The sequence below is a fragment of the Apodemus sylvaticus genome, chromosome 3, assembly GCF_947179515.1.
Source record: "Apodemus sylvaticus chromosome 3, mApoSyl1.1, whole genome shotgun sequence".
Taxonomy (NCBI): domain Eukaryota; kingdom Metazoa; phylum Chordata; class Mammalia; order Rodentia; family Muridae; genus Apodemus; species Apodemus sylvaticus.
In genome coordinates this window covers 133,305,629-133,414,353 of record NC_067474.1, presented here as the reverse complement: position 1 = coordinate 133,414,353, position 108,725 = coordinate 133,305,629, and the positions used below count along the sequence as shown (strand labels likewise).

Below are 108,725 nucleotides of genomic sequence, written 5' to 3'. Positions count from 1 at the left end.
GTGAGGTTACAAGGCCCAGATCTGCACCACTGGGAACTCCCAGAAGCTCTCCATTAGCCTGGCACGTCCCGGGAGGATATAAAAGCTGCCAGTCACACAGAAATCTGCCTGCTTCTAAGCCCAATTAAACTAGAGTAACGTTAGTTGAAAGTTCTAGGCTCCTCTCCCCTCTCCCAATTCACTTGGCCATTCCCGAGGCCACTCCCCCTCCATTCTGCTGCCCCAGGAGTCCTCCATCCTGCCTGCAGACCAATTATGCTGTAGTTGAGCTGCTCTGAACTAAGAATTCCTGGGAGGCTTGTTAACTTCTCTGCTTCGGAAAGTGAGAGGAACATCATTAAGAACTTTGGCTTATTAAGCAGCGGGGACCACTCCAGCAGCCACGCAGAAAAGCAGAAATGACCCAGTATCCCTTGGAGGTACCTGAGGAAACATGCCCTAACTTTTTCCTAATTCCATCCCTTGTGTATTCTAGGTAGCGAGTACATGCCCAAGGTACCTTCTCTTTCACCACCACTACCACCACTGTGGTATTTTCAATGTAAGTTACATCAGCACAGCCTTGTCTTCCCACCTGGGCTCTCATCGGTACTTTTACCCACCATCATCCCAAAACTATCAGTCTTCGCCTGCTGCATCACCATCCTCAGCATCACCATCCAACCCATCACCTCAGCAGCAGCATCCCAATGATGGGTGTGGATAGACCAGCTCTATGCCACTGCCCACAGCCACTGCTAATACAGAGCTGAAGGACAAAGAAAGCAACAGTTCTGAAATTCCAACCAGGCACAAGAAACGAAAGAAGGAAAAGCAAAGATAAACTGAGACAAACAGACATTAAAGCACATAAAATCAAACGAAAGGCAGACATGGTGATACAGCTGAGAGGATAGAGAGATCAAGGATATCTGTGGCTACAGAAGGATTGTGAGGCCATCCTGAGCTACATCGGACCCTGCACCTAAAAAATTTGAAATTTAAATAAAGCAAATATCTAATTTTTAAAAAGAATGCAAATGAAAACAGACTAGTGTAGATGGGGAGAACAGGACTGCTTACACACTGTTGGTGGGAGTGTAGACTAGAGCAGCCATTTGGAAAATCAGTGTGGAGGCTTCTAATAAATAGACATAGAACTGCCATACAACCCAGCTATACTACTCCTGGCATATACCCAAAGGGCTTTACGTCCTACTACAGAGACTTACACATCCGTGTTCATTGCTGCTCTATTCACAATTAACTAGGAAATGGAATCAAAATATATGCCCTTCAACAGATGGGCGGATAAGAACAAATGGATGGTGCGTGTATACAGTGGAATATTGCTCTGCTATAAAGAAAAAAGAGATCATGGCATATACAAGGTAAATGTGTGGAACTGGAACAGTTTAGAATGAGTGGTATAACTCAGAAAGACACATGGTATTGTAAGGGCCCATGACTCATGAAGAATGATACCCCCATTCTAAATAGTATGTAACAGCACAGAGTGTGTATTCTGCAGAGAACCTGCATGCAGGGGTCCACCACACTTCAGTATGGAAGACAGAGGTGTGGACTTTGCAGGGTCAATTTAAAGCCTGCTAGGGTAGAAGTGCATGATTTTACCTTTCTTCCCCCTTGATTGGTTGGCTCTATCTCCAGGGGTAAGGGTGCTTTTGTGATTGGTTAAGGCTCTAGGGGATTTGGGGCACTTTTGCTAATTGACTATACTTGGCTCAGGCTAGGTGGAGGGTAGCGTCCTGAGCAGCTGCCCGTGATGCGTAGTTTTCCTGGAACTGACTGTTTCAGACTTTTCCAGTTCTGGGAAACAGAAACTTAGGCCTAGTCTCTCAAACTGCCAGGTTGCAGCCTGTCATGGAGTCACCCTGGCTCTGGCTAACTTTGTCCTCTCAGTATGTTTTTCTCACATGTGAATCCTACCTTCAAGTCTTTGGCTTAGTGTTTCTCAAGGGATAGAAGTAGAAACCAGGAACCTCTTTTCACATACACACACACACACACACACACACACACGCACGCACGCACGCACGTGCACACACACACACACATACACACACACACACGCACATACATGCACACAACTTTCTAAGGCTTTTAAGATTTAAAAAAACAAACAATGCTGGCCCGGCCCTCAGGAGCCATGGTTGGGTCCAGCAGCCTCTCTGCTTTGATCACCTTTGCAACCTTTGGACATCACCTGTTCTTTCTAGAAATATGAGTTTTCTCTCAGCCCTCCTCCGTTGTCTTCGTCCAGATCTGTAAGCGGTCTCACAGGTCTCTTTACATCCTTAGGTCATCTTTCTCAAACCCCTCCACGCTGACTTAATCTAGTTTGATAGGTTTGGCCGTCCCTGCCATATGCTTCAGCATTGTCTGAGTTATTTGTATTTATATTTGTATTTTCGTGGGACTCTAAAGTCAGGATTCCTTTCCACTCACTTTTAAACCTAAACACTGTAAATAATGATTACATCTACCATCCACTTGCTGTTTCATTACAGCTGTAAGATCTGAGGGCCTTCCGTTTTCTTACAGTGCTGAGTCTTCCAGTCACCAAACACCATGCACCTCTCAGTTTGTTTGGATGCTCCTCAGTTACCCTTGAACTGCAGCCATGTTCTGTAGACAAGAGCTGTCTGTCGTAGTGACTTCTCTCCTTCCTACGACAGAAGCATCTGAAGGGAGGAAGGCTCCTGTTTGGCTCATGGAAGACATGGTGGGGTTCATGAAGACAGGAGGATGTGGCAGAGGCACCCCACATCTCAGAAAATCAGGAATCATCGGGTGTGGGACACATTCTCAGTGATGTACCTCCACCACACAGGACCCACACACACCCTTCCACAACAGCACTGTCAGCCAGAGGTCACTTAGCTGAAACACATGGGCCTATGGACGGCAGTTTGTGTTCAAACCACAACAGGGCTGGCATATTTCTCATTTTCTAGATATTAGATAAATTAATAGTATTTGAGTAGCATGGTTCCTTCAATTTTTTATTTTCACATTGATTATTAATTAATAATTTAACTATTGGGTAAATTTAACTAGCAATCCAGCTAATAGACTATTACTAACCTGTCATAAATAGGAATAACAACAATTGAGCTACTTTGAATTTAATCTAGTGGCAGCAATTCATTTGTGCCTCGTCACCTCTGAACGCTCTAGGTTCTCAATGCATGCAGTCCGATCAGTTTTATTGCTTCCTGTGTAATCTCTATTTCTTTTTCCCGTCTTATTCCACTCCTGGGTCATCAGCACAATGGTGTGTAGGAGTGCTGAGTGACTCTGTTACCTTCATTCTGGTCTCAAAAGGAAATGCTTCCAGACTGCTGCACCGTGCCTTAGGTTCTCTATTAAAAAAAAAAAAAAAATTACCAGATGAGGAAATTCCTTTCTCTTTCCAATGTTGTACAATGTTATCATGAAAGGATACAGAGTTGAACTTTATCAAATGTGTTTTTACATCTGTAGGGATTATAATAACACTATCTAAACTCTGTTAGTAATATATTAAAGACAGACATGGACCCTGAGACAGGGGAGCCAGCCACATGGTGTGGGTCAACTCTCCTTTTACACCTTAAGTTTTTTATTTCTATTTTCGTTTGATTTTATGGGTATGAGTAATTTTCTTGCATGTGTGTCTTTGTGCAATGCGCATTCCTGGTAGACACAGAGGCCTGAAGAAGGTGTTGTACCTCCTAGAACTGGTGTTACAAACTGTTGTAATCTGTCATGCAGGTGCTGGGAGTTAAGAGTTAAGTGCTCTTAACCACTGAGCCATCTCAGCAGCCCCAGACTACACTCTTTCAACCGAAAAACAGCATTCCAAGTGTGGTGGCTTGAAGGAGGATGGCTGCATAGGCTCATGTTTGAATGAATTCTTTGACTCCAGTTAATGGAACTGTTTGAGAAGGATTAGGAGGTGGGGACATGTTGGGAAGGTATGTCAGGTATGTCACTAGGGGTCGGCTTTGAAGTTTCAAAAGCCCATGCCAGGCTGGTTCTCTCTCTCTCTCTCTCTCTCTCTCTCTCTCTCTCTCTCTCTCTCTCACTCTCTCTCTCTGCCTGATTAGAATACAGCACGCAGCTACTTCTCCAGCACCATGCCTGCCTGCTGCCACGCTTCCCACCATGATGACAATGGGCTAACCTTCTGAAGCTGTAAGCAAGGTTCAATTATGTTAGCTTCTATAAGCATTAAGAGCAATTACTGCTCTTGCAGAGGACCTAGGTTAGGGTCCAGCACCTACATGGTGGTTCAAAACCATGTTATTCCAGCTTCCAGGAGATGCGATGCCCTCTTCTGACCTCCACCAGCTAATGCATGTACACACACACACACACACACACACTCAGGTTCACAAACATACACATAAAATAAAATAAGTATACTTTACAAAAAAGAATGGAGCAAGAAAATTCAGAATATTTGAAAAGTCACTAAAAACACGCAGTGCAAAGTGACTAAGTTAGAAGCTGATGGGCAATCAAAGCTGGCAGAGGGGAGGGGAGGACATAGGACTGGGGTGAGTCTATAGGGTGAGGCTCTTCGAGCAAAGCAGTCACCATCATCATCAGACCGGCTCTGCCTGCTTTCCAGAGTCTACCCCATTGGATTGCTGACCACTGACACTCTCTCACAAAAGAAAGGGTGGGCGAGTGTCCTAGGTCCCTCAGCGGGGTGCCAGCAGCTCCTCTCAGCATTTGTATGCAGCACTGCCCTAACTGCTGCTGACTACAGCATCTCCCGAGGTGTGCCGCACACTAGCTAGGGAGAGTTAGCCGAACGGGGCCTCCATCTATGCTGCTATGGGAAAGGCATCTCAAATAGCGAGCACGTGCCGATGTGTCACTCCACGCTCAGGAGGCAGCACTCATCCTCCCGGCTTGCTCTTTGGGTTGATGAGTTGGAGGGATGGCTGAGTGGTGCTATTCCTACTCAGCTCTGTTTCTTCACACTCACATGCTCCAGGAGCCCCTGCTTAGTGGGCAGTGCCGCCCATAGTGGCATGGGTCTTCCCACACCAGTTAAGACAAACACCCCTCAAGAATGCCCACAGGCCAGCTCAAAATAGACAGCCCCTCATCGAGCCTCTCTTCCCAGGTGATTGCGAGGTCGTACGACGTTCACAATTTAAGCTTTTATCATCTTCCCAAGTCCACCATCAGGATGACTGCCACCCACCCCAGACTCTTGGCTCTGTCCTATCACTTTGATCACATTTTACCTATCGAGGGGGGAAATGTATATTATTTGGGGAACAGGAAGGACTAAGGCTACACATCCATTTCTTCTCTTTGCTATTACACAAGAGCACTCAGACCTAGACAATGGGGCCAACTCCCTGGCTGGCAGAATCTACCCATTGAAGCAAAAGGGTGGAGTCTAAGGTCATAATGGATGATGCAACAAGGGATGTGTGACACTGACGCTGGAGCAGGCCTGCCACGTGCCCAGACGCTGGCTGTGGGGAAGTGAGAGGCCGCAGTCTGATGACAAGATGACCAGAAAGCTTCCTCGGATGTTCTCGGCTCAGCTGCAGCCTCCTTCCTCACCTGGATCTCCCGCCTCTCATCATAAATCCCGCCTTCCTCTCCTGACTCCTCAGTCTTCCAGCCTTCAGCCTGCTCTCCAGCCAGACCCACCCCTCTCCGTGTTCTGCCCAACCTCTTTCCCTCCTCTGGTAGCCCCTTCCTACTATCCCACCTTAAGAATCTCCATGCCCAGCACCTCCAGACTTTCAGCGAAGCGCACTGTACACCTTCCTCCCCTCTCCTGCTACTCCTCCATCCTTGTCCCTACTCCCCCCAACAGCCCTGTTGAATAGTTCCCTTCTCTCTAGTCCCCACCTTCAACCCTCCCACCCACCCTCAGCCACACCAGGTGAGCCACCGATTTCATCGTGGGGAAAGGTTCCCCTACTGCTGCTAACCGGCATTCAGAAGGTCCAGGGCTGTGGGCACATGAAAGCTTGACCTTACAAGGGATGCAGAGCCCTGGAGCCAATATGGAGTGCCTCTCCGGTTAGTCATGGTTTTTAACTTCTGTGGCCCTAATGCAGTGGTTTTCAACCTGTGCATCATGATGATCTCCACAGGGTCACATATCAGCCGTCATATTTACATTACAATTCATAACAGCAAAATTATAGTTATGAAGTAACAACAAGGTAATTTCGTGGGGTCACCACAGCATGGGTCACAGCATTAGGAAGTTTGAGATCCAACTGCCATTTGTTCCTCCTGCCTGCTCAGCTGCCTCCCTCTAGCAACTGCGTTTCCAGCAAACTGACTATAAGCAGAGTTCAAATACCAGGAGCAGAGCTGGGGAAAAGGAGACACAGAAAGGCAAATCCTGTTCATGTCATGGAGATGGGGCCCATTTTGTTGTTCTGTTTTGGTCTCATTCCTCCCAGAATCTGTTAGTCCATTTTTCCCTCATCCTAGACTTCAGAATCAGGCCAGAGACCACCTGTCCTGGGAAACAGCTCCTGCCAGAGGGGAGGGGTTCCTGTTATGCTTTCATCAAGATTCTGAGGGAGGGCCTATCAGCTGCCTCTATCTCAAAGACGGACAGGTGTAAAGTCTAGAGGACAGGTACTGTGTTCTGTCCTACCTACAGGGTCTCACATAGTTATCCCAGGAGCTCGATATGTAGCCAAGGAAGACCTTGAACTTCTCACCTCCACCTCCCAGGATTACAGGCATGTGCCACAATTCCAGGCAGATGACCCAAACAACCCCAACAGATCGTAGTAAAAGCTGAATACTTCATTATATTTTTTGCAGAAATACAAAGTATTAAAAGAGTCAAAATCCTCACAAGAGAAATTATTCCATATATGACACTAGTCCCCCAAAGTGTAATCTAAATACTATAGTAACTGTGATGTTGTATTGAAACAGACAAATGCACCACAGGGTACCAGAAATGACTCATGTCGACACATGAATTCATTCTTAGATAAACATCTGAATAATACAGTTTATTCCTGATACAAATTGCTTGTTACTTACATTTTCTAGTTGACTTCCGCGCTGACTGGGTCTTGGCAGCTGATCCTAACTGAGCAGGAGCCCAGAGATTTCTAGAGAAATCAGCCCCTAAGGTCAGCAGTATTACTCAGTTCATGGTGTCCAGACAAGAATGAATCCTGTCTCCCTTCAGGAATAACAGACCGTGGGATGCGCTGGTGGCCTGGAAGGGCTCCAGGTAAGCAGAACCCAGCCACATGGTGCCACTAGGATGGGCACCTGGGAAACAGTGCAGAGCTTGGGGTGGAGAGAGAAGCTTCAGAGCCTCTGACCGCTCTTTTTTTATTTCCTTTTCAAATTTTGGGTTTTTCCTTTTAATAGTACAAATATTTTATGCATATGTTTTGCCTGCAATATATGTGCACTACATGTGTGCCTGGTGCTCAGAGGTCAGAAGAGTATATCTGATAAACTGGAATCAGGATTGCAGACAGTCTTAAGCCATCATGTGGGCACTGGGAACTGAACCCAGTTCTTCTACAAAAACAATACAAGCTCTTAACCACTGAACCATCCCTCCAGCCCTGACGACTCAGATTCCACCCAGCCCAGCACTGAAGCTGTCTGGAACAATTCTGGCTATTAGAAGTCAAGTGAACCCAAGGTGAAGAAGCTCAGCTTTCAGAGCACAAACATTCTTGCTAGGTTCCCACAAACTAACAAAGTGGCTTCTTTAGAAAATGAAGACCATTTTCTTGTTTGCCCCAGGAACATAGTGAGGAGTCAGGCATGCCCACAAAGACAAGGTACTTCTCTGGCCCAGTCAAGTGACATCATTAGTGTGTCTGAATGATGTAGAGGTTTATATAATGGCATTAACAAGAGTCAGCCAAGCACACAGAGATGGCACAGATAATGTGTTTTGTGCTCAAATAACTTAAACAAAAGCTCTGATCCAAGAGAACTTTCTTTGATGGTAACAATGTTCTAGGTCTGTGCTGTGGCCACTGTGACTAGTGAATACTTGGAACATGGCTGGTATGACTAAGAACTTGACTGTGTGTGTGTGTGTGTGTGTGTGTGTGTGTGTGTGTGTGTGCATTTGTATACATATTTATGTATCGGGTATATGAATTGTGTATTTTTTAAAGATCTCAGGATATCCTTTGAATGCCATTCCTCAAACAGTGTCCACCTTTTGAGGAGGGATAGGGCTTGGAACTCACCAAGAAGGCTAGACTGGCTAGTCAGCAAGCCCTAGGGATATACCCAGCCCTGTCTCCCCAGCACTGAAATTACATGTATGTATTCATGCCTAGCTCTTAAAATGTGGGTACTGGTGATCAAACTCATGGCCTCATAGTTACAAAACAAGCACTTTGCCTGCTGGGCCCTTTCCCCAGGCCCAGACTACTTTTTTTTTTAATTGTGTTTAATCTTCACCATTTAAACTCAAGTAGCCCCACGTGCCCAGCAAACACTGTGCTGAACACTGCTGTTCCAGGCTTCTGGGTCCTGGCCCAGCTGAAAGAGTTCAGCACCACCTGAGTGGAGTTTGGTCAGTAATGGAATCTCTGTAACTAACAAGAAGAGCTGGGGAGAAAGGGTTGCATGTGGGGCAAGTAGGTAGAAATCGTCTAAGTTAAGCAATCAGGCAACTTAGAAAAATATTAGGGAGTACAAGTAATTTAAGCCCGCTTTCTCCTTTCTCTTGAAGAGTCTCGAAGCCCTGGCTCTCAGGTGGAAAGAATACGTGAGGATGTGTTGCATCCTTTACCTTCCTAGACACCTGTGACAAGCCCACCACACATGACAGGAAGGACCAGTGTGGCTGGCCCAGCCAGGCCAGCTTGCTTCAGACTCCTTTGGGACCTGCAGATAATAGACTGTGTTTGCCCAAGTTGCAAGAGGTCTGAAGCACTCCATGCCTTCTCATTATAAACTTGGGAATGATGTCATCAGGTGACACTGGTGACAACCAAAGACATTACACTCTCCAAGACATTAGATACAGGTACTGTGGACCCACAAGATGCATCCCAGCCGGTTTCAGAATGATGCTTGGGAACGGAATCAGCTGAAGGAGCACCCACATGAGTGGGAAACCCTCATCTCATTCAGAAAGAGCACCCCCAACTTCAATATGGGAACACGGGAAGCCACGCTGAGGGGGCATCTCGGCATGTCTCCTTATATTTGCTTAAAATATAATGATTACGTTTATTGCAACAGTATCATTTCTGTAAAATTCATGTCAGCTTTCTGTGCACTCCAACAATTTCAACAAACCTATGCCAAATGCCTAGTGTGTACTGGATGTTGTCCTTGGACGAGGAAGCTGCTAACATGCAGTTCTTCCCTCCTGGAGCTTGCTCTCAGGTGGACACCGGCAGGGGGTGTGTGTCAACAGCTGTGGTTCTCAAAGTACACAGCTGGAAGAGAAGTCTGTCAGGGTGGCCCTGATGCTCGGAAACCTCTTGTTCCATAACACGCTGAGCAGTAAAGTTCTGCAGCTCTGAAGGACCTAGAAGTCATGGTGACCTTTTAGAATAGAGGCGTTAGATTTTCAGAGTACCAAAAGGCCATTGATCGTTCCAATATCATCAAACAAACTTGTATGGAAAATATTATCCTAGGGTTTTATCGCTATGAAGGGACACCGTAACCATGCCAACTCTTATAAAGGAAAACACGGCATTGGGGCCGGCTTGATGTTCAGAGGTCGAGTCCATTGTCATGGCAGAAGCAGGATGGCACGCAGGCAGACATGGTGCTGTAGATGAGCTGAGAGTTCTACATCTGAAGCAGCAAGCAGCAAGAAGACAGAGTGCCACACTAGGCCTAGCTTGAGCATCTGAGACCACAAAGGCCGCCCCAGTGACACACTTCCTTCAACAAGGCCACGCCTACTCCAACAAGGTCACACCTCTGAATAGTACAACTCCCTGTGAGCCTACGGGGCCATTTTCATTCAAACTACCACAAAAATGATGTCTATTTACCTGTCTGTCTCCTTCTCCAAGGGGAGGGAGAGACACCCAGATCAGCTAAGGGACAGCCCAATAATTCAAAGTAACTCTGTCCCCATCATGAAAAATAATATAGAGAGGCTGGAGAGATGACTCAGCAGTCAAAAGCACTGGCTGTTCTTCCAGAGGTCCTGAGTTCAACTCCCAGCAACCACATAGTAGCTCACAGCCATCTGTAATGGGGTCTGATGTCCTCTTCTGGCATGCCTGAAGACAGCTACAGTGTACTCATACATAAAATAAATCTTGTGCTGGAGAGATGGCTCCACAGTTCAGAGCACTAACTGCTCTTCCAGAATCCTGAGTTCAATTCCCAGCAACCACATTGTAGATTACAACCATTTGTAATGTGATCCGATGCCTCTTCTGGTGTGTCTGAAGATAGTGACAGTGTACTCATACATAAATAAATCTTTAAAAAGCAAATCTTTAAAATAATAATGTAGAAAATTCTGATGTTTTTCTTACCCCCATGACAAATGCATCAGAAACTAATACACTCAGTATTTTCAGATTTTTCCTATTGATATTGTAAATCTGGTCTATAAGACAAATAGCTTTACTTTTTTTTAAGTACAGAACTACATGGAAAGCCTAGAGAAAGGTAAAAAATTTCTGAATTTTAAAATATACTATCAGTGTGGCTTTTCCTTTGACTTGACTGAAAAGAAACAGTCAATGATTTCTTCTGGAAACCTTAAAAAAAAAAGAAGAAGAACATTCCCCCCCTCTTGACATTAACACTGTCAGCTTGACAGGATCACTACTTGGTATTGCCTAGGTGGGAGGGGCAGGATATCTAGGTTAGGCTAGCCTCTGTGCTTGCCTGTGAGACTGTCTGGGCTAGCTTCTGGGGACATCTTAGAATGGTATCTTGATTAGTTTGTTGTAGTGAGAAGATGCATGCTAGATGTGGCCTGCCCTGATCCCACAAGAAGCCCAGCTGCACACCAGCATCTATCACTCTGCTTCCTGGCTGTCTTTGCAATGTGAGTTTGCCTCTGGCTCCTGTTGCTGGGAATTCCCTGCTACAATACACTGTATCTTTGACCTGTAAGTCAAAAATAAAAACACTTAAATTGCTGCTTAGTCAGGGATTTTTAATGTTTTTGTTTTGTTTTTAATCACACTCTAATATATGCAGATCTCACCCTTGGAGCTTAATTGTTCTGAGAACACAGGACACAGACTCATGTACACATAAGGTCTGATCAAGGATCAGTTCTATTCTGTACCACAGAAGCCTCTATGTGAACAACAGTGGACTGTTATACACAAGGAGATTCAGCATGGGGTGCAAGGTCCTTATAGCTGCTACGTAGAGCCATGCTTCTGTTGTCCGAATCAAAAAGGAAATACTGTGCACCACTCCCAGGTTGTGAAGGGAGAGGCTCATCTTCCTTTGAATGGTTTGGAAATATCAGATTAAAAAAAAAAAAATCCAAGTATCCACTTTCCTTGTTTTCTGTGTCTTTGTTTTTGTTGGCCCAAAGAAGCCGTTACCCTCCTGGCATCACCAAAGTCACCCCACCCAGAGCAACACCATATGAACATTGTTAACAGCAGCTCGGACAGTAGCACTGGGTGGCCAGGAGTCACTTGATTTGGTTGTCAGTTCACACATATGCATTTCAGGACCAAGGACTTCTATTTAATATCTTTTAATGACAACACCGGAAGATCCTATCAGGCATTCAATCAGTCATCAATTTGGAATGCACTCTAATCACTTGCGTGCCTAAGAAGTAGAGTTGAGGTGCAGAAGTGAATCTTTGATATAAAAATTATGTGTATTCTGACTGCGTGTATGCGTATGCACCATGTGCACACCTGGTACCTGTGAAAGTCAAAAGCAAGCACCAGATCCCTGACATAGGTAAGCTATGTGGGTGCTGGGAGCCTCTGGAAGAGCAGCCAGTGCTATTAACTGCTGAGCTCTCCAGACCGCTGATTAAGGTTAATTCTGAAAGTGATCATTGTGCTCCCACAGGACTGTTCCTTTTCATAGAATCAACATATTTCTGTTTTCATCTTTCCCCAAATCATCCCAAATCATCCAGAGTAAAGTTGTCATTAATAGTGACTATTCAATGTGGAGGTCAGAGGTCAACTTGGAGGTGTATGTTCTACCCTTCCACTGTGTGGCTCCCTGGGATTGAAGTCAAGGCATCAGGCTTGGCAGCAAGCACCTTTAACCAGTGAGCCATCATCTCACTGGCCCTGTGTTTCTTTTCTCTGTCATGGCAAATTACCTTTTCATCACGCATGTCTGGATTCCCACCCAACATCTTCACCATTTGTGCTTTCAACATCAAGTCTCTGAAGGTTTTTTCATTGAAGTCTGTTGATAATGTCACGAAATATTTTATTTCAAGCAATGTGGATACTACTTGTGCACACTAGTCAATTTATTTTCAGGGATGGAATGATAAGACACGATAGAAGTCCTACAAAAGAAACTGAATTAGTAAAATGGATTCTGCTTGTATTCTTTGCTCAAAAAAGGGGTGGGGGGAGACACTTGTAAGCCTTATATAAAAGGGTGTGGCATTCATAACTCACCACGGCCATCTATTTTCCTAATCTCAGTATGCTCCACACAGAACCCAAAGCTTCTGCTTCTGCAGCTCCCACTGGGATACTGAGGCATTAAACTACTACTCCAGAGTGCTGGCAACTGTTAATCTCCGGTCTTCTGTTAGTGCCATCAGAACTTAGCTGAGATGAGATCATCAAAACTATTTGCTTCCAGAAATTCGCTAGCATATAAAGCCAGAACTGTCTCATGTGTGCACCAGTATGCTATAAAATGTGAAAAATCTCCTTAGTAATACATGTGGTTCTTACTTTCAATTTTCTTAAAACCAAAGCATGACTTCAGAAGCAAAGAGGAAAGCAGAGATAAGCTGATTACTACCCCATTAGCAGTAGGACAGAGCACCAGAAGGGGCCACAGGCCACACCTGCAGCCTCTCGTGAGCACCTCAGCATCCCTACCCAACCAGCAAGGCTCAGCAGACATTAAGGAAGGCTGCCCCTATATCTGGACACTATCTGTCCCCCCAGGGGCTCACAAGCCAAAGGTATACAATCCTTTAAGTAGTGGGATGAGGAGGTCCTTTAAGAAATGAGTCCCAGGGGCAGGTATTGGGTCCCACAGCATTGACATTGGTGCAGTTGGTACCTGTGTCATAAATTTAGTTCCTACAGAAGCAAGTTAAACATGGCTGGCCCCACCAGCTCTGCTTCCTGTAAGACCTGTCAATATGCCACCACGGGGCCATGCTGCCCTTGTCAGCTTAGAAGGAACTACCATCCTGGACCTAAACCTACCAAAGCTGAGGTAAATAACCCTTCTTTATGAAGTACTTCAACTCAGATATTCTGATAGAGCAACAAGGTAGTGTTTTAGTTAGGGTTTGCATTGCTGCAAACAGACATCATTACCACCCCTTTATAAGCACATTTCATTGGGGCAGGCTGACAGAGTCAGAGATTCAGTCCTTTATCATCAAGGCGAGAGCATGGCAAAGTCCAGGCAAGCTTGGCCCTGCTGAGAGTTCCACCTCTTCATCTGAAGGCTTCTAGTAGACTTGCTCCCATCTGGTTAGGAGGAGGGTCTCATTGCCCATCCCCAGTGACACAGTGATCCAACAAGGCCACACCTAATGGTGCCACTCCCTGAGCCAAGCATATGCCAACCAACACAGGTATTTTACTACAAAACCCCAGCAGAATAATCCTAACCGAGGGGCTGCCTAAGGATATCAAATTTGGGTTGTACCTTCATTGTGAAGTGGGCAGTGTTTTACATGTAAAAGGAAGACAGGGTAGAGAGAGCTATAAAACCCACATATCTACAGCACAGAGGCGGGGTGCCTAATCCATCTGCTCTCTTAGAAGTAGGAAGCTCTGGACACGAGGAGTGGGAATGAGATACAAACGTCCACCACCTTGACTGATGAGCATCAACACTGTCCACACGTACACTACAGCCATAATTCCTAAAGTGTCGCATTTGAACAGGGATGCCAGCAAGCCTGCATGCCAGCACTTGGGAGGCAGAGGGAGGAGGATCAGCTTGAGGCCAGCCTGGGCTACAGTTTGAGAACATCTCAAAACAAAATAGAATTTGGAGCTAGATGTCCAAGGAAGAAAAGAGTTCAAACAGGATGAAGGGGGCAGACGAACCATTCTCAACACTTCCCATTCTCATCCAGGGAACAGCAGGACACTGACTGTAGGAAAACAGGAGTTCGAGATGATAAAATGGCAGGGAGGGATTCCTAGGCAGATAAAAGCCTGAATCTGTCGTGTACAGTGGCACACACCTTTAATCCCAACACTTAGGACGCAGAGGCAGAGGCGGGCAATGTCTGTCGAGTTTAAGGACACCTGGTCTACAAAGTGAGTTCCAGGACTACAGGCCTACACCAAGAAGCCCTGTTTTACTAATCTAGATGGCCTAAAACAAAGACCAAGTAACAGTTTGTGCCAGACCTGGGCTCTCGCAGGACTGCCACAGCCAGTCCTTCCAGGGGGCTCATGTACAGAGACAGTTTGGAAGATGAGGACAAAGTGAGGTGCAGGCTCAACCTGCAGCTGCCGACAGAAAGGCACTACCGGTAAACGGCAACATTCTTGTGGTTTTGATTTTGGGTTTGGTTTTTTTAAGAAATGGTTTCTCTGTGTAGCCCTGGATGTCCTAAAACTCCCTCTGTAGACCAGACTGGCCTTGAACTCAACAGAGATGCCTGCCTCTGCCTCCCAAGTGTTGGGATTAAAGGCGTGCACTACCACAGCCCAAGAGCAGCAATATTCTTCCTTTTTTTTTTTAAAGCTTTGTTTTTTATTTTATGTATTCACCATTACTCTCTTCAGACACACCAGAAGAGGGCATCAGACCACATTGCAGATGGTTGTGAGCCACAATGTGGTTGCTGGGATTTGAACTCAGGACCTCTGGAAGAGCAGTCAGTGCTCTTAACTGCTGAGCGATCTCTCCAGCCCAGCAATATTCTTTAATGTGCAAACTTCTCCATCTTTTAAAAAGTATCTAGTTTTGACCCAAGAGTATTTTTCTTCCATAAGCTTAATTTATTAAAATAATTTTCTACAAAAAGCAGGACAAACACTCTGAGTGCCCACCCCCTTCTCCTTGGTTCTTTATAAACGACGATGCTATTCAGCGGGCTTTGCTCTTCAGTTTCTGCCTTGTTCGTTTCCCAGGTCTCTTCTGCACAAACAAAACAAAAACCGTATGTTGTCACACACAGCACTTGGCCTTCTGTGCCAGGGTGAGGAGTCGGAGGAGCAGAAAGGGAGCAGAAGGGAGGCTGGGCCCCACCCGGACCCTCACTTACATTCGCCCCTTTCTTCCCAGGCCTCCGGGGGCCCCTGCCGTGAGCCACCTTGGCTCGGAAGCCGGAGACGTCGTCGTAGCTCTCTCGAGTGTTCCACTTGGAGCCTTTCTTCTTTCCACCAAAACCAAACTTCTGATTTTTGTATCTTCGTTTGGCATTAGGCCTGGAAAAGGTGGCCCCACAGATACACACAGTAAACCCCGTGAGTCTTACGGCCGGGTGACAGGTACAGCTTCATCTCTACAGTCCTTGGGGCTCTGCTTCGGTTATATTTTTACTCTACAAACCACCCAGGCAAACTCATCTGTTCATAAAATAACTCCAGAGAAGGAAAACTACCAAAGAAAAGGCAGGAAGGATCTAGAAACACCCCCAGCTCCCTGCTTCCACTGGCATCCACTGTAACGCCATCGGCTAGCTCAGCTCTAAGTGTTTCTATTCCTCTCATGGACAAAACCAGTTAGCATTCAAATGTAACAAGCTTTAAAAACTTCTCAAATTCCATCTAGCCAAGCCATGCTGCCTCCCCTTTTGGACTGGTCCCAGTTCCTTAGAAATGCCAACCTGCGACTGGTGCCTCCTATGATTGGTGCCACAGACCTCTCCCTGCTTGTCTAACATCTTAATCGCCCTCACCCGGTTTTCCAGTGCATGGCACTTGTGACGCATCGCCCTCGCTCCCTGGGGCTTCTGTGGAAGTGGAGACTAAACCTCCCTTCCCTAACTACCTTTAATTTATACACACAACTTTTATTTCCGTCTCAAAATGGGAACATGACCCAGCCATAACTGAGTTGAAGCACTGTTGTCCCCCTAATGCCATCAAGATGAAGGTTCCCTAAGTCCTAGCCTCACATCTCCGTGCCTCTGCTCATGCAAGGTCTTCCTTCTCTCAACACTTCTCTCCCACTTTCCTGCCCAGATAGATGTCCATGTCCTTCACAACAGGCCCGGGAGGGACGGTTCACCAAGACGCCATCGCAGACTGTGCCAGGACTTTAAGTGTGCTTCCACACTAATGTCCTGATCGATCTGGGAATCACCACCGTCAGGTCTGTGCCCACCTATGCAGAGAGCGATACTGCGAAGAGGAGCAGTGAGCCGCCAGCTCCCTTCCAATCTCCATGGCACTGAGGCACCATGCTCACCGTGAAGGAAGCATTGCAAGGGAGGTGCTCAAAGCCTCCCTCCTATGGGTGGCTGAACCTAGATCTGACTTCTCTGGCTGACTCCCCACCATCTCTCTGAGGGTCATGGAGTAAAACAGTCATTTGACACTCACCTCAAATGATCCAGGTACCAATTTCCACCTTCAAACATTTCTGTAGGCAGGGACCCACCCCACAGTATCAAAGTCTCTGAGCCTTGAGCAGCAAGCAGTACCCCACACTAGAGGCCTTCCCGGGGTACCCTCACCACACTGACTGTTGTCTTATGACTGTATCGTTTAAGACAAAAGCAAACCGAAACCCTTACTTACCCTTTACTCGTCGGCTGGCCTTTAGCTCCTGACTTTGCACCGTGTGCCACAGGCTTCTGATCGCCCTCAAGGAAATCCAGCTTATCAGAGAAGCCTGTGTGGGGAAGAACATTCCCAATAGCACCACTGTATGTCTAGGAACATTCAAGACATGGCTGCTGTCCCCCAATTGCATCTTAAGAAGCACATCTTGTTCCCCACACCATTTTCCAAACATAAGCCCAGTAGATTAAAACCCAAAGAACTGCGAAGCACTAGAGACTTCCCTAGGTTCTAAGGTACTGAAACCCAGGCTCCCCACACTCTGAGCAGACGGACACACTGAAACCCAGGCTCCCCACACTCTTAGCAGACGGACACACTGATACCCAGGCTCCCCACACTCTGAGCAGACGGACACACTGAAACCCAGGCTCCCCACACTCTGAGCAGACGGACACACTGACCTTTCTGGTATTTCTTGATGGCATTCATCATATGTGCTTTCTCCCGCTGCCTCTTCTGAAGGACCTCAGTTTGCACCTGTGAGACAGACACAAAGTTAGTCCTGCATCCCAAACCCTGACTCCAGAGACTACCAGCCACTGGTACCACTATGTTGGATACACCCAGGTGTCCCATGGTGCCAAGTGAACCTGTGCTCAGGGATACCAGCAGACACACTTTACCAGGATCAAACACGCACAGGGCCAGAACCAATACCCCAAAACGGTCTCCCTGGCATGCCCGGCCGTACCCTGTCCCACGCAGGTCCTCCTTCTCACCTTCTTTCCGTATTTCCTAAGCGCTCGAAGTTGCTTGGCCTTTTCAGATTTCTCCATGGCAGCCTGTTTAGTCTGCAGCTTCTGTCGAATCTAAAACACAGGGTGCTGTCAGGCACTTTTTGGAGCACACTAGAACAGGGCTCCAGTGTTTTACTAGCTCTGAAAGCTGCGAACTCACGTACTTTCCTAGATTTCCTCATTAAGACAATGCAGTCCCAAAGCTGAGCCTGACACCAAGTGTCAGTGGGCAGCCAGAGCTTAAAAGTGTCCCTGCTTCTCCAAGCATGCTTGTTCCATCACAAAGCTGCCTGCTTATCATACAGGACCTGTTTCACCACAGATGAAGGCCAAACTTCAGCATTCTAATGGCCCACATCTGTAATAAAGTTCGTGTACACTCACTCGTACCTCACCTCCTCCATCACACACACAGTACTAAAAGAATTAAGCAGTTATCAGTGTGACTGTCACTTGTAGATGGGCCTGTGATTGTCTCAGGGTTAGCCCCTTGGGGTACCACCTGTAATTCTCTAAGATAAAGACTGAGACCAAAGGAACAATTTAAATACATCCTGGATGTGATGTCAAGTTTTTTTTTTTCTCCCAAAGTTAAATGAAGATCAAATCCCCCAACTCTAAATCACACTGTTATGTGAGTTATAAAAAGCTAAAGGTCCAGAGAAGAAAAACCTGTCTAGCAGCAATAGTATTCTCCTTGGCACTGTTGGGCCCAGAACTATAAGACTACGGTGTCTGTACATTCCACTGGCCCTGAGAGGGCAGAAATACACAAGCCTTCTTACTGTAGGGGCCACGCTTCTACCAGATCACCTCTCCCTAATTTATCTAGGTGACTGGCATGCCTCTGAGGCGGAGACTGTAGAAATACTGGTTACAAACAGTACAATCTTTTTTTTATTTAAGACTACAGGAATGAGTCAGCTGAACAAGTGGAGTTCAGGGGAAACCTTGGCTTTCCAGAGGAAAAACTTACCTTTTGCATCTGCTGATCTGACTTAGCCATTTCTGCAAAATAATCGGTAGGCCTCTTTGTAGGGACTTGGAGCTGATGGAGCCTGGGTAATACTGCAAGCACTGCGGCCTGGGCCTGGCGGTAGCTGCAATCACAGGGCAGAGTGAAATGAGCGGAGGGGAAGGGCATTCATTAGCCTCTCAGAAGTTAACCAACCTCAGAGCTGTCACATCACACCAGCACTAGCAAGACAAGACAAAACAAACACGCTAACTAAAACTCCACTGATTTCACATATACCTGCAATTTCACTTTATGTTTATTTATAAGGGGAAAATACTTCCAAGAGTAAGTCAGTTTAAAACAATGAGCTCGCCGGGCGGTGGTGGCGCACGCCTGTAATCCCAGCACTCTAGGAGGCAGAGGCAGGAGGATTTCTGAGTTCAAGGCCAGCCTGGTCTACAGAGTGAGTTCCAGAACAGCCAGGGCTATACAGAGAAACCCTGTCTCGAAAAAACCAAATCCAAAAAACAAATAAAACAAAACAATGAGCTCATTAAATACTGCAACAACTATGAACTGTTTCCCAATCGTTACAGGAAGACCATTCAAACATTCCCTAGGCAAAGTCTGTTCTAACGACCGGAGGCACCCACACAAACTTCAAATGAATTATTTTGAAACATCCCTCCAGTAGGGTGCTGGTTAAATGGTGACCAAGAACCTATTCTTTCGACCAGAGGACCCCCCTAGCTGCTACCCTCAGGCTCGTGGTAACTGCCTAGGGCCTCTGAGGTTGCAGGCACACTATGATCCCCCTTCTTGTAACTCTACCGCAGGTCTCATAACAAACATACAAACTCATTTCCCTCTTGAAGTCGTCTTCTGGATTAACACCTTTCTTCTGGTCCTTGTTCTGGGGTGTTGACTGAGTTTCATTGACTTCTGGCACTGGACCCAGGGTCACATCGAGCCTTTCAACCCACTCCAGATCCCGTTTAAATTCAGCCAAGCACTGCTTCAGGCCATTCTAGGTAAGTCAGACACGGAGCTCATGAGAACCGCGAGTTTGTCTCTCTCAAACCCAAAGTCCTATGTTCAAATATCCGCACAGGATGACGACCGCAGCGCAGGGTACATCTTTCCCACAAGAATCGGTCTCCCAAGAGGCACAGAGCCTGTGCACAACCCGTTCCAAGGAACCCGACCCTCGCGTGAGCTCACCACATCATTCACTGCCTTCTTCGGCTTCTCTAGCACGACATTGAGGCCTGGTTTCAGGAGTCCGCGGGAAAACGCATCCTGCAACTACATACCGGGGCGCCTCAGTACCGAAGAGCTAAATAAAGTCCCCGTTCCACTCCCTGCCCCGCCAGCTCCGCTGCCGCCTACCTCTTGATCTGTGGCCAGGCACTCATCCGACTCCAAGTCTGAGTCTGAGAGCGGAGGGGTGTCCATCTCAGCAGCCTCCCGCCCGGCGAGGTCCGGCTGCCACTACACGTGCCCGCAAACAGCACCACTGCCAGCAAATTCTCCACTAGAATCTGGCTTTTCAACATGGACTTCCGCTTCCGGGTGTATAGCTGCACTTCCGGTTTTCTCGTTGCTATAGGAACTGCTCTGGCGTTTGGACCTGCCCGGATTGCTTCGTATCTTTAGGAAGAGCACCTACGGATCCCTGCGTAATCTAGTAACCCAGAGCTGTGAAGCAAAAGGTGAATAGTCTCTCTGGGGTTCTCCTAAGGGCCTGAGGGCGTTGGGAGTGCAGGAGAGGAAGGCAAAGCTCGGAAAGAGCCACGGGGGAGGGGTGAAGAGGAAGAGGGGTCTAGGGGCGGGGCGACGGGGGGGGGTGAGGCGAGGTCAGGGAGGGGCGGGCCCAAAGCCGAGTCCAGGGCGGGGCGGGGCCAGGGGCGGGGCGGGGCGGGGCTGGGAGATTCTCTGTGTGTCTTCACTCCCGCCTGCTTGCCTCTTCATCTTTTGCAATACTCTTTGACAGGTACCATGTCCACCGTGGTAGCTCAGTCGCTTCATGTTTTTGGTCTTCGGTCTCACGTGACCAACAATATCTTCTTCTTCGATGAGCAGATCATTATATTTCCTTCAGGAAATTACTGTGTGAAGTACAATCTAGATCAGAAATGGCAAAAATTCATTGCAGGTAAAAAAAAAAAAAAAAAAAGAAAGAAAACCCCACCCTTCCCATCCTGACACATACATTAAAGGCATGTACTGGCCGGGCGGTGGTGGCGCACGCCTGTAATCCCAGCACTCTGGGAGGCAGAGGCAGGCGGATTTCTGAGTTCGAGGCCAGCCTGGTCTACAGAGTGAGTTCCAGGACAGCCAGGGCTACACAGAGAAACCCTGTCTCAAAAAACCAAAAATCCAAAAAAAAAAAAAAAAAGGCATGTACTACACAGAACCTCACATTCTCAACGACTGGGAAGATTTTTTTTGATAACTGGGTTATCCATATAGTTTTATAAATGTAGACAAAAATAAATGTCAGTTTACACTGTTTAATCATGAGTAACTTGACACAAGTAGCCAAAATGACACGTAAAATAACACTTGTTTTAAAAGTACTTTTTCACAGTGACTTTAGAGAAGAGTTAAACAGTGTTTTTCTTGTATTCTGCAGTTGGGTTTGTCCTCATCATAACCCTCTTTTGAGTATAACAATTTTGAGAGTACATGATCTTCATTGAACCCTTGAATGGTGGAGACACTGGACATTTTATCTTAAGTGACAAATAACCTTTCTCAGAACCTGCCTCCTGGTTTTTGCTTACATTAGTCCAAACAATGATACTCATGACATTTCCCCCACTGTTTTTTTGGTTTTTTTTTTTTGCATTGACTGTTTTTATTGCTTCATATGCATATATAAAAGATTACACTACATATATGTCATCGTTAATAAGTTACTATTACATGAAGACCTGTACACCCAGACACCCAGGATCAGCCAGTTCCAGGGCTTCTTCATGCTTTCCTCTCAGCACACCACACAGACACACACAGACACACACACATACACACACACACACACACACACAAGCCCATCTTGGGTCTTACACTGCTTAACCACACATCTGTGTAACCTTATACAAAGTACACTTTTGCCTTCACAATTTTTCTACTTGTTACAAATGGAATAGTAGTCTGTTCTGTTGCACACATATAACTGAGTCCATTTCATTGCAATATGGCATTCCAACATGGGAATACAGGCACCCATAATACATAGCCATTCTAGATTTGAGGGGCATGTGGGAAATAACAGTTATTTGCTATTAGAAACATGACACCATAACCACTCCTCCATTCACATGTCTGCAAAGATTTTCCAGGACACACAGCCAAAACTAAGATTACTGAGAAATGTGACTATATTGGTTAATAAATTCCCACCAACAATGCATAAGGGTCTCTGTTTACCCCACCCTCATTAATCCTTGGTATTGTCCAACTCCTTATTGTGTGTGTGTGTGTGTGTGTGTGTGTGTGTGTGTAATTCTAGTAATCCAAAAAAGGAATCTTGTTGTTTTAGATACATGTCTTCATTACTAATTAAGATGGGTATCTTTTCACATATTTATGGAATATCCCTAGTCTTTTTTAAGATTTATTTATTTTAAAGAGTTATTATGTATACAGTGTTCTGCCTGAATGTACGCCTGTAGGCCAGAAGAGGGCACCATTTCTCATTATAGATGGTTGTGAGCCACCATGTGGTTGCTGAGAATTGAACTCAGAACCTCTGGAAGAAGAACCAGTGTGCTTAACCTCTGAGCCATCTCTCCAGCCCCTGGAATGTCCCTAGTTTTATGTTAATAGTTTTACCAACTTTTCAGTTATTTTTGTAAGGTTTTGTTCTAAGGGGTAACTCTCTTATTTAGTTATAGATATATTTTACATATTCTGTATGCTAATCATTTATTAAGTATATATGTTAGAAATAATTAGCTAAGCAGTGGTGCCTTTAATCCCAGCACTGGAGAGGCAGGGGCAGATAGATCTCTGAGTTCAAGGCCAACCTGTTCTGCAGAGTGAGTTCCAAGACAGCCAGGGCTACACAGAGAAACCCTGTCACAAAAAAACAAAAACAAAACAAAAGTAAGAAAGAAATATTTCCTTTCTGAAGCCAGTGCTTTTTTTCTTCCTTGTGGTATATATGAATGAACAATAATTCTTAGTTTTAATGAAGTAAAAGTCATCAAACACCACGTAAATATTCTGCAAGAATAAACTGTATTAACTAGGGACATCCCTAAGTAGGTAAAGCACTTTCCAGGCATGTGTGAGGACCTAAATTTGAACCCACATGAAGCCAGGAGTGATAACACACGTCTGTAATTTCATTGCTTCTATGGAAAGATGGAGACTCCACAGAAGCCTGTGAGCCATCTAACCTGGCATGCACAGCAGTGAACTGCAAAGAGACCCTGCCTCAAACAAGGTAGAAGACCCACACTCCAAGATGTCTGTCCTCTCACGCCCACTGGAACACCATGTCAAACACACATGTACACACACTTACAGAGTGGGGAGAGAGAAAGAGAGAGAGAAAGGGGGAGGGAAGCAGTTGACTTTAATTGATTAGCTTTTATGTCCAGCATATTTGCTGAACTATTGCTAATTCTAATAACTCTGTTTCTTTGTCTTGTGTCACTATACTAAGAAGCATCTCAAGAGTTGAATAGAAGCAACGAAAATGCTCACAGTCGTCCTGTTTCTAATCATAAAGAGAATTCTATTAACATTCCTTTATAAAGAACAGTGTTCGATATGAACAAATGCCAATGTCCTATCAAGTTAAATAAATTATTTTTCCCAGTTTTTTATTCATTTTCCCTCAGTAATCAGATAATTCATTTCCTAGCATATATTTTATATATTTAATATGGATCTTTATATATGACTTACTAACACTAAACCAACTACCATTTTATGAAGACAATATTTGCACATATTTTCTCTCATATTTATTAGACTCTGCTACTGCTGTTTGTTACAATTATTATAGTTCAGTTGGGATATGTTTTCCTTTTACATTTAGTGGTGAGACATAGCACTCAATTCTCCAAATCTGTTTGAGAATGTCTTATTTCATCTTCATTTTAAAAAGATAGTTTGACTGGGTATAAAATGTTCTAGATACAGGTTTTATTCCACTATCTTTTTGCCCTCTGTTTTGTTATAGTAATTACAGAATTAGCAACTGGGATTATATTTCTGGGGGTACACAATCTTTCCCCTGGATATTTGTAATGTCTTCTGTGTACCTGCACATATATGTGTGCTGTCCCCTTCCTCTGTGTGTGTGTGTGTGTGTGTGTGTGTGTGTGTGTGTGTAACTCTTATCTGGATTTTCCACCTCCTAGTCTCTCTCTATTACATTCTAGCTTCCAGCTATTTTTTTCACTGACTGTATTTTCAGCTATAGCTAGCCTACTGCTTAGTGTATCCAGAAATTAACTGATTGATTGGTTGATTGATTGATTGATTGATGATTTTTTTTCTTCTGTGTATGGGTGTTTTGCCTGCATTTATGTCTGTGTACTACTTGTGCAGTGCCTGTGGAGGCCAGAAGAGGGTGTAAGATTCTATGAACTGGAGTTACAAATGGTTGAGCTGCCATGTGGGTGCTAGAAATTGAATCCAAGTCCTCTAGAAAAGCAACAAATGCTCTTAAACACCGAACCATCTCCCCAGCCCTGTATCCAGAGGTTTGAATTTCCGTGATTCTGTTCATATGTTCATGCATGCAGTCCTGACCATATTCCTTGTCCTTGGAGCTTGGTCTTGTATCACCAAGAACCTCACCTACATGTGAGAACAGTCCCAGGCACGAGTTCAGGACCACACCCAGATCCAGGAAGCAGCCACCCTTTGAGCATCCCTCAAGCCCAGGCAAAGAGCAGAGACAGGACAAAACTGGAGCTGGTGCAGCCAGTAAGCTCAGGACCAGCTGGATATAATCTAGGAAAAGCAAGTCAGAACTCTGTGTGTCCTGAATTTTATTTCCTGGTAAGAACTACAGCCAGGAAAGGACCATACGGGCTGGAGCAGGCTCCATGATGGGCAGAGCTCAGACCATTACTGGTGAAATGAAAAGGTAAATAATAGGTCTGCCAGGCAGTGGTGGCTGCCTCCTCCAGCACTCAGGAGGCAGAGGCAGGCAGGATCTCTGTGAGTTTAAGCCCAACCTGAACTAAAGAGTGAGTTTCAGGACAGCCAGGGCTACACAGAGAAACCCTGTCTTGAAAAACAGAAAGAAAGAAAGAAAGAAAGAAAGAAAGAAAGAAAGAAAGAAAGAAAGAAAGAAAGAAAGAAAGAAAGAAAGAAAGAAAGAAAGAAAGAAAAGTATAAATGTCCTGAACTGGCTTGGCTTTCCATTTCATAAGCTCTTATGTCCTTATCTATGAAACAGAGCTGATGCCCAGCTTGCTGTGGTCACCAAGTAATAATGAGGCTCAGACATTTGTTCATTTAACAAAAATGTTTTAGGCAGTTTTGTTTTTATTTTTGTTTGTTTGTTTGTTTGTTTGTTTGTTTGTTTCAAGACAAGGTTTCACTGTGTAGCCCTGGCTGTCCTGGAACTCACTCTGTAGTCCAGGCTGGTCTTGAACTCAGAAATCCACCTGCCTCTGCCTCCCAAGTGCTGGGATTAAAGGTGTGCACCACCACTGCCCAGCGTTTTAGGCACTTCTTAACACACACACACACACACACCTGTTTTTATGGTGCCTCTGTTACACTCAGGGAGAGCAGCAAGTGTAATTGGGGTGCTACTAAGAAGGAAATGGGACCTGAAACATGAAGAACTTTGAAGGACTGTGAGCTGTGAGATCAAGGGCAGGGTGCTGGAGTTAGTTCACTGACTTTTGTTGATGAGTCCTGGTAGTCAAGGAGCCAGCCATGCTCACATAGGAGGGGGATGGGTAAAAAGGGTGACATCCCAGGAGGACGATGAGTGTGATTGAGGAATCTCAAAGAAGCCAGGCACAGTTGGGGTGGGGGATGGGGAAGCAGGGAGCAAGAGCAGGTCGAGGCAATGCAGACACAGCAGTCCACAGGCCTGTGGCAAAATGCCGTGGGATGCTGCGCCTCAGAGCAGCAGAACAGCTGACCTTCCTGAGTTCACCCTGGCTACTCCACAGGGTGCAGAGGGGATGGACTTAAGGAAGAACAAGGGTAACAAGGAGCCCTGTTAATAAGGGACTGATGTCATTAAAATGAAGCTTGTAAGGCAGCATGGGGACAGTCCTTGGGAAAGGTGAGATCAGTCTGGGTCTGTTTTGGAGGTAGACGTGACCAGTTTTCTCATAAACAGACCCAAGAGCACAGTTGTTGTACTTGAGCATCCTAAACGACGTAGCTGCTGTTGACCGAGGCAGAAAAGGCTAAGGGAGGAGATATGTCTGCTAGAGATGTGGAAGCATCTAGATGGAATGTAAATGGGGCAGTTTGGGTTCCTAGGCTCAGAGAAAGGAATCCAGTCAGAAGGATAAAGTGGAAAGCTCTTGAGCTGGCGAAGCTTCTGTTATCTCTGGGACCCTCCTCCATTATGGCTAAGGAGCTGAGGTAGAACTAGCAGAAGAGGGACCAAGAAGATTCGTGTTGGGGGGCAGGGTGCATGCTTCTGTGGAGAGACAAAGCTATTTCAAGGATAACTGAATTAACTGGACTGAAAGCAGTGTGAAAGTGTCTGACAAACTAAAATCAGTTTAAAAAAAAAATCCCAGTCACAGGCTGCATAGAAATATCCTTAGTGACTGAGATTACAACCATGGTCCCAGAGGACTGTGTTGCCTAGGAATGCTACAGACATCTTGCTTCAGTCCCTACCATGTTAGTCACACAACTCACTTAAGGACACAGTTCTCAACGTGCCTGTTCTTACTCGGGCATGGCTATACTGAGTGCCTGCTAGGTGGCGGGTTCCTGGCAAGTGAACAAGTGAAAGAATGGACAAGGAAGCCATGGCCCTTGCCCTTCCCATGCTCTGGGCTGTAGCCCAAACAAAGCATACCTTTCAGTACAGGGCTTGTATCAGTGTATCGATGTATTTTATCATTGTATCAATGGAGCATTGTATCAAGGAGTGGGACAAACATTTCGTCCTGCACAGCCTGGCAGAGCGGAGCAAGCGCTTTTCCCTTGCTACCTCCAGGCACCACCATGATCCCTCGTAATCAATCCCAGCTGTGACTTCTCATCATCACTCCCATCCTTGCTTCTGCCCCAGCCTCGGCCCCTGGCTTCAGAATCTTACTCATCTTCTGCATCCCTTTACCCCAGATTTTCACACTGTGGAGTTCACAGTGTTCATTCAAATCCCAATTTTATTATTTCCTCTTCCCTCATGGTTTCCTTGCTGGATACTCAAACCTGTGTTAAAGACATAATTTCAAAAGCAATGAGGGTTAAGCATAAATAGCCCAGAAGCCCAGTAAATCTGTTTATAAGTTTGTAACTTTATATTGTATATAAGTTTGTAACTTTAATGTATTGTAGAAGTAAATCTGTATATAAGTTTGTAACTTTAATATATTGTAGATGTAGCATGAGGAGTCAGTGTAGGGAAGCCATTTAGAGTCTTGTTTCTTTTCTTTTTTAAAAATGTGTGTGTGTGTGTGTGTGTGTGTGTGTATGTGTGTGTGTGTGTTCGTGCTTGTACACCTGCATGGCATGGCATGCATGTGAAGGTCAGAGGTCAGCTCACAGGAATTTGTCAGTTCCTTCTACCCATGTGAGTCCTGGGGATAAAATTTAGATCATCAGCCTTGGCAACAAGCACTCTTGCCTACCGAGCCATCTTGCCAGCCCTATTTTTATTGTTTATTTTATTCTTATTTATAATTACTTAGATGTGTGTGTACATGCCTCCTGTGCACGTGTTTATGGGTGCCTGTGGAGGCCAGAGACGTTGAATCCCCCGGAGCTTGAATTAAGAGGTGCTGGTGAGCCACACAATGTGGGTGCTGGGAACCGACTCGGGTCCTGTGGAAAAGTCGCCATCCCTAGTTTTATCATGTGTAATGATGGGAGAGACCCTTCATGACAGCCGAGCGCCCAGGCCCACATGCTGGCCTGCTGTGGTCCTCTTGTGGCTTCACCATGGCTTGCATTTCGTGCTTGTGACTGCCAGGCAGCAAGATGCTGGCTGCATGCCCAGCTGTTGTCTCTACGCTCTGGGAAAGGCAGGACAGCGTGCGTGTGTCTCCAGTAATGAAGGAAGCACAGCGCTCCGTCACAAAGACTTCTGCATCCATCTAACTGCCAGACTGAGGAGCTGAGTAGTTCGCATCCAGCCTCGACAGTAGAGTACCGAGCGCCGGATTCTTAGGAGACTAAAGCCCATACGATTCGACCCTTTTCTACCCTTTGTTGGCCCATCCCTGGTCACGCCTGACTCCCACACAATGCTCCAGCAACCTGTCTCCTTGGGACTCTCTCCCCATACTGCATCCTCTGTTACATCCGTGCGCCTCGAAAGCTCTACCTGCCACATGCAACTTCCTCCATCCTCTCTGGTCCTGATGCAGCAACGTTTCCTCAGCATCCCAGCTCAACCTAGTGAGCTGCCCACCCCCAGTTTTACAATTATGCACATACAGTCAAACTAAGGGAAGGGGTGGTCAAGGACAGATCTTGGTATATTTGTGCACCTTTCTCCTCTGTCAGTGGTGCCCTTGCTAAGCCTGTTTGGACCTTGCTGGAAGCATTGTCTGTCCTTAGTCCCCACTCTGACCTCCTTTTGCAGGCTCAGACAAGAGTCAGGGCATGCTGGCCTTGTCCATCAGTCCCAATCGGCGCTATCTCGCTATCTCCGAGACTGTGCAAGAGAAACCCATCATCACTATTTATGAACTGTCATCCATCCCTTGCCGGAAGCGCAAAGTCCTGAATAACTTTGATTTCCAAGTTCAAAAGTTTACCAGCATGGCTTTTTCTCCAGACTCTAAATACCTGCTGACACAGACGTCGCCTCCAGAGTCAAACCTCGTCTATTGGCTGTGGGAAAAGCAGAAAGTCATGGCCGTTATTAAAGCTGATATTCAGAACAACCCCATCTACCAGGTACCTCCTACCATGAGTGCCTTGTCCATGGTAAAGCAGTAGGTGCTGACTTCTTCTTAGCACTTGTCTTGTGCCCAATTGAGCTTCACAATAATCATAACAGGAATATGTGGTTATTGTCCCATCTTAGAGATGGGAGTCCTGAGCCCCTAAGAGGCTAAGTAACTCATCCAAGGCTACAGAAGTGATGAAGAGGCAGACCCAGCTGGCCTCCAACTTTGTCATCTGCCTTTTTCCCCCCAGCCCAAAGCTACTTTCCAGACACAGGTTAGACCCAGTGGTGCTGATTAAAACTTAACTCTCCTTGGTTCTGGCCCCTTTGCAGTAGACTCCTGAGCAGTAAGAGGATTTCAGGAATGGCTTACCAAATGGTAGGTTTGGACTTTTATTTTGTTTGGGAGGGGCATTATTTTGGGTTTTGTAACAGGTTATGACCACGTAGCTCAGGGTAGCCATGAGCTCACAATCTTGCCTGCCTCCTCCTCCCAAATGCTGGAATTCGAGGTGGATTCCAGCATGCCCAGCCCAAAAGGCAGATGTGTAAGAAAGGGCCACTAGAGTTAGCGGTGTGGAGAACAGAATTTTCTATTGTGGTTGAAGAGCAAAACAAAGACCCTTTAGGAAACTAGTTGGCTGCTTAGGCAAGGAGCCCCAACCCCTGTCCAGCATCTTAGACTCATGTTCAAACCTTCAGGTCCATGTTCAGAGACACCAGCTCATCGGAGCCTCAAGCACTCATCTTAATGCTCTTTGCCCAAAAGTTGATGTGGGAGCCCAGACATCACCAGCAGCACACAGGTCCATTCTCAAAGCAGACATGAGTGTTGATCTACAAATCACAAAGGCAGGCTGAAGTGGAAGCCTGCTTCATCCAGGCTGTAGTTCCCCCTCCTCTCAGAGCAGAGAACATCTCTGCAGCAGATCCAGTGAGCATTTCCCAGGTGCCCACTGTGAACCCAGCCCTGAGGACACAGAGATTCAGCAGCAACTTGCCCTCAGGCTGATCTCTGTCTAGGGCAGACAGCAGGTTAATGTGTTTGTGTTGGGATAAGGGCTCTGGTGGGAGACCACAGATCCCCTCCTGAAGTGTGGTTTCTTCCCATAAACAGGCCTTCCCATGCCCCGGCTCAACCCCACGTCTCTGTTTCCAGCCGAACTTCATTCCATCGGGCTGGTACAGCGTATAGCTCTGCTCATGTGAGGAGACATGTTGGTGCGTGCCTGTAATCACAGCACGTGGGAAGTTGGGGCAGGAGGGGCAACCATTTAAAGCCAGCTTAGGCTACACACAAAAAAATTTTTTGTTTTGTTGACTGACAGTCCATCCTATAGACATAGATATGTATCTTTATCAAATATAGTATAAAATTCCATGGTTTTGTGATATGTGCAAGCTGTGTAAAATGTGTATTAAATAGTCAAGTGAATAGTTGCATCAAGATTTATCATATTGTCTCTTTTGTTTGTTTTGGTTTTTGTTTTATCTCCTCACATTTTGCAGGTTAGCATCAGTCCTCAGGATAATACTCAAGTGTGTATCACTGGAAGTGGAGTATTTAAACTTCTCCGCTTTGCTGACGGGACCCTAAAGCAAACCAATTTCCAGAGGGGAGAATCTCCAAACTGCCTAGCCCACGCCTGGGTGTCCGAAGACAGGATCATTGTTGGCACGGACACCGGCAGACTCTTTCTCTTTGAATCTGGAGATCAGCGCTGGGAGACAAGCATAATAGTCAAGGAGCCTACTAGCTCCAGGAGCCTGGATGTCATCCACGAGTCAGAGAGGTAACAGCGCCCTCTGCTGGGCTAGTGCACACCTGCGTTGCACTGCCAAAGTGCATTGATGAGCTTCTCCTGAAGCTTCTCACAGAGGCTATGCAGCAGGTAAGAGCACTTACTGCTCATGCTGAGGATTCAGGTTTGGTTCCCAGGTTTGGAATGCCTCGCAACCATTCCAGGAGATGTGGCGCCCTCTTCTGGCCTCTGAGAGCACCCATATAGTGCACTTAAAATACCTGCAAGCTGTAAAAGCAAAGAGATCTTTCTTTTAAGCCACTCACTACCATTGCACCTTGAAAACCAACTGTGCTCATGTCTTCCTTCTCCTTTATCTGCATCCAAGCACAAACCTTGACAGTTCCAACCATAGCCCACATACAAGTCTTTTTATGTTTATGCCTGATCTATTTTTACACACAGTTCAGTATGACAGGTCTTCAAAATGGCAGATTTTCTTTTTTCAAAAGCATGCTTTCTATGGCAATTTACCAATTTCAAGAAATAAATGACTTAGTGTTCAAGGCCCTTGCCATGATGTACTAGGAACACAGGCCCTCTGACAGGGGCAGTTCAATAGGAGGCAACAATGAACAAAGAGGGGCAAGAAAATGGACTGGGTAGACCTGACAGAAGGCTGTGTGGTAAGGGAGTTGTGGGGGGATTCCAGGAGGAGTGCTCAGTTTCATCCACAGTGTCACAGGCATGGTCATAGCTCACACAGCAGAATGTGCTGTGGGATGACGTGTCAGATCCTGCTGACATACCCATGAGTCCTATCCTTCACAGAGCGTATCAGTATCATGCCAACTTTACAGACCAGGGGACCAAGGCCCAAAGGAGTTAAGTCACTTGCCCAAGATCTCAGCACTCTGTGATAGAACTAAAATTCCATTTCCCTACTCTGAGCACAGAACCCAAGCTTCCTGCCACTGGGTACCCTGTGGATTCTTTCTTCGCCATGACTTCTGTTTACCCACAATCCTCTCCCCTTCCCACCCTCCTTATTTTGTGGCTTGTGTAAGGGTTTCCTAAGGAATTCTCGATAGAATTGTTTCCCCCATTCCTAGTTACTGCGTACACTAGATAGCTCAGATTATCCCTTTATATACCACCATACCTTGGAATTTTATAATAGCATTTGCTGAAGACACATGTCTACACCTTCTACGTGCACAGTATTTCGGTAGGTCCAGGACTCACAGCACCAAGGCCCCTTAGCTCAGGACAAGCAACCCTGCCTATTTCCTCTCCTGAAAAAGAACATCAACTCCCACCTCTGGGCACCTTTCATGACCAATGCATTTTCTTGCTAGTGGGTTCAGCCAGGTGCAGTTCCCTCTGTCTGTCCCCTGCCCCATCATCCAGACACATACCAATTCCTGTTTGCCCTGAAGGGCCTGGCTAAGAGCGCTCAGTCTCTGGTCACCTAAGACAGTTCCTATCCTCAGAAAGCCTGTGATACCTGTGGCCGGTTCTTTGTAGCATGCTTAATTTCCCTCAACAGTCCCTAGACATGAGCTCAAGACTTGAAGCTTCCTGCTGACCTCACTTACTGTCGTTTCAAAGAGCCATTATAACTCTAAACCAAAACGTATGAACAGGTATAAATATTTATTGTATTAAGTGAATGAATAAAAAGAGAAGCCCAGGTTCAAATACCAGCTCAGCTAGGATTGTGTGATCCTAGTAAAAACTTTATCTTCTGAACAACTTATTTCTAAGCAAAATGAGAATCACTGGTGACCCTGGGTTCAGTGAGCTTTCCACTGTGCTCCCAGTAAGTCCCAAGCGGCCCTGGCCACAGGAAAGGAGATCAGTGGGTAGCATTGCTCTCAACCAAAGACATCCCCAGCCCACCTGGAAGAGCACAGGATCTCATTATGTGACTCGCCTACTGTGCTGGAACTCACTAACTAGACAAGGCTGGCCTTGGACTCACAGTGATCCACCTGCCTCAACTTCCCATGTCCTGGAATTAATTTTGTGTGCCAGTGTACCTCTGTCTCTGTCTCTCTGTCTGTCTCTGTCTCTCTGTCTCTGTCTCTGATTCTATCTCTCTCTCTGTCTCTGTCTCTCTGTCTCTGTCTCTGTCTCTCTCTCTCTCTCTTCCAGAACTTATTTCTTCTCCTTAGGACTGTCTCCTAAAACAACATGTTTTCTTTCCTTTTCCAGCCTGATAGAGTTTCCACCACCCAGCTCCCCGGTCTCCTCCATTGAACAGATCCCGACGACCACGTACACCCAACAACAGTCCTTGCCCCAGGTGTTTGCCATCGCAGCCTATTCAAAGGGATTTGCCTGCTCGGCAGGGCCAGGAAGGGTGCTGCTGTTTGAGAAAGTGGAAGAGAAGGACTTTTACCGGGAAAGCAGGGAAATCCGGGTAAGGGGAGCAGGCAGGGGAAAGCAAACAGGTTCTTGGGGGCGTTGTTCTGCATAGCTCTGACAGAGCAGTTCACCAGGAAGGACTGGGCAGGAACAGAGTCAGAGAGCCCGGTCTCAAAGATTTAGGAGCCTGTAAACTGAATTGGGATTTCAAAGTATAGCACAATCTGGATTTGAGTCCTGTGGGAAAATGTGGCCACGTGTACTCCCTCCCAGAACCTGGTGCCCCATAGCCCTTCCATTATTATAACCATAATACTAATCAAACTTCCCAGCATGCACATTTATGGAATAAATGACCCAGAAATGACCTGGACCAGCAGGTTGTTCTTCAGTGACAGGGACCTGAGGAGAGAGGGGAGGACCAGGAGGTGAGAAAGAGGACGGGAAAGTTTGGGATCAAGAAGTCTAACACTGATGGCTTATGTAAGCAAGTTTATTAAGAAATACATCTTAGCCGGGCGGTGGTGGCACACGCCTGTAATCCCAGCACTCTGGAAGGCAGAGGCAGGCGGATTTCTGAGTTTGAGGCCATCCTGGTCTACAGAGTGAGTTCCAGGACAGCCAAGTCTACACAGAGAAACCCTGTCTTGAAAAACAAAACAAAACAAAAATACATCTTATATACAGCTTATTGGGGGGGGGGAAGGGGACAGAGTCAACAGAAAGCTGTCATATAATGGGAGGAAGTCAGCAGGAAGCTAATCAAGCAAAGTTGCACAAGGAGAGCACAAGGTGTCCCCTCAAGTGCATTACAGACCAAGCACTCAGTGGCCTTGGGACTGATAAACCATAGCCCCCACAAGGGGGAAAGATCAAGTTCTCAGGACCCAGAAAAACGCAGTTTCCCGAGACTCTGGCCCCAGACATTACTGGCCTTGGCCAGCATGCACCTGGTGTTAGACAAAGGAACAAGTTATTTCTCCATACATCAGGGCCCCAGAGAAAGTCTCAGACTATCCCGGCCCTGGAAACAGATGGAAGACAACAGCTTGGAAAAGAACCCAGGAGGCTCCTTGGTGTTTAGTGCTATTCTTGAGGGATTGAAGAAAATGTATGATACTTGACAGTAAGGTGTAAAACAGGAACTCCAGGTGGACACAACAGCTTAAGCAGAACACCCTGGCAGCCTGGAGGAGGCAGTGGTGTGTTTAGAAACACACCCTGCTGCCCAGTACAGAGGGGCCTCATGTCACTTGAAAGGAAAAAAGAGACACTGTGACCAGTGTAAGAAATTCTGGTCTGGAACATACTTAGGTGTCCCACCAAGATTTGGGGTGGAAAGGAATTATGTTTAAGAAAAATTGATCTCCCCAGGATACATGGTGTCAGACATGAATCTGTGACTTACTTACTGGTTGAACTGAGCCTTGGTACCTGCCAAAGCTGTGTTTCTCTGTTTGGAACATAACATGGTAACCGCCCCTCCCCCACTCGAGGTGAAGCTGGAAGAGATGAGACTGGAGACTGCTTAGATCCCCTCAGAGTCTCAGAGCTCAAAGAACGGCATGGCCACATGGCTGGAACCGTCAATCAGCGGAGAGATTTTTTGGTTAGTGCAGTCCAAAGGTTGTGAGGCCTAAGATCAGGGGCTAGGGCAAGAGAGGATGTCTTTGGGAAGACTAATTCTGGGTAAAGGTGGGAGAAGTGTTCTCAGAGAGCACCCGGAAATGATGCCTGGGCTTTGGAGTGGGACCTCTGCGAGGAGGCCGGGAGCAGGGAACCTGGAGAAGAGCTAGGAGTGCGGGGAGAAGGCCCAGACACCCCCACCACCCCCATCCCCACCACCCCACCACCCCCAACCCCCGCCCGCCCGTGCCGCGGTGGGAGTTTACTTTGCCCTGCCTGTTGGCTTATTCATTTATTTAACAGGTCTGTATCAAATGTTGACTGAGCCTAGCAGGCTCTGAGTTAGGGGCTGGGCACACAGTGGAAAGTCAACCCATAAAGTGCACAACTCAGGACACAGCGAGCGAGAGAGGCAAAATGGAAAGGATGACAGATGACAATCAACACAGAGAATGTACAGCCAGGAAGAGGTCCAGAGGCTAGAGGGGCTCTGCTCCAGAACCTCCAGGGGACTGTCTCTCCAAGGAAGGTGACAGAAACCAGAGCAGAGAAAACCAGCTGGGAGCGTGGACTTGGACACTGGCAGGAAGATCAGTGCTTAGCATCTCCTGACTGTTGTCTAGTCCCCTTTGCCCACCACTGTCTCCGATATCTAGTGTTCCAACTGTAGACACGACACTACCACTGCTTTCGCTGAAACCCCTGTGTTAGAGTCACTAAATGATTAAAAATATAGGGAAAAAAAGTTGGGGGCTGGAGGGATGGCTCTGTAGATGAAGCTCTTGCTATTTGAGTTGGGTCCCAGCACCCATACAAAAGGCAGGTACACAACAACCTCAGGGTGTGCACCCATAACCCTGAGCTGAGGGAGGAGGCCAGACACAGTTGAATCCTGAGAGGAGGTTAGCCAAACAGTGAGCTCTGGGTTCAGTGAGAGACTCTACCTCAAAAGCCACAGTAGAGAGCAAGAGGACCCAGGGTCAACCTCTGCCGGTCATACATATGAACACATTGTTGCACACACACACATGCTCATATACAGACCTCCAAGCATACAAAGAAATAAAGGAAGATGGAGGGGGAAGGGGAAGGGAAAGGAGGAAAAGGAAATGAGAATAAAGAAGGCTGAAGTGTCCATCTTCACTTACTTCCTCACTTAACACACATCTGTTGTACACTTACCATGGGGACAGATCCCGTGATTGGTGGCTGAGACAGTGGAGTCAGCTGTGACCCCCTTCTCTGAAGGAACTTACTGTGTTAGAACAGGGATCTCTCCCTTACTGCATCCATCGATTCACTGTGTGCCTGCTACACTCCGGACCTGTGTGCACACACTGGGGCACATCTGTGGAACAGCGTGGACAGGTTCCTCAGCCCAGAGCTCCCATTTTGCTTTGCATAGTGTGCTAAGTGTGACAAGACGGGTCTCCCAGGGAATACTGGTACATTTTGCAGCTGTCTGTCTCCTTATCCCAGGATGCTCGGGGAGGCTTGCTGGCAAGCGTGCCTGTTGGCCATGTGAAGAAGAGTCAGTCTGTGTCAGAGATATGACTCCAAGCATAGGAAGCCATGCACAAGAACCCAGTGTCTCAGGCCCCAGGGACTCACAGAGTATAGAGACACCAAGGAGATATGACTGGGTGGAGGCTCTGGCTTTGGGGACGAGCAGATGCTCCATCTTTCTGAACATTTGTCAGACAATGACACAGGAGGAGCGAGACTCTTAAAAAGTGGTTCTCAACCTTCCTAATGCTGTGACTCTCTAATATAGTTCCTCATGTTGTGGAGACGACCCGCCCCCCCAGCCATAAAATTATTTCATTGCTACTTCATAGCTGTAAATCACCTGCTGTTGTCAATCATAATGTAAATATCTGATATGCGACCCTCTTGAGGGGGTGAGACCCACAGGTTGAGAACGACTACTCTAAGAAAACAGGCCCAAGCAGATGGCAGGGATGGAGAGACGGTGCAGGCTGGCCCACCAACACCTTTGGTCACTAACAGAAGCTAATATAAGGGAAAAGGAAATCTAATTTCATTATATCTCATTGGGAACGGTAGCTCCTCTCCAAGGCAGGTGGTGACAATAACCCCTTTTCCCCATTTGTAGAGGGCCAGCACCTCCCTCCAATGCCCTGCAGTACACACGGGTGTGCTGGGTACCACGATAGCCCATGTGCTGGGCTTCCCATGAGTGGCTGGAGTGGGTTAAATGAACATGTTTCTTACGAAGTCTCACCCTGGGGTGCCTGGCCCGCTCATTCCATCATGTGCGGTTGTCCAACTCTTCAGATGCTAGCTGCCGCAAAATGAACATGCTCTTTAAAACCAACAGAAGCAGAGGCAAAACCGGCCCTCCCTTCTCCCTGAACCCCTGTAGCCAGGGACCCGCTGACAATGCGGGACCCGCACTGAGAATGACTGATGGCTCTTTTGTGCCTTTGGCAGATCCCTACAGACCAACAAAGCAGTGACCCAAGTCAGTCAGACAAACAGGATGTCCTGTGCCTGTGCTTCAGCCCATCCGAAGAAACCCTGATCGCCAGCACCAGCAAGAACCAGCTTTACTCCATCACCATGTCCCTGACAGAGATCAGCAAGGTGAGCCTCCTCCAGGGCATCAGCCCCCTTCCGGTCCATGCCCGGACGCCCGTCCGAGGGGCTGCTCTCCACATGGGTAGGAGTTCACACAAAACTTGGTGCAGTTCATGCACCCTCTTCATACAAGCAAACAGAAAGGCTGAGCGTGCGGAAACAGTCGGAGGGTGGGGGGTTGGGAGTGCCACCTTGACGCTGCCTATTAAATTCAAATCCCACATATCCCACCAGGAGTTCTGTCTCAGGGGACTGAGTCTACTACCATCCTGGTTCACATCCTAAAGGTGGCGATACAAAAATCTCTGTGGTTATTCTTTTGCCCTGTTTTGGAATTGCAAAGGAGACTACCATAAGACGCTCCAGGCAACTTAACAAAGTTCACACTATCCGCTGCACACTTCATCAATAGGAGATGTTTCAGACCTGTGCCCCCTAGCAGCACGGATTCAAGTATATAAAGTGAAGACAATGGACCACCTACAATCAGTCAGGGATTTTAACATATCCTTTTAAGTCATGCTTAGGGGGTGGGGAATTATTGCTATTGAGACAGGGACTTATGTAGCCCTAATAGCTAAGAATGACCTTGAACTTCTGACCTTCATCACCTTTCCCTGTTCATACCATGCTAGGGAATCAAACCCAGGTTTCATGTGCATGCTAGGCATGCACTCTACTAACCGGGCTCCACCTCCAGCCCAGCGGTGGTTTACAGAAGCCTTGTTATTCAGAGGTGAAAACCCAGCACTGTGGTTAATTACGGAATATAGATATCACCTCATAGGGAAAGCAGCCCATGCCCTTTGACTGTCATCCCTCCCACTCCCTCCCACCTTAGCCCTAAGCAAATGCTAATCTACTTTATAGATTATAGATTTGCTTATTCTAGGTACTCTATATAAAAGAAAAAAATACAGTATGTGGACTTTGTGGTAACTGGCTTCTTTGATATAACAAGCTATCATAAAGGCTCATCTACTCTCTAGCACGTATCAGCACTTTATAACCTTTCCATGGTCAAGCAATATTCCAGTGTATTATTTCTATATACCACATTTTGTTTATCTGTAAGTCAATTTGGGTCATTCAAGTTATCTCAGTTTTTTTTTTTTTTGGTTTTATGAATATCATTGCTGTGAACATTTCAATACCAGTTTTTGTTTGGACATAGATTTTTATCTCTCTTCCTAATAGTGGAAATGCTGGTTACCGGATGTCTTCATTAGGATTGTATTGCTGTGAAGAGACACCATGACCACTGCAACTCTAATAAAGGAAAGAATTTCACTGGGTCTGGCCTACAGTTCAGAGGTTTAGTCCATTATCATCATGGCAGGAACCATGGCAGTGTGGAGCAGACATGGTACTGGAGAAGGAGCTGAGAGTTCTACATCTTGATCCACACACAGCACAAAGAGAACTGGTTTGAGCTTCTGAGACCTGGAAGCCCACCCCCTAGTCATGCTCCTCCTCCAACAAGGCCACACCCACTCCAAGGCCACACCTCCTAATAGTGCCACTCCCAGTGGACCTTTGGGGGCCATTTTCTTTCAAACCACCACACCTGGTAACTCCATGTTGGGCATCTGAGAAACTGCTTAAGTTCCAAGAGGCGGTATTGTGAGGGTTCAGGCTTCCCTTTATCCTTAAGGACACTTGTGCTGATCTGACTTTGTGATTTCAGCCATCCCAGAAGTTGCACAGTAGTATCTCACCATCATGGTTGCAATTTGCATTTCCCTGGTGACCATAATACCAGCATCTCTTCAGGTGCTTTTCCCCATCTGTCTGTCTTCTTGGAAGAAATCCTAATCAAGTCTACCTATATCAGATATATCTTTTAATTCTGTGTTATCTTTTTACTACTGGACTCTCCAAGTTATGCATTATAGACATGGCCCTGTAATGGACTCCTGCCTCAGCCTCCCAAGTACTGGGGTCATTGGTGTGCACCATCATTTCTAGAATCTTCTTACTTTCTTGGTAGCTCATAAAAGCTCCTAATTTGGTGAAGTCCAATTGGTCTACTTTTCTTCTAGGCATTGTCCTTATAGCGTATGTTTAAGGATCCATTGCCACAGCTTTGGGCGATGAAAATTTAGCCCTGTGCTTAAGAGTTTTATAGTACTAGCTCTTAGATTTAATTCTTCTATTGATTTTGAGTTTGTGTGTGTGTGACATAGAATATGGGACATGCAGTGGCTTGAATAAAAATGGCCCCCAAAGGCTCACAGAGAGTGACACTATATCGGGAGGTGTGGCCTGGGTGGAGGAAAGGAGTCACTGTGGGTGGGCTTGGGTTTCCAGAAGCCTAAGCCAGGCCCAGTGTCACCCTCTCTTCCTGCTGCCTGCCAATCCAGATGTGGACTGCTCAACTGCCTCTCCAGCACCGCATCTGCCTGCGTGCTGCCAAGCTTCCTGCTACAAGGTCAATGTAAACTTCTGAACTAAGTCAGCCCCAATTAAGATCTTTCCTTTACAAGAGTTTCTGTTGCCATGGTGTCTCCTCACAGCAATAGAAGCCCCAAAACAGGACCAAACTATATCCTTGCACATGTAGATGTGCAATTAATCCGGCACCATTTGTTGAAGAACTATTCTTTCTCTACTGGATGGTCTTGACACCTTTGTCAAACTCCGTTGGCACAGGAGTTTGTTTCTGGAGTCTTCGTTCTTAATCCTCTATTTCTGGGTTAAATGTTCAACTGATGTCTGTCTGTCTGATTGCCTGTCTGTCTGTCAATGTTCACCTCTTCAACTTACTTTCTATCCGTCTGTCTTAACCTGTATAGGAAGTAGGCTGTTAAAATCTTCAGCTCTTGGAGTTGAAGTACCTGTTGCCTGCCCCCTCTCCTGCCCCCATCCCCACTGAATTTTTTTACTTCACACCTTGGTGCTATGTGGTTAGGCACACACATGTTTATAACACGCCACCTCCCTGATGGATTGACCCTTTTATCATCATAAAACGCAGCTCTGTTCCTACTGATATTCTGTTTTGAAATCTGTTTTGTCTGATATCGCTGTGGTGAGTGCAGCATTCCTGTGGTTGCTGGTTACATGATTCATCTTTTTAAATCCTTTCCAATACGTTTGCTCTTTCATTCTAAAATAGACTTCCCATACAAAGCTCGGATGGGGGCTTTGGTGTCTGTTTAGGTTTGCAGCAGGTAGGGGTTGGACCCAGGTCTTCACACATGCTCTTCACTGAGCTTCTAGCCTGGGTCTTGCTCGCTGCCCGCTCCCATTTAGTGCTATTATTGGCATAGTTGTGCTGGCGTCTATATGTTAGTTGCTTGCCATTGTGACCATATACCTGACAGAAAGCAAATAAGGCGAGGAAGGAGTTGTTTGGGTTCACAGCTGGACGTGGAGGAGAAGGCTTGGTGTCAGAAACAGCTTAGGCTGCGCCAGCAGGGACAGAGGCTGCCTGCTCACAGCTCTTTGGATCAGGAAGTTGAGTCAATACAAATTGCAAGGCGAGGCAGTAGCACCCCAGCAGTAGCACCCCAGCAGTAGCACCCCTACCGCACCTCCGCTAGGAAGGCTTCACATCCACATCCCAAAAGGTCTACACAGTTGCAAGAAAGTGTCACTAGTCGGGACCAAGTGTTCAAACACTTGACCCTATGGGAGACATTTCACCTCCAGACTGTGAGGTTTAAAAAAAGAAAACACATAGTAAGAGATAGGTATCATGGAAATTCAGAAAGTAAACATGTTCCAGGACATCAGCAGGCCGTAGAGGTTCCTGGCCATGGATTCTGAGGGAGACCAGTGAGCTTGCCGACTGGCTCCTGACATTCCACAACTGCTAGTATGAGCTAGGAGACACACTGTTGCCAAATATATTGAGGGCAAAGGAGTAATACCTGTGCAGCATCTGTCTCAGGAAAGCAGAGGGGGGAGGGGCATAAATGAAAGAATCCTCATCTCAGCCTTTGTCTTGGCTTCCGGACAAATGTGTTAGTTTCCCAACTGTCACTCTACTCTGTCACTAAACAAAATGCCTCAGATGATAGACATTGTAACACCCAGAAGACCACCCACCCATTGCTCATGGGCTAATGGTTCTCATAGAATTGGTACAGTCGCTATGGACAGAAATTGGGCATTGTTTATTAGTACACTTAAAAAGCATTCATAGCATTTACCCAGAATTCCACATCCAGAAACTTATCCTAAGGAAGTAATGAGAGATAAAGGACATTCCATCTGTAGTGTTATTCTCACGTAACAAAGTTAGAAACCTCATAAATGTTCTCACAGAGGAGGATTGGTTAAAACCTAGGATGATAGACTTGTGTTGCCATTAAAATAACACATTTTTAAAGTTTTGTTTATTTATTGTTTATTCGTTTTTTGTGTATGGGTAAGTTTTTCCTACACCTGTGTCTATATAGTCTATGTGTCTGGTACCTTAGGAGACCAGAAGAGAGCATCAGAGTCCCTGGAACTGAAGTTACAGACCTTTGTAAGATACCACAACCATGTGGGTGCTGGGACACAAAACCCAGTCCTCTGGAGAGCAGCCAGTGATTGTAACCACTGAGCCATCTCTCCAGCTCCTAAAATTAGATAGATAGAGAGAGAGAGAGAGAGAGAGAGAGAGAGAGAGAGAGAGATAATATTTTAGCTATTATTAAAGATTTTATACAATAAATCTTGATCATATTCACCTCCCAATTTTTCTCCCAGATCTGCCCCTGCATCCCCTTTCCTGTCACACATCCAGGTCCTCTGGCTCTTACAATCCTTCTGTCCTCTTCTCTGGGACGGTCCCTGAGTCTTTGGTGTGGGAGTTGTATTATAGATGTATCCGCTGAGGGTGGCCACACCATAGTCAGCTTTTCTCTGCACTCTGGCCACTGTGGATTTCTGCAATGTTCTCTGCTGTCTGTGAAAGGAAGCTTCTTTGACAACAGTGAGAGCTGCACTTATATATGGATACGTACTCAGAATACAGTTAGAGGTTACACTGGCTTAGGAGGAAACTGGGCTGTAATAGGTTCTCCCACAGGGTCCATGGCCTCACCAATATTTTAAAATAATACCGCTTCAAGGAAACCATGTGTAACATTGAAGCAATTTGCCTTAGCACGAGTTCTATATGCACAGGCTAATAAAGGGTCCCAGGTACTAATGCATGCTGAAGGGCACAGTCGGCCTTTCGCCCACCCTGCTGGATCTCATTCTGTGTGGTTTCCCCCAGGGAGAGGCTGCCCATTTCGAGTACCTGCTGTACCCACTGCACTCAGCGTCCATCACCGGTCTAGCCACCTGCATCCGAAAACCCCTCATCGCCACCTGCTCTCTAGATCGCTCCGTCCGCATCTGGAATTACGAATCAAAGTAAGGAGAAAAAAGCTCCACTGCTATTGTGTGCACAGAAAGTCGGTATCTTAAGTCTGTTTATTCAAAGTGTTTTAATTAGGTTTACAATTGAATGACCTAGAAGCTTTCAGTTGGAAAAGCCGTTTACTACAAAACCAGATTACTCAGCAGCCTCTCAGTCCTTCTTGGGCTAGAGAATTACTTTCTATGCTTGCTATACTCCGGACACTATGCTAGACCCTAGAAACGGAGAGCTGGACACCCCCACATAGCTCACCTTCTGTTAATATCTTTGTCCCTCTGGCCCCTTGAGCCTTCCTTTTACCCAGTTCCCCCTGCTGCAGGGATCTCTCTAGACCTTTGGCTCCTCCTCTTTTTCCACATCTCTGCCCTGGCCACCCCTGGGTCCCCACCAGTTACTTTCTTCTGGTACAGCTTCCATGGGGATCTCCGAACACATACTAGACCTACATACGTCTTTACTCCTGTGTGTACGCAGGGCTGCTGGGAGACACTGTTTGTAGAGAGAGTCCCTGGGATGCCTGGGCTCTCCTCGGGGCTGTGCGACCAGTTTCCCTGTTTGCTGTGCTCAGTGCCCACCGTGATCTCTAGCCAGAATCCAGAAAACAGTAATCACACATAATAAAACAACTCAGATACCCAAAAGCAAATAAAATGGGGGACTTGAGGGGGCTAGGGGGTCATCCCATAACTCAGTAACTGGCCTTCCTCCCAGCACACTGGAGCTGTATAAGGAATACCAAGAAGAGGCCTACACAGTGAGCCTTCACCCCTCCGGGCACTACATTGTGGTGGGGTTTGCCGACAAACTGCGCCTGATGAATCTGCTCATCGATGACATCCGTGCTTTCAAAGAATATTCTGTCAGAGGATGCAAAGAGGTAAAGACTGTGGGACCTACGTCCATCTTGTGGGGCCCTGGAGACTTAAAACATCAGCCAGTGCGTCTGTCACCAGACTCACGGCATGCATGGTTCTGCTCGTGATTTTATTTGTTTATTCGTTCATTCTTTCTCCTTTTAAAATTCTATTTATTTTTATGTTATATGCGTTGGTGTTTTGCCTGCATATGTGTCTGTGCAAGGGCGTCAGATGCCCTGGTGCTAAGGTGGTTGCGAGCTGCCATGTGGTTGCTAGGAATTAATCCCAGGTCCTCTGCAAGAGCAGCCAGTGCTCTAACTACTGAGCCATCTCTCCAGCCCCTGTCCATGCTTGTCCACACCCACCAAAACCACTTCACTGGATCTAGGGCTCTGTGGGACTCCATCTGTGATAGGCCTGGCATTTTACTAAAGACTAAAGAAGAAAAGCAATATCAAGATGAGAGTCCCAGCCGGGAAGGTAACAGTAGAGATTGTGAGGAGCTGGGGAAACTGAGTCAACGGTGAGATGCAGTTGCAGCGGGCCATCAGATTTCCCTCAGATGGCTTGAAGAAGTAAGTCGGTGATGTAAAGTATCACCTTGCCAGCCTGAATGAGAGTGTCTGCAGACACCGCGAGGTTCTGTGATAGACGGCATCGAGCTAAGATTTCTTTATTGGTGGTGTCTGGAAACAGCCCTCCTGCCTGAACTCTCCAGGAAGAGTGGCCTTCACTCAGACCCTCACTTCCTGCTTGCCCCCTCCCTCCCTGTAGTGCGCCTTTAGCAACGGCGGTCACCTGTTTGCTGCGGTCAACGGGAATGTGATTCACATCTTCACCACCACGAGCCTGGAGAACATCAGCAATTTGAAAGGCCACACGGGGAAGGTAAGTCAGTGTGGCCTGTGGCCCAGGGGCACTGAAACAGGCGCTGTGCTAGTCACAGGGCCCACCACACGCCCGCAAGGACAAATCACAACTGATTGAATGAAAGAAAAGCTTGCAGTCTGCTGACGCGGTGGGCTCGATTTAGACTGGGATGCTCGTCCAGGCTCGGCCCTGGGGAAGTGACCCGAAGTTACGCATGCAGACAGAGCTGGTGGCCATGGCCACTACATGTGAGAAGGCGAACCTCACAGATGGATAACAGGATGTGTCAGAGACAATGAAGAGTGTATGGGGTAAGCACAGGTATCAGGCAACACGCAGGTGAACTGACAGTTGACAGGGCCCCGGACACATAGAACCTGGTAGAGCGTCTATGTATTTTACGCTGTGTTGTCCTTGGTAGCCGTTCACTGAGTCCTGGCCAGTGCAATAACACAAGAAAAATGGAACAAATGGCAATTAATAAAACCACTGCTGATGACACCACTGGGGAGGCACAGAAGCCAAGCAGTGCTCCGATCCAGTATCAAAGCAATGCATGCATTTAGGAGTATTATTGGAAGTGAGGTCACCAGGGTTTCCTATAATAGCATTAAACAAATGAAGTGTATCTTTAAGAGGGGAGGACAGAATAAAGATGGCTGAAGATGTTGATTTGAGAGGGAACAGCCAGTGTCACCAACGGGAGCCATTGGGTCAGGAGATCGGCTACCTGTGGAAAACCAGGGAAGCAAACGTGAAATAGGAGCCAGGTCTACAAGTGTGGAGAGAGAGGAAGGCATGGGCTGAATCTGTGGTTTGGCCGAAATTAGAGGCAACACTGTGAGCTTATGGCCTTTAATGCAGAGAGAGGTCAGCAGGTCCAGAAGGATGGGAGTGGGTGTGTCCATGCGTTGAAAGGGAAGGGAAGGCCAATCCCATGCAAGCACTTCCCTACAGCAGAAGCGTAGCATATAGTAAGTCATTTTCAAGGCCAGTATTACCCTAACCCCAAAATCCTACAAAATAGTCCAAAAGAAGAAAGGAAACTGCAGATCTATACCCTCCATGAACGCAGGCCAAGGACTCTCAAGCTGGTGTCACTCAGTCACAGACCGTAACCCAGTGAGGTTGACCGTAAGGACGCAAAGCTAGTTTGACATCAGAAAGCCAACCACGGTGATCCACTGTACTAACAGGCTGAATGAGGGCACGTGTGGACCTTAGTCAGTTCCAGACTGAGCTCCAGCAAAATGTTACACATGGTGTGTCCAGTCCTATTCTTTGTTGTATTATAAGTATTTCATTTATTTTTGATTAACTTTTTTCAATCAGGTGTGCATTTGTGTGTGGCATGAGGGTAGAGATCTGAAAAGAGCCAATTCTCTCCTTCTATCGTGCAGGTCCCTGGGATCAAACTCAGGCTATCAGGGTTGACAGCAAGCACATTTTCCCCTAAGCCACCGCACCGGGCCTATATTTTATTTTCATGGCTTAAGTCAAACTTACCAGCTCTGTATTTTCTCTTCATTACACACCCTATAGTACATTGTGGTGGCTGGGTAGGTGGGTGGGTGGTTTTGAGACAGGGTTTCACTATGTATCCTGAAACTTGCTAGGGTATACCAGGCTGGCCCCAAACTCGCCAGGATCTGCCTTCCTCTGTGTCTGGAGTTCTGGGATTAAAGGTGTGGGCTACTGACTGAAGGTAGCTGAACTCAAGGGATACCAGGAGAGATGGCATGTCACCTTGGCAGCTGCTGCCCAGAATACACAGCTTTCATGGGGCACAGATACCACAAGCTCTTCTTACAGAGATTGAGGAAATTTTCTTGTATGAATGTGCCCATCATTCTCCATTAGCCTAACTCCTCCAGACAAGTTTCCGGGGACTTTGATTGGCGTTCATGTGCATGTTTGTTTTGCTTGTCAGTTTGGTTAGTTGGTTGGAGACAGGTTCTCTGACTAGCCTGGAACTTACCTAGTAGGTTAAGCTAGGTTAGCCAGCAAGCACCAAGGATCTGAGTGTCTCTGCCTTCCTGCTGCTGAGATCACAGGTGTGTGCCATTATGCCCAGCTGGGTTTTGTTGTTGTTTGTTTGTTTTTAAATGTAAGTTCTGTGAGTTGAATCCATGCCCTCTTGCTAACAAAGTGAGCACTTGACCAGCTGAGTTATCCCCCAACCCTTCAGTAGTTCTTTTGATCATCTTTACCAGGTATCTTAGGTCACTGGGGAGGCAGCTGATTGTTCTCACTCTGCCGTCCTACAAGTCCGCTCCGAGCTACTGTTTGCAGTTTCCTGTGAATATTTTAAAACTAAAACGGTTCTCAAAGAGGGCTGGAGAGAACGCCTAACAGTTAAGAGAACTTGTTGCTCTTACAGAATGCCTGGGGTCATCTCCCACACCAGCATGGTGGCTCACAATCCTCCCTAACTCCAGCTCTAGGTCCAGGGGATTGGACACCCTCTTCTGATCTCTGCAGATTCTTACAACTTCTGCTAAACCATGCATTCACATAAGATAAATAACTCTTAAACATTTGCAGATGTTCTTAGGAAGGTTTGGCAAAGAACTAAGGGGATGGCTCAGTCAGTGACATAGTTGCCACACTAGCATAAGGACCCAAGTTCGAGCCCAGAACAAATGTCACCATGATGTCTCACCTTGTAATCCTAGAACAGGGAATGCAGAAACAAGCGGATCCTTGGGGCTAGCCTGGTCTGCTCAGCAAGCTCCTGATCAAAGAAAGACTCTGTGTCCAAACAGCAAGGAGGATTTGCTTCTGAGGATTTGCTTCTGAGGATCAGCACGTGAGGTTGAACTCTGATCTCCATACACACAGAGCACATACCACATACATAGCATGTACAGATATGCCCGCACAAGCAAACACAAACGTTTTCAAAACAGTAATAATAATTGATTAGCTATAACATTTAAAAACTAATATGAGACAGAAACGGAAATAGGAATACATTGTTTTCAGTGTTTTACAGACATCTCAAAAAACAGAATGTTAACCAGGAAACCATGTTGTGTGCTTACAGACAGGCCTCTACGAGAAACAGACATTCTGCTATAGTGTATTAGAGCCCCTGGGTTTGTCTCCTCCTCAAGTTGGTGTGCATGTGTGTGCGTGTGTGTGCATATGTGTGTATGTGTGTGTGTGTGTGCGTGTGTGTGTGTGTGTGTGTGTGCACGTGTGTGTGTGTGTGTGTGTGTGTGTGTGTGTGTGTGTGTGTGTGTACTCTTCTCACCCCAGGTATGCCTGCATCCCTTGCAGATTCGTTCACTTGTGTGGAACTTAGATGACAGCAAACTGATTTCTGCTGGAACGGATGGCGCTGTATATGAATGGAATCTGTCCACAGGGAAGAGAGAGACAGAGTGTGTGCTTAAGTCCTGTAGCTACAACTCTGTCACTGCCTCCCCTGATGCCAAAGTTATCTTTGCTGTCGGATCAGACCAGACTCTCAAGGAGATTGCGGATTCTTTGGTGAGTCCACCCTCCCTCACTCTGGCTGCTCCTCAGTGCTACAGAAGACAGGCTCCAGGGCTCCAGATGGGACGAATGCGTGGGAGAGGGCCCTCCTTCATGGGACAGCATTTGCCGTGTTCTCTACTGGGTCACACAGTTCACCACTCTGTCATCCTCCTGAATGGATCAAACTGTGGGGCCCTTTGTCCTTTCCATCTTGATGTCTACTACTTCCCATCCCCTCCTGTACACACACACATACACACACACACACACACACATTCTCACACACACATGGAGATCAGTAACATCTCTAAACCAGCCTTGGGTCACCAGGATGGCAGGGGCTTTCTCTTAGTTGAATGTAGAACAAGGATTAGGAACAAGGGTTACACACACACACACACACACACACACACACACATTTATATAATATACAAATGTGGCTGATGCTCTTCTCCAGCCCACGGACAGCTGATTTCTGGCTTCTTTGGTTTTCTCAACTTCTGTCATGGACTGGCACATTGAGTGTAGGAGGAGGCTCATAGTTACCAGAGCAACAAATAAACCTGGGAGGTTTGGAACATAGCCTAGTTAACACAGGGCATCTCTCCTTTGGACTCCCAGGTGGCTAGTTTGGACTCCCTAGTTTTTAGGCAGCCTTCACAAAGCTAGACCAAACTAATGGTCCCTCGGGGCAGGGCCATGTTCCCTCTCCCTGACATCCCCCACTAAGCAGTGCACTGGCTGACTCCACCCCCCACCTCCCCACACACAAATGTGTGACTAGGTGAGTGGGTGGGTGACTGAGTGCAGTGGTGAGGAGAGCCGATGAGTTTCCTGAGAGCACAGGTTACACTAGGTTAGATGTTAGTAAATGCTTCCTGGATACATTTATGGTCATCATCTTGTTGGCACCCTGAGGTGTGTGCACAGCAGTTCAGTCAGGACACCACCCACCACCGACCACACCTAGGAGCGAAGGCAAGTTACTTCCTGCCTCAGTGACTTGTCTTCTATTGTCTGGTCACTGTAACTGTAACTTCCTCAAGGGTTTTGGCATGAGCAGGTGAGTTACAACAGGTAAACGGTATAAGACAGTGACTTAGTTTGGGTTTTATCGCTTCCACGTCAGAGGTTTAGTTCATTATCATCACGGCAGGAGGCAGGGCAGCATGCAAGCTGACAAGATGCTGGAGAGGCAGCTGAGAGTTCCACATCTGGATCCACAGGCAGTAGGAAGAGAGATAGTGAGCTACTAGTCAGGCTTGAGCGTCTGAGACCTCAAAACCCCCCACTTCCTCCAACGAGCCACACTAACGCTAACGAGGCCACACCTCCTAATAATGCCACTCCCTATGGACCTACCAGGGGCCATTTTTACTCAAACCACCACCAACCATGTTTACATATGGTACCATAGGAGGATTGCCAGCCATTCTGTTCATATTGTTCCCAACACCCACAACTGGTTATTAGCCGAGAAGCCAGAGCTGAAGGGACAGTGCAGGGAGGGGGCATTCATGAAAACATGAGGGCTTGAGTTGTGGTCTGAGAACCCAGATGTGGCTACATGTACCTGTAACCCCAGGGCTGGGCAGATGGGGGCAGGCTAGAGAGAAAAGGACCATGGGGCCTTGCTGGCCACCTATACAGCTTCAGGATCAGTAAAGAGAACTTTCTCAAAGGAATAAGACAGAGATTGATAGAATAGGGTGCCAGATGTCCTGCTGCCTCCATGTACTCATGCTAGTGTAAGTCCATGTACACACACACACACACACAAGACTTGGGAACTCTGGATGGGCATGGTTACACACACCTTTAATCCCAACACTTGGGAGGCAGAGGCAGGTGGGTCTCCGTGAGGCAAGCCTGGTCTACCAAGTAAGTTCCAAACTACCTAAAGCTCACAGGGTCTCAAAAATAAATAAATAAATGAATAAATAAATAGAAATGGAAACTAGGAACTTTGAAATGGGCTCAGTGATAGGAGAGCCTATATATCATGTGTAAGGCCTGAGTTGCATTCCTAGCAGCACAATGGTGATGAGTAGGAAGGGAGGAGGAGAAGAGGGAGGGAAGAGAGGGGGGGAAGAAAAGAAAGGAGAAGGAAGAGGAAGAGGAGGAGGAACCAACATGAATTTAGTTTGGGCCTTTCACATGCTGGCTACTATACCAAATACTATAAGGGATAGGGAAAAATATGAATAGAATTCTACGGCAAAGATCATGCTGGGACACTGGAGACACAGTTCAGCCCCTCCCACTGATCAGACCTGCCTGTGTTCCAGATCCTCCGAGAGATACCAGCGTTTGACGTCATCTACACGGCCATCACAATCTCACATTCTGGGCGCATGATATTTGTGGGCACTTCCGTGGGGACCATCCGTGCCATGAAGTACCCGCTGCCTTTGCAGAAAGAATATAATGAGTACCAGGCCCACGCTGGCCCTGTCACAAAGGTGAGAGAGAGGCGCCTCCCCACGGGGTCCCAGCCAGGCTCTGCCTCACAAGCCTGCCTACCCCAGCAGCTTCAGTGTTGCCTGCTCCTTCTCGTTCCTTCTCTCTGTTTATTTGTCTACCACCCAGGTGCTGGGCACCTGCTGGCTACTCATACCCACAATGAAATTACTGGGAATTTACCCTAGGAAGTAACCAGAGTCACACCTAATGATCATTTGTCACAAAATTACACCTCGGTTGGGTACTGTAGATGTCCCAGCTAGGTCACCATCAGAATTCCCAGCTGCAGTGAGGTCTACCTGCTAATGACCCTCAGAGGCCCACTGCTCCCAGACAAAGGGAAGTCACACCCCAAGAGGCTAGACCCAGTCTGTCTTGGTTAGGGTTTCCATCACTGTGAAGAGACACCATGACCAAGGCAACTCTTGTAAAGGCAAACATTGAATGGGAGCCGGCTTACAGTTCAGAGGTTCCGACCATTATCATTAGGGGAAGCACGGCAGCACGCAGGCAGACACGGTGCTGGAGGAGCTGAGAGTTCTACATCTTGATCCAAAGGCAGCCAAGAGGAGACTGGACTCCACACTGGGCGAACTTTGATCATATATAAAACCTCAAAGCCCACCTCCACAGTGACACACTTCTTCCAATAAAACCACACCTCCTAATGGTGCCGGTCCCTATGATTCAAACACATGAGTCTGTGGGGTCCAAACCTTTTCAAACCACTACACAACCTCTCCCTGAGAATATGGGTATAAAGACTGCCCCTGGGAGTAATAACACAGGCACACTTTTGCAACTAGTCCTACTCCCTTCTCCCATGATGTCTATGTCTAACCGCTAAACAGTTCAAGTCATAATGGAGGAAAGGGGGAAAGGGCTAACTTAAGAACGCATCTGTCCAGAGGCAAATGGGTGGATAAGAAAGCGTGTTTCACACATACAATGGAGTAATAGTCTTGAAAGGGAAGGGAACTCGGCCCTGTGCTATAACATGGATGGGTTTTAGGAACACTATAGTAAATAAAACTAACCAATCCCAAACAGGCAACACAGTACCCTCTGCCCTCACTAGATGGTTAACAGTAGTGAAAATGGGCTCAAGAGTTAGAGTCCCACTGTGAGACAGACTTGGTGGTCCTTTCTGGGGCTTTTTCAGTTTTTATGAACTATGGAGTTTACAAGATATGGTTAGCTCCCCAGCCTGGAGCCAGAGTGGACGGTCACCTGGCATCTGCAGGATCCCCCCGCTCAGTGGCACCTTTTCCAATGTGAATTTGTTCCTATGGCATTAGTTCTGATCCCCAGAGCTTTGTCCACTTCTGAGGCCTTTGGGTTCTTTCCACGCCCACCATTGCCACTGCCAAGGATTTGAGTGTGTGGAATAGCAGATTAAGATCATGTCCACCTGTGACTCACCCAAACTGATCAATAGAACCTTAATTCACATTTTTAAAAGAAGATCCTTTAGACTAGTCAAAAATGATAGAAGATGGTGGTCATTCTATTCTCCACCGGATGGGGCAAAGAGGAGGACTTGCTGTCCACTTTGCACAGTCTTTGTTTCAAAAGATAAAGAAATGTGACTGGATAGAGGTGATGGCCTCAGAGCTTCACAGATGTGCCAATCACAAACTGTATACCAAGAAATGGTTACCACAGTAAATTTTACAATTTGTATTTTGCCATAGCCAGAAGTAAATGAAGAGCATTCTCTAGCATGAAATATAGATGTCGATAAGTCAGAGCCAATGGAAAACCAAAAGCTATTCATGGGGAGGGGGGGAGGTGTCACACAGACCCCTGAAAAACAGACCCTGAGAAAATGTATGTCTCCTTTATTTGAGATAAGATGAAATGAAAAAAAATTTTTTTAATTATGTTTTGAATTCTATATTGGCTTACTGTCTTAGTTACTTTTCTACTGCTGTGATAAAATACCATGGGCCAAGGCAACTTATAAACAGAAGTGTTTATTTTGGCTTACAGTTTTAGAGGGTCAGAGTCCGTGACAGCAGAATGAAGGAACAGCTGAGACTCACACATTGATCCACAACCACAAGGTAGAGAGTGAACACTGGGAATTGCATGAGCCTTCCTCAAAACCAGCTCCCAGTGACCACACCTCCTCCAGCAAAACCACACCTCCTAATCCTCCCCAAATGGTTCCACCAGCTGGAGACCAAGTATTCAAATCTATGAGCCTATGGACGGTTCTCATTCAATCCATCACACTTACCTGTAGGTCACTGTACTCATTAGAAAGGGATTTCTCATTATGATGCATTTTGGTACTGAGCCTGGACATTGGGTTGAAAGTAAAGTGTCACAGGATAGTCCTATCCTCTCTCCAGATCTACTCAGTTTTGTGGTAAGACGGTTTTTAATTATAGAAGCAGTGTATATTTATGTTAGAAGTCAAGTCTTCACAGCAGCAACATCATTCAGACATTGACCTCATCCCCCCCTTGTGTGTGTGTGTGTGTATATATATATATGTGTGTGTGTGTGTGTGTGTGTGTGTGTGTGATACTACATGGACACTCTTTTCCATCCTGCTTTTTAAAAATCTAACGTTATTATTATAATTTTTCTGTATGATTGAGTGTCCTTCAAACAGATGCTTCCTAGGGGCTGGAGAGATGGCTCCGTGTTGACATAGCTCCCCTCTATTGACCTCCAACCTTCTTTGCTGTGCCTGCCATGAGCTAGCCCCTCAGTCTTAGGAGTTGACAAGCACAGCAGGAAATTAGGAGTTTAAAAAAAAATGTAGATCAGTCTCCAGGGAGTCAGAAAGCCAGCTCGGTCTTCAAAGGCTCTTGTAGGCAGCAGCAGTGCCAGAAACCCAAAGTCCCGGAAAATAAGATCATTAAAATCAAATTCACTGAGGCAGCATAATGATCCACTCTGCTCCTGAACTCAATTAGGGCCTATCCTAGACAACAGGGGACAAATTCCAGGTGGGAAGAGACAAAAGCATCGTGAAGTCATGATGTTACCCATGACTACTTTTATTCCATTAGTTCAGTGAGAACCACACTGAAGCAGGGATTTGCATGACACGCAGAAGCAAGATGAAGAGCACAGGCTCAATTAATCCTCCCCCTCTACACGCGGTGTCACCAGGACGCCGTGTCACCAGGAAATCATCCCTGAATATGCGGCAGATGCCAGAAGAGCTACACACTTCCTCCCGTTCTTTGCTTTTGAATGAACTGGAAATTTCCTCTCCCTAAACACTGAGCACCGATTCCCTCGTTGTTGTTGCACCAGGGCGCTTCTGTCTGAGTCTCCTGGCAGAGAACACACAAGCCCATAGACGCAGTGAAGTGTGCAGGGTTGCGTGGACAGAGCCAGCTCCGCCCTGGCCACCCTGGCCATTCACGGCCCCAGAAAGCTTCTTCTCCATGCCCCTTGCTTCCACAGATACTGCTCACCTTTGATGATCAGTACCTGCTCACCGTCGCTGAGGACGGCTGTCTGTTCACCTGGAAGGTCTTTGATAAGGATGGTCGGGGAATCAAACGAGAGAGGGAGGTGGGCTTTGCTGAAGAGGTGCTCGTGACTAAGACAGACATGGAAGAGAAGGTAAGAACTGGGGATAATGAGGAGGAACCCAGAATCCCTTAGCAGACTGCATTCAGAGGGCTCAGGATCTAAGGTCCTCCGAAGGTCTGGCTAGCCCCATCCCTGGTACAGACTATCACAGGTCCCTTCACAACTCCATTCAGGCCAGCAAGCTGACCTGCTTGCTGCCTCCTGACCACCTCCACCCTCACACTGCCTGGCTCTCTATCCCGTGATCATCCTGTGCGCCAGTCCTGTGATCCCACTTTCCTCTAGTGTAAGAGTAGGAACCAGGGCTAGGGACTTTAAAGATAAGCAATACGCATTCATAAGATTAAAATGGCAAACCACAAGCCCAGGTCATATCTGTGAAGTATAATGATCTCCAGTGCAAGTGAGCCTTCATTTTCAAATACGTGACTGGGGGTAGAATGGGGGACAAGGAGATGGCTCAGTCAGGCAAGCATGAAGACCCAAGATTGGATCCCAGTGCTAGGGATAGAAGAGACCAGAGGACCTTGGAGCTTACCGGCAAGACAAGAGACCTTGTCTCAGAAAACAAACTCTAGAGTAACTGATAAAAATACCCAGAGTCAACCTCTGGACTCCACACTTACACACCCACCACCACCACCACCACCACTCACATTTGTAAGTGTATGCACACCAGTGGACACAGTAGCTCACATCTATAATCCCAGCATACAGGTAGCCAAGACAGGGGGACCATGAGTTTGAGGACAGCATGGGCTACAGAAAAGACCTTGTCTCAGAATAAGAAAGAAGGAAAGGAGTGTTTGCCATGCAGCAGGTACAGTACCGGGCCATAATACCTCTCCTTGAAACCTCCGAATGCCTCTGTGGAAAAGATACTGTTGCTCTCCCCCATGGCTCAAGAGTTATTGATCAACCTCAAAGTGTTTTAGTGCTGGATCCAAACCCACTGTGCTGGTAAATACTGAACCATCATTAGATTCCAGGTTGAATCTGGAAACGACTCTTGGTCACTAATCCCAGGGAACCTCTCTCCTGTTCATAAGCAAGTTCAACACAGAAAATAGTTGGCTAAAGTCTGAGTGCGTGGCCCAGGGATAGCTCATGATTGAAGCTGAATGTCTGACTCTCAGAGAAACCCAGAGCAACACAGTCACATCCACGCGGGAACGCGAAGACTCTGTGTAGCTGGGCGAGCCTCCTGCGGTCGGCTAGGCTCCCGGCATGAGTGTTTGGAAAAGTGAGACACGAGAGAACTATGATCAGGAAGCTCACAGTCCTGGGAGGAGAGACAGTAGAACTGCCAGAACAGCATGCAAAGGCCCAGCAGGAAGGAGGGCCCTGGTGTTCCTTGGACAGCCCTTCCAGAAAGCCCTGGAACTTTCTGTATGAAAGGCAAAGGAGGGGGAGGGAGGGCCGAGTCTCCCTGTGGCAAACCCGTCTGCTCTCGCCTCTGTTTTCTTCTTGTTCTTCCCAGAGGGTAGAGAAGCCAAATAGGAGATGCAAGTATAAGCTCAAGGTTTGATAACTGCCTCCACTGACTCTGACCTCTGACCCCTGACCCCAGCCAGGCCTGATAGCACTGCTGCTATTACAGTGGAAAGATTGTATGTGTGGGTGTGTGTGTCTGTATGTGTATGTGTGTATGTGTGTGTGTGCTGTGCATTGTGTGTGCATTGGGTATTGTGCATTATGTGTGTGATGTGTGTGTTGTATATTGTATGTGTGTGTAGTGTGTGTATAGTATATATTGTGTGTGTAGTGTGTGTGTATTGTATATTGTGTATATATATGTATTGTATATTGTGTGTGTGTGTTTGTGTGTGTGTATGCTGTGCATTGTGTGTGTTTATGTATATATTGTGTATTGTGTGTATTGTGTATTATATGTGATGTGTGTGTTGTATATTGTGTTTATGTGTATTGGTGTGTGTATAGTGTATATATTGTGTAGTATGTGTATTGTATATTATGTGTATGTATGTATTGTGTATTGTGTGTGTAGTGTGTGTATGTATTGTGTAGTGTGTATTGTATAGTATGTGTATATTGTATATTGTGTGTATGTATGTATTGTGTATTGTGTGTGTGTGTTGTGTATGTGTGTGTGTGTGTATGTGTGTGTGTGTGTGTCCCACTTCCTGAGCCTCCCTCCTCTCCCACAACCATCAGGTTGATTCTCTGCGAACCTGTCCCCGGCTCCCTCTCTGCTCCCTCTCTCTACATCCCTTGAGTAACACCCCACGTTCTTTCTCCCCAATTCCAGCTCCCTGACTTTTTATATTTATGTTCCTGTCTGATATTCCATGTAACTAGCTGTCAGGAAGGAACTCTCTCGCTCACTCAGTCATTTGGATATACAAGTCCACGTGCTGACAACAGAAGCATCTGCTGTATGCCTGACGGGCCACCAAGGCGGGAACTTCAGAGATAAAAGACACAGGGACTCCCTCTGCCTGTAGCCTGGGAGGAAGGCCAGGGAGCAGGAAAACAAGAAGGCACATTGTAGTGACACTGCAAGAGAACACTGCCATGGGAACACAGGGGAAGGGCCCCACCCCAGGCCAGGTCCTATGGGAGCAAGCAAGCCCTGACAGCATTACCAGAACGAAAGGCCTTCCATACCCAGCCAGCAGTGTGTGGCGGGCAAAGGGACAGTCCTCCAGAAAGATGGCCTAGCATCTGTCGTGAAGACAGCTGGAGGAAATCCGTGACCACAGAGCGCTTTTATTTGTCTTAGACTGGAAGTGGTTTAGAAGGAGCACAGGCAGACAGACCTTAAGTTAGGAAGTATCATGACAAGATTCCCACCATGGAAAGATAATCTGCAGAAGCGTAGTGACGGAGTACAGAAGGCCAATGAATCCTTCGTCATGTTGAATGTCCTACATCATAACTGGACCACTCACAACTATAAATATCTCCCTGGTCCAGCACAGGCTGTGGGACCGTGTATTCACCTGCTGGACACCTAGCAGTACCGACAGTGCTGTTGTGTCTGCGCGAGGCTCTGCAGATGGCGCAGTGAAGTCAGACAGGTGAACTCCAGCCCGGGAACAGCCAGTCCCCCGGGGAGTCAAGGCCCTCTCATCACCACAGAGCCAATGGAGCACCACATTTTCTAGAATCTCTTTCTATATCCTCCCCATTCCTCCATGTTCCCCTCCCCCACCCCACCTCCAGCCCCTCCCACCTCTCACCTGAACTGTGTCCGGTGTCACCTCCCAGCTAACCACCTCACCTCTGACACGCTCTGTGCTGCCCGTCATCTTCAGGAAGTCGGCATCCCACCAAAGCCAGCCTCTGCAGGTTAGAGGAGGCTCTTCAGTGTCGCATCCACACAGCGCAGGCGTCCTGCAACGCTTCCGTGATTTCCAAACTTACACCCCTCTACCTCTGCTTCCAACTGTCACCAAACCACACAGGTGGTCACCCCTCCTCTCAGTCCATCCCAGGTGCCAGTGAGGAGAACAGAAACAAATGGAACAGGTTCCTGTTGTCATGGGAATCAGACCAGCACAGACAGGGTGGGGGCGCTGCAGTGTGTAATCAAGGTGAGCAGAAGAAATCGTCCGAGTCCTTTCCCACACTTCAGGAAACGAGGGCAACGCATACGAGGGGGCTTCAGAAGACTGTGGTAGTGATGGGAAAGACAGACACTAGAGCCACGTGGGCACAAGTAAAAGTAAAAGCGATGACACAAGCACAGGAATAAAGGACATGACGGGAACAGTGACCCAGGTCACTGGCCACCTAATTGCAACTGTGTGTTTATTTGGCTGTCTCAATAGGCTATGCGTTTCATGGGGACAAGTATCTTCTGTGGTTGGTGTGTGGCCCAGTATAGAGCTCTGGAGGTGTGAGGCTCCGGGTTGTCTTTTGAGTACCTGCTATGTTGTAGCTGTGTACCTGCTGTGCTGGAGAGCAAAACCAGCAAAGGCATCACCTGTGGGGAGCTTAAGTTCTAATAAAAGAAAAAGACAACAGAATAAACAAATAATAATAAGCAAATCATTTAATAGCTACCAAGTGCTGGTATCTGAAGAAATCATTTTTAAAAAATAGAGCATAAGATGGGGTTAAGAAGGGTCAGTCAAGAGTTCCATGCTAAGAATGGGAAGGAGAAAGTGGTAGGATTGAATAGAGGACCCCAATAGACCTCACCAGACAGGTAACATTTATGCCAGTTTGAGGGAGACATGAGAGCTCTTGGCACATAGTAGGGCCATTGAGCATATATTAGAAAGATAAAGGAAGACATTCTTATGTGTCCTCATGTCACCTGTGTATCTGGGGGGAGGGGTGAAAACGGCAAGTTGTAGCTGGTAGTGCATTTTGAAGTGACATAGAGCAGTGGGTCCCAGGTCGAGATGACAGGGTCGTGTATCTTGATTCCCACTACCGTGAGCGCTCCTGATTCTGCATCCTTCTCCCAAAGGCCCAGATTATGCTGGAGCTGAAGACTCGTGTAGAAGAACTGAAAATGGAGAATGAGTATCAGCTCCGCCTGAAGGACATGAACTACTCGGAGAAGATCAAGGAGCTGACGGACAAGTTCATCCAGGAGATGGAGTCCTTAAAGACGAAGAACCAGGTGTGTTTCAGGGGCCTGAACGTGCAGCCTCAGCGATGAGCAGCTTCCGTGTCACTGGGCACGGGGCCAGCGGCACGCTCTAAAGGCACCTGTCCTGCTGGGCCATTAAGCCCAGCTGCTGGGGGAGCTGTGTGTGACGGGACTAAGCAGGTCAGACAGTGTGAAGCTTCCATACTGAAGGGCACGCCGGGTAAGACAGGTACGTGGAGAAGAGGAAATGGATGATTGGCCCGAAAGCTGCCGTTACGGATAACTTATATTTTGTTCTTAATACGCTTTTGTAATTTCCAGATTCTCTACAGTGAGTATTTATTTTTGTAACCAGGAATAACTCACTTCTAGGAGATGAAATAGCAAGAATGCTAGAGAAGGGACTAGCAGGGGTTGATCTCTAAACTGTCCAAAATAAAACCTGCCTAAGCAGTGTGTAGCTAGGCTTGGCCCAGGGATCTATAAACCCATCTTTATGCTATACAAAGCCTGCCTGGCCCGCTCACCCACACTCCCTCTCCCATGGGTGTCTGTACTCTAACTTATCTTCATGGGTCTGTTTGGTTGAAAAGCTCTTGGCTGTTAAACTTATCCATGTATCTACTTATAATCCATTCAGTCAGGTACCGAGTGTTAGCTTGGTGCTGCTTGTAAGCTAAACACCAAGCCAGGCCCCAGAGTGGCACCATCAGCCTGCCAGGAGCTGGTTGGCTCAGGTAAATATTTGCATGCGAGCAAGCACACCAAAGACAGCCACATACCAGCAGTCCAGTTGGGGCTCCTGTTGGATTTGGTTGGTTGGTTGGTTGGTTTGGCTTGGATTTAGCTTTTGAGACAGGGGTTTCTCTGTGCAGCACTGGTTGGCCTGGAATTCATTGTATAGACCAGGCTAGCCTCGAACTCACAGAGATCCACCCACCTTTGACTTCTGAGTGGTGGGATTAAAGGTGTGCACCCCCACAGTCAGTCATCAGCAGTAGATTATTGGAATGAATCCCTGATTGTTTTTTCTTTGCAAGATCTACTTGATCCGTGCCCAAACCCAAGCTCTTTGCTGACGAATCTCTTTTACCACATCTGCGTAAAGAGCAAAATTGTAGAACTTTCAGAGCTAAATACGACACGGATAAAAGGTCGCCATGTGGTCACGGCTTCGCAGAACAGCACCTGCTGCAGAGCAAGCGCTTGAGAAAGTTTTATGAACGACGACAATGTTGCCTGTGAAGGTAGCTCTTGTCCTCTTGGTGCTTTGGCAAGTGTGTGGAAGTGAGAAACGGTGAATCTCTGTTTCAGGTTTTAAAAACAGAGAAAGAAAAACAGGACATCAGTCACCGGGAGCGCTTAGAAGAGCTCATAGACAAACAGACCCGGGAGCTGCAGGACCTGGGTGCGTCCACAAGGGGGAGCCTCATGGCTAAGGGCGGTTAGCCAGGGTAACTGCCTGAGAGATGCCCCTCCTTCACCCACCCCACCCCCGACACAGCAGAAGTCAGGGAATGTGGCTTTCCTCAACACACACACACATACACACACACACACACACACACACACACACACACACACACACACGCAGCACCTTTTTTTTTTTTTTAAGATTTTATTTTGTGTATGTGAATATACCCCTGCTGTCTTCAGACACACCTGAAGGTCAGAAGAGGGCACCAGATCATGTTACAGATGGCTCTGAGCCACCATGTGGTTGCTAAGAATTGAACCCAGGACCTTTGGAAGAACAATCAGTGCTCTTAATGGCTGAGCCATCTTTCCAGCCCCACATAATACCTCTTACATCCCAGGAGGAGATTCAGGTTTGGAGTCTGACAGACTGCAGGGGTCCCAGTCTCAGCACTGCCTTGCTGCGCCTTCCAGGGTATCCCCTGATCTGACCAAGGCTCAGTTTGATCATCTATAAACTTGGGATATAAGGTCTGTATTGCATACTCTGGACATTTTCCTGGCCCTGAACCTTCAAATGCCTCCAACCAGCACCTTCATAAAAGTGATTCCTCTCTGTCCAGAGCTGGGTTCAGGGAGCTTAGCCACTTGGTGAGATACAAGCAGAGGCAGTCTGTGGAGTTAGGCGGGCCTTGAACCTTGGCTTTGGAGCCGAGGGCTCCAGCCGGCACGGGAGGCTGCCGCTGCCTGCCCACGTGCCACCCAGATGCCTCTGCCTCTCCCCCAGAATGTTGTAACAACCAAAAGCTGCTCCTCGAATATGAGAAATACCAGGAGCTGCAGCTCAAGTCCCAGAGGATGCAGGAGGAGTACGAGAAACAGCTTCGGGATAACGATGAGACGAAGAGCCAGGCCCTGGAGGAGCTGACGGAGTTCTACGAGGCCAAACTCCAGGAGAAAACGGGCCTTCTGGAGGAGGTGAGCCAGGGAGCCACACTCACTCCTTCCCCTCCGTGCTCCCCCAACTCCCATCCCCCCACCCCCCATCTGTGAGAAAGGGCAGCGTGCATCGGCTTGGGGGTGGGGTAATTAGAGCCACTGTGTACAGTAGGCACTGTGCCCTGGGAGTCCAGTATGGGCACAGGAGATAAGGTTTCTACCCTCAAGGCACCCTCATCTCAGGGAAGAGATAACCAAATAATTATATAAATATAATTACAGTGAGCCAAGCTCTCTAAAGCTATGTCTGGGCTGAGGGTGGCACACGCCTTTAATCCCAGCACCTGGGAGGCAAAGGCAGGTGGATCTCAGAGTTTGAGATCAGCCTGGTCTTCAGAGTTCCTGGACAGCCAAAGCTTCACAGAGAAACCCTGTCCCAGAAGAACAGAGATAAAACAGGACATGCAGGGTATGGGGTTCTTAGTAAGAGGAAGAAAAGGTGGAAGGTAAACCCTGAGGCCTGACCTGGATAGACAGGAGACGGGACGGGGCCTTGGCTTCCATTTCTGTAATTCAACTCACCATCCCTTTCGTGAAAAAGGCTTCTGTGCACTTGTCCGCCCAGGCCCCCAGCTCGGCTGCCTCACGGCCCCTTCCCTCAGCACGCATTCTCTCTCCCTTCCCCACTCTGAGCCAGGCACAGGAAGATGTCCGGCAGCAGCTTCGGGAATTCGAGGAAACCAAGAAGCAGATTGAAGAAGATGAGGACAGAGAGATTCAAGACATCAAAACCAAGTATGAGAGAAAGCTTCGGGATGAAAAGGAATCCAACCTTCGGCTCAAGGGAGAGACGGGAATCATGAGGAAGAAGGTGCGGCCACTCCACGGTGATCCAGGGGTGGGCTAGGGCAAGGGCAAGTGGACAGGCAGCCATGGGTGGCCACTCCGAGGTCCCACCTCTGGGTGGGACCCTCAGAAAGGACCACATCTGGCTTCCCCTCCTCTTTGGGAAAGCATGAGATTGGAATTTACCCCAGGCCGGCTTAGATCTCATGGCCACACTCAGTTTGCACTCAAATTCGTGATCCTCCTGCCTCATCCTCCCAGGTGCTAGGATTACAGGAGTGTACCACCACGCCTGACCCTTTCTCCCCTTCTCGTGGGCTCCCTGTGCTCAGAAAGATGCTCTGAGCTTTCCTTTGTGGACAAGTAGGATCTACCGGAAATGGCGACAGTGAGGATGATGAGATGGGCAGCGGCACAGCCTGGAGATGCCTCAGCTCCGGGCGTTCCCACCCAAAGACCTGTCCTCAGAAGAGTGGTGGGAAGTGTAAGATGCTCTGACTGTAAGATGAGGCACCTGTTTGAGATGCCGAGAGAGGAAGGACGCCATTCACAGATCCCCATAGATTTGTTTCCTCTAAAGCGTTAGCCACAGAGAAGCTAAGTTCAAAGCAAGCCCATTAGGAATCAACGCTTCCTGTTAGGAAGCGCCCTGTTTGGTGACTCCCAGGACAACCAGGTTCTCCCTCCTTGGACATGGCTACAGTGGCTCATCAGACAGAGTGCATCTCTGTGACCTTGACCAACTCCTGAGGTCACTATGGTCTTGGAAGAACCCAGGTTCATCTAGAGAGCAGGTCTCTAAAGCATCTTGTAGACAGACTGCTCTCTCCTGCAGGAAATAGCCTGATTCTTAACCTGTGGGTCACGTCCCAAAGGGGTCGCATATCAGATATCCTGCATTTTGATATTTACATAACAATTTCAAACAGTATCAAAATTACAGTTATAAAGTAGCAACAAAACAATTTCATGGTTGAGGGTCACCACAACATGAGGAACTGTATTAAAGGGTCGCAGCATTAGGAAGGTGAGAACCTTCAATAGACCTAGACATTATTACAGTGGATAGTCCAGCACTCATTTGACCTGGAAAAATACCGAACTGTTCTAAAGTCTCAAAAAACCCACTCTCTGAAACAAACAATATAAACATGATAGCATCTCCCTGTAACCCCAGTACTTAGGAGCTAAGGCAGGAGGATCGTGCATTCAAGGCCAGTCTGGCTACTTATAAAAAGAGCTTGTCTCCTTACGGTAAGAGGGAAGTAGTTGTGAAGAAGGAGGTGTGTGTCAGAACTGGGATGGAGGTAGGAGAGGGTAGTGGGGGTGGGGTGGATGTGACCACAGTACATTGTATGCAAGTACGAAATTTTCAGGTGGGGGAGTTGGAAGTATTCCTCAATTTACACGAAATTTTCAAGTCAAGGGGAAAGTATTCCTCAATTTGCAAAAAGGGTGTCCCCACAGAAAATAACAGTGATAACACACCCCATGCCCCGAAGCCCATGGATGTTGAGTGATGGGGCTTCTTCCTTCCTGGAGTCCAGGAAGGCCAGCTGCATCCGCGCTTGGGTGGGGGATGGGGTCAGCTCAGCGGCCCGGGGGTCACTGCCTCTGTCTGCTCCCTCAGTTCAGCAGCCTGCAGAAGGAGATCGAGGAGCGCACCAACGACATCGAGATCCTCAAGACGGAGCAGATGAAACTGCAGGGGGTCATCAAGTCCCTGGAGAAAGACATCCAGGGACTCAAGAGAGAGATCCAGGAGAGGGATGAGACCATTCAGGACAAGGTGACAGCTGCTCGCTGCCCTTCCCAGCCACGCCCAGGGGACCCAGAGCTGGAAGGGTTCTGGCTCCTCCGAGATCCTTTACCTGACTTGGGGGAGGGAGAACAGTCTCTGAAGTGCCCACTGTGGGCTTGGCATGGAATTCATGAGTGCCAATACACCACACTCAGCTCCACCAGTAACCCAGGGCTGAATCTCAGGAAGCCAAGTTCTAGGAGGCTGAGCTTACTGCCCAACATCTCTCAGTTTGTAGGGGACAGACTTCAGATAAGAACTGACCCCACTGAGCCAGGCCTCCTAGGATGGCCCCCTTTTTGGGCTGAGGGTAATTCAGCTGCCACACTGCTCACATGGGATTGCCCGTCAGCAGGGGACTCCCACAGCGTTGGTCCCGTAACTACTGGATAGCTCGGGGAGATGGGATTGGCTTTGTGCAGAACACTCAGCTGGCAGGCACGTGTTTGCTATGGGCACAGCACCTCAACATCCAGGATTTGCTACCCTCCTGAGCTAACCCAGACTCCATCCACTGCATCCTTTCCCTCGTCGGGCAGAATTCTCCTGTGGCCACACATGGGTGTCAGCATTACATAAGTAGGTTCTGGCGCAGGCCCCTCTGCTGACCAGGTATTGTGCATTAGGCAATTTCTCAAAGCTGTCCTGTTCTTTCCTCGGAAATAGGGGGTTGTACAGATTTTTGTCGGCTACTGCCTGCATGGTGTTTCTGAAGCACAGGAAGTCTTATCTATGGAGATGGGGCACGGCTCTCCTCAGATTCTCAAAGAAGAAACTGACAAGAAAGAGACCACCCATTCCTATGCAGGAAACCGTAACCCCCTCTTAGTCTAGCAGACTTCCCCCTTCCCACTCTGGTCTGCAGCAGCAAGTGCAGTCAGGTCATTGTCCTAGTTAGGGTTTCTGTTGCTGCAAGGAAGCCCCATGACCAAAAGTCAGTTGGGGAGGAAAGAGTTTATTTTAGCTTACACTTCCACACTGAAGTTCACCACTGAAGGAAGACAGGTCAGGAACTCAAACAGGACAGGAACCTGGAGACGGGAGGTGGGAGCTGAAGCAGAGGCCACGGAGGGGCGCTGCTCACTGGCTTGCTCCCCAGGGCTTGCTCAGCCTGATTTCTCACAGAACCCAGGACCACCAGTCCAGGGATGGCACCACCCAACATGGGCACCCCTTCAATCACTAATGAAGAAAACGCCCTACAGCCTCGCCTTATGGGGGCATTTTCTTAATTGAAGTTCCTTCCTCTCAGATGATGTTAGCTTGTGTCAGGTTGACATAAAACTAGCCAGCAAAGTTATTCCACCACTGAAAATCCACCAATAGCTTCCCACAGCAGAGGTCAGCAAACTCTGACCTCCGGGATGACCCCTGAGTTCCTCCCCTCCTTCTCCAGCCTCATTTCTAACTTCCCTGGGAACCAGCACATCACACTGAAACAGGTTGCTCTCCGGTGCTGCAACAGTACAAACCACCATGGTGCCTGTGTGCCCCCCACCAACCCCCGGCCCCTTGCATCACACCTCACGTTCTGGGATTGCATTTACTTGTGTGTCAGTGGTTTGGCCCTAAGGATGGTGGACTGTGTCAATTCTTAGAGCTGTGACAGGAAAATGTTGCCCAGGCCAGGCTTGCTTGATAGACCCCTGCTCCACTTCCACAAGATTACGTGAAAGCACAGTGGTCCGAACAAACAGCTGTGCTGCTATCCTCTTTGTTTTTGTAAGATTTTCTTTATTTATTTTATGTATGAGTACACTCACTGAGGACAGTGAGTGATGAGAAGAGGGCACCAGATCCCATTACAGATGATTGTGAGACACCATGTGGTTGCTGGGAATTGAACTCAGGACCTCCTGAAGATCAGTCCCCTTCAATGCTCTTAATCACTGAGCCATCTCTCCAGCCCTCTGCTATCCTCTTAGGGTCAGGAATGGCACAGGGTCCAACAGGAGGGCTGGTCTGTGACTCCAACATCGGGGAAACTCAGCTGGGAAAGACAGACGGTACCTCCAAAAGCTAGGGGCTAAAAGATGAAGTCCACAGTGACTGTATCTCCCACGCGCTGAGCTCCATCCCCAAGGCAGGGAAGGTAAGGAGGCCGGGCTCATCTGAGCCTTTTAGCCACAGAGCCCAAGGCATGCTCTCTCTCTGAGAGGGCTCAGCGTGTGCAAAGCCCTTGCAGTGCAGCTAGCCTTCACCACAGAAGGTGTCCCAGAACAGCCAGGCAGGGAGCTGCCTGCCTGTTTGACCTAGCCTTGGCAGCCGCACAGCATGCTGCCCACTTCTTTCTTTGGGTTTCCAGCGAGTGGTGAATCCAATGAGGTACAAGTGAGGAGAAATGATTCTGCTTGCTGACAGAGAAGATGCACCAAGGCCACGAGGTAGAAGAACTACAATGTGGGATGAAAGATAATGTCTTTCACAACCTTACACAAAAGGGAGCGAGTTCCCATGGAGTCCGCACCGCCGCTGCACTCTGCGGCCTCGCCCATCTGCAGCGTCACATCTGGGTGTCTGCAAACCTAAAGGGGTCCCATGTGCCAGGGCCTGGTGACAGCACTCATTTCCCTTTCTCTTCTCACTTCCAGGAGAAGCGAATTTATGATCTGAAGAAGAAGAACCAAGAGCTAGAGAAATTCAAGTTTGTCCTCGACTACAAAATAAAGGAGCTGAAGAAGCAGATAGAACCAAGGGAGAACGAGATCAAGGTGATGAAGGAGCAGATCCAGGAGGTGAGGGAGCACGGTGGCTCGCACACCCTGCCCTTCAGAACCGCTGTCCCCTCTCACCCTGTCGCTCACTGGCTCCGGGGAAATGAGAGAGAATGCCTCACACAGCCAAGGCATCCGAGGCTTCCAGCTCTCCACAGCAAGTTAGACGGGGATTTAGCTCACGGTAGGGCTGTGGGGGGGGGGGGGTAGAGGGTGGGCGTAGTCTCATTGCAGTGGCAAACGAGAGGTGCCGCTGTTGAAGATTTGGCCACCAGGGGGCGGTATGTACTCAGCCAAAAGGTACTCTTGCCTCCTAGCGCTGAGCACTGCTTCTCAGGGGGATTTTGCTGGGGTCCGGTGTTTGGACTTGTGACAGGAATCAAAAGTCTTCCATGGCTCTTAAGCCCAAGAATGGAACAATTAAGAATGTGTTCTGGGGAACAGACAGGACAAAGGACAAAGGAGAGAGATTAGAACTCGGGCTGGCTGGCTGGATAGTAAGAATTTCTGGAGTCCAGCAGTCCAGATGTGTGCCTTTTAGCCCCAGGCTCCTGTAGTTTTCCCAGTCAGCCTCCTACTGGATACAAGACACCTAGGACAAGGGGGCCATGAGGACCTAATATTGAATTGTTGATATTTTCCACCAGAATCAATTTTGATTTTTTTTCCCCTTCCCTTCTATTGTTTGTTTCTAAGTCAAATGCAAAGGTCTTTCCTAATTCTACCTTTGACTTAAACTCCCAGGTCTGAAAGCATCACCAACACTAAGCCAGTCAGATTTTAAACCCAGTGCTATTCCCTTCATAAGCCTCCACCATGGCTTCTTTAGAAGAAACACTGATGTGTACTTATTTTACTTAGGGGGTGGGGTGCACTTGCCACAGCACCCCATGTGAAGGGCTCAAGACAACTTGCAAGAGTCAGTTCTCTCCATCCACCATATGGGTTCCCGAGTCCTTGGGGAACTCAAGTCCTTGGGGCTGGCAAGCACCTCTGCCTACTGAGCCATCTCACCAGCCCCCTCTGCCACCTCTTGTCTGGACCTGACTCCGGCCACAGCCTGGCCTCCACATAGAGTGAACTCCACAGTGGTGCTCTGTCCCACCAGAATAAAACCCAAAGCTCTGCACACCTCTCCTCTCTGCAGCCTGATCTCCTGCTTCCTCCCCTGCTCAGGAACCTTGCTGACAGCTCAGAAGAGCCAGGCTTCTCCCATTTTAGGATCTCTGTGGTAGGGACGCCCTGGCTGGAAGACTGCCCCCCGGATTGTCCTGGGACCTGTTTTTCATCTTCCCTGTCTCAGCTTAGATATCACCTCTTCAAAGACACCTTCCCTGACCCCACGTACAAAGCAGGACCCCACTCTCCCTTCCATTTTCTCGAGATGTTGGTGCTAAGTGAGTATGCCGGGTGTCAGCATCTTTACCTGTCTAGATGCCCACAGGCTACGGTGCTGCTGGTACGCTTGGCAGTGCCTTTGCTCCAAGAGGCTCAGTAAAGAAATTGAGCAGAGATCAGCCTGGGGATGGAATCTACAGGGGGTGGTATTGGGTTTCCCCCTGACGTTAGCACGGTGTACTCTGTGCCGTAGCTGACCACAGAACTGCCTTCTTGGGACCTCCTGACATATGCTGGTGGCCTCAGGGCCAAGGAATGGCATGTCTTTGACCCTTCAGTAGTAAACTGTCTCAGCCTGGGAACTTTCAAACAACAAAAATCTTTTTCAGTGTCTTAGAGGCTAAAAGCCCAGAATCAAGGCATCGGAAGGTTGGAGGCAGGTAGGTGTGTGTGTGTGTGTGTGTGTGTGTGTGTGTGTGTGTGTCTCATAGAGACTTTTGTGTGTCCTCACATTGAGAGAAGAGCAAAGGGATTGTGGCAGGCTCTTCCAGGCCTCTAATATACAGGCATTTATGAGGGCCCTGCCTTAAGATCTTCCTATCAACACACCTATGGGATCATTCACTGCCCCTGGCAGTGACAGGGCTGAACATAGCCTTGATTCTAAGTGGGGAATTTCCTTGTTTAGGGAAATAGGGAAGGGACCTTCCTAGTTAACCCTTACGCATGCACACACATGCACACGCATGCACGCACGCACACACGCACGCATGCACGCATGCACGCACGCACTATGCCCACTCCTTATTCCAGTGGCTCAGGGCTGTTATCTGGGCCTGGTTCTTTGCAGGAACCTCTGACCGCGAGCCTTTCCTCTGGGGGGTTACTGACACATTCATAAATACCCACTGCTTGTCTCTGGTGATGCTCCTCCGATGGGAAGGCAGCCTCCACTCTAAGCTTGCGTACAGAGACCTCTGAATGAGCACGAAGCCAGCCTTGACTGAGATTCCCCGCTTCACAAACGCTTCTCCAGCTTCTCCGTGGAGAAAATTACTCTCTTCCAGGGTCCTCGTGAGTTCCCTCTCAATTCAGTTACTTGTTCATCTAGGGCAGGGTTTCTCCTCACTGCCTGTGTCCTGGGGTGGCTGAGTCTCTGCTGTGGGGAAGGGAGGGGCTGTCCTGTGAGCTGTCAAGGGCTTTAGCACCAACCTTTGTCTCCCCATTTGATGCTAGAAGCACCCCCTGCCTAGGTTGTTATCATCCAAAACCTCTCCAGACACTGACACGTGTCCACTGGGGGCAAAGAATGCAGCCACCTCCACCCTAACCCTATCTCTTCTGGCGCAGGACTGATGAGAGGTCGCTGTGCCACTCAGACACGACCTCAGGGGCCCTGAGTATTAGGGGCATCCTTTGTCATAGGACACCATCTTTCTTCCCCGGGAAGCTAGTCTCCTGGCTTTCCCTCTTCTGAAGGGGCCTCTGGGTAGACCCACCTCTGGGATGCCAGTCGCTGCTGCTGCTGCTGCTGCTGCTGGTGATGTCCTTCAGTGTGGTGACCCCTCAGCTTGCCTCCTGCTGTGCCATCATACAGTCGTTTGGACCAATGGCAGGCAGCCTGCAGAAATGCACCGGTCTGCCCCCCACTGGTCCCCTGCAGGCAGGCTGTCTCCACCTCCTCTTTCCTCCTTTGCCCTCCAGCACTTCCCCTAGAGCATTCAGCCGGAGTGCCCCTTCCCAGGGCCCGCCCCTGCTCAAGTCCCCAGTACACAGGGCACCTTCTGCCTCTACCACAGATGACGTTTAATCCATTTGTTTGTTTGTTTGTTTGTTTGTTTGTTTGTTTGTTTGTTTGGAGACAGGGTTTCTCTGCATATCCCTGGCTGTCCTGGAGCTCACTCCTCCCATCCTTTTAGACTGGGGGCCTCTAGGGTGCAGGGACAACCTCTATATCAGTTCTGCATTCCTAAGCCACCCAGTGCTCAATAACATATTTAGTTATATATGTTTTGTATAAGAGTGTTGGCTTGCGTGTGTACCTGTGTACCACATGTGTGCCTGGCTCCCACAGAGGCCAGAAAGGAGCATCTGATCCTTGCGAACACCACCATGTGGGTGCTGGGAACTGGACCCACCTCCTCTGCCGTACCAGCAAGTCCTCTTAACCACCGAACCGCCTCCCCAGCCTGATGCTGCTCATTCTGGCTTTAGCTGCTGCAAAGCCCCATTCTTGTGTGTTCTCTACGAGGAGGCTCTCTGCAGCTCTATAGACAAGCCTTTTACCTGGCCACGCCTCTTCAGGAGGCAGGCAGTTCCTACTTCCCCTCCCACCCTCAGTCTCCCCACTTCTGCCCACCACCCATGCTTGCTCTTCCTTCCTTCACCAGATGCTCACAGAGTCCATCCAGATGCCAGGCATCGCCTCAGAGGGCTCTTCCATCTAATAAAATGTCTCCTATTAATAAAGAGGCATTTCTCTGTGTCCAGTACATGGGAGTGGCTTCTTTTACCTTCTCAGACCTTCCAGAGGTAGTAGACAGGAACCTAGAAACATGATGATGGGGGTGGAGGTGCTTCCACCTACCTCCACCCTACACACCAAACAGTGAACTGTCTCGTCCCCTACAAACAGCCAGTGAGCCCCCATGGTACTTCGGGAGTACTAGTGACCAGCAGATGTGGAATGTCCATCAAATGCCACCCGGTGCTTTGAGTGGGAACTGGGTTTCTCCACAGCCAGGCTCATCTGAACGAGATGGACCCTGGGTAAGACAGACTTAACAAGGGAAAGGCTTTTGGATGCTCGCTGGCGTCTCCTGCCTCCCTTTGAATAGGGGATGGCCCTCAGTTGTGCTCTTTTGACCCTTAGATGGTCAGACTATCTGTCCCCAGCTTGTCATGAGCACATGCCACTCTGGTCCCTGAAAACTCTCTACTTTAGAAACAAGCCTCAGCTTTCTGTTTAGAACGACTATGGACCCCGAGGGTCAGGCTCCAGTCATACAGCCTCCCAAATGGGGTGAGGGAGGATTTTTTTCTGGAGAGACCTGTCTTGAGCAGGAGTTGAGAATTCAGGGTCTAGAGCGACTGCATTAGAAAGAATGCAAGAAAAGAGGAATCTGCACAGTTAAGGGAAGGGCAGGCAACTAAGAAGGAAACTCTGTGACCTGGACGCCGGCAGGTGCAGGACTCTGGGCGGGCATGCTATCTATCAGTCGAGACTGGTGCTTATGGGACAGCAAGCTGTAAGGAGAGAGGTCTCGTTCCCAACACATCACACTGTGGCTGTCGGGAGCCTGCAGCTTCTGCTCTGACTGTGCTGCTCATGCCTCCGTCCCCTGCTTCTCTATAGATGGAAGCTGAACTGGAGCGTTTCCATAAGCAGAACACGCAACTGGAGCTGAACATCACGGAACTGTTGCAGAAACTGCGAGCCACGGATCAGGAGATGCGCAAAGAGCAGCAGAAGGTGTGAGGATTTCAGAGTCTGGCGGTGCGCGGACTCGGGAACTGGCACCTGCCTGCAGCGGGCAGCTGGCTCCTCGAGACAGAGCCAGCCATTGCTAAGAAACACTTCCCATTTTAACTCATGCTCTTGCCCACGGGCCTGTCTGGTTCCAGGCTTGCACAAATTTACATCTTCAAATTAATCCGAGACTATAAAACAACTTGGGTGTAGGGAGGAGAGGGCCACGATGCTGGTTTTATAGGAAGGGATGCCCTTAGCCTTGGGTTTGTTTGACTTGGAGAAGAACATGATTTAAAAGGTCATCTGTACTTAGTGGTTAAAAGTTTTAGCCACCCAAAACTGCCAATGTTAGGAGACACCTAGAGACCATTCACCTCAGTCTTGTTTACTTCCTGTGCACGCGCATGTATGTATGTATGTATGTATGTGAGTGTGTATGTGTGTGTGTGCTCATGTGTGTGCACTGATGCCCACGTGCAGAGGTCAGAGGAGGAAGCCAGGTGTCTGCTCCACCACTCTCCACCTCCTCCCCTTGTGACAGAGTCTGTCACTCATCCTGGAGCTGTCACTTTCTTTGGCTACAAGGACACTCCCCCCCCCCCCATCTCCACTTCCCACTGCTGGGGTTTATGGCCACACCCACCCGGCTCTTATCTGGATGCTAGACCCAGGTCCCTATGCTTGCACAGCACTCTTACACCCTGAGCTGTATCTCTGGCCCCCTACATGTTTTGAGACAGTACCTCACTCTGTAGCCCAGGCCGGCCTGAAACAGGCAGTGTAGCCCAGGCTGACTTTGGACCCTCAACTCTGTCTCTGCCTCCCAAGTGCTGTGATTACAGATGTGTGCTACCACACCTGGCCCATTCCATTCTTTTTGTGTTTATAAATAGGAACAATACAGGCAGAGAAATGAGGAGGAAACCCCACTGGATACCTGTAGCCAGTTCTCACTCTGACCCAGCCGGGGACACCCTGGTCCCCTGGCTGCGGGCTAGGATGCAGCTGTGCACTCTTTCCAGGGGCCACTGAGATGTTTCTCAAACCGGACTGACCTTTCCCACTGTCTGCATCAAACACTGGCAGCACACACTGCCAAGGCTGCAGAGCCACACAGGATTAGAAGGCGTGGCCCCCTCTTAGCTAGGCGAAAGGGCCCATAAGTGATTTGAACTTTTGCATAAAATATGAAGAGATAGAAAAATCTATACAGAGAGAAATTGTATATATCAGTGTATATATTAACACACACACACACACACACACACACGGAAAGTCAACAAAGGGCTGTGAGAGAGGAGAGAAAGGAGACACCCTCTTGGGTAATGATAACGGTAAGGGAAGGTAGCAGGCAGAAAGCATGGCTGAAGATGGAGAGCTAGCCCAGTCTACAGCAATCCATAGGGAGTTCTCATCCATCCATAGCAGAGCTCCTGACAGGGGAACAATCTCTAGTGAGGTCCTAAGGGGCCTGGGGCAACCCTGGGTAAGGATCTGTGAGAGGGAATGAGATCTTTTTCTTGGTGCTAAAGGAAAGTGTGGCCACATGGGTTTCCTCTCATTTTATAAGCCTAAGGCCATTAAACTAATCCAGAGCAATAGTGATGTCGCGTGTGTGGTCTCAAGCCCTGTCTTCTGGCAGCTGTGCAGGCAGGGTACCCAGCCCGGGCAGGTGCACAAGCGTTTCAGAACTGCTACCTTTGGGCTGGCTGCCCATCTAGGTTTCTGTGCCCAGGGTGGGTCCCAACAGTCAGGTGTCAGTCCCAGATGAGGACACGTTGGACCCTTCCATCAGCCTCTGCCTGAAGCCCCTGCCCCTCCCTCCACACGGAGCAGGCCATGTTGTCCCAGGAGTAAATGTCTGCTTACAGGAACGGGACCTGGAAGCACTGGTCCGGCGGTTTAAGACAGACCTTCACAACTGCGTAGCGTACATCCAGGACCCCCGGCTACTGAAGGAGAAGATCCGTAGTCTCTTTGAGAAGTATGTGCAGCGGGCAGACATGGTGAGAGCTCTGAGTGCCCCACCCTGCCCTCCCACGCTGCCCTGTGCTGGGTTTCACATCTCCCCTCCTTGGCTGAGTGTCTCCTCACACGGTGCGCCAGGTGGAGATTGCAGGGTTGAACTCAGACCTGCAACAGGAGTATGCCCGCCAGCGGGAACACCTGGAGAGGAACCTTGCCACGCTCAAGAAGAAAGTGATCAAGGAGGGGGAGCTGCATCGCACCGACTACGTCCGCATCATGCAGGTAACGGATGCATCCCTTTGCCGCCTGAGACCACCCATGCTCTAGGCTCCCCAGACACCCAGGGACCCACGGCTTTCTCTCGGCTCCTCCTCTCTGATCCCCCTGAGCTCATGCTAGCTGTCGCCATGGCCTAGGGCTCACCAAGGAGCCCACCTAGGCACCATCATGCCCACTGGTAGCCTTGTTCCTTTTGCCATCCCATCCCTATCACTGACAAGCTAATGGCCTGCCTCATTCTTCTCTGTTACCCATGATGCATCCGGGTCCCGGTTCTCCTGACTCCTTTGCTCCCTTCTGTTTCCAACTCCCGGTTCACCACCCAGCTTTGCTGCCTTTTATTCTTTCCTCCTCCTGGGATGTGTCTGGCCAGTCTCCACCTGCCTTGTCTTCCTTTCTGGTGCCTCAGGTCTTACCCTTATCTCTTGGTCCAGATTGAACCACACCCACCGTGTTGGCAACAGTACTTAATGAGCTCCCCACACCCAGGTCCCAGGATCCTTCAGCATACAGTTCAGAGAGCCTGGCCCCATTCCTGCCACCCCCACCCAGGCACTTTACAGGGACTGCCCATCGAGATGCTTCTGCCAGATTCCCCTTTGGGCGTCAGTATCATCTGAGGCAATTGATAAGAATTTATATCAAAAGAGAGCATCAGAATCACACAGGGCACATTACTTTTATGGTTACATTTCTTTAACATCCTAATTGAAATACTGGGATGGGAACAGGGTGCAGTTTGGATTGAAACCAGATACTAGGTTGTAGAGTTACACACATTTGGGCAGAGCACACAGCAATCCAGGCCACACCAGGACACAGCCACTCTCTCCCCATTTTAAAATCAGTACCCTTCCCACCACCCATTGAAATCGTTTCTGCTCTGGACCATACAATTATTCAGAGACTGGGAAAGAGGAGCAGATGTGATTGTAGTGCACTTGGTACCAACAATCACACAAGCCTTGCTAAGAGCCGGGGCTAAAGACTGGGCTTTGAGCACAGGAAGCTAAGCAGTGAGACGAGGGTGACAGCAGTATCTGTCACCTTGTCTCATGGTGGAGGAGGAGGAGAGGACCTCCTGGGGGCCGGTCCTTCCCTCTACACCAGGCAAAATCTCAAAGCAAAAGTCAGTTCCAGGAAAGAAGGAAGAGGAGCCTGGGGCCTGCTGTGGGGAACTAGGGCAGATGCCGCGGTACTTCCCCTCCCCCCTCCCCTGGAGAATGCTGGGTAGGAGCCTGCAGTGGAACAGATTCAACCAGTGCTCTGTGAGGTGGATCCCAGAAAGTCTTCTGTCTTAAAAAGCACTAAAGCCTGTGTGTTAGCCAGGCACAGTAGCATATGACTTCAGTCCCAGCTTGAAGGAGGCAGAGGCAGGTGGATCTCTAAATTTGAGACCAGCCTGTTCTAAGAGCTAGTTCGAAAAGGAAAAGAAAAGAAAAGAAAGGAAAGGAAAGGAAAGGGAAAGGAAAGGAGAGAAGCTGTTTCGAAAAGAAAGAAAGAAAGAAAGAAAGAAAGAAAGAAAGAAAGAAAGAAAGAAAGAAAGAAAGAAAGAAAGAAAAAGAAAGAAAGAAAGAAAGAAAAAGAAAGAAAGAAAGAAAGAAAGAAAGAAAGAAAGAAAGAAAGAAAGAAAGAAAGAAAGAAAGAAGGGAAGGAAGGGAAGGAAGGGAAGGAAGGGAAGGAAGGGAAGGAAGGGAAGGAAGGGAAGGAAGGGAAGGAAGGGAAGGAAGGGAAGGAAGGGAAGGAAGGGAAGGAAGGAAGGGAAGGAAGGGAAGGAAGGGAAGGAAGGGAAGGAGGGAGGAAATCTAGGTGCTGTGAGTTCTGTGGATCTAGAAAAGTGACTCAGACAACATCTAGAGACAAGAAGGAGCCTGGGCTGGGGTAGGGCTGTGAGTCCCAGCAGCACCACCACAGGCACACACAGAGACTTCTTGCTTTTCACATCAGGGCACTGGATAAGACCAGCTTGCAAAAGGTTAGTACGGTCTCCTTTTCCCAAGGCTAGGGATTGAATCCAAGGCTTCAGTGCATCGCAGGTAGACAGACATTCTATCGCCGAGCCACATGGCCAGCCCAGAAGACATTTTTAAAAGAATGTTCTTTTTTTAAAGAACTGCTGTTCTGGGTGCCAAGACTGTTTTCTTTGATCTTGAGGCTAAGCAAGAAGGGCCAGGCCGGGCTCACAGGAAGCTGCAGGGCCTTGCAGTCTAGCCAGGCCCTGCATTCTCACCCAGGGAGTGGGAAGGGAGCGGACACAGCAGCCACGGAGACCAAGGCAACAGTGCCTCACGGCTCTGGGCCTCCAGAAACTGCTCTGTTTATCTGTAACACAGAGCAAATGACACCAACTCCAGTGGCCACCATGGCGCTTGGCCAAGACAAACAGCAGCCACTGACCTGGTGCAGAACTGGGTCTCAAAACTGTCATTTCCTTTCCTTTACCCCCAACAAAGGAATCAGCCAAGGGCCACTGTGGAAATAAATGAGTCTAAAAGTCCATCATTCATGGGTCCGGGAGGCCTCTGGCCTGGGGTGGGAATGAGAAGTGATATTGATTCCAGATACACACACCCAGGCACAGGCGAGGAGTCCTGAGTGCCTTAGTACGTGGTGGTTAGGAGCTGCCTGTGTGGCTACTGGGGCTCCAACACTTTATCCCATACGGGCTAAGGAAAGCCAGGGCAGGCATGGTGGCTGAGCAGCTCATTGGAAAATAACTGAGGAAAAAGAATGAGGCCACCATCTCATTTGTATATCCAGATAGGAGCTCCCCACACTGCTCCCCGGCATGCTTATACAAATATGGAAATCAGCGTTGCTGTGCAATACAGTCACCTAGAACACACACTTTATCCTTCCCTACACATTTTCTAAGGTCCTCTTACACAACAAGCTATGTCTCAGCCAAGGAAGATTCCAAGATCGATACAAAGTATTCCCACCCTCAGAGAACTCCAGAGGAACAGGGACCATTATGTTTATCCAGTGGTGTGGGCCCCAGGGGGAAACATGGACCTCGAAGTCTCAAGGGATTGAGGGCCATTGGAGTCTGGCCCCAGGGTGGGTGAGTGCCAGCTGAAAGGGCCCTGATTCTGGGCAGAGGCAAAAGCTCGAGGAAAAAAAAAAAAAAAGCAGAGGATGGGATGGGGTTGAGAGTGGGGACTCCTGAATCCACAGACCTCGGTTTATTGGTTTATTGAAGAGCACCCGCGGCAGAGAGGCCCACCGGAACGGCTCTTAGCCTTGGGTCATATTGCCAAGAACTGTGGTTCATCCTGAATGTAGATCAGAGTGCTTCTTGGACACGGCTGTCTTTGTCTCAGAAAGATGGACCCCATTAGCAGAGAATTCAGTCTGGGGAGGAAGGAAGCGGGTGAGACAGGAAAACCTGTCAGGTTAGGAGTAAAAAAGAAAAAAGAGGTTGGAGAGGAGAATGCGGCGACGCCAAAGGCATTTCAGAGTAGAAATGACGACTTGAGATGCCAGGTCAGACACAGGAGGATGGTGGGAAAGGAAGGAGGATAACAAGCTGGCTTATCTGTGCAGGTGGATGATCCTGCTGACAGACCTGAGGCTCCCTCACAACCCTCATCCCGGCCAGATTCTCCCCCACTGAGGATCAGTGTCCCCTTAAAGGCTTTGACTCAGAGCAGCCAGTAGGGGGAGCCATGGGCATTCCCTTCCCGTCTCTGACATCACTCTCAGAAACTTCAGCCAAGACTTCACTTCTCTGTTCCAAAGGCCAGGGGTGGCCCTGGTTACCTTGTTTCAAAGTCTCCACATAAACACCTAAGTGTCTGCACACTGCTCTGATAGTCTTCAAAGGTGTAACCCATCAGCTCTTTCCTGCCGCCCAGTAGTTGAGTAGGGTAGGTCTGGACGATGAGAAGCCTGTATAGACTGTCTCCGCCAGGATGCCAGCAGGAAGAGAAGGCTTAGCAAGCTTGCTGAACACACTATTTATTTTTTACTTTACAAAGCCACATGTAGTTGACATCACTATGACCTTTGGTTCCTCAGAACATAGGCCACCTTAGAAAATCTCTTTTAGGGAACTCATTGTGTCTTTGTGGGGGTATCTTTGGCTATCCTTCTGTCTGAGCCACTGGAATAAGACTGACATAAAGAGGGCTGTATAGAAGGCAGTAGACATGTAGGGACAGGGCACCACTCTGGAGGCGGACACAGTCACACTCAAACCCCCATTACTCAGGTTCTCAATGTCCTCATAGTCACAGGAACCTGAGAATCTTCCCCGTGAGGCTGCTGAGGGGTAAAACGAGGTAATGCTTTCCGACGGGAGGCTGCAGAGCCTTATGGTTACTGTTATTCTTAGCATCTTTTTTTTTTTTAAGATTTATTTATTATATGTAAGTACACTGTAGCTGTCTCCAGACACACCAAAAGAGGGTATCAGATCTCATTACAGATGGTTGTGAGCCACCAAGTGGTTGCTGGGACTTGAACTCAGGGCCTACGGAAGAGCAGTCAGTGCTCTTAACCACTGAACCATCTCTCCAGCCTGTTAGCATTCTTTTTATCAACACGGCATTAGTGCCTTTTGTTGGGTTTGCTCCCTTGGGGCTCCTGGCTGTGACAGTCTTCTCCACCCTCAAATGACATCAGATACTACAGCCAAGCGAGACTTCCATCTTTAGCACAAAGACCAGTTCATAGAGAGCTATCAGGAACTGTGACGTTGGAGGTAAAGGGTCAGTGAAGGAACGAATGAGCACAGAGGCAGGGTACTGGGCTACATTTGATGTCTGGCCTCAGTCACACTCCATTAAGATGGTGTCCTGCGGGACTGGAGAGATGGTCCAGTGGTTTAGATCATTTGCTGTTCTTCCAAAGGTCTCGGGTTTGATTCCCAGCACCCACAGCTTATGACTCTCTGTAACTCTAGTCCCAGGGGAACCAATGTTGGGATCCAATGTTCTGATCTGGCTTCCTCAGGCACCTAGCATGCCCATGAGACACAGATGTATACAGGCAAAACACCCATACACATAACATAATAAAGGGGGGGGGGAAGATGGGGTCATAGTCCAGGGGCTCATCATGGAGGTGTCAAAAAAAAACTGGCAGTGGGCAGGCACTAACAGGCACTCACACCACAGGGTACCAGGAACCTGAAATCCCAATCACAGGGTTGTGGCTGGTGAGAGGCTAGAGAGAACCTGTTATTCTTAGCATCTTTTTTTTTTTTTTAAGATTTATTTATTATATGTAAGTACACTGTAGCTGTCTCCAGACACACCAAAAGAGGGTGTCAGATCTCATTACAGGTGGTTGTGAGCCACCAAGTGGTTGCTGGGACTTGAACTCAGGGCCTAAGCAAGAGCAGTCAGTGCTCTTAACCACTGAGCCATCCCTCCAGCCTGTTAGCATTCCAGGGCTTGGCCTCGAGTTACTCCACTAGTAGAAGGGGACTGCCAGACAGCTGAGACATCACAGTGGGAGACCCGGCTCAGCTCAGACACAGAACTGATGGGGCTCACTGACACAGTCAGTGGTCGGAAGTGCCTAGGAGAGAAAGGACCCTGACAGGACTGGAAAGGCGCCCCCAGCCCCAGCATTCTTCCTTTATTGAACGAGGCAGAAGTGAAGCTAAACAAAGCCAGCTAAGAGAGGTTAAAAAAAAAAGTGCCCCCCACCCTGCAAAGCCCCAGGCCCGTGAGCATGCCCAGGAGTTCTCTGTGGCTCTCAAAAGACCCTGTCCTCTGCCTCCGTGCCCACAAATATTTACTGAGCACACCTCACATGCAGAGTGATGACCTAGGTCTCGAAGCAATCACATTCTGATATAAAGCCAGCATGGAAAAGATCCAGGGGAGACTGGCAAAGAATTTTACTAGACAGCATCTGGAAAGGAAATATGAGTGACCCGTCGCCAGGGCCTGGGTAGGCTTTAAAAAAAAAAAAAAAGTAAAGCATTAGATGGGGAAACCCCTCTAATGAGCCCGGCCTGGAGAATAAGGACCAGCAGTGGGCACTGGGCACAACTTCCAGCGTGGAGGGACCCTTACAGAGGAGTGTTGAGATGTAGTATATGCTGATACTCTAAGGGTCTAGGTCCATGCTGAGACTGAGAAGCTCTGGGGAGGGGGGATCTCTGGGCTATCTCCAGCAGTCCCTGCTTTCCCAAGGGTTCCACAGGTGCTTCCTCACAGCAGAGGAGGGCTTGTCGTCCTGGCTCTGGCCTAGCACCTCCACCCATACGTGCTCCAGTGTGGTCCTAACAGCGCCATCCTACATAGACCGAGCCTGGAGACAGTCACTGCCACTCAGAAAAGCAGAGACTTGGGCTGGGGAAATGACTCCGTAGGTGAAGCGCTTGTTGTGCAAGTGTGCAGACCTCAGTTCTGCTCCCCTGCACCCACATGAAAAGTCGCTGTGACTGTGTGTGCCTGTAACCTCAGTGCTGAGGGCAGAAGAGGCTGGAGAATAGCTTTGGTGCACACTAGCCTAGCTCTAGGGCACAGTGAGAGACTGTCTCAGCAGGACACCTGATGTCCCCCTCTGGCCTCCATGCCCTCATAGACGTGCACATACGTGTAACACACACACAGACACACACACACACACATACATGCATGCACAGGTCCAATCACTCCATACCTACAGGGATAGGGACTCTTCCTTGGTGATATCTGAGGAGGACTCTTGTGCAGAAGTGTGAAGTGGAAGACAGAGATTTGAGGAGCAAGAAATTAGAAAAAAGGAGACTCACCCCCAATCCCATATCAGCCATGCCATACTTCTGTCCTCTTGTCCTGCTGTCCCAGGCCCTGAACAGTCTTTTCTCTCTTCTTTGCTCAGTCCTTTAAGCCTCAGCCCTGGCGTCAACTCCTAAGAGTCCATCTGTCATTCAGACTTTCCATGTGTCTTCGTTCTTCACATCAGCAAACCAGAGCAACACAAACATGTCCCCACCCCAACTGCACTGCAAAGTCCCCAAGAGCAGGGACCAGATCTTACTCTCCTTCTCTTTCTAAACTCTTCTCTCTTACACTACATCCTGACTGCAGTTTTCCCTCCCTCCTCCCCTCCCAGTCACTCTCCCACCATTCCCTCCCTTCTCCCCCAGATCAGCTCCTCCTCCATTTCCCTCCAGAAAAGAGCAGGCCTCCCAGGCATATCCACCAAACACACAGCCTAACAAGTTACACTCAGACCAGGCACAAACCTAAGGCTGGACAAGGCAACCCCGTAGGAGGAAAAGGGTTCCAAGAGCAGGCAAAGAGTCAGAGTCAGCCCCACTCCCTCTGTCTACTTTTCTATATACCCCAGAACCCAAGGGCAAGGTGGGGGAGAAAGGGTTTATTTGGCTTACGTTCCATATCACTGTTTATCATCAAAGGAAGTCAGGCCAGACACCCAAACAGGGCAGGAACCCGGAGACAGGAGCTGATGCAGAGGTCGTGGAGGGATGCTGCTGACCGACTTGCTCTGCATGATTTGCTCAGCCTGCTTTCTTATTGGCTCAAGACCCCCTATCCAGGGCTGGTACAACCTTACAAGCAGATCTTATGAAGGCCTTTTCTCAACTGAAGTTCTGTCCCTTCAGAAAACTCTAACTTATGTCAAGTTGACCTAAAACTAGCAAGCACGGGTACCTAGTAAAGACTTATTAAATAGACGGATATCAGGCAATCACAAATAGGTAAACTCCAGTGGGCATGGCAGATGTTAAAGAGCTGCTTGCTTGTCTGTGTTGCTCACTAAAGAGCGTGATGCTGAGGGCAAGAGTTAGTTGTTGTACCTGTGAACTTAACAGACCTCCTTTAGTTTAACCAAACCAATGGGGGTATGAGAACAGGATAGCACAGTGCTTAAGAGGGTTGTTGAGGTTAGCATCCTGACTCTGCTACTTGCTAACTGTGTGACTCAGGCCACTTACATAACCTCTCTGGTGCCTCAGTTTCCTTTTCTGTAAAACTATGGTTATAGGGTCAGGGGGTCTAATTCAGTGGTAGAGCAATGCTTAGCATTCATAAGGCCCTGGGTTCAATTTCCAGAACCATCACCAAATGATAGTAATAGCCTCTCTAAGGGCTGCCATGCTTGTGCACATTAAAGCAAATTCAAACTGCCCAGGGAAGCAGTTGTGGATGTTTGAAAGGGCACAGATGGGTAGGGAACGTGCCAAGGCTGCCTGAATCAAGTTAGCTGGTACCTTGAAAGGCTTGGCAATGAGCAGAACAGAGGCTACTGCTGGGTGCAGGATCCAAAGGGCTAACCCCTAGGTCCAGACCCCTGGGTTCTTAAGCCCAGGAGGGATCACCCTGCACCCACAGAGCACCTGGCTTCATACTCACTGGCTTCCCTTCTGTTTTAAAGGAAAATGTCTCTCTGATCAAAGAAATTAATGAGCTCCGCAGGGAGCTGAAGTTAACCCGCTCCCAAATCTATGACCTTGAATCGGCCCTGAAAGTATCCAAGAAAACTCGACCACAAGAAGTTCCAGAGTCAGGTAATACCTCTGGGGGGTTGAGCACCGAGACCAAGGCCCAGTGACAGCCATGAGCAGGTCTTCCTTTGACTTCCTTCAGTACAGAGTCTCATCCACCCATGGAGCCTCTCCAGGGCACACACCAGCTCTCCAGAGGATCTGAGGAACTGCCTGCTCTCTCTCTCTCTCTCTCTCTCTCTCTCTCTGCCTCTCTGTCACTGATAAGGCCCTAGGCTCCTGTCTGTAATCCTCCATGTTAGCTACAATTCAGAATTCAGAATCTTGCAGGTTTTAGAAAGGTGCACGCTGTATATTATGTAACATCCCAGGAGGTCTGGGGCAAGTGCCCTAAAATCAAACATGTTAGTACTCTGCAGTGACTTGTGCATATTCAAACCAGGGTTCCCAATTGATTTAAAAACATGTTCCATTTTTAAATATCTCTCTCCCTCTCCCTCTCCCTCTCCCTCTCCCTCTCCCTCTCCCTCTCCCTCTCCCTCTCCCCCCCTCTCTCTCCCTCTCTCTCTCTCTCTCCCTCTCTCCCTCCCTCCCTCCCTCCGCATTTTAGAATTATGGGTAAGGGACATGTACAATTAAAATGAAGACAAAACGATGAGAAACTATTAAAGAGAGGGAGAAATTACATAAGAAATGTTCAGGAAGTTGGTGACCCAGATGACACATTAAAGTGCCTCTGAACATCTGGTAGCCAAGGCAAAAAGGGAAATAGAGAAGTGCGATATCCCCACACCCATTGGGAGACAGAGGCAGGAGCATTGCCATGAGCTCAAGGCCGGGCCTCCAGGGTGAGACCCTGTCTCGAAAACAGGGTAGTTTACATAATTGCCATCGCATGGCCTAAAGAAGTGGTTTGACTTGTTTGCTTTTTCTCTGGAGCATAAACTTTTCTCGGCACTAGAGTCCATGAGAAATGTAGCACACAGCTCTCTAAGAAAGGAATGTTGACCGACAGCCTCCAGTCCCCACAGGCTCTGTGGCAATAAACACCCTCTGTCATCTTCATACCTGAAAATCAGTACAAACCAAGAACATAAGGCATCTCTATGAAGGGTAAGCCAGCAAGGCTGACACACCCTGTCTTCTGATGGTTGCTATTCAGGAACAAAGACTTGATGCACTGGAGCGGCTCAGAGCAATGCCTTGGGATTCCAGATGCCACCGGAACTCTCTGGGCTATTTTTGCCATCTGTGTAGAGCCCTGTGCTACGTGACTATGTGCAGTCTATGATGAGCACCACATATGATTCTGGTGCCTTGTCCTCACAGCCTTCTTAGAGTAAGGGAACTGTCTGGTGTTCACACAATGATGAGTCTCAGTTCCCGGACCACATGCATCTCTGTTGTTAAGCATCATGTATATATGCATGTAGACAATTGTGTCAGGTTACGGTTAGAATGACAGGACCCAAAATCACCATCTTCAGTCCTCAACATGGACATGAAGACACAGAATCTTCTTAAAGCACGAGCTGTAGATTTCCCAGAGATGAGGCCACCTTCTTTTAGGTCATCCGGGGTAGGAGTAGGGAAGGATAAAGCTCAGATATTCCTGTCAACAACTGCAAAACTTCCCTTAAAATGTTACAAACCTGGCATGGTGGTGTACACCTTTAATTCTAGCTCTCAGGAGGCTGAGGCAGGTAGACCTCTGTGAGTTCAAGGTCAAACCTGGTCTATATAGTGAGTTCCAGGAAAGTCAGGGCTACATAACAATACCCTGCCTCATGAGAGGGAGAGACAGAGACAGAGACAGAGACAGAGACAGGCAGAGAGAGACAGAGAGAGGAGAAAGGGATGATGGGAGAAAAGAAAGCCTGACACGAGTGTCACTGGGTATAATGTTGTAACATAGTCTCAGCATTTGGCAGGGTGAAAACAGAAGTATAACCCCAGCGCAGGGGTAAGTGGAGAAAGGGAATCAAGAAGATCCCAGAGACTTGCAGGCTACCAGCCTGGCTGAAAACAACCATCCCCAGGCCCAGGGAGAGACCTTCCTCAAGGGGTAAGATGTGGAGATCGAGAGGGAGATATGGGATGTCCTCCTGGGACCAATCCATGTGCACCTGTGTACACACCAAGGAAGAGCGGGGGAGGGGAAGAGAAAGGATAAAAGGAGAGGAGAGGAGAGAAGAGAAGCAGGGAGAAAATACTACAGACTTGCCAAAGCATTTGGAAAAGTTCTTAGTTGAACCCCCCCCCCCTACACACACACACACACACACACACACCACTCACACCACAAGCTTTTTGAAAACAAACCAATCATATCCATCATCTGCTACAGCTTTATTCAAGGGGCACTCGCTGTGACATTTGGTGACAAGGAATGTCAGTCGTTGACCTCGGTTGTGCAAAACCAAAGTCTGACCTTGGATTCTGAAATGTGCATCCGCCCCCTTCCCAAGACAAGTCAATGCAAACTACACATTCTTCTTGTTGCATAGGGACCTGGCCCATTTGGCTAGTGTTTAAGAATCCTTTGAAGAAGAGAGCTTGTCCGTTCCCTAACCACTACTTTAATTTTAACAACATTTTTATTGTTTTCAATTTTGCAAGACAATTAACTAACAGATCTAGCAGATATACCTGCTTGTTTTCCAATTACTAAAACCACATCACTAGAACTTACAACCAAGGCTGGCTGTTCAAAGCCAACTAAAAGGGCATAAATAATCTGTGAGAACAGAGGGAGCCCCAAAGGAAATAAGAGACCCAGGAAACTAAATCCTAAACTGAAAATAAAGAAATAAGAAAAGACCCAACATGTGCTAAACCCTCAAAAGTGTTGAGCTGTAGGATAAAGCCAACAGACTATGAAAGGTCAGACTGTTAAAATGAGAGGGTGGAGCCGGGCAGTGGTGGCGCACGCCTGTAATCCCAGCACTCTGGGAGGCAGAGGCAGGTGTATTTCTGAGTTCGAGGCCAGCCTGGTCTACAGAGTGAGTTCCAGGACAGCCAGGGCTACACAGAGAAACCCTGTCTCAAAAAAAAAAAAAAAAAAAAAAAAAAAACCAAATCCAAAAAACCAAAAAAAAAAAAATAATAAAATAAAAATAAAAATAAAAAATAAAAAGATTTGGTGGACCCACAAGATAATAAAAGGACTGGATCTTCAGGGCCTGCATGGCAGAAGGAGAGAATTGCCCTCTGACCTCTCTGTGTGGCAGCATACATGGGACCACACATACACACTCAGCATGAACACAAGCACACATGCACACGTGCATGCACACATGTGTTCACATGCACACACATTCAGACACATGTTCACACATAGGTGCACATGTGTTCACATGCATAGAGATGGATTCCCTGAAGCTGTACAAGAATTCAACATATACATACATGTGACACACATGAAGAAATATATGAGTAAAATATAATAAAAAGATTAGATGTTCTATATGTTTAAGGAAATAAAAGAAGGAATTTGAATTTTTATTTTTTATTTTATTACTACTACCACCACTACCACTACTACTACTGTTAGTCTGTTCAGACAGAGTTTCCTTGTGTAGCTGGCTCTCCAGGAACTCACTCTTTAGATTAGGCTGGCTGTGAGCTCAGAGATCCGCCTGACTCTGCCTCTGCCTCCCAAGTGCTAAGATTAAAGGTTTGACTGCCACCACAGCCACCAGCTCCCAGCTTGAATTTTTTTGAATTATGTATTTTTTATTTTATGGGCATTGATATTTTGCCTTCATGTATGTCTATGGGAGGGTGTTGAATCCTGGAGTTAAAAAACAGCTGTGAGCTGCAATAGGGGTGCTAGGTATTAAACCCAGGTCCTCTAAAAGAGCAGTCAGTGCTCTTAACTGCTGAGCAATCTCTCCAGCCCTTGAATTTTTTTTTTAAAGCAAGAGTCTTCTAAAATATTAGACAACTTATATTTTAAAACCACAAATAATTAAACTAGTAGAAGTGAGAACTGTAATTATTATAATTAGAATCTCAGTGAACTAATGGAGCCCTCTGGAAAATACGCGCATCTGAAGGCAGACTCGATGAACTAAAGAATGAAGCCGGTGGTAGGCCGGTTTCAGCCAGACAAAACAGCCAGGGTGGCTGGAGTAAGCAGGCAGCTGCCTGTGTGGACTCTGAGGAAGAAGGAGTCACCACAAGGAGTAACTGAGAGTTCCCAGAATGGATGAGAGATGGTGACTATCCGATCCAGGAATCCTAACGGCTCCCAAAGGGTAATTAACAGCAAGCCTACATCAAAACCACAGAACACAGAAGAGCAGAAGTCACGGGAAGTCGGGGACAAGAGCAAGGACTCACACAGCCAACAACAGTGACAGGTTATCCTCAGTGGCAACAGTGAGAGCCAGCGCTGGTGACACGGTCCCTTCAGGGTGATAAAGCTTGGTGGCTACCCACTAGACACACATCACCAGGGAAAAGATCTCTTTAAAATGGAGCTAAAAGAAAACAAAGTTGACAAAAATTGAACTTTGTCCCCCAACAAAACCTTCTTAAAAATAATTTTTAAAGATTGTCCACTAGGAAGAAAATGACCCCAGAGGTAAGTGTGCTGGCAAGGAGATGCAGTGGATCAAGGGGACAGGTGTGGCTTAGCACAGGGAAGACAAAGGCTGACCTGTGGATCCAAACAGCAGTTCAGAAGAACCAGGATGCTGGGCAGAAGCATCAAAGCCAGAGCTCTGGAACCAACAGGAGCACCAATGTGTGTGTGTGTGTGTGTGTGTGTGTGTGTGTCTGTCTGTCTGTCTGATTGTTTTACAACAGGAGAACCAGTGTGAGTGTGTGTGTGTGTGTGCATACAAGCATGCGCTTTCAGGGACTCTCCTGTCTCAACTCCCATCTCCCTGTAGGAGTTTTGAGATCACCCACAATATATACATAATATATAATATATTATACTATATAATATATACATACATAATATATGCATATATAGCATATATGTGTATATTATATACATATATACACATGTCATATATACATTATATACATGTATATATTATATATTATTTGTATATACATAATATATGCATATATTATCTATATCTATATATACATAATACACATAATATATCATACATATGATATGCCATATGAAATATATGATATATCATACATATGATATGTATTATATACATATATTTATAATATCATATATATGTGTGTGTATGTGTATATATATATATATATATATATTACATTGTGCTTCATGTGCATTCTGGAGTTTCTAACTCAGCCTCCCTGCTTTGTATTCTTTTTTTTCTTTTTTTCTTTCTTTTTTTTTCCCCCCTTTGGTTTTGCAAGACAGGATTTCTCTGTATAGCCCTGGCTGTCCTAAAATTCACTCTGTAGACCAGGCTGGCCTTGAACTCAGAAATACACCTGCCCCTGCCTCCCAAGTGCTGGGATTAAAGGCGTGTACCACCACTGCCCGGCGGCATTCTTTATGTTATATAAGCATATTAAACTTTTAAAGCCTAGAGGGATGATAGAAAGGAAGGCAGAGAGAAAGAAAGAGAAATCTCCCAAACCAACAGAGGGAAAATAGACCAAATTGGGGGGGGGGGGGAGATTAAAGAAAAGAAATATGAGCTGGGCAGTGGTGGCGCAAGCCTGTGATCCCAGCACTTGGGAGGCAGAGGGAGGTGGATTTCTGAGTTCGAGGCCAGCCTGGTCTACAGAGTGAGTTCCAGAACAGCCAGGGCTACACAGAGAAACCCTGTCTGGGGGTGGGGGGCGTGGGGGGGTGTCGGATCCAGGGCAGTTGTTTCCAGAAAGTACAGGAAGATGAAAGGTTGATATTTGGGGGGAAGGGGGGACTAATAAAAGATGGTGAGCATGGGACTGCAGGAAAGGACTTGTAGAAGTAAAGGCAGAAAGAGGAGGGGCCAGACTCTCCAAGGAAGAAGGGCAAGATAAGCCGACTGCTCCTTAAATGATGGCCCCATCACACTAATTATAGGCCAAGGCGAGGCTGACCACTGGCCACAGCTGACTGTAGAAATGCCTTCTCCCTTCACCTCCAATATCTATGCTTTTCTAGTTTTTCCTTTAGAGCCACAGGAAAGGGCTGGCTGTAGGAAGGAGAGACAGGTGAAACCATTTGTTAAGACTGATGGAGAGAGAATTTAAGTCAGAGTCCAGGTGTGCCGCTGTGGGGACGGAAAGTTTGTGGGCTGTGCAGCAGCCTAAACAGTCAGCTGCGGAAGAGGCAGTGGCTCTTACCTGCTACTTTCCTCAGGAGCACACAGCAGGTCAGACACGGATAGAGAGACCCTGAAGGGTTGGACTGTCCCAAGTACAGGCTGGGCAGGATAGATGAAATGGAAGAACAAATCAATTAGAAAACGGGGGCGAGAGGTTGCCAAGAAAATGAAGGGGGGTAGGAAGACTCCTGGTGGATATAAGTGGCCAGAGAAGACTGAATTTAGAGCCCACCTCATGGGTAGATAGGAGGGAATTTGAGAAAGAAGCAGTCTCGTCTTGATTACTAAGTACAAACAGTGATATAGTCTGTGGTCAGACTGGCGCCCTGGCACGGGACATGCGCAGCAGAGACACCCCTGGGTCCTGAAGAAAGAGGGGCAGGTGGCACAGCATGGAAACCAGCATTCCTGCTTGGAATCCATCCCTCTGAGGCCCAGGCCTGACAAAAGCCACAGACTCTGTGCATGCCAGGGTGGTGGCAAACCCCAAGACAGGGAAGATGCCAAGATCGGAAAGGTTCAGGAAGCATTAGCAGACGCCACACAGAGAACGGAGAAGAGTCTGGATCCAGAAGCATCATCTTTACTGTTGGGAACCAGAGAGCTTGGCTCAACACCCCCAGCTGAGCTTTTTGCACAGGTTTCTTGAGAGCAAAACATCCAGTGGCTTAGCTTGATTCCTGCCTTCCTGCCTGGTGTGGTACGGACTTCCCAGGTGCCTGACTATGACTATAATTGTTTTCTCTTGTTCCTTCCCTGGCCTCTAGTATATATATTGCTAGTCTCTCAGTAAAGCTTTGGCATTCTCCTTGCAGAATGACCCGTGTCTGTGTTTTTTGTTAATCCCCCAGGCCTAGGCCCGATACTCGGTACTGTGGTAGCATGGTAAGCGCGGGCGCTGTCACTTTACCAGAGAACCGGTAGCTGGGACTCCAGCATCATCCATCCCCTGGGGAGTTACAAGTGACATCAGGAGGCACTGGGCAGGCTAACTTACCACTTGGAGTGACTGGAAGCAGCTGCCTGTTCTCTCTCGCTCTGGGATGCTCTGGAGGTGTTTGGAGCGGGTGGGGACTTCAGTAGTTCAGTAAAGAGGCCGCAGTGATCCTGGTTTGTCCCTTCCAGTGCTCAGCAAGGACATAGTCCGCACCAGTTCTACTATGAGGCTGAACGAACAGGAGGAAACTGGGAGAATCATCGAGATGCAACGCCTAGAAATCCGCCGCCTCAGAGACCAGATCCAGGAGCAGGAGCAGGTCCCAGGCTTCCACACCATCGCCGGCGTCCGGCTTCCTTCCCTCATCGACTCCGAAGTGGATTTTGAAGTGCACACCAAGTGACCTCCGGTGAGCCATTTCCAGTCACAGCCAGAAGCACGGGAGGCACCGTGTGTCTGCCTCTCACTGAGCCAGACTCCTACCCGAGACCCACTGACCTCTTTCATCCTGGAAGGCTGGAGGCAGGGTCAGAATAAAGGTGTTTGCTCACAACCTTGTCTGGCTTCTGCTTAGGGCTGGGGCACACAGGAAAGCCAGGAGGGAGTGCCTGAGGGCCCTGGGGGGGAGGGGCTGTGGGTTCTCCAAAGCTGCTGTTGTTTGTTCCTGAGTGCGAATTGGGCAGCCTGTACTGCAGAGATTGGCAGGACCCAGGGCCAGCTTTTTACTGTGGGTCTGGGATGAGGACAAGGCTACCTGCTCGCATCTTAAGTAGCTCACCAGTTGCTTCCCTCCTGGCTCTCAAGCAGGGTCTCCTCCGGTTCCTTCTTCCTTGTGAAACATAATGAGGGACTCCCTGTCCTTCCTCTGTCTTCACATCCGTGTCTCCGTGACCTTGCCTGGTTCCTCCTTTTCTGGGGACACTTTATACTTTTCTCTCCAGTAATGCATCCGGGTCTTATCCCAGGAGCCTAGCCACACAAGGGAAGAGACTCTTTTATGCAATAATGAGCAAGGGAGTGTAGCACAAATGTCCCTGGCTTTTGCTTGCAGAGAACAGATCTCTATATAGGTATTTAAAGCCTAAGTCCTTCCTGGCCCTTAGTCCCCCTCTGGCCACATGAAGCCTACCATCTCCCAGGCTCAAGTTTCCCTCAGACTGCTTTGCCAACACTGTAGCCACTGCCCTGGGTGTTTTCACAGCCAGACCAGAAACTCTGCTGTCCTATTTCCAAAATGGAAGGTACACGGCAAAGACTAGAAAGGACTCTGGGAATGAGGGGTGTCCTTGGGGGCTCTGTCTCCTCTGATGACTTCCTCACCCAGCCCACACCCTATCACCAAACCAGTGTGGCAGCCATCCTGTCCCTTGCCCACTGGTGGCTTGGTGGCTTGGCCCAGGAAGATGGCTGAGTGAAGGGAGAGAAGTGAACTCTTCTGACTTCAGGACTGGTTAGCCAATCCAATGGAAAGGAAGCACAACCTGGAGAGGAGAAATGTTCAGGGAAAATGGAGCTCTGAGGAGCGGAGGCAAATTCACTGGGGTTGTCATTCAAATGGCACGCACATCACCGGGGAAGGTGCTTGATCAAGACATCACTTTTCCTCCTGCAGGATGGCTTGGGAGTGACTGGCACGAAGTCACGTAGGTGGGGCCATGACTGTGACTCTGCTGCCCAGTGGCCTCCAAAGCCTGTGTTTTCGTGTACTGTCCTGGAGAGGGGCCTGTACAAACACCGCGGGCTACGGGAGTTGGAGGGTATAAAAGAATGTGACTCCCAGAGAATCTAAACAAGAAGCAGGGCACAGGCTTATGCTTAAGCTTTATGTGGCTGCTGTCCAGCAGATAAAGAGAAGACACAAGTAGCTGAGAGTAAAAAAGACTCCCACACCACCCCCACGCCACCCCCACCCTCAGCTAGTACCTGGGCCAGTGGCTTGTTTTCTCAGCTGCAGAGAGAGGAACATAGCTTCAGAATGTGAGGCTAGAAACTGGGTCATGTTTAGCTCTCACATCCTGCCGTCCACGCTCCTACACCTGCTTGGGCGATCCTGGCTCTCTGGCTACTATATCTCAGACCTCCCTCCACTTTGCCTGTGACTTCATGGGGAGGTAGAAGGCATGACAATCACCTTGTCTTTGAGGTCTCTTCGGCTGGTTAACCCTCATTGGTAGATTGACTCTAGCAGCCATGCCCTATCCCCCATCCCCCACAGCGGCTGTAGAAGCCGAGCCAGTCACCCACTGGTACATGAATGAACTCAGTTCTTGCTCTTCGGGTTGTTGTCCATCATCGAGCTCTGGGGACTCAATGAGTATGGCGGCTGGTGACCTTGGGAGAAGGTGAGAGCCTTCAGATTCTTTCTCTGTGCCTCTGATATCCACTGTGCATGTCTAACCCCCCTCCCATTGTTCTAGAATTTCAGCATCAGTTTTGGCCAGACAGTATAAACTGCTCAGATCTCAGATGTTCCTCCTCTGCCCTCCTGTTCTTTTAACACGAAAGACTCCACAGTCCCAGTCTTGGCATCAATGTCCGCCTTCCTCCACTATTTCCAGAAAGCATGACCAACTATTGTGCATGAACCAGCTGTTCCCAAAAGGGATTTGAAAGGCACAGGCAATCCTGGATATGATCATTTGGCCATTTTATATAATAAAGTACCACCCCATTACAATTACTGCTCAGATTCAGAAAGACAAGTGACATCTCAGGACCAGGAGTGGGGTTCATCCTCCCTGAGCCTCCCAAGACCATCAAAGAGTCAAGACAGAAGTTATGCTCTGTTTATGTCTGAAATGCAGGCAGATTCTCCTGAGTGGAGCCACACTGGGAGCATTCCCATAAGGATATAACCTTGCTGTGTACCAGGCAGCAAGCGGGGCCAGCGTTACTGATTACCTGCTGGTAGGTTTACAAGAACTGTATTTATTGCTCATCTAGTAGGTGTCACATGATAGAAGAGGGCTAGAACACTCTAGGCACACATACTAGTATATTAATGTAACTTAAAATTGGAACTATGCATTCTAGCACAGGGCTACAGGTGCCCTTCTTCGGCTATGACTCCAGACAGCATCCCACAGGCTTTCTTTTAGCTGAGAGGCACCCGGTCCTCAAGAAGGATCTGATCCAGGACCTGGGACATAGCTGAAGCCCATCCCCTCTCTTGTCAAGGACCCCCTGTGCAGAGAGGCACCCCATCATGATTTCAGCTGGCAGAAAGGCACTTTAATACAGCTCCTCAGAAGCCCCAAACAAAAATGAAATCTCCAGCCCCATCTTGTTTTGGGTTTTTGGTTTTAAGGTTTGCCTGCTGTGTGAGTGTGAGGGCACATACTCCTACTCTCTCAAATGCATGCCCATGGGTGAGTGCAGGTGCCCACGGAATCCAGAAGAGGGCATCAGATCCTCTGGAACTGAAGTTGAAGGTGTTTTTGAGACTTCTGTACGGGACTATCTGCTGAGATAAACTATCACGATCTTCATGAGTTCAGTTGTGTCCACTTAAAAAAAAGTCATCACAGCTGGGATTGTTGACTGTTGACCTTCCCTGTGGGGCCAGAGTGTCATATGACCCTCGCTGAGGAGCCAGATGAACCTCCCAACCAGGTGTATACAATTCTGGCCTAATTAAGTGGACTTGGGGGTGAGTGGATAGCATTTAGTGTATGTAGGTCGAAGGACTAGAGAGAACAATTTCATCTATGCATCCATGGGGGAACTGTCATGTATTCTGTGTGCAGACCTTCCAGTGTGACCGCTTTAAAGCCACCCACACTCCCACCAATGACCTCCATTGTGCTTCGAGGCAGCCTAATAAACTCTTTGGTTTCCCAGAATGAATGATGGTGAAATTGTACCTCAGCTTGTCATGGGACCTTAGGAAAGAAGTAGACATGACTTCTCCCTCAGGGGAGGAATTTTAACATTAGAGCTGCTTGACATGTGTCTGGAGACTTGAACACAGGTCCTCTGCAAGAGCAGCAGGTGCTCTTAACCACTGAGCCATCATTCCCAGTCTTATATTACTCAGCGGGAGGCTTTGGGGCCTAGCTTGAGTTGGGAGCTTACCTCTGTTCAGTTACCTATAGATATATTGATGAATTATAATCCTAGAGTTCTTATCTGGAAAGAGGATGAGAATCCTAAATGGGACCTATGTCCCCCACAAATGTGTACCTAGAGGAATAGTCAGTCACCACACTAGGTATGGATCCACTGAGGCCCTGTGGCTACCCTGTGCTGTGTGTCCTTTCTTCTCCTAGCCTTTCCTACCAGATGACAGGAACATTAGTTCCCAGATTACTCCTGTGTCCCATGCACAATACTTAGTTCACAGAAGGGAACAATCATTTTTTGCTGAATGAGTAGATTCCACCATTTAATGTCCCTCATAACCACTTACTAAGCCATGCTATCCCCACTTTACAGATGTGATCCTGATCTACCAAGCCTGTCAACAAACATGATGTAAGCTAGAGTCATTTTAGAAGAGGGAGCCTCAGTTGAGAGAATACCTTCACCAGAGTGGCCTGTAGAGGAGTCTACAAAGGACTTTTCATGATTGATGATGTCAGAAGGCCCAGCACTTTGTAACTCCATCCCTGGCTAGTGGTCTTAAGTGTACCAGACACTCCATACCACCTGCTGTGTATATCTCTGTACTAATTATGTGTGCCCTTACAGGAGGGCTTGTGTATATAGGCCAAAGAAGACTAATAAAGGGGGATGTGTGGGTATCCACCAGAGAAGACTGCTCAGACATGTGTTTAAGCCAATAGACTACACTAGGAGTTCAGGATCCCAGTGTAGGCCTGAGCCTTTCTCAGGATGAGCTTTTATGCGCAAAAACGGTGTCCTGGGTTGACATCCTTCAGTTAACAAGAACAGTCAGCCAGAAACAGAACTACAGAAGCCAGAAAGCAAGATTAGTACACTCAGAGACTTTCCCAGAATTGTGGACTTCGACGGATTAGGCCTTTGTTTTCATTTTGACTGGTGATGCTGAGTTTTACAGCCTGAATGGTACTTCCGTAAGGTAGTCAGTTGTGCTGAGGTCAGGGGACCTATTAGAGGGGACTCAATCTATGAAGCTGTGGGAAAACCATCATCCTTACTGGGTAAAGACTTTCCAGTGCAGTCTTTCGGTGGGCAGCACCCACATTTAAGTAACTAACCCCTCACCTATGCTCAGGAAGTAATCCCAATAAACTCATTGCTTTCCCCAGAGTAAACTTTGGTGGAGTGGAATCAGAGACCTCAGGAGGAGAGATAGACATTGTCTACACCTTCCTCAGGGAATGGATTTTAAGAGCCAAAGGTGACATTTGAGCTCCTTCCTGAAGGGAAGGAATCATCCGGAAGGAAAGCAGAGGGAGCCACCAGCACACACAGGTTTTGAGGCAGTGGGAAAGTCAACAAAAAGACCCTCAAGGATCTTGAAGAACGCAAGCTGGCCCCAGGAGGGACTCGAGAAGGCAGCTGCATTACCATAACAGGCTCACTTGAGCCTCTGGCTGGGCACAGGGAAAGGTGGGCTCCAGCTCACGTGTTCTCCACTATGCACCCGCTCAGACCTACAGCTTCTCCTGCATACCCACTGCCACCTCTACCTCCTGGCCTTCCATTTCTGCCCATGTGAATGGCCCCACAGGCTCTGCTTTAGGGACAGATTTAACACTTTGAGCCACTGACTTTCCCAGTCAGTATTCAAACTGATGAAGCCTTAGACTCTGCTTCCTCCTCTACAGACTCCAAAAGGAAAAAGAGAAGAGAAGGGGATATTCAGGGATTCCCTGTACCAGCTTTGGTCTAGGACAGCTGGGCTAGCATGAGACTAGAGATTCCTAAGGACTGGGCTAGTAGAAGAGTTCAGATCGAATCCACCCACGCAAGCTCTGCCAGACCTTGGTTCTCCCAGGCCTGTTTCTTATAAAGGGGGCACATATACAATGCTTTTCAGAGCGGCAGGATGAATGCCCACTATGTCATCCAATGTCCCCTGCCCTGCACCAGTCAAGCAGCCCTAAAGTTTTCTTCAGGGCAAAGCTAGCCAGAGCTGTACTCTCCAGTCAGGTCATAGCCACAGGCAATGGGTACTCAGTGTGTAGCTAATTTGAACTGAGATACAGTTTGTATGTATAAGGAAAGACTTTCAAAGAGCTCATTAATACCTTCTATAGTAAAATACATGTTAGAATTCGAATACATGTGGTTTTGCAGCCCTGGGGATTATACCAGGTTCTGAGCAACCACTGGGCTACGTCCATAGCCCAGCAAACACATTCATTTTAATGTATTGGTTTTACCTGTTCTTTTGAAACAGGCCATTAGAAAGGCTTAAGTTATATAAATAAGAGGGACTCCCAGGAACTGAAGTGACAATCAGGGAGCCTGAGTGGGTCTGACCAAGGTCCTCTGCTTGTATATTACAGTTGCATAGTTCAGTGCTTGTGGGACTGCTAACAGTGGGAGTGGGGCGTCTCTGACTCTTTTGCCTGCTCTTGGGACCCTTTTCCTCCTACTGGGTTACCTCGTCCAGCCTTGATGTGAGGACTTGTGGCTACTCTTCTTGTAACTTCATGTTCAGTTGAGATCCCTGGGAGGCCTGCTCTTTTCTTTTTGTTTTTTGAAAAGAAATGAGAGAGGAGTAGATATGAGGGAGAGGGAGGGAAAGTCTCTGAGAGGAGGAGAGGAAGGGAAACTGCAGCTGAATTTGGATGTAATATATGAGGAAAGTGTAAAAAAAAATACATCACTAAACAGAAACACATACATACAAACCGCGCTGTTCCTGAGTTAGGAGGCACCGAGTCTTCCGCACAGAACAAAACGGGAAGCCAGGCCAGGCAGTTATTTTGTGAACTGATCTTGGGAAGATTACTTGTATTTCATTTTGTTGTTTTGGGGTTTTTGTTGTTGTTGTTGTTGGTGGTGGTGGTGGTGGTGGTGGTGGTTTGTTTGGTTTTGTAATACACATCAAAAGGAGAGAGAAGAAGAAAATACTAATGTATACTTCACAGAAGGGGTAGGACGGAAGACTCAGGACAGCCTTCACACCCTCCAGTGAGTCATCCTCTGCCCACTTGGGGCATGGTGTCTAGGGACAAGATTTGCTGCTCAGAAGCAGAGCCCTGAACCATACCCCTGTTCCACTTCAGGACACCCCTGTAGACACCCAGCATTGTCCAAATGCATCCCTGAGGCACTCAAGGACCACACAGTTGGGCCCCAACCCCCCGACCCGTCCTGGTTCCATCCCAAATGCTCAAAGGTCAAAATAGTCACACCCATCAGTTCACACTTTTATTTAGCCAGCCACTCAACATTTATCGATTACAGGTACAGGCTACCGAGTGCTGGCTGCTGAGACCATGGTGGTTAGTAAATGGGTCGCTACCCCTGAACTGGTTGGGTAGACACATCGGGGTCAGAGGTGAAAGCTAACTAAAGATCTGTCGTGGATGAATACAGAGGAAGCACAGGCCACGAGTGCAGTCGAATCGGCCAGGTCAGACGGGGCATCTTAGCTCAATGATTCAAGTTGGCCAGACTCAGGCAGAGAGAGGCCTGAGGTAGGTGGAGGACAGTCCGGCTGAAGGGCAAAGGCTTCCTTTGTCAAGGGATGTGAACCTTATCCAAATAGTGCTTGCTCTGGGAGCTCCAGCTGTCTACCCACCCATGGGGCAGGCTAACCCTGCCACCCACTTGAGGCCTCAAGGAAAATAAACGAAGGGCTTACTGGGGGAAAACCTAAGATGGCTCTGGAGCTAGGTTTGGGGTATCGCCGATCCTGGCTGAGGCTGACTTTAAGGCTAAGCTGGGTTTTGAGGGGCTAGACTGGGGCTGAGGGTACAATGGGATTCAGAACTAAAGTCCAGACTCAGCTGGAATGAGGAGTTGGAGCTGAGGCTTCAGGCCAGTTGGGGCCCCCTACTGGCTCTCCTCCTGCCTCAGCCTCTCAGGGTGCAAAGATTACAGGCCTGGGTTGTAATTAGGTGCAGGCTTGGCTGTAGATCTTCGTAAAGGTGGGTGCTGAAGGTAAGGTGAAGCTGGAGTTGGGGGGTGGGTTAGGACTCAGCCTGGGGCAGAGAGACAGCATTCCTCCTGCTGACCTAATCTGCATATTGTGTTTCAGACCTACCAGCAGCGGACAGAAGTCCCTCCCTTCCCAGGAATGTCTCAGCCCCACAGGAGGCACAGGGCCACGTCAGCCAATTGGCTCAGGCCCTGCCCTGGAAACAGCACCTGTTAATCCCCCCCCTCCTTCCAGCTCACCTGGGTGCAGGTTAGGCAGGTGAAGCGTCTCCCCGGAAACAGACCTAGCGCGCCCCACCTGCTGGGTCCTGCCTGCTCAAATCGGATTCAGCACAGCCAGGCTTCCCGTGAGTGCCCCACGCGCCCCACCCCCACTTTTATCACTGGTTCTACTACAGGGAACCTCCACCCATGTTGGGGTCGTTCCCCAGTAGACGGGGCCAGCACCTTTCAGACTAGCAAGCCACAGTCCTGAGAAACGCTGGGACACGCTCCGCCCACGGCCCCTCCCCCACCACCCGTGGGGGCGGGGCACCTACCCCACCCACATTGCTTGCCCGGCAGCCTCTGCAAAGGACAGAGCGGTCCCCACTCTGTCTCGTCGGAGTAAAAACTCTGTCTCAGCAGTGTGGACCATGTGGGTTCCGATTCACCCCGAGTCTCTCTGACTCAAAAAGTATGTTTTGAGCCCCTTTGCCCCATGGGAAGTCTGAAAGAAAGATGTTAGATGACTTCTCCCACTCCTCAGAATAAACTTCTCTGTCCTCACTTTTCAGCTGAAGCCTCTAAGAGGTGAGCTGGGGCTTCCCTGCCCCACTCTAGCCCGTCCTGGACTCGCAGCTGACACCTACTGGATCGGTCTCTCCCACTGCCGGAAGTTGAGTTCCTTGCCGGCAGTGCTAGCTTTATTTTTACCTGGTGTGAGTCATGCTGCCTGTCCTGTAGGGAACAGGTTAAAGGAGTAACACTGTTAAATCCCTCCCCACATTCCCACGGTGGGAAGGACTAGGCTGCAGTTCAAATCCTGAGTCCTCCTTTGCTGCCTTAGCGAACACGTGGAGCCTGTCTAGGAGGGGATGGACCAGTGGGGAGCAAGCAGGCAGGTCCTGGATGAGAGCTGAAGACAGGGCTGTTTAGAGGCAAGAGGCAGACCCTGGGCCTGGGACTGGCAACAGCAGAAGATGTTGAGGAGCCCCCGGAGGGGGCCGAGAGGGTGGCAGTAACATCGTGAGAAAGGAACACAGGAGGAACAGGTTTAGGGTAAGATGAGGAATTTGGGTTGGGCCCTGTTGCATCAGAGACTTTGGCTCAGGAGGAAGATCAGCACTGGAAAGAGACTTGGAGCACACAGCTTTTTTTTTTTTTTTTTTTTTTTGCCTGACCGAGATGGGGTGGGACTAGGGAAGAAAGGTGTTAGGGGTCATGTACTAACCCTCAGAAAAGGAAGAGTACAGCCCTATGAGAGAAGGGGCAGGGTTAGCCTGCTGCTGGTTCTAGAAGGGTTAAGTCACCAGCCTCCCTTCCCCATAGCTTCCCCCACCCAGGACCCAGCAGTGACAGCTGAGGCCATGTGAGTCTGGTCCTGAATGAGGCTTTATCTCTGACGGTTTGTCCCTGTCATCCACTGTGGCACCACCAGCTTCCTCCGACAGTCTGGAACAGACAACGGAGACAGCCTGAGCGAGAGAGGTGAGCAGGTGGGCAAGGGGACTCTCGGAAGGGGAGCTCTGTGGTGGAGGGAACTCTATTGGGGTCAGGGGAGGTGCTTTTCCCAAGGTGCATTGCTGGGGTTGCAGCTTTCAGTAGCAGGTCCTGGGGAAGATTCCTGAGGCCCTTCTCTGAAACTCCTAGGAGAGGCTCCGAGGGCCAGACAGGTGAGAAATAACATGTGATCCTGTCCCACAGGTGAGGATAGCCGTAGCGTGGACTGAGAAGAGCAGGCATCTGCCAGGCAGATGATGGAGGCACAGGGTCAGGATAAACACCCTCTGAACCCCAACATTGATCCTCCATCCTGACCCTGCCTGGCCAAGCCATGTCCCAACAAGCCTCAGTGGGCAGGGGGCTGCCCCCAGATGTGCTGGCAGAGCAGGTGGAACTATGGTGGTCCCAGCAGCCCCGGCGCTCCTTGCTCTGCTTCTCCGTGGCCGTGGTCCTTGTGGCCGGCTGTGGGGCAGGCGGCGTGGCGCTGCTGTCCTCCACCAGCAGCCGATCCGGCGAATGGCGACTAGCGGTGGGCACGGTGCTCTGCCTGCTGGCCCTGATGGTTCTGGTGAAACAGCTGATGAGCTCTGCCGTGCAGGATATGAACTGCATACGCCAGGCCCATCACGTGGCCTTGCTGCGCAGCGGTGGAGGGGCCGATGCTGTTGTTGTGTTGCTCAGTGGCTTTGTGCTGCTGGTCACTGGCCTGACCCTGGCTGGGCTGGCTGCTGCCCCAGCCCCAGCACGGCCACTAGCTGCCATGCTGTCTGTGGGCATTACCTTGGCTTCCTTGGGCTCAGTCTTGCTGCTGGGGTTGCTATTGTACCAGGTGGGTGTGAGTGGACACTGCCCCCAGATCTGTACAGAGGCATTCTCCACCCGAAATGGCCCTGGTAATAACAGCAGCATCTTTAGCATCTCAGGACGGTTGTCTTCTGGTCAGCGTCATGAGACCACCTCCAGCATTGCCAACCTCATCTGACAGAGATGGAGCCCTTCTTCTCATGACCTGCCTTAATATCCCCAGAACTTGTAGCGGACATGCACAGGTACATACATATATGTGTGTCCTGCTGCCACGGAATTGCATGATATGTGATTAGGAGCCCATGTGCACCCACATATCTATCCCATGAGAAGGTGAGTGATGCTTCCTTCAGGCTATCCATGGGCTGTCCATGCTCTCTGCCTGGTTCTGGGGTCTCTAGGCGATACTCATCTGGAGTCTCTGAAGACTTGACCCATATTTCCAAGATCCTACAACACTAGTCTTGCCCTATGACATCATCAAGGATCTCCACAGAGGTGACTGTTGCCTGTCCACGACTACACCAGTGATTGCTCTTCAGAGAGTGACTCTTGGCAAACTGAGGGAAACGTCTTCCGGATGAGATGGACCTGGACGGGGAAATGCCTTTGAGTTTGAAACCTAGCAGCCGGGGCCAGTGAGAGGTGACTCAGCCGCTCCTGCCTCAGTTTCTTAGGACAGCGTTGCTATTGATTCTTAGGATTAAATGCCTCTTGGGCAAGATGATTGGGCTCCTGGCAAATATTCAATTAAAAGGTGATTATAATGAAAAAGAAATAAATCATGAGGAAAAGGTGGCTGTAGTTGCTGTCTTCACCACGGCATCTCACCTCAGAGACCCTTAGCCCCAGCCCCACAGCCCACTCATCTCAGGCTATGGAGTCATGGCGTCTTCAGCCAGACCTGGGGTTTCTCTTCTCATGAGAGAAGGGGCAAGGGGCGAGAGAATTACACGGGTTTGGAAAGAAACCTACTGGTCTCTGGTCCCAAAGAGAGTGGGGAGCCAGTCCTTCACGCTTGTTCACTTGCAGTTCAAAGGGAGATTTAACCAGTGACTGTGTCTCTAGAAATGTGCCCCTGTCCTTGTGTATAGTCTGTCTTCTGTGAAACAAGAACAGCCTAAATTTGTGTGGCCATTGTTCTAGTTGGCCTGCTTCTGGGTTCCAGGCACTAAAGAGGTGTGACAGCCCTTCTGAGTAGTAAGTCACTTCCTGCTTGGAGTTGCCCTGGAAGGGCTCTCTTTTCCCTGTGGTATGTGTTTCCTTTCCAGGTGACAAGAACATAGGTTACAGCTTTGGCCACTTCCTGCTACACAAGGTGGAGATTATCTGAAGACATCAGAGACTCAGAGAGACAGCTGTCTCCTAAAAGACGCCGATACAGGAGAAACTTGTAGTAGTAAAATTGGTGCTATGAAGGATTTACTAATAAACTTGCTGGGGAAATGTTAAGTTACACAAAGCTAAATGCCTCTAATGGTTGGCGGAAGACTCGCAATCTAACCTTGCTGGCTAGAAACTGAGAAAATTCTGTACCACAACTGAAGTTTAGGCTTGCCGAGAAGATTCTTGCTTAGTTTATTCACTGATTGACCTCCAATTAGGCTCGTTTCCATAATAAAAGGAGACAATCCTGATTCACACTTAGCCATTAGGTCCATCCCCATAACAAAGCTGCCTCTAAGGGGCAGCTCAGAGTGGGCAGGGCCGGGTCACAATCACCACTTACTCCCAGCCTGCCATTAAGTCCCCGGTTCTCTCATCCCAAAAAGCAAACTTCTGCTGGGTGGGCAAAGATGAACCTGGCAGCAACTACAGACAGCAGAGCTGCAGGCTCTGATGAGGCAAAGTCGGCAGAGAGGACAAACATGCTTCCTGAAGAGATGCTGTGGGCTGGGGGACAAAGGGAAGGGAGGGGCTGCCAACTGAGAGGAGGACAAGGTGGGCAGAGCCAGGAGAGGAAACCAGCACATGCCCTAGAATGCCCAGACCGACAGACACCCTGAGTGTTCCGTGGAGTTTAGCCCTCCGCACATTCAAAATGGAATCACTGCTGTCTTAGCAATTCCTACATCTGGACTGAAGGTGCCTCTAGTCCCTCAGCATCTAAGTCAGAGGCCTCAGTGTGGTCCCCACACAGTGGTGGCTCTTTCACTGTCTCCTCTCCCACGGCCAATGACATCATCTCTGAGCACCCCCACAGGCACACTTGCCTGATAACACACATCTTTATTCTCTAGAAGGGAGACTCTTTGTCTTGGTCCTGATTATACAGCTGCTTCTATAGTGATTTTGTTCTTTTGTCTTCAAGACCAGTTTCTGTCACAGAGTTTCAGCCAGAGTGATCATGGTAAAAACAAAATTAAAATCTAGCTTAAAATCATTACCTTAAATTTTTTCCTAATATCGTATGGTCTCCTCTCAGCTCTGTGGACCAGCCACACCAAACTTTCCACACACTTCCCGCATTCCCTCGCTCATCCCAGGCTTTCTGTATCCTGAGTCCCATCTTTCTCATCCTTTAGGACCCCATTTCCTGGGGAGCTGAGTTCTCTAGGGAGTCCTCCCAGACCCTATCCCCTTAAATTAGTGGCTTGCTCTTTTTTGGTGCCCAGGACACCCTTCGCTGCCGGCACAAACCCACAGGTCTTAATGTCTGCGGAGACTCAGTAGGGTGTAGGTTCATCACTGCAAAGTGTGTGTTTTGTTTTTGATTGTCTATGTATCTCTTGTTCCCAACAAAGACCCAGTGTACTGCAGATGCTTCTGTTGAGTGGCTGAAACATTGTAACTGGGACAGGTGGCAATGTATATACAAGGGACAGGAAGGGAAGTTAGGTCACTACACTGAATCCTTTCCTCCTGATACCTTTCACTCTCTCCCTGAGAAATCTCACCGGAGACCCAGACCTAGACCAACTCCTGGGAGGCAAAAAGGCCACAGAACATCCTTCCTCATGGACTAAGTAAACAAGGTGTCCCTTTTCCTTCTGCTGAGACATTATTTCTTTTAAGACACTAAAGGAAATCAGAAACACAGAGACTCAGGAGACAGGAAGGGGACACACAGCTTAGACCCTCACTGAGCGTGTGGCAGTGGCTCAGGCCCCCAGGGAAGGGTGTAAGGGAGAGAATACAGCATGTAGCCCAGATGACCCGCTCCCCGCCGCTGTGGCAGTCGGACGTCTACCCAACCGATCACACGTCAGTCAGGTAATGGAGCTGTCTACTGCTCCATCACTAAAGCAGGTCTGCAGCCCACTGCCTTCTGCTGCCTGTGGCAAACCTTTCTTTCTCTCAGCCTCTGCCTGGCCCACATCACCAACAGCAGCCCAGCAGCCTCTCTGTTCTCTCTGTCTCCCTTTTCTTGAAGACACTTCCCCTTCCTCTTCATTTCCCTTATCTTTTGGCTAAAACTCCGCTGCCCCTTTTGACCCTCTGTCGGGCTCCTCTGCATTTGCTCTCAGCAAAACATCCTCCACAGAGGAGCCCACCCTCTACCTTTGCTCTACTGACCCAGTGACCCACAGTGAATAGTCCCTTAGACGAAATCTGCCTTGGATGTACCACCCACCTCAGTCTCCACTGCTGACTCAGCCCCTGCCACCACAAACACAAAGCAAGAGAATGCGAGAGGCATCCTCCCTTCCTCCCTTTTGAGAGCCTAGGGAGGAATTTAGACTTTGTCCTCAAGACACTGAAAAACATGAAGATTTCAATCCAGGGAGGTCTGTGGCTAACGTTAGTTAGACTGCTTGGCTCCTCTGGGGAGATAAGGATTAGCCTGAGGAGGAAAAGAAATGGCTAACTAAACATCCCAGAAATGCTGTCTCAGCGGCGACCGACTGTGAGAGAGGCTGGGAAGAGGAGCTCAGAGAGGGAAGCAACGGACCTTAGCGATTTAAAGGCAGCAGAGAGGGTGTGTGAGGCTGAGGAGAGGTGAGGAAGAAGGCTGGAAAGGGGCCGCTAGGTGAAGGGTCAGGGGGTTCTTTATAGCAGGCCACTTCCTTATGGCCAAGAGGAAGCTAATGAAGGCTGTTTCCAGTTTGGTAGCATGTGTGTGCTGTGCATCATGTGTGGTAGCATATGTGTGGTATGCATCATGTATGCATGGGCATGTATGTACACATGCACACGAGATTGTGGAGCTCTGAAGTTGGCAGTGGGTGTCTTCCCTCATCTCTCTCCACCTTTTTTTGTTTGTTTGTTTTTTGTTTTTTGTTTTTTTGAGACAGGGTTTCTCTGTATAGCCCTGGCTGTCCTGGAACTCACTCTGTAGACCAGCAGGCTGGCCTCGAACTCAGAAATCTGCCTGCCTCTGCCTCCCAGAGTGCTGGGATTACAGGCGTGCGCCACTACTGCCCAGCTTCTCTCTACCTTCTATATCGAGGTGGAGGTCTATCTCTGAGCCTGGAGCCTGCTGCCCCTGGTAGTTTGGCTGCCCCGCTTGACGTAGAGACTTCCGGCCTCCACTGAACTCTGGGGATCCAAACACTAGTACTACTCGGGAAGCCATGTCCCAGGTCATAGTGAGGAGTTCACATGGAGAAACGGCCTGATCAGAATTGTGTGTTCAGGTGAGTCTATGTCTGTCTGCACATGGTGGATTTGGAGGGGGCAGAAATAGAGCTAGGGAAGCAGTTGGGAAATCAATACACAGTCCAGGTATAAGGTACTGGGACTTAGGCTGCTCTATTAAAGGTCCTAGATGCAATGGATGCTGGGAAAGGAGCCCGGATAGGAGAGATGTGGTTGATTAAGTAGTGATCACCTGAAGATGCAAGACAGAAGTCAGCCTTGGAGCCCGGAAGGGAGGTGGCCCCAGGGCACAGGGCACAAGGTGGCCGGGATGAGCTTGCACCTCCCTTCAGTAAAGATAAGGAAGAATGTGGGCACAGGTGAGTTTGTGGGTTTGAAGCAGAAAACTGGGGGAGGCCCTGATCCACGCCTATTCTCCCTGCAAGCTGGAAGCAGTTTTAAAGGAAGCTTTATGGAGGAGGGTCAGAGGTCTGACTGTGAGGCAGGAGGTTAGCTCTAGGAGGGACTAAGGGTTGGTCTTCCAAAATAGAACTTAAAAGAACAATAGGCCCTCGCTGGCTGGGCCAGCTCAGAATCCCTCAAGCAGGATACAAAGACCAAGTGACAAGGGAGCATGCCCAGAGTGCTGCTACCCTTTCACCTACATTTCAGCTTGGGCGCTTGAATGCCTATACATATTCTTGCATTCTATCCATCTTTTTAGAATAGATTGGACTCTGGGTAAAATGGGCTTCTGAGAAAAATGCACTCATTTGTTGGAAGTTCCAGGCCTGGGGGAAGTACAAGGGAGGAAACATCAGGAAATGGGGGAAATGGGCCCCAATGCCTGCTGGGATCTGGGATGTAGGTGCCCATCTCTGTACCTTTTCCGAAAAACGTGTTTTGTCTCCTTGTTTGCTCACAGTAAGCTCTTCGCAGCTCCCTTGATTACCTGGTCCGGCTGGAATTCTCTTTCGGAAGCACAAGAATGGAGATTGCTTCTGGGGTTGAAGCCAGGAAGCCTGAGCCCTCCCCTGTGCCATGACCAAGAAAATTCCAAGATTCCTAGATGCTTTGAAAGCCCACTTGAACCACCATCAGGCATGGCTGGGGGACAGGCTCCAGGCATGGGTAGCAGTTGACTGTGGGCTGGAGAGTCTCTCTGGGACATTTGATGGCGAAAAGATGGGGCAGGAAAACCCAAGAACTAGGGAGAGATTGACACAATGGATCTCAGTGTCCAAACTGGGGACCAAAGAGGATGATGGGAGCAGGTCAGGGGAGGCAGAGGCAGGCAGAGCTCTGTGAGTTTAAGGCCCACCTGGTCTATATAGCAAGTTCTAGGCCAGTCTACATACTATATAATAAGACACAGTCTCTAGATGGACAGACAGAGACAGAGAGACAGACAGATATCCAAACCATCATTGAACAGCAGGTGAATGGTGGAGGGGAATTCGATACTCTCCCCGCTGAGGCTATGGCCTAGCTTTATTCTCCCAGCCGTGGTGTTTCCAACCCAGGCAGGGATGAAGCTCACCCACGCGTACTCTTGTCTGAGTCCGGGCTACTTCCAGGTATGACCATGGTGTGTCAGTTGCTGAGTGTGGCAGGCAGGTGACAGCTCAGACGTTTGAGCCTTAGCCTTAGTCTGTACAGCAGAGCTGTTGAGAGAAGGTACAGTACTAATGCTGATCTTGCTTTTCATTTGATTGGTTTTTTACAGCATATGAGGTTTTAATCCAAATCCTTTACTGTCCTCACCAGACCTGAGTCCTGGGAAGCCACCTTTCAAATCTCCAGCAAGAGGTGAATGAGAATGAGACTTAGCAAGCTCCTCCCTCAGAATGAACGCTGGCTGCCCATCGTACAGAACTATTGTGGAGGACCAATCATTAGGGGCATAGTTAGCACCTACTCTAAGTTTCATCTAGAACTCAGTCTCGCCAACAACAACATGAATTAACTACCATTGCCATATCCAGTTTACTGAGAAATTGGGAACCAGTTCAATAACTTGCCCAAGGCCACACAGTGTGTCAGTGTCAGAGTGGGGTTTGAATTAACCTGTCCTCTCTAATCACTGCGAGGATGCGGTTGAGTGTGTGTGTGTGTGTGTGTTCATGCAAGCATGGGTACACATAGGTGCTCCTTTGTGTAGGAGCCAGAAGTCAACCTCAAGTGTTCTCAAAAGCCATTCACCTTAATTTTGGGGACAGTGTCTCTATTTGGCCTAAAGTTCACCAAGTAGAATAGTGGTTGGACAGCAATTCCCGGGGTTCTGCCTGTCTCTGGCCTCCCTCTCCAGTGCTGGGATTACAGGCATGCACCACCATGCCCAACTTTTTATATATTCTGAGATACAGACTTAAACATGAGATCCTCTTGTTTGTGAAGCAAGCTCTACCAGCCAAGAAGTCTCCCAAGCCTGGGAGTTTCTCAAACTTCCTGCCTGTGGCTTTCACAAGTCCGCCCTCATCGTTGGTCTTCCCATCGCATAAGAGGCGTGGCAATGCCTTTGGAGGCAGCCAAGAAGCTGGGTTCTCCTCCAAAATCAGGTCTTGACTGGGGACTCTGGGGCACAGCACGTAGTGGCTACTGGTGGGGAGAGGGCAGTAGCAAGCTGGGGCCTGGACCTGAAGCCAAAAGAGGCCAGATGAGAGAAAGGGTGAGTGGTGTCCCTCTCCTCCAGAGATCAGCACCTTGGCCCTTAAAGCCTGTGACCCAGGTCGGGTCTCCTTGCTGTGCCTGGAACCAAGCATGCGGAACACCTGGGAACAGGCTGCCCCAAAGAACCGAATGAGTTCCAGAAGGACAGGTCCAAGGTTCTGTGAATTCAGGATCCTGTTCAGCCAGGCCTGGCATCAAACAGCAGGTTCAGAGAGGAAGGCAGGCCTCTGGAACCTTGAGTGCTGTGGGCAGGACAAGCAACTGCTAATTTTGAATGAGGCACTTACCGTCTCCCAGGTCCCAAGTTCTAACCCATGTCCTGAAGCCTACATAGAAATGAGGAATTTGGGGCTGGAGAGATGGCTCAGCGGTTTAGGACACTGGCTGCTCTTCCAGAGGTCCTGAGTTCAAATCCCAGCAACCACATGGTGGCTCACAACCATCTGTAATGAGATCTGACACCTCTTCTGGGGTATCTGAAGGCAGCTACAGTGTACTTACATATAAAAAATAAACAAAACCTTTAAAAGAAAAAAAAAAAAAAGAAAGAAAAGAGGAATTAGTAGCGCTCGCAGGCCCAGAGCTACACTCACTCACGGTTGTTCCACCTCAGTGGAGGCTGAGGGCAGAGAGCAGGTCAAGCCCTGTTTGCAGCAGCTCCTCCCTCACAGGCAGGAATGTTCTGCAGTCCCTTGGGATTGCTCTTCAGGGGCCTTCAGCTCCTTCAGGGCCTTCAGCTGTGGAAGCCTCAGTTCTCCCCAAGCTTCCGAGGGTCAGATCATCTCTGAACTCAGGAACAACTGGTAACTCTGACCCCAGGAGCCAGACTCCTCCCCTCTAGCTCTTTCCTCTCCTCTCAGGGCCAGGCCCTTCTTTGCAGACAATCCCCTCCGCTTCTCCCTCAGCATCTCCTCTCAGTTGTTCTCCCTCAGCATCTCCTCTCAGCTGTTCTCCTCAGCATCTCCTCTCAGTTGTTCTCCTAGCATCTCCTCTCAGTTGTTCTCCTCAGCATCTCCTCTCAGTCGTTCTCCTCAGCATCTCCTCTCAGTCGTTCTCCTCAGCATCTCCTCTCAGTCGTTCTCCTCAGCATCTCCTCTCAGTTGTTCTCCTCAGCATCTCCTCTCAGTTGCCATCTCTGGAGTGTTCATATATCACTATCCTCTAAGACCACAGCACTGACACTTCCAAACTCAAGGCTGGACAGCTCCCAGGTGAACCCTCTGTCTTGGGTATTTTCCCTGGAAATCCTTCCTCTGCCATGGAAAGGTCATTCCTAGCCTGCTCTCCTGTCACAGGACCCAGAAGTCAAGCCAGAAACGAGGGCAGCTTCCCAGGTCCAGAGTCAGTAACTTTTGGTACTTCTGCCCACTTCCTGTCTCTGGAGACTGTCCCACATCATAGGAGCCTGTCCCTCATCACCTTTTGGTCTCTTCCTCCACCCCTCTCTGCTCTGCACCAACAGTGGCTCTAAATTCATTCATTCATTCATTCATTCGTTAGTCCTCATGCATACATGGACACATATGCCACAGCACACACGTTTCTGTGGAGTTGATTCTCTCTTTCTACGTTTATTTGGGCTCCAGGGTTTGAACCAGGTCATCACCAGACTTGCATGCTCCTTGCATGAGGTAAGAGCCTTTACCATCTCACCGGGCTTATGAGCGTTTTTTGTTGGTTGATTTGGTTTTGGTTTTGGTTGTTTTGTTTTGTTCAATTTGGAGAAAAAGGAAGAAACAAAAAGGGCCCAGATGAGCCAGGCCTCGGCTGTCCTCAGCTGGAGCATGAGCTCCCTCTGGGTTTGAGGCCCTAACCAGACCGTCCATTCCAGCTTCACTCCACTTCACTCTCAGACACCTCAGACCACCTCACTGTGGTCCATCTGAAACCCTTGTCAAACCCCTCCCTGCACAGCCACTTCCTCCAACCCTTTTCTTCTCTATGGGCTTTTCCTTTAACGGCTGATGCTAGGTGGACACAAGCTTGGTGGCTGCCTAGCTTGTGAGGATGGCCCCTTGTCTGGGAAGATCTGAAACAAACAGATAACACCTAACCCCCCAACTCACGCGTGCTCCAGGGACCTGCCCTTCCCATCCCCCAAGTCCTGGGTGATCTCATCAGAGGAGACTTCATGAACCATTTTGAGTTCATGAAGTGTTCAAAGTTGCTCTTCCAGAGGTCCTGAGTTCAAATCCCAGCAATCACATGGTAGCTCACAATCATCTGTAATGGGATCTGATGCCCTCTTCTGGTGTGTCTGAGGAGAGTGACAGTATACTCACATATGTAAAATGAATAAATAAATCTTTTTTTGAAGGAAAGGAAGGAAAGGAAGGAAAGGAAGGAAGGAAGGAAGGAAGGAAGGAAGGAAGGAAGGAAGGAAGGAAGGAGTCCTATGACAGCTTTGGGAGTCAGTTCTCTCCTTTC

General features: G+C 48.4%; 3 protein-coding genes across 4 annotated transcripts; 2 read left to right on the top strand and 1 right to left on the bottom strand.

Annotated features, from left to right (window-relative positions):
- Window positions 1–15,096: 15,096 nt before the first annotated feature.
- Ebna1bp2 (EBNA1 binding protein 2) lies at window positions 15,097–20,189 on the bottom strand. The gene is made up of 9 exons (XM_052177181.1): window positions 19,995–20,189; window positions 19,827–19,910; window positions 19,460–19,632; window positions 18,624–18,747; window positions 17,630–17,719; window positions 17,312–17,387; window positions 16,866–16,959; window positions 15,386–15,548; window positions 15,097–15,258 (listed from the first exon to the last, which is right to left on the bottom strand). The coding sequence occupies exons 1-9, from the start codon at window positions 20,058–20,060 to the stop codon at window positions 15,208–15,210; spliced, it is 921 nt and encodes a 306-aa protein (XP_052033141.1). The 5' UTR covers window positions 20,061–20,189; the 3' UTR covers window positions 15,097–15,207.
- A 414-nt stretch (window positions 20,190–20,603) lies between these two features.
- On the top strand, window positions 20,604–89,112 carry Cfap57 (cilia and flagella associated protein 57). Its single transcript, XM_052177180.1, has 22 exons — window positions 20,604–20,760; window positions 28,372–28,688; window positions 30,190–30,473; window positions 32,640–32,847; window positions 36,873–37,025; window positions 42,235–42,374; window positions 43,093–43,258; window positions 44,013–44,126; window positions 47,391–47,603; window positions 49,880–50,053; window positions 53,484–53,645; window positions 58,057–58,212; window positions 59,497–59,590; window positions 60,386–60,576; window positions 61,235–61,408; window positions 63,014–63,172; window positions 65,776–65,919; window positions 70,592–70,708; window positions 72,580–72,714; window positions 72,815–72,958; window positions 81,299–81,431; window positions 88,748–89,112. Exons 1-22 carry the CDS (start codon window positions 20,604–20,606, stop codon window positions 88,960–88,962), a joined length of 3,750 nt encoding a protein of 1,249 aa, XP_052033140.1. The 3' UTR covers window positions 88,963–89,112.
- A 7,747-nt stretch (window positions 89,113–96,859) lies between these two features.
- Window positions 96,860–100,542, top strand: Tmem125 (transmembrane protein 125). 2 transcript variants are annotated; one of them, XM_052175640.1, is made up of 3 exons: window positions 96,860–96,946; window positions 98,130–98,288; window positions 98,505–100,542. In XM_052175640.1, the coding sequence occupies exon 3, from the start codon at window positions 98,635–98,637 to the stop codon at window positions 99,283–99,285; it is 651 nt and encodes a 216-aa protein (XP_052031600.1). In that variant the 5' UTR covers window positions 96,860–96,946; window positions 98,130–98,288; window positions 98,505–98,634; the 3' UTR covers window positions 99,286–100,542. The 2 variants fall into 2 exon arrangements, with proteins under 2 accessions (XP_052031600.1, XP_052031599.1); XM_052175639.1 differs by lacking the exon at window positions 96,860–96,946 and adding an exon at window positions 97,654–97,859.
- The last annotated feature ends 8,183 nt before the right edge of the window (window positions 100,543–108,725 follow it).

Bases quoted from the DNA above. Each gene is read 5' to 3' on its own strand.
- Ebna1bp2 (XM_052177181.1), bottom strand. From the start codon at position 20,060: ATGGACACCCCTCCGCTCTCAGACTCAGACTTGGAGTCGGATGAGTGC. The intron at 19,633-19,826 runs GTGAGCTCACGC...TGACTTACCTAG, and splicing joins AGAAGGCAGTGAATGATGTG to AATGGCCTGAAGCAGTGCTT. The intron at 17,720-18,623 runs GTAAGTTTTTCC...CCTGTGTTTTAG, and splicing joins CAGATCAGCAGATGCAAAAG to ATTCGACAGAAGCTGCAGAC.
- Cfap57 (XM_052177180.1), top strand. From the start codon at position 20,604: ATGTCCACCGTGGTAGCTCAGTCGCTTCATGTTTTTGGTCTTCGGTCT. The intron at 47,604-49,879 runs GTGAGTCCACCC...CCTGTGTTCCAG, and splicing joins AGGAGATTGCGGATTCTTTG to ATCCTCCGAGAGATACCAGC. The intron at 61,409-63,013 runs GTGCGGCCACTC...CTGCTCCCTCAG, and splicing joins CGGGAATCATGAGGAAGAAG to TTCAGCAGCCTGCAGAAGGA.
- Tmem125 (XM_052175640.1), top strand. From the start codon at position 98,635: ATGTCCCAACAAGCCTCAGTGGGCAGGGGGCTGCCCCCAGATGTGCTG.